At 34.6% G+C, this 125,400-nt stretch overlaps 8 protein-coding genes across 8 annotated transcripts in view; 6 read left to right on the forward strand and 2 right to left on the reverse strand.

Moving 5' to 3' along the window:
* The window catches only part of LOTGIDRAFT_121326 (hypothetical protein), a gene marked incomplete at both ends in the record, with an annotated part of 2,756 nt that extends 2,546 nt beyond the window's left edge, over positions 1-210 (reverse strand). The window contains one exon of the mRNA XM_009058843.1: positions 20-210. Coding sequence (XP_009057091.1) covers positions 20-210 — 191 coding nt within the window. The remainder of the gene's footprint in view (positions 1-19) is intronic.
* A 7,662-nt stretch (positions 211-7,872) lies between these two features.
* LOTGIDRAFT_233215 (hypothetical protein) lies at positions 7,873-18,880 on the forward strand. The gene is made up of 16 exons (XM_009058844.1): positions 7,873-7,949; positions 8,555-8,700; positions 9,131-9,205; positions 9,902-10,012; positions 10,450-10,579; positions 11,209-11,402; positions 11,911-12,048; positions 12,634-12,851; positions 13,666-13,869; positions 14,439-14,600; positions 15,227-15,394; positions 15,674-15,778; positions 16,391-16,592; positions 17,044-17,303; positions 17,813-17,961; positions 18,727-18,880. The coding sequence occupies exons 1-16, from the start codon at positions 7,897-7,899 to the stop codon at positions 18,827-18,829; spliced, it is 2,418 nt and encodes an 805-aa protein (XP_009057092.1). The 5' UTR covers positions 7,873-7,896; the 3' UTR covers positions 18,830-18,880.
* A 23,187-nt stretch (positions 18,881-42,067) lies between these two features.
* On the forward strand, positions 42,068-45,884 carry LOTGIDRAFT_233216 (hypothetical protein; the record flags this gene model as incomplete). Its single annotated transcript, XM_009058845.1, has 2 exons — positions 42,068-42,276; positions 45,359-45,884. 2 exons carry the CDS (start codon positions 42,068-42,070, stop codon positions 45,882-45,884), a joined length of 735 nt encoding a protein of 244 aa, XP_009057093.1.
* Positions 45,885-49,773: 3,889 nt separating this feature from the next.
* Positions 49,774-59,815, reverse strand: LOTGIDRAFT_233217 (hypothetical protein; the record flags this gene model as incomplete). Its single annotated transcript, XM_009058846.1, has 13 exons — positions 59,635-59,815; positions 58,391-58,614; positions 57,554-57,648; positions 57,268-57,322; positions 56,951-57,027; positions 56,479-56,605; positions 56,104-56,237; positions 54,385-54,552; positions 53,908-54,100; positions 51,588-51,691; positions 51,259-51,326; positions 50,666-50,821; positions 49,774-49,906 (listed from the first exon to the last, which is right to left on the reverse strand). Exons 1-13 carry the CDS (start codon positions 59,715-59,717, stop codon positions 49,774-49,776), a joined length of 1,617 nt encoding a protein of 538 aa, XP_009057094.1. The 5' UTR covers positions 59,718-59,815.
* A 246-nt stretch (positions 59,816-60,061) lies between these two features.
* On the forward strand, positions 60,062-65,552 carry LOTGIDRAFT_217017 (hypothetical protein; the record flags this gene model as incomplete). The annotated part of the gene is made up of 9 exons (XM_009058847.1): positions 60,062-60,229; positions 61,147-61,326; positions 61,786-61,831; positions 62,278-62,416; positions 62,651-62,775; positions 63,792-63,920; positions 64,384-64,441; positions 64,733-64,805; positions 65,478-65,552. The coding sequence occupies exons 1-9, from the start codon at positions 60,170-60,172 to the stop codon at positions 65,550-65,552; spliced, it is 885 nt and encodes a 294-aa protein (XP_009057095.1). The 5' UTR covers positions 60,062-60,169.
* A 29,027-nt stretch (positions 65,553-94,579) lies between these two features.
* Positions 94,580-95,026, forward strand: LOTGIDRAFT_162822 (hypothetical protein; the record flags this gene model as incomplete). The annotated part of the gene is made up of 1 exon (XM_009058848.1): positions 94,580-95,026. The coding sequence occupies one exon, from the start codon at positions 94,580-94,582 to the stop codon at positions 95,024-95,026; it is 447 nt and encodes a 148-aa protein (XP_009057096.1).
* Positions 95,027-95,296: 270 nt separating this feature from the next.
* Positions 95,297-96,622, forward strand: LOTGIDRAFT_162823 (hypothetical protein; the record flags this gene model as incomplete). The annotated part of the gene is made up of 1 exon (XM_009058849.1): positions 95,297-96,622. The coding sequence occupies one exon, from the start codon at positions 95,297-95,299 to the stop codon at positions 96,620-96,622; it is 1,326 nt and encodes a 441-aa protein (XP_009057097.1).
* Positions 96,623-97,546: 924 nt separating this feature from the next.
* On the forward strand, positions 97,547-99,525 carry LOTGIDRAFT_162824 (hypothetical protein; the record flags this gene model as incomplete). The annotated part of the gene is made up of 3 exons (XM_009058850.1): positions 97,547-98,179; positions 98,857-99,015; positions 99,499-99,525. The coding sequence occupies 3 exons, from the start codon at positions 97,547-97,549 to the stop codon at positions 99,523-99,525; spliced, it is 819 nt and encodes a 272-aa protein (XP_009057098.1).
* Between the last annotated feature and the right edge of the window lie 25,875 nt (positions 99,526-125,400).

Raw genomic sequence — 125,400 nt, forward strand, 5'->3', positions numbered from 1 at the left:
TGTCGGTAGAGTATCAAACAGGCCCGGTGTATCTACAAGAACAAGTTTACGATATTTGGACATCACTCGTTCTCCTCGGTTGTTATCTATAGTTACGGACTGAGTACATCCTAGATTAGGAAATTTCGCGTGATCCAATATATTGTTTCCTAACAAACTTTTACCAACTCCAGTCTTGCCGAACATAACTACACGTATATCTTCTACCATTTCTATAAAAATAGAAATCAAAGTAATTAATATGTAAACTAACAAATGTTAAATATAATAACTCCAAGCGTGGCCACTAGACCCTATCCCATGGCTTCTAACTTCTTGCCTGTTAGCTTTCAACCCCGGTGCTTTTAAGCCTCCAACTGTTGAACAAGACATGTAAACTCCCTTAAAACTATCCGATAAATAAATCTAGTATTTATGAGCGGGCATACAAGCGAATTTTTTGAGCGATTTTAAAATTTGCCGTGATCGGGCGATAAAATATGCTCGTCATAAGAAAGAATTCGGGTGTTTTTTGTGGGGTGTGCGAGGGGGCACAAACTGAAAATAGTAAAGGATTGGGCTGGAATCAAATGTTTGTTCTTCTTCCTTTGTCCTTTGAGACAAATGCAAATAAAAAAAAAAAAAAAAATTTTGAAATTTTCTACACAGACGCTAATTATCGGATCGATCTCAAATTTACAGGATATAGATCTTATGTCAATACAAATAAAACTGCGTCATAAAATATTTCAAATAATTTCCGGTTTGGGCGTGGGAACTTTCGGTTTTTCAAAATCACAAATATAGACAAAAACCGTACAATATATCTCAAATAAATAATTTCAATCAACGAAGAAGAAATAATTCGAACAGGAAGCGTAACCTGAAAGTGGCGTATTTTGGTAGTAAATCTATTATCCGATTTGTATTATTTTGTTGTGTAATTTTATATATTTTTTATGCCTGTTGAATTTTTTTGAAAATTTAAAGGTCTATATCTCGTGACCTTGACTTTCATGTAGAATGTTCTTGACCTTTCCAGATCCCCCTAACTGTGCGTTAGGACATCGCACTGGAGACATGTTTTCAAATGTTACCAAAATGTAATTTATATCTTACCAAGCAATAAAATTAAAAACATAAAACCTACCTTTTTCAAGCTCTTCTAAAATAAAAGCTCTTGCACTATCTGATTCTAAAAATTTCATAAAAGATTCAAATGTCGGTCCCGAATTCATGAGGATTCTTAAACATACTCGGCAGGCGTCTTTTCTTGTTTTGTCTAAAATACTCTCGTGCTGGTCGCTGGTAATTTTCCTTTCTTTGTATAAGTAATCAGCCAAAGGCCTTGGCTCAATACTGTCTATAAGAAATTCATAGTTATTTCGTAGTATCTTTTTATAGTCTACTTCCATTTCCATCTGAAATATCAAACCAAAATTATATTATAGTAACTACAAATTAAATACCCTCTCGTTGTGAAACATTAAACTCTTTTAACGATTATTTGATTGATTGATTGATTGAATATTTTAGTGAAACAACGTTTCACACGATAAACACAAGGAAATTATGGCTATGTGGAAAGAGAACCATCTCTAGTTTTTGCGCAGCAGTACCTATTCCCCCCTGCCGATTCAGGTCCACCAACACTCGAATACAGTCATCCAGAATGGCCACAACTGTCAAGAAATGATTATATTGTTACTCTATGTTGTAGTCCAGATTCATGTATTCCAAAACTATTATTATTATTATTAACAATACTATGACATGCATATTACACAATCAAAGTTCTGGATGACCAAGACCTAGAGATGGCTGTTTTAGAACGAGGTGAGTGGTAATATTTTGGGAATAGGCCCTGTCAGTTCTTCCAATACAAAATGATATTACACATTTTGACAACAAGAATTGCTGTATATTATTTACTTTTTAATATTAATTAGTAATTAGTTGATAATTTAGTTTCATTAATCTATAAATATCACAATGATGTAGCTAAATTTTCACCTCGACCTGTGCACGTACTCTTACCTTGTCATTGTGAAGTAAAAAAGGGTAAATTGAATTAAATAGGTATGTTTAAGTAAAGTTTGGGCACGTTATAGTTCGATAGCAGTGTTTACAGGGCCAATAGTGTGAAAAGAGAAAGTCGTGAAAATCGAAGACCTTTAACTTGGCTCCATGCAAAAATAACAGGAACTTTCAAATGTGGTTCTTCTTTGATGACTATGTTCAAAAACTTTGGAATGTAGAAATATATCAACACCGCCTTTTTCAACCTCCTCGTTCAACTTAATAATAAAGTCAGAAAAACAATCAAAAACATCTATTTTATGTTTAATATGGCGATCTCCATTTGATATACGTGGGTAACTAGCAGCATTCTACTATCACAGATTATATTCCACCAAAACTAATGATGAATCTCAAAACGCGATTTTAAGGCCCTTTGCAATTAGTGACGTCATCAAACACTCAGTTTTAGTGGAGTTGCAGAAACCACAAACTCAGATTGAAAATTGGATTTGTGCATATTGATGTTATCAGTGTTCCCGATACACATAAAAAATTAAAAAAACCTCTTTATAATCCCTTATAGGGTTATTCATTTTGTGAAGTCTTTTATTCAAACCTGATTTTTGACAGGGTTTATATTCCGCTGATAATAAACGATATCACAACGCTTTGTGAAAATCCTTATCGAATGTTTTAAAATGAATTGTGATAATCGTTATGAGTGTATGATAAGAGACATTGATTAATAACTGCATAACTATTTAAAATCTTCCTTGTTAGACATAAACAGGTATATTTTAATATACGACCAAACATTCATATCTTACTTTCGTGCATCTTTCCGGTCAATTAATGGTATATTGTTTAAAGTCTACCTTATAATTTATATAATTTATTATTCAGTTAAATAATTCAGCCACTTACGTTGACCTCAAATGTCTGACGAAGTAAAAAGTATCACCGTAGTTATCTTTCCGTAATCGGATGATATAATAGCGCCAATCAGAACATTCTGGAACAGATGTAGATACGAACTGAAAGATTAAAAGACTGTCTTAATGAATAGGACAGTTTTGAAAGTATACAAACAAATAAATATTTCTTTTCTTGCTATTTTTTTTCTATATTTTTCATCACATTTTCTGATTCAAAATCATGCTCAGAATAACAATAATCCATTTCACCTACAAACTTAAAATGAAGCACACAAAGGGACGTAAGAAAAAGCCTAAAAAAAATTGTCACGATCAAGACAACAAGGTCGTTTGATTTTCAGAGTTACTTCCTTTGACTTTTTTCTGACGTCGTCATCATGGAGAACCATGGAATCTTTGACGTGTTTTTCTGAATTAATCTTGAACGTAGACTATCAAAATTCTGCGAATGCTCCACCAGTACATCCAACAGAATCTGCAGTGTATGTGGTGGTTAAAATCTTCACCAAGATTGGAAGAACCCTTCCAAATATAGGACATTCAAAAAGAAAGATGGCGATGATTCAGATGATGGCAACTGGGTTGTAGAAAACGAACAGACATCGTGTCACAGTTGGAGAGTGTCATGTTATGAAACAAAGCATGGCAACTCAAAGTATGCTTAAGTTAGAAGGATGGTTACTGAAATATAAACCTTTAAGCCTAACGACAGTAAATATAGGCCTAGATTTAATATTTCAATGACTTAGGCCTATATAGTATAATATTAGCCTAATTCCGTAAACGCCCAAAATAAGATTAAAATAGTTGAAACGCGGATTATGTTGTGGATATGATGATAAAGAGTAGGGGTATTTCTTGTAAAAAGTTGAAAACTTACTGAATTGATTGTAGTTCTTGGTCATGATATTAAACTGACGAATTGCGGTCGGTTGGTGGTTGACAAGTTAACGACTAACTAACATATAGCGCAACCTATGACGGTTATCTCTTATGTAACTATTTATAGTAAGATGGTATCTCGATTATCGACTATCTGTAAAATATAATGCGAGATAATTGTCGACTAGATTACTCTTTTTGGAATAGTGCGATTTTATCTTTTAATTTGGTGGCCACCCTACACAATATGTAGCCTTGAATCCTGTCATTTACGCAGTACATGTAAATTAGACACAGCAATTAGGCACACTCTGTTTGCCATTTAGGTTTATATTCATCTGGGAACATTCTATTCAGACTTGTTGGGCCATAGGCAAACGAATGGTAGAGTGCCTAATTTCTCATTTTAGGGAGGGGGCATGGTGTGATTACAATTTTATGGCAGGAAGTTTGCGATCTTGTTTTTCAGGAACAGATCAATCAGCTCATCAGCATCAATCGTATGCACGATATCGACATTCATCACTATTAGGCTCAAAAAATTTAGTTGATTCTCACACATCATGCTCCTAGTAGGATAATTTTCGATGGGCCTGCGGAAATTTATTAACTGTGTGATAATTTTTACTGTTACAAAATTTGTCATGGGCCGAATTTTCCATGGGCCGAAAGGCAGCTGCCTAGTTTGCGTATAGGTTAATCCGCCTCTGACTCTATTTAGGCAGACTCGTATTTATTAAACACAAATCATTGGATTTATATGTATACATAGTTAGATACTCTTTGAGCACACACAGGAGCAAATTTCAAACCAAATGTGCGTACATGTATATTGATAGCTGTGGGATAAATATAATCTTTCACTCGTGCTTATGTCATATGAAATTCACGAAATTCGTTGCCGGGTTAAATATTTCCCTCGTCAAATATTAAATCTTTGCAACTCATTTCATAAATTTCGTATTACTTAAGCACTTGTTTAAGATCCTATATTTATGACATTGTGCCGAATATTAGTGTGTCTAATTGAATAGGTGCCTAAAAGAGTGTTCCTAAGGTACAGTGTCTTTCTGTCTTGTGCTGAATATATATATATATATATATTATTTGGTTTGATTCTACTCATTTGTGCTATGTCCTAGGGGCATTGGATGCACAGAGGTAGCGCGACGTCCTATAGCCTGGCTGTGCAAGTAATGTGACGAAAATCAACAAATTGTATTTTTTTTTCTTACTTCCTTAGCTCAGGAAATCCGAGGTAAATCGGTCCAAAAATAAACTCTACAGCCTCCAAACCAAAATTTTGCACATTATGTAATAAGTCACTAAAAGTACTAGAAGTTTACAAAATCGCATAATTCCTTCAAAAATAACTTTAACTTTTTATTTCTATATTATGTCTTTTCTCTTTATGGCAGAGTCAAGAAATGACGAGTCGTCAATTTAACATTCAAACGTGGATAATTCTGGACACATATGGATTTGAAGGCTAAAATATGAAAACTATTAGTAAATTACTGATTGGCTTAGCTAAAACAAATTCGGATGGAGAGCCTGGAAAGTTGAATAACAAGTCTCTTTGTACTTTTCTTGTTAAAATTTCAATTCGATATATACTGTTGTACGAGAGTGACAGCAGGTGTTTTGAAAGGGTAACCAAATTCAATAAAGATTGATTTGGGGGCTTAAAAAGAATTCAGGGGGGGGGGGGGGATGTCTTTCTTGTTGTGTTATATTATGATTGACAAGGGTCTGATATCAGGGGGAATGGCCTTCATGTTGTGTTATATCATGATTGACAAATGTCTGACAGATGGGGAATGACCTTCTTGTTGTGTTATATCATGATTGACAAGGGTCTGACAGAAAGGGCTATCGCTTTCTTGTTGTGTTATATTATGATTGACAAGGGTCTGAAATCAGAGAGAATGGCATTCTTATTGCGTTATATCATGATTGACAAGAGTCTGACAGCAGACAGAATGGCCTTCTTGTTGTGTTATATTATGATTGACAAGGGTCTGACAGGAAGGGGTATCGCCTTCTTGTTGGGTTATATCATGATTGACAAGGGTCTGACAGAAGGGGTTATCGCATTCTGGTTGTGTTATATCATGATTAACAAGGGTCTGATATCAGGGGGAATGGCCTTCTTGTTGTGTTATATCATGATTGACAAGAGTCTGACAGAAGGGGAATGGCCTTCTTGTTGTGTTATATCATGATTGACAAGGGTCAGCCAGAAAGGAACATGGCTTTCTTATTGTGTTATATTATGATTGACAAGGGTCTGATATCAGGGGGAATGGCCAGCTTGTTGTGTTATATCATGATTGACAAGAGTCTGACAGCAGAGAGAATGGCCTTCTTGTTGTGTTATATTATGATTGAGAGGGGTCTGACAGAAAGGGGTTTGGCCTTCTTGTTGTGTTATATTATGATTGACAAGGGTCTGACAGGAAGGGGTATCGCCTTCTTGTTGGGTTATATCATGATTGACAAGAGTCTGACAGAAGGGGAAATGGCCTTCTTGTTGTGTTATATCATGATTGACAAGAGTCTGACAGAAGGGGAATAACCTTCTTGTTGTGTTATACCATGATTGACAAGGGTCTGACAGAAAGGACTATCGCCTTCTTGTTGTGTAATACCATGATTGACAAGGGTCTGACATCAGAGGGAATGGCCTTCTTGTTGTGTTATATCATGATTGTCAAGGGTCTGACAGAAAGAGGTATCGCCTTCTTGTTGTGTTATATTATGATTGACAAGGGTCTGACCTGACAGCAGGGGGAATGGCCTTCCTGTTGTGTTATCTAATGATTGATAAGGATCTGATATTAAGGGGGTGTCTTTCTAGTTGTGTTATATCATGATTGATAAGGGTCTGACAGAAGGGGGAATGACCTTTCCGCAGGCCCATCGAAAATTCGGCCCAGCCGATGAGAAATATCTTCACATAAAACATACTAAACCTCTTTATTTACATTATTAATAAGGTCTCGCAACCCTATCACCTGTGGGGATGAGCAAACAGTTTTCATATTTAAATTTGTCAACTCTTACTCTTTAGGAATTAGTTCCGAAACGTTGCTATATTTTTACTCTTATTGTATCGACTTTTAATCAAACTACCGTTTGCACGTTATCGTGTGATGTATTTTTTCTTGTTTACTAGTCGACTTTTTATTAAAATACAGTTCGATATTCATATTCCCTAGATTAATAACAGACGACGCTACTGTGTTGCCTTTTTTGTCAGCAGTCCTCAAGACACAAGAGACGAGAGGACGATTCGTGTCTTTGCCTTATATTAAACTTCGCTTCGTAGATACCGACCCGCGGCCGTCCAGCCCATCCACGCACATTTCATTGAGCGATCGACTATAATAAATGAATTTAAATAGGCTACCGTTTGGATTGGAATCCAGTCTGTCCCGACTTTCGGCTTCAGAAGTTATAGATTCAAACGTTTTCATTGTTAACTTAATAGTCCTATTGGCGTTATCAACTTAATGTGAAGCCTGCTGCTACACATATAACTAAATCCAGATTCTTCCAAAAGATTTTTAACAAATTATATGCAATTTATATATAGGGCCTACTTTGAAACTGATAAATAATATACATAAAAATAATTATACTTAACCGCGTAAGGTAATTACAAAATTACAAATTTTTTCACTTCCAGTTCCACTGATGATGCTTATGCGATAGCAGATGGCGATTTTGGTTGTAGTGGTAGTAGTACAACAAAACCAACTGATCATCCGATGCAGGACGACGATGCAGTCAGTGCACAGAGCGATTCTGAGCACGAATCTGCCATAAAATTGTAATCACACCTTGCCCCCTCCTTAAAATGAGAAATTAGGCCCTCTATCGTTCGTTTGTCTACGGCCCAACAAACCCAAAATCCCCCACTGCATGATCTTTGTGCGTCATTCTAAATTATTCCGGTTTTTTTTTTATTATCATATACATTAATAATCTGTCTCTATCAACCAAAGATAAGCTAGATTTTATAACAGATGTAATAGTTCTCAAATATTCCTGAGTTCCTAGTAGTACCGGCAAGATGAAGGTACCCTTACTTCTCAGTTTTCTTGCACTCGGTTTGAACTTCCCAAGGTAAGCAACACGATTTGTGCGCTTAGAGACTTATAAAACCTATATTTGTTTTTTGTTCACACTGGCTACTATTTTACGGCGCGTATTATTTTTGTTTTCCATTTGTTCCGTACTGTTGTTAGTAGCCAGCGGAAAAGCTTCATTCGTGAATGGGCAATGGATTGTTTCCCCGTCGCTCTGCTGTTTTTTTTCTCGAGTGTGAGGCAATTTGTTTTTGTCAAGAATGTCATTAAGAGGCTTTTTAGGGTTAGGTAGGAATGGTCAAATTTTGTCACATTGCGAAAAGCCACGACCTTTTATATTTTGTTTATCTTGCTACAAGATTTTGCTTTCTCGATACTGGATGTTCCCGTTAGGTCTTGAACAGATTTGCTATCTTGATGTCTGATGTACACTTTGAATCTTGAAACCCATTTGTGCTATTAGTGCGCGTAGAATGTCGAATTTTAATTATGTATTTATTGAGGGGGAATTGTTTAAACGGCGGTGGTCGTCCTTTTATGCTTCAATCTCACCCGGTGTCAATCGTTGGGTTTTAGCGACATCATTTTCGGGGAATTCATCCAGCTGTAGGTATAACGTTTTGGTGTACGATTATATTTTAGTCTGTGTGAAGCCGGGTGTCCCAGTAACTGCCATTATAACGGTAAATGTAATGTTAGACAGTCTACCTGTCATTGCTATGAAGGGTTCACGGGGTCGGATTGTAACACTGCTTGTGGATGTAATGGTCGTGGTACCTGTTTAAAAGGTGGGTTGAAATATCGATAACCATCATCAATCGTCAACACCCTATTCCACTTTGCAAGCGAGATTCATTTGCTCATTAGAATTTTCATTTGGTATTATATCACTTTATTTTCTAATTTGTATCTGTTGTGAAGAAATGCAACGTACTAATCTGAATTTTGTAGTGTTTCGTTATGTAAGAAAATGCCAGGTCATAAAATAAGCAGTTTAAGTTTATTTCTAATGTGCGGTTATATCACAAATTTGCTTTTCAACTCCTAGATGTGCTCTATGGTTACTGCACCCTTTGTCTCGGACGTCCTAACCGTGAATCAAAATAAATGTCGAGTATTATCGGCATTTTTTTTATTACAAATACGGAGTTAAACTAGTCACTCCGTATTTCATTCATTGCCAGGAGCCCATAACCAGGACTTTCTGTTAACTTTCAGACAATACATGTAAATGTGATGAAGGGTGGATCTATTCTGGTGGGCAATGTATCTGGGATTGTCATTGTTCTAATGGTAAGTGATATCTTTACGTCGTATAGTCTTACAATTGTTGCTGATACGTCGTGTCTAAAGCAATGTATCTGGCATTGTCATTGTTTTAATGGTGATATCTTTACGTCGTATACGTCTTACAATTGTTGCTGATACGTCGTGTCTAAACATTGTATCAGGGATTGTCATTGTTCTAATGGTAAGTGATATCTTTACGTCGTATAGTCTTACAATTGTTGCTGATACGTTGCGTCTAAACATTGTATCAGGGATTGTCATTGTTCTAATGGTAAGTGATATCTTTACGTCGTATACGTCTTACAATTGTTGCTGATACGTCGTGTCTAAAACAGTGTATCTGGGATTGTCATTGTTCTAATGGTAAGTGATATCTTTACGTCGTATAGTCTTACAATTGGTGCTGATACGTCGTGTCTAAACATTGTATCAGGGATTGTCATTGTTCTAAGTGATATCTTTACGTCGTATACGTCTTACAATTGGTGCTGATACGTCGTGTCTAAAACAATGTATCTGGGATTGTCATTGATCTAATGGTAAGTGATATCTTTACGTCGTATAGTCTTACAATTGTTGCTGATACGTCGTGTCTAAACATTGTATCAGGGATTGTCATTGTTCTAATGGTAAGTGATATCTTTACGTCGTATAGTCTTACAATTAGTGCTGATACGTCGTGTCTAAACATTGTATCAGGGATTGTCATTGTTCTAATGGTAAGTGATATCTTTACGTCGTATAGTCTTACAATTGTTGCTGATACGTCGTGTCTAAAACAATGTATCTGGGATTGTCATTGTTCTAATGGTAAGTGATATCTTTACGTCGTATACGTCTTACAATTGTTGCTGATACGTCTTGTCTAAACAATGTACCATGGATTGTCATTGTTTTAATACGTCGTGTACTTCTTAAAATTGGTGCCGATACGTCTTGTCTAAACAATGTATCTTGGATTGCCATTGTTTTAATACTCGTATACGTCTTAAAATTGGTGCCGATACGTCGTCGTTAAAACAATGTATCAGATATTGTCATTCTCTTTATGGTAAGTGATATCCATTATGTTGTTTAATTATCTATACACAATGACTATTAATCTTGCTTACAATCAATGCTGGTAGATCAGCGTTTAAACCAAATCCGTTATCAATAAGTAGATTGGGCAGTGGTTCTCCCCTATCCAAGTAGCTTCGTAAAGGTCAACCCAATAAGTTCAGCTTCATGTTGTCTTTGTATAACAGGTGCCAAGTGTATAGGGCCGGGAGAATGTGGATGTAGTCAACCATGTAAATATGGAGATTGTAGAAATGGACAATGTCAGTGCTGGAATGGATATAAAGGTGTAGAGTGTTCACAATATGATCCTACTATGTAAGTGATACTTTGTTAATATTAGTTAATGTCAAAGTATTAGAGAGATTTCCTCATTGCACACTGGAAGGCGTTGTTAATTTTTTTCATTATCCATATAAAGTGCAGTAAAGTATTTGTGACACATTGTTGCTGTTCTTCGACTAGGTCGATGTGGCTTGAAAACCATTCTTCTCGTAGTGGGAACTCGGAATTGAGTCTAATTCCTATCATATTTTACGAAATATAAATGCATAGATGTTAAACGAGCTAGGAATCTGACAGATCTGTGTCAAACAGATTTTATTGTTTAGAACCTGAGTTGCCTACCCCTTGGCGACGTCGAACTACGCCCGCCCCAGTTTGACTCAATATTTGGGCCCAACACTAGTTCACTTCTTGCGACGGGGCTGATTGCAAAACTTATCCCCGGGTAACAGGTGCAACTATGATATTGATCAATAATTTCCTGTCAAATAGTGAACGATAATGTTATATAAATGGTATATTACATCAAAATTGAGCAAAACGAGAAACTTTGTTTTTACTTTTAAGGGTTGCCATCTGATTTCGGTTTCTGGAATTGGGTCACTACCCTAGGTTCCCAAGAAGATTTAATGTATTCGTTTGGTACTTTCATTTTGATTTAGAATGACTAACAATGGTATTAAGATGGGAATGAACCTGGGCGGAATCAGCTACTATTCATCGGAGCTGAAATTCGTGGACATCGCCAAACAGTCTCAAGAGTGGATCACACAGCGCGATGGTCAGAACAGTTGGGATACCAAGGAACATGATATAATACAATGGACCACTGATGGTTATCCGGCATCACTTCCAGGTGAGATAGAGATCAATATAAAACGAAAGTAGACTGAGGTCACTTATATTAAAGTGGATTCCGACACGAATCAATTACAATAGACTATAGAGATATTTTGAAAAAACAACAAAGCTACAGTGAGCAATATAAAACGTACTTTCTTTTTTGGCTTAAAACTGCTGACAGTTGGTTGATTGTACCCATATAAAACATTATTGTATAGTCACATTAGTGGACAAACATTTTGCGACATAGTTAATAGGGTTCCTTGGAAGCATAAGGGAATAGGGGCCGCCGAATTGTCGATGGCGGATCACAGTAGCGGGCATTCCCTATGTAAAATTTCAAAGTGGGCGTAGTCAGCCCCATCCCAACTCCCGTAGAAACTCTGTTGTACAGGGCATTACTAACTTGCCAACGACGATGGTCGTTATAATCAGATGTAAATTTGAATGAAGTAACTAAAAAATGGTTTGTCCAATTGTCTATCTGGAAGTATGCGATGAAGTAGTTTTTTGTTTTCCAGACGGAATGCGAGTAGCCAAGTTGGTGTATCGTAATTTTGGGGTCCATGAAGAGAATGGTCAATATGCAATATTATGGGATGGAGATGGTGAAGTTAGTATCAAGTTAACAAAATATAAAATATTATCCAACCAAAAAGGTCAGTATTATACGCTCAGTTATTAATGCCTTATAATTCCTTCAAAGCCATAAAGGACCTTCCCCACAAATAGAAACCTCGATTGATGTACACATACTCTTAATGACTATGTTTGAGAATTTGAATTTCATTTTCTTCTGAGAGGTAACATTGCTTTAAAAGATTTAAAACTATGTAATGTTCGGCTATTCGAAGACATTCCGTCGCCTATATGAGAGAAGCCCCGTCACATCGGACTTCAACCATTTTCGATCTTACTGAGACTTATGGCACTGATCGCGGTCAATCGTGATGAAAACTAGAAACAAAAAGTCCCTAAAATAGTCGACCTCATACCGCGAGTTATGCAACCAGATTGCGTTCTTACGTTTTTGCAGCGATATTGTCACGAGTGTTCTACGGTTTTATACCGCACAGGGAGATGTTACAACGCTAGTCTGATGACATTCTCGACCCCGTGGTAGTTCTCAGCTCGTTCCTGTAGAACCCATCCGACCAATGAAAGTGGCACTTCAGCTTATTTACTTGAGGAAACCGCAACTAGATGCTCTTTTCCATGTCCGTTCCTCCTCATTGTTATTACAGGTAGAATGGTGGTCGAATTGAACCATCTAAATAAAGGTGGTGTTTTATTAGTGGTTGGAAACATCAACCCTAAAAATCCATTACGAAATCTCCGAATGATAGCACCGGGATATGAACAGATCTATAACAGGTTTCCATTCCACCCTGTCTTCCTGGAAAATCTTAGACGTTACTCGGAATTAAGATTCATGGACTTTTATGCCACCAATGGACACGGTGTAAGTTAAATTTCTATACTTGATGTATTCTTGTCGTCTATTTTGCTTACATTAGTTTTTCAACACCAACCTAAAATAATAGCAATTTTGAAAAGTAAATTAAACGTTTTAAATAGTTTTTCGTTATTACAATTAACGGCAAGATAAAAGTTCTACACAAGCTTTAAGTTAAAACTTTCAGACAAGTGGCGGAGCCAAAGGGGGGCAGAAGGGGCAGATATTCGCCCCCACCCCCTCCTCGCACGAAAACCTGACTCCGCCACTGTTTCAGACAAGGTAAGGGACACATGTTTTAGATTTCGGTATATTGTTTCAATTCATTTGACTTTTTGAATTTTTAACTTTCCAAACTTATTTTAAGAATCCGACTGCAGTTTTAGAGTGTGTTTTCTTTATCATATGAACAATCAAGCCAAATATTGGAGCATTGCTGGAAGTTTCCGCTACCATTTGAATATTGCAATGGATCAAATTTCCTTAACATAATTATTGAATTTGAAACAAAACACTTTTTACTCTCTAAAGCTGAGGATAGAAGAGATACGGAGTCCGACGCGGTGCACCGTATGGGATAATCCCTACAGTAGATAACGAAATACGCTTCCGGACACGTTGCAGATAGTGTTCGCTTCTTCTAGTGTCTACTGTATGACTAAAATCCGCAACATATGCCGCACTGGACACCGTACTTCGGCTGTTAACAGCTTAACTAGGTTCTTGTTTCACTTTCATTATTTGTTTCATTTGTTTTCAAATGTGTTCGAAGTCACTACTTCGTTTCCTTGAGTTACATGTATGTATCCTACGATTCCAGCCCGAGCCGACAACCTGGTCCAGTAGATACACCGATACTTTCCATACCCAGGCCGGTAAACAAGGTGGAGCGTTAGAACATATGATAGATCTATCTAATAGATTAGGTACCAACCCCTGGTTCTGTATACCCCATGCTGCCGATGATGACTACATCACCAAGTTTGCCACCATGGTCCGAGATAAACTCAGACCAGACCTGAAGGTAAGATGATCTGGTAGCAAAATCGACGGGGGTATAGGGAAGAGAGTAGTGTAGTTCAGTTCAGGTTAAGATCAAACAGTCAAACACAGACATATCAGCAGGCCCTGTGTGCTACACGCTGTGCACGTTGAAGATCCCTCGACAGTTGGAAATCCAAAAAGAGCAGGCTAATGCCGCAAAATGTCCCTCATAGCACACTGCATGGCGTTGGACATTAGACCAATAAGGTACAGAAGAACTCCATTCATGGTTCCATGGTTTGTCTATGTTATGTATATCTCTAACGATGGGAGATAACTGAGTTACTGTCATATAAGTATCAGGCCACTACTATTAATTAAGTCTTACTGAATATGCTGTGGACCCTTAAATGTTGTTGCCATGGAGTTGTCGTTGTTAGTTGCACTTATTGGTCACATTCTGCGTTAGTAATATACCTGTATACATAGGATAGTCACTCTGTGACGTCCGCGCTTTAAATATAACAAGAAAAAGAAGAGAATGTTGCACCTCCTAAATAACTATAATTGCGATAATATATGTGAAAAGACAATATTTAACTTTGATAGATATATGTAGAATATTCAAATGAAGTATGGAATGGAATATTTAGACAGACCAAGTACACTCGAGAACAAGGAATGGCACTAAAACTAGATTCAAGAGATTTTAAAGCTGGTTTGAAATATTACAATAAAAGATCCACCGAAATGATTCTTCTCTGGAATAAGGTAGGTTGTACATGATACAATGAATGAAAAATTGGTCATAATAAATAAACCAAGTACTAACGATCCAAACTGCAAAACTTAACTCTAAATAATCCAAAACAGCATTTTGGCGAAACATTGGTAGCAGCTAATGAAATTTTCACCTGAAGAAGTATATCAATGATAAGTATAATAGAAACTAAAAAGTGGTATCATTTGTCATTGTTTATCGGTTCTATATCCAGTAAAAAATAATCATATCGAGAGATTGTAAATCGATGCTATCAATACCCCCCATACACATAAAAAGTTAAAATAACCTCACTTTAAGGCACGTATTCTGGCATCTCTATTATTGTAATGTAAATCTAGTGTAGATCCAGTCCACCAGTCCAACGAACTCGGGAAACAACATATATTACTCTTAAACTTTGCCAGAGATCTGCATTAGAATAACGAGATGCTAATTTCATCGTATTTTCGATGCCTTTTTTTCTGTGGTGGTAAAAAGGCAAGTTTTATATTTTAGGTATCTGGATTCAGTGCTTACGATACACAGGAAACATAACATGATGCTATTTTCATCGAATATTTGTTTTCATGTACTTTATTTCTGAGGTACCAATAAAACAACTTATATATTTCAGGTATTTGGATCTAATGCTAAAGACAGGGTGTTTGGAGTGTGGGCGTGGCAGACAGGGTATCAGGATTATTACAGACAGGCTATTGAAGATCTTGGTACTAGAGTTCAAACATTTAGAAATATCGCTATTACTGGATACTTTGATTGTTCTCGTGTAGCTGATAAACATGTAAGTTTATTTCATATGACAACCAATTTCTAGAAACTTTGTATAAGTATTAGATATACTATTCCTTTCTTTAATTTTTGCAACATTTCAATTCACATACAGGAACTTTTGATTCATTATCGATATAACTCGTTAAGTGATAAATAAACAACCATCACTTCCTTGTGGTGGAAAGTGACAAGGCGAAGAATGAGTCCAAAAATCGCGGAAAACACGTCTCAACTTTTACACAATGCAGTAATGGTCATGAAAGTTGTTTCAGAGAAATTGTGATTTCAGGCCAAGGAACTACCCCAGATGAATATGACTCAGATACAACAATATTGTAAAGCTGAACTTCCCAAGAAAGAAGCGGAATTTAAACATTATATGGACATGGCAAAGGTAAAAAGAGATTCGACTTGTACGAGCAATTACATGTACCTAGGTTATTTTGCCATATTCGGCAATGTCCAACAGTTCCGTTGTAAACTGTCTCAATAATGAAATGGTGGTATCTTGGTGTATTCGTCGCTGCTATCAAATACCGTGATGTATAAGAATAACTTTCCCAGTAGAACGTTGATTTGATCAAATAAATTAATCCATGATACTGTTTAAAGTGAAAGTTGGGTGTACACCCTATAATGGCAATGTCAAGAGTAGATGAAAATTTGACACTAGATAAGTATTTTTTAACTAATCGAAAGCACCGAAAACCTTCTTTGTAAATTACAAAAATATCATATTGCACGCATATCAAATGTTGTTTGATGCCCTTACATGGGACCTGGTGCTTTTTACTGATTTTGTTTGTCAACCTGACATCCAAAGCTACAACCCGCTTGTAATATTTTAATGGTACATTTATAATAAAGAATTTTAATAAAGACGACAATCTTGACCACTCGTTTCACAGTGTACACCAAAGATAAAGAAGGATTTAAGAGTACAAATATAATTTTTGATTTAAATGTGCATACGTAAAGTGAACAATGTTATCCCTCTTCCTATCAGGCACATGGTGTAGAATTAGCGATGTATGAAGGTGGTCCTGGCGTCATGGAAAGTAGCGCCATCGCACATTTCGGACAGGCCAATAAAGCTACAACTGAGAAGGCGATAGCATTTAATAAAGATATCCATATGGAAGAGAGCGTTATGGACGTTCTTAAATTGTGGAATAAAGTCGTAGTCAACGATCCGGCTACCAAACATGGTAAGATAGATTAATTCTCCCCATGGATTAGCAAACCTTTATGATTGTTAAAGGGGTTGTGTAGTGGTTTGTATGTATAAAGGTCATCTATAGCTTATATTTGCATACTTTCAAACCTCCGCCAGATAGCCGTGTTTCCTAAAAAATTTTAACCATATAATGCCGTTAAAACGCTAAGTTTTATTTCAATTGCAAGACCCACAGACGTCTGACTGACAATTTAGATGCCATTTTACAGTCCCTTTTAGTTTTAGATCTGTGATTGAAATAAATAATTATCCATGTTAGGCACGCAATATCAAATTATGTTGACATGTCAGCATTTTGCTTCTGATTGTGAACAAAAGGCAAGGACCAACCCTGGTAGAAATCAACTGATGAATCATCATATCTTAAAAGGAACTGTCATCCTGTTTGGTTGCTAAACATATTTTGTTTAATCATTTATTAGGTGGATTCTTCAACTATTTCTCTTACACCAGTACACCGTCTAAATACGGTTCATGGGGAATGTTGGAGTATACTGGACAAGATCCTAAAACAGTGGCTAAATTCAGAGGAGTTCAGAGGTTTCTAACGTCTATTTATAGTACTGTTCCACGAGGTCCTCGGTGTTCGTTTATAAAGAATAGTGCCATGGCGTATGGTTGCTACAATACTGCTGGTAAATTCGACTGTGGTATGACAGATGACAATGGTAGAACTTGGAATGTAAGGACACCTGTTTTACATTCCAATCTAACTTGTAGAATCGCTTCAACTGCCACTGTTATAATTTTAAGGTTCTCAGTTGGATAGAATCATATGAAGGTTCTGTTGACAATCTATGACTAGTAGTATCATTTTTATCTGATGGTAACCACTTTTTAAATCAGAAATAACACACATTGCGCATTCCGTACAATTTTTCAAACACAGTATAAACAACCAATAATGTACTGTGAATTTAGAGTGTAGATGTATCATATAGTCCTTACGAAATCTATGATATCCACTTTTCTTTCACACATTGATTATCGGTCAAGATAATGGTACCTAGAAGATAAGACATATGGATATACTACTTTTGAATTAATTGCTTATATATATATACCATATATATTTACCAAAGGTAATGTTATCAAGTAAAATGACACATTCTTTACCTATACCTATTCTAAATATCTTAGTGTTTTAATGTAACTGTCCTACTTTTATATGTTATCTTTTTTATATTCTAGAACTTTAATGTACCAGAACGAAGTCCAGGTGATACTTTGGTACTAGACGGTTACAATAAAAAGAAAGATTTAGTCTATATTAGAGTCACTGATAACCTTGGAGCCAATACTTATCATGTTTATAATCTAAAATCTCAACAGTGGACATCGTAAGTTTTAACTCATTTCTAGATTCTCGCATTTTCAGCGCCTCCTTTAACTAGATTCTAAACTAGATTGGGAAAGTTAGGTGCTCAAATGTAAATTACAGCTCAAAATCTAGGTACATGTGTCTAGTAACATACCTAAAATGTTTTTGTATCGTTTCTGAACTAAGCGAACTATGACGTCACTAATCGCAAAATAATACTGTATCACATACAGACTTAGTATTTAGCGATTAGTGACGTCATAAAACACAGACGTCAAGACTGAAAACTGGAATGACGCAAATTATTGCTATCGGTGTCCCTTTAAGATCGGGTCTAAGATTATCTCGGCTTATTTTATGACAAACGACATCTTTCGCATATAAAGGGATCTAATGATTTTATCCTTCAATCGAATTTTCTGTGGCAATTTTCAGTTATCTCTAATAACTATCTCTTAATTTGTATTAAAGATGTCTTTTCTCCACAATCACTACAATCATGCATAGTTCTGTTGTTCCATAGAAAAATTTTCCAAAATAGTGCTCAATTTCGTGCCATAAAATACTTTCGGTGGAACGATTGATCGGTTTGGATTTGATCCCATTTCAAACACAGTGAACAGTATATTCATTCTCAGGAGACATTTGAGGTAGAGATAAATAACGAAACACAACTTTGAAAACTCGGGAGCTTGTGTTCGGTTATGTTCATTACACATGTCCATTACACATGTCCATTACACATGGTACTTAATAACACAATCCATTAATTTATTTTTTTTAGGTCTACCAACTTCCTATATTATACAGAACTAGCTGATAGAGATATTCTCCCTCCACAGTCTAATAGTAACTACCTGGGATTAGATTCACATTTTAATTGTTAGTATAACTGGTATTAAAAATATTAAAAAGTGCTCATTACAATTGTAGAGCGTTATTCAATTGGTATTTATACATAGAAATGGATTGGATGGTCTCCAAGGGGTGTATGTACCAGTTTCCATACACCAAGAAGAGGGTAGGCAGAAGGGTGGCAATGGACTGCCAACGGAATGGATTGTCTCCCTGAAATACTGTTTCAGTACTGAAACTAAACACCATATACCATTGCCCCTATGGATATATTACTCCTCCCTCCTGATATATTACTTACCCCTCCTGATGTATTACTTACCCCTACTGATATTTTACTTACCCCTACTGATATATTACTTACCGCTCCTGGTATATTACTTACCCCTCCTGATATATTACTCATTCCTCCTGATATATTACTTACCTCTCCTGATATTTTACTTACCCCTCCTGATATATTACTCACCCCTCCTGATATATTACTTACCCCTCCTGATATATTACTTACCCCTCCTGATATATTACTTACCCCTACTGATATATTACTTACCCCTGTCAGAGTTAAACTGCTGTTAGTAAAAATATAATTATTGATTAATGACAGGATTCAGCTCTTAAACTTTTCCATTTTTAACACTCTGTTTACATACTTTCTTTTATTTACTTTTTAAGTCTGGAAACTCAAATATTTTATTTATCAAGCTCTTCAGGTTTTATTGGCTTCGTTCCCATTAAAATGGACGGCATGGTGATCTTTTATTCAGAGATTTTTAATAGAAAATACCCCGGGGTGATATTGATAAATACACGATCTTGAAAAATAACACTGTTACAACGTCTTCCAACGTTCTTCACTAACTGACGAATAGGATAAATAATACAAGAAAGAGAGGTCATCACATCAGGTTTTACAGCATTTATTTGAAATGAAATGAAATGGAATGGTTAAGACTTCTTCTTCCTACGTTTTGTACCTGTTTGGACTAAAGAAAACGGGTAGCCATTTTTGAGCATCAACATTTATAAATGACGTCATAGTCTGGTCAATATTAAAAACGTCACTCGGGAACACGGAATGGTGGAAATAGAAGATATGTAAGTGTCTCCGACAAACTTAAAACTTGTGTATCTTATCAACCATTGAGAGTTTCTGCTGTTGTCTTATTTCAATGAGAAGCCGCGGCTCTGTCTGTGAGTTAGACGCCTACTTGCAAACTTCAGGGTTGAATACCAACATAATTCCATTCAGTCATACAGTTGGAATGGTTGACATGGAAAAGCGTCTTGCGGTTCGGATTGTTATTAAACCTATACCCTGTGTGCAACATGATTTGCATGTTACAGATCCCTCGACAGTTGAATATCCAAAACAATAGCCGCTAAAAATATTAAAACTCAATGTACACTGCATCTCGTTGTCCGGTTTCACAAGTAGGGCATTTCTTACAGCAAGTCGTGAACCATTTTCAGAAGGGATCAATTATAACTATATCATTCAATATTTGTTCTGTGTCTTGGTGGAATTCCGGTGATTAATTACTGTAGGTTATTACAGGTAGTTCTAATCCCCGGACTAATCTCCCTTTATAACAGTAGCAGACGGTAACTAAGGTAAATACACGTGCCATATAGAGTCAATTAGAACCTTAGTAACCGACTCTAATCAATAAACACAACACCTTCTCTCTTCATTATCTTTTATCATCCGATATATTCCGACTGGAAAACAACCATTACGATAAATTCAGACTGGAAAACAACCATTACGATAAATTCAGACTGGAAAACAACCATTACGATATATTCAAACTGGAAACAACCATTACGATATATTCAGACTGAAAAACAACCATTACGGTATACTCAAACTGGAAAACAACCATTACGATATATTCCGACTGGAAAACAACCATTACGATAAATTCCGACTGGAAAAAAACCATTACGATATATTCCGACTGGAAAACAACCATTACGATAAATTCAAACTGGAAAACAACCATTACGATAAATTCAGACTGAAAAACAACCATTACGATAAATTTAGACTGGAAAACAACCATTACGATAAATTCCGATTGGAAAACAACCATTACGATATATTCCGACTGGGAAACAACCATTACGATAAATTCCGACTGGAAAACAACCATTACGATATATTCAAACTGGAAAACAACCATTACGATAAATTCCGATTGGAAAACAACCATTACGATATATTCAGACTGGAAAACAACCATTACGATATATTCCGACAGGAAAACAACCATTACGATATAGACCGACTGGAAAACAACCATTACGATATATTCAGACTGGAAAACAACCATTACGATAAATTCAGACGGGAAAACAGCCATTACGATATATTCCGACTGGAAATCAACCATTACGATAAATTCCGACGGGAAAACAACCATTACGATATATTCAAACTGGAAAACAATCATTACGATATATTCCGACTGGAAAACAACCATTACGATATATTCAAACTGGAATAACAACCATTTCGATATATTCAGACTGGAAAACAACCATTACGATATATTCAGACTGGAATAACAACCATTACGATATATTCCGACTGGAAAACAACCATTACGATATATTCCGACTGGAAAACAACCATTACGATATATTCCGACTGGAAAACAACCATTATGATAAATTCCGATTGGAAAACAACCATAACGATATATTCAAACTGGAATAACAACCATTACGATATATTCTGACTGGAAAACAACCATTACGATATATTCCGACTGGAAAACAACCATTACGATAAATGCAGACTGAAAAACAACAATTACTTACAATCACTCCGATATATTCCGACTGGAAAACAACCATTACGATATATTCAGACTGGAAAACAACCATTACAATAAATGCCGACTGGAAAACAACCATTCCTTACAATCACTCCGATATATTCCGACTGGAAAACAACCATTACGATATATTCCGATTGGAAAACAACCATTACGATCAATTCCGGCTGGAAAACAACCATTACGATAAATTCAGACTGGAATTTCAAAATCCGCAACGAAATAAACTTAGCCTACATGACACGCTTTGAGTGGTTAAAAATAAAGTCATTAGAACGCGACGGTGGTAGAAACGTGTTAGATTACAATGCAGATTGAGAAATATCACGGAAAAAAGGAAATTAATATCAATCTTAATTCTATAACCAGGCGTGTCTCTATGAGTAATTTTGATATTAATTGACAATTAATTTTTTTTTCAGCTTAACTTTTTTTTGTTGAATTGTCTTCAATACGGACGTGGTTGATCTCAAGCTACCTGGTACTGCCTTTTGTGTTATAACAAGCATGTTCCTTCATGTGCTTTGTTTTCTCTATTGACTTAAAATACTGCGCAGGTGGCGCTCGAAGCTTGAGTATATCTTATAGATGCTGTAACGAAGTCGCACGGTGCACCCTCCGAACAATATCAGTGGGAAGTGAAGAATCTACGTAGAAGCATTATACTTTATAGTATTTTCATTTTCTCGTGCTTCAGTGGCTTTATTATAATATATTGTGTTCATACCTTTTTGAATTAGTCCTATCATGTTTTTATCGTGTCTAGGTGCTATATGGCCAGTTTTGGTGCTGCTTCAAGGGATTTTAAAGAGGTTTTCTAAAAAGAAAATTGTGTATATCCGGGACACTAACAAAATAACACTTTCATCTTTAAACATATACTGTCAATTTATCTCTCTTAGTCATTTATATTGTGGTTTATTGTTGTCAGAATGTTCGGATTATAGTCATTCCTATTATAAAAGGAGGATAGGAATTGTTAAAGAACAATTTATCTCATCTGGGTTTTCTATTCGTGTTGAGACAATCAGTTGAAGTTGTATATAAACCTCAACAACTGGCATCCTGTCTTGTTGTCTTTTGTTAATTCTAAACATTGTACAACAATTACTGGCACTGTTAAGACAAATGGGATTGTAAGTGATGTATTAATTGAGTGTTAAGCGTTTTGCTGCAAGGCAGTTCAAATATATACTTTATCGGTTTAAATTGAATGAAAGGCTACTTGTTGGTTGAATTTAACTGTGGTACTTGCTTCTTTAACTCATTCCTGGAAATATCAGAACAGATGGAACTTTAAGTGATGTATTAACGGGTGCGTAACGTAGAAATTTCAAATATAAACTTTATTCGATTACGTGAGGACTTAACACAGGCTATCGGTTTGTTTTTAACCATAAACTACGTACAACCGTTTTCACGTTTAAATCAATCCTGAACAAATCAGGGAACGTGGAACTGTAATCGATGTTTTGATTTAATGTTGGTCGGTTGAAAGAGCTTGAACAACGTGTGCCTTTTTTATAATATCTTAACAAGTGTAAAGTTTGAAGTATAGTAATATCATAAAGGTTGCTGATGCATTAATTTTTAAAACGGACGCCTAGTGATATTGTGTCTTTTTCAAATCATTACTGACACTTCGGCGACACTTGGAACTGTGGCATGTGTATTATATTAAGTATTAGCCGGTGTGTTCAGATGAAAGAACGACCGACGTATGTTATGTTGAACCCTCTCTACCATTGAAGGCTTATTTCAATAATAACACAGTTGCTACTAAGTGTGATATTGTGGCCGCTTCATATAATTTCCGACTCTTCCAGACCATGTCGGGAATATTCTGTTTGTTGTATTAAATGTTGATACCGACATTTCCTGATCCAAATCATCTTCGAACTGTAAAACGTTAAACGTATCGTAATAACATAGTGTGTTTGTGGAGTCTGAAGCTTTGACAGTTTTATTACTATTATTTATTGAATAAGATAAGGATGCTATGTTACTTCTGAGTGAACAAAAGAGATTTACTTAATGCCGAATGCTATATATAGAGAAGTGGACTAAATATTATACAGCGGCTTTACATGATCTTTATTGTCTAATTCTTCTTGACCTAGTGGTGTGAAGAAGTCTGTAACACCCACTAGATACCCACTCAACTTAAACAATCCCAACATCTTTATTTCGTGGGATATTTATTTGGAATATTACTTGGAAGAATTCAACACGACCTCGACTCATTTGATTTCTTGGACATAAATGGCTTGAAATCGTTGGATTTTATCAGAACTATTTTGTGAAGGAGAATGTTGAAATCTTTAGTTCGTTAGTTATTGTTATACCTTTCTGGTATATTATTTGGCGGAAATGTTCAACTTACTGACAACCTACCCGAGCCACTTCACAGTTTAAACTATTGTAGTTTGATGGAGTTTTAATACAATTATACATGCATATACGATATGATTGGCACGACAATCGTTTATAGGTGGATGTTACCACGATGATATAGTGCGTCATCATCTTGCTTTGTTGTATCACTGGGACAAAAATGTGTGCCACGACTGTTCGTTGATAAGGGAAATTCCACAAGCAGACAATGGTATAACATTATACTATATCACTCGGTGGTGTGGAAAAACGATATCATTATCAGTGAAACGTTTAGAAATTGTAGCATCATAACAGTTACTGTATGTTTTGGATGTACCCAATCTGAACTGATCTAGCTGATACATTGATTGGACCTCCTTCATATCAACCAATACACACCCATGGTAAATATTATTTTATAGTAATAATAACAATACTTGAGATATTTTACGTTCAGGAATCAAAAAGATACGTCAGAATTATCATTGATCTGATTTGAACTATTTTGAGTTCTCTGGGTAGGGTTGCGGTGGGGTTTGGGATGTTCGACTATTTGATTTGATGGATCAAAACACCACATGACCTGCACCTGTATAGAGTTAAGGGAATTATAACACTACGTCAGTGTTTCGAGGGGGATGGGGTGAGTATTACTCAAGACCCGCATGCCCCACCCCTTATACCTATAGTCTAGTATGATATTCATACGACACTTTTATAGTTACCAAACATTGTATTTATTATGAATAAGTTGTAGTACATACTAATGGGACGAGCTGTCTAATGGACCGAACTTTCTAATAGACCAGGTTGTAATAAGTACTAATAGTAATTAGTAGAACTGCTCATCTGGAAAACACTTATATGGTATATCATTACGATGCTTTTGATATTGTCATGATTTTTACTTCGGTCATATCTATAATTCACGTTTACAAATTCTCTATACATACATTTTTAATATACATATCAGTAGGGACGCAGGCTGAAATAGGTCAGTTGTTTGAAGATCGCTAAGCGTGAAAGTATGAGTTATGTTTTAATATTTTTACATAATAGGTCACACGAATTTTGGACAAATATAAATAGGGAAATAGGAATGATTAGTTTACATAAACTAGATGACACAGCCAGTGGAGAAGGAACCAAAGGGGGGGCGGAGGTTGTTGGGTGCAAATTAGGTTAGAGATTCAGGCAATCTCAGATATCTCGCGCCCCCTTCGCGCCCTCCCCCCATCGGACATAAACGTGGCTCCACCACTGGACACAGCAGTGAATGTAAGATACTGTAGCGATTATCGTTGTCGTAACCACCCCTCGTTATCCGTTATCAATAAATGAATAGGACCATGGGTATCCAGCTATCCCTTTTCTTACGAGAGCGATTGCCCTCGTCATATAATATTCACAAAGCGAACCGCATGCGCGTACATTTTGTGGTTTGAAATCATGAATATTATATACTATTATATGATTCTGTGAGCTCATTTAGACTTGCAATTCGCGGCAAAACATCTGATACGTCCCAGGTGACCTGAGCAAAATGTTGTCAAATAGAAAAATAAAATGGTTTTAGTTCTGACTATTATAGCTATGTGGATTCTATGAAAGAGATTACTAGCAAACAAACCAGTCAAAGAAATTGTATGTTATAGATAATTGAATTTGTATTCTTATATCCCGCCACACTAAGCCTCTATATAGTAATAATTATATTAGCGTTTAATGGTTAGATTAAAACTGAACGAGTTGTAGGTCTAATGGGAATACAGCCCGATAGAATCCAATTATCCAGCTCGATATTTGCTAGATGTATTTCTATTAGTTTAACTATCAATCGATCGTTTTTTACCTTTCTATCAACAAGAATTATTTATTGAAAATATTGAAAACATGCTTGGTCGCAGCGCTAAAGGCATACACATCTAAAGAGACAGTAGGTTTTTTACCACTTTCCTCGCCTCAATTCCATCAATGTACACTGCGTTTTCTATATTCATTATACCAATAAGGCGCAGACAGGTAGCACCCTTAGGTTAGTAAGAATCTTATTTACTGATTTCACCATTGTACATTGCATGGCGTTTGTTGTATTAATAAGCCCACTCAAGCGCAAGACAAGTTAGACACCCATAGGTTAGTAATCAAGAATTTTACTTTTTGATTTCACCATTGTACACTGCATGGCCTTGGCCAAATTAAGAGCAAGACTAGTTTGTAATCAAGAGTTAGTAAGCATGGAGATATTTCATATTAGACACCTCAGGTTAGTCAGCGAGAATTGTTACTTACTGATTCCACTATTGACAATGCATGTAGTTTGCCTTCCATATTAGTTTATTTATTTAATACACATTGTCTATATACTCGTTAAAACCTCTTCGGAAACCAGAACTTGTAAAATTAGGAAAAAAACGTTAAATACTAATTTCATTTGGAATATGATAAACAATATCTCCTTCTTATCTGTTTAATTTGTTCATTTGAGTAATAAGTTATTATAAAACATATTTTTAATTTGTAAATCTTCTTATTATAAACTATTTTTGATCATTATCTGTGTAATCAGTGGACATGTTTTATGGTAATATTCGAATTCTTGATAGAAAATGAAAATGTCAAGATAGTTCTATGATACTTTCATTTTGAGAGATAAAGTATTATTCTGGGTTATTCTGTTCCTTTTTTAATTCTGATCCCGCAAACATGGTAAATTAATTCGCGTTGGTTATCCATCCAGTAGTTTTAGTTAGTTTTGATGAAGCCATGTGGCATCAGTAATTGCAAATGAGCATGTCAAAGTTATTGGGCAATATTTTAATTTTAATTATTTGGTAAATTAATTCCAGTGTTATCATTAAACATTTTTTGTGAAGTCGGAAAATGTATAAGCAATTGAAAATTAACGTGTCAAAGTTATTGTTCTTCTTCCATATAGAGGGAGAGATGCGGCATTTTTGGGGGTTGATTTTAGCCTTGATTATAGATTATGTAAATAGTCTTCAGAAATACTAGAAATGTACGAAAATCGCACAATTCCTTTAAAAATACTTTAATTTTCTATATTTCACAGAGTATCTTAAAATGACGAGTCGTCATTTCAACATTCAAACGCGAATAATTCTGGACACATAGATTTGAAGGGCCCAATTTCGACGGTGAGCTGTGAATACTATTACTGAAAAAAAAAATCCCGTTTCTGAGATTAAAGTATAAGGGTAAAAAAATGGCGAATTAAAAATGTCCCTTTAAGTTTAATCTACCATCTGATGTATTATCGAACTTATACGTTATTGGGTACATATTTATATTTTGTGAACCATCTAACTTTACTTTGTTAAATTAGTTTGCTTCTGTTATCTTTCCAAATATTTACCTTTTTGTGATGTCAGTAAACAAAACAGAAAATGAACGAGTTATTGGGAACATATTTTTAATTTGTGAATCATCTAATATGGTAAATTAATTCCTTTATAATCGGTATTATCATTCACATTGTTTGTAAGTTATAATAGGAGTCCTTAATAGAAAATGAATATGTCAAAGATACTGGAAATATATTTATAATTTGTGATCTCTGTAATATGTTCCATTAAATTTCTAAGCTATCAGTATGATCTTCAATCTAATAAAAATTGGATTACTATTTCATTCTCGAGATTTATTTTCGAAGAATCTTTAATCTGATTATGCTATCATTTTACCTGTTTTGATGTTTTGAAATCAGAGAATGGAAAGATCAATATAGAACTTCATTAATTAGGTATAAAACAGTGTGGGAAAGAAATACGAAACACAGTCAGAGAAATATTGACCATCACAGTTCGACTTTCAAAATCATCTCGTGTAAAGATATCAGGAATTGTCACTAAATCTCATCTCTCGGTGTTCAACTTTAGATGAGTTTTGTTACTGTTGAGGAGAGATTTTAACTTCAGAGTAAGAGTCCGAATATTATCCTTATAGCACTTGTCGATGTTATGGCATGGATTGAAATATCAACTCAAAATTACTATCAAGATTCACGTTTGGTTTATAGAAATATCAAATTTGCGTGTGTTCATATTTACAAAGCAATACGTAAAATGGCTGCCTGTAATCGTTGATTGGTCAATTTGAAAATTATATTACACCATGAATCTTTATATTCTCAGTCCCTACAAAGATGTTTACTGCTGAAGGAAAACACGGTAATAGTTTCGGACTTGTTAAAAAAACCATTTTGGTAACCTTAACTTGTATACGTCAGTACCTTTGTAGACTTCTTATATGTGGCACAGTACCTTTATGGACTTCTATATCTGTGGGTTAGTACTTTTAAAGACTCTTTATCTGTGGGTTAGTACCTTTAAAGACTCCATATCTGTGGCACAGTACCTTTAAATATTTTTTTCTCCAGAAAACAACGAACTACGTCATACTAATCAATTTTAATCAAATCCATCTTTAATTAACTGTTATTGTTATCGGCCCAGTGTTTTATAGATTTTACACAGACGTGTTTGTATCAGCTAGTGTTTTATTTATTGTAGATGGTTGATGGCATATTGATATGGTTTAATTTAGAGACCCGTTTTTTCAAGAAAATAACTATACAATCATCATGCGCCTTGCTATTAAAAACGAGTGCCATGCCGAAATTAGACCCATTGCTTGACATTTGAAAGAAGACAATAATGAAGGCTACACATTATATAGAGGAAAATATGTTACGCTTTCTTCCCATTAAAAAGGGATACCATTCAGTAAATTCAGATGCTTGACCCGAAGTTTGATGAAACTGAGTGAAATTGTTCCTAATCACCCACATTTTAACAATATATGTTGTTATTGAATAGGACTTGTTATCAGAAATACTACCGCAATAGGACTTGTTATCAGAAATACTACCACAATAGGACTTGTTATCAGAAATACTACCACAATAGGACTTGTTATCAGAAATACTACCGCAATAGGACTTGTTATCAGAAATACTACCACTATAGGGCTTGTTATCAGAAATACTACCACAATAGGACTTGTTATCAGAAATACTACCACTATAGGGCTTGTTATCAGAAATACTACCACAATAGGGCTTGTTATCAGAAATACTACCACAATAGGACTTGTTATCAGAAATACTACCACAATAGGGCTTGTTATCAGAAATACTACCACAATAGGGCTTGTTATCAGAAATACTACCACAATAGGACTTGTTATCAGAAATACTACCACAATAGGGCTTGTTATCAGAAATACTACCACAATAGGACTTGTTATCAGAAATACTACCACTATAGGGCTTGTTATCAGAAATACTACCACAATAGGGCTTGTTATCAGAAATACTACCACAATAGGGCTTGTTATCAGAAATACTACCACAATAGGGCTTGTTATCAGAAATACTACCACAATAGGACTTGTTATCAGAAATACTACCACAATAGGGCTTGTTATCAGAAATACTACCACTATAGGGCTTGTTATCAGAAATACTACTACAATAGAGCTTGTTATCAGAAATACTACCACAATAGGACTTGTTATCAGAAATACTACCACAATAAGATGTTTTACCAAAATAAGAATAGGTCTGTTCAAAAATCTGTTGTCAGAATTTGTTATGGGTTATTTGGACTATATTACCGAAATAGGGGTTATCACCATATTAAGTAGGGGCTATCCTGGTCCGAAACATCTGCCTCTATTCCAGCCTCCAGTTGTCAGTTGTCAGCTGAACCTATTAAATGGGGATTTTCCACACCTCCAGCGATACGTTTGCTCTAACATAATATTGAATTACGTTGATGGAAACGGAGACATGACATAAATGGTATGAGGAGAAAATGATGGTATGACTAAACTACAAAAATATTTATTTTTCCACATATACCTGGGTTTTGCAGATTCGAGGTATCTAAATAGGTTTAAAACCCTCAAACCTGCAATGATGCGGAATGTCCTCATTTAACAGGACTTATTATTTCTGTCTCTACACCAGCTGACATCTGTCCAAATAACTATCAAAGGCCGGAAAAGACACAGATGTCTGGGGCTAACCAGGAGGTCATAACAAGAGTTGTTATCTAAATAAAGAAGTTGCGTTCATAATATACAAGGACAACTGCAGTACACCTAACACAACTGGGATTAATAATTAATGATTAATTGGAATTGTAGCAAAAGTGTCGGAATGGCAGAATTTCTAATTCCAATTATTAATGTAATACCTTAATGACAGAAAAACGTGCAACATATTACTGAAACATGACATAGTTCCACCTTTGGCATTTACCATTATTTTATAATTTTACATGCACGAAGAACTCGGCTCAGGTCTATTGTTACAGCAGGCTACAACTATTAATTATTCAATCGTCTATTGTAAAATACTTCACAATGATAAACTGAATAAATTCTAGTAATAGGCGTTATTGTGTTAATGAATAGACAAGATCTTCTTTTCTGGAACTTAAAACAGAAAACAGAATGGTTTAAGATCCTATCTATCAACTGGCCATTTGACAGACGTCAGTGGCGGAGTCAAAGCAAGTTTTTTGTGCAAAAATCTCTAGGTTAGAACTTCGGATAATCTTAGATATTTCGCCCCAATCGGACGAAAACCTGGTTCCGCCACTGACAGACATTGATAGTACAAGAACAGTTGTAGCTGTCTACTATATTCTTATTAACAATGGCCCGTCCCAAACTATTCGTATTGCAGTTGAGACAACTAATAGCTTTCTAATAGCTGAACCTCGGCCAAACCTCTTGGAAGTGATCTATCCCGGATTATCCTTACCCATCTACATCTCGGTCGACTGAACATGTTAGTAAAGATGACTTAAGACTTGAACGACATTTAGAAGTAAGGAGTCCATATCACAAACACGAGTTTTGTTTGTGATAAAGATGACTTATTCAAGGTCAACGGGCTTTCACACAACGGCTGATATTAAAACCCACAACCACCAAATAACGTCACGTAAAGAGGTGAATGTGATATGGAACCCCGCAACGTGAATATAAAGGAAATTAAAAGTTCTAACTGACGTATTACGATGACGAAATTAAACGACGCCTCGCCTATGTAATGACACTCGAGGGAGATATAGATATTATCAACTAGAACAATATGAACTGACGAGAGATATTAAAGTTAAGTATTTTATCATGACTGTGGTATTAACAAACGACTCTAACAATCTCTTGTTGTGTATATCTCATTTATTCCCTCATTAGTTGATATTCATCAGATGGTCGGAGAGCTTCCGTCTCATCAGCTGACTTCAGACACGTAAAGGATTTGTTGACTGTAATCTAAAAGTGAAATGAATGAAGTTTACCTACTCTTCTGCACCGAATTAGGCTTATAAAGGAGAGCCAATCATTATGCAGTGAGTAACATTTTGCTAGGAAACCGGCATATGCCTTCTCTTTCTCTATTTCGAACTCACGACGGATCATTTATTCTGCGTGCACACATACAGTTTTTAGTCGCCGATTTTTGTCGCCGACGAGAATCTTGAGTTAAATCTGACGTGTGGCAGCGCTTCCATTACAATATTACTGCGTTTCTTTGTTTGAACCTACTCGTGCACAGTCTGGATCTGGATTTGCAGAATTTAACCTGTTTGAAAATGAAGGAATCGACCAAAGCTCTTAATTGAAATGGTGTCAGCTGATTTCAGACACTCAAGGGAATTGATGGCTGAATCCAGATTTTAAACATGTATAAAAATTCAGGAAACGAATCAAATGGATACATTTTTAAACTTCCATGAAAGTGCCCAAAGTATTAGGTGTATTTTGTAATATCTTGACATTGTGAAGATGGTTTACTGATAACAGGTCACACAATGATAGTGAGTTATCGTGGTCTCGTGTCCGATTAAAACTTTCCGGCTCCAGTCACGATAAACTCTATTTCCACTGTTTTATCTCTGTTAAACTATCGTTAGATAGCAGTACACAGTGTGGGCAGATTGAGAATACGTGTCTTCATCTGTTCACCAATTACTTAATACACAGCTACCAAATGGAGTTTTACGTCAGTCTCTTATGATACAGTAAGGGCTTTATGTTGCTGAATTTATAGAAAAAGAATACATCATCTGGGCCATTATTTACAAAAACTCAACTCAAAAATTATTTTTATATTCTCTGATTGGCGCAAACTTACCTATTTTTTGACGTAACGCCGTTACATTTTACGGCGGTGTCAAATTATCGTACGGTGCATTTAGCGTCAACTAACCGACATTTAATCGCTACATGGGCACCTCTAGTATCTACGTACGTTAAATAATCGGTAAGTGTGTGTCGGCCTTTACGGTATGTCTTGCAGTCTGGATTTATCTTAATTGAAGGTATACTGCCTCTTAGGATGACCACGAAATTGAAAAATTTTGCCAAAATGAGTTTTTGTTAATCAGTGGAATAACTATACAAAAGAATTCCTCAATAATCCAATAAATCCATAAAACAAAGTAATAACGCTCAGCAGTGTGTTTCAATAATTACTTAGTTTAATAGATATATCGTTTTTAATGGAGATCCTATTCAGTCATGGCCCCTGGTAAGTCCAACTGATGATTATACACTTATTGAACAAGTTTGATACTTTAAATTGTATGTATATTCAAAGAGGAGGTAGTATCCTTTTAAAATAACGAGAATAAAGCCCACGATTGTTTGATATGGAACTATTGTATTCTAAAATGTTAATATGGATTGCGATTGTTTTTTCTAGATTCAGTTCTTTGAGCTGGGAATCAAACATTCCTTTAGCCTTTTAGAATACAATTGTTGTGTATTCGATTGACAGCTAGTCGTCACGCAAGCCTTTGTTCTTATTAACCTTTGTACGATTGTCTAGTTGAAGCCTGCGACAATGCATCGAGTGCTTTCATGCTGAATATTTAAAATTAATTTTAAGTATTAGTTATCATGGGACTCTGTTCGTCTTTTCTTCCGAATTAATTTTATTCAGTTTTCTACTTCTTTATGTTCTGCTCGTGATTGGGCGAGCGATATCAGAAGGAGGAGAACTATGTTGTGTTGGGTTGAGCAGTTTTTATAGAGCAGTTGACCACAGCAAACTTATATCACTGAGTACATACAGTGCATTGCTGTACCCGCCGTTGCATTTTACCTCGTATTCATCGCAATTTCAAATTATATATTTTATGGTCGTTATACGAACTTCTAGACAAATATTACAAGTCTGTTTCTTGCATCATTGCTGATCTGTTTGGTCAGGCATAAATTGGTCTGATTGTATCTCATGATTTTCATTATTGTAGTAGTTGTGGGTGTCGCGCTCGAAGCAGTCCATGCTCTCTCTTTAGGAATGACACTTCTCTTAGGAGGAGTCCACTACTATTCAGCTTTTGCTATCGATTTTGCCATGCTTTGGAAGAGATTTTTGAATGACGGAATTTTCTTGATTGTACAGATTTTTGATTCAAGTTATTTATGAGTTGGTGTATTATGAATCTACTGCACTCTAGATCAATTTAATAAAGTCGATATTAAGGAGGTATTGACCACAATTATATTGATTCAACATTGTTTACCATACTCTTATATACACTCTCTACCTCCATCAAATATTAAAAACCTCTTTCAAAACATCTCTTAATAGCTACAAGTCAGAAATCAACTGATACTTACTGTACCGTTTCACAAGAGGAGAACCAAATCATTGAGAGGAAAAAGACAAATACATATTACTAATACTAGTCAGAAATCAACGTGTAGAATTTAACTAGGAAACCAGCCAATGACTCGTATTCTTTCCTGGTTCACATCATCAGAATCATAAAACATGAACCTGGATACAACCACCAAAGAAAGACGTAGAACAGAACTACATTGGAACCAAGAAAGGTATCGACGAATTCATCTAGCCCTCTATCGACACTGACCAACTTTAGTTCAGTATTAAAATTACATTCCTTGGAATTATTCTGGTATTTATCAACTATTTTTGGAGTATCGAATTTTCATCCCATTTATAGAAAACAATTTGTTTCAGTCTATTTTTAGAATAAATTGGATGTTTGTTGTAAGTTTTATTAATTTTCTATTGCTGTCATTGATTAGTGCGGAATTATTACAACAGACGAATGGAATGTTACGTCCTACTTTTTACTTTGATTAGACGAAATGCCGAGTGAAATGACAGAACATTCCCAAGACAGCTCTATTAGTATATTTCATATTAGGAACACTAGGATGAAAATCCGAATGTCATCTCAACCAGGAACATTCATCTTTACGAGCTGGACACAATCCCTTGTGTAATTGTGCCACTATTTGTTTCTGTTCGTGATGTGATTTGATGCATATCATCTCAAAGGTTAGTTCCGATTATTTGACGAGTATGTAAATAACAGGAATGTCATTATTATAGGAGAGTTGACATTTCACAGACAGAAGTCATATGACATGTCATACAGAACTGTTATCTATTTGATTTATACCAGATATATAGTTGAAACTATTATAACTATTACTATTACCATCATATTACTATTACTATCATATTACTGTTACTATCATATTTCTATTAACATCATATTACTATTACTATCATATTACTATTACTATCATATTACTATTACTATCATATTACTATTACTATCATATTACTATTACCATCATATTACTATTACTATCATATTACTATTACTATCATATTACTATTACTATCATATTACTATTACTATCATATTACTATTAACATCATATTACTATTACTACCATATAACTGTTACTATCATATTTCTATTAACATCATATTACTATTACTATCATATTGCTATTACTATCATATTGCTACTACTATCATATTACTGTTGCTATCATATTTCTATTACCATCATATTACTATTACTATCATATTACTATTACTATCATATTACTATTACTATCATATTACTATTACTATCATATTACTATTACTATCATATTACTATTACTATCATATTACTATTACCATCATATTACTATTACTATCATATTGCTATTACTATCATATTACTATTACTACCATATTGCTATTACCATCATATTACTATTACTATCATATTGCTATTACTATCATATTACTATTACTATCATATTGCTATTACTATCATATTGCTATTACTATCATATAACTATTACTATCATATTTCTATTAACATCATATTACTATTACTATCATATTACTATTACTATCATATTACTATTACTATCATATTACTATTACCATCATATTACTATTACCATTATATTGCTATTACTATCATATTACTATTACTATCATATTACTATTACCATCATATTACTATTACCACCATATTACTATTACTATCATATTACTATTAACATCATATTACTATTACCATCATATTACTATTACTATCATATTACTATTAACATCATATTACTATTACCATCATATTACTATTACTTTCATATTACTATTAACATCATATTACTATTACTATCATATTACTATTACTATCATATTACTATTACTATCATATTACTATTACCATCATATTACTATTACCATCATATTACTATTACTGTCATATTACTATTACTGTCATATTACTATTACTATCATATTACTATTACTGGGATCATAATCTTTGTAAGACATATAGTATAGTAGGAAGGTTTACATAAAGAACCCAAGATAATTGAATATACTACTAATTAGTAGTAATAATCTTGGGTTCTAACTGAGATCGTGTTTGTGCTCAAGCACCTACTCCTGTTTTTCAAGGAGTCTCGTTTTACTTATTACTTTTCGGTACTTGATCGTGCTGTAAAAGACCAACAACTTTACAATAAGGCAATTGTATGAATGCAGATACTATATCCTGATCACTTTATATGTTCAACTGTCGAGGGAACATGATATTTATACGACAATTAGAAGCTGAGAGCACATATAACCGAAAACACAAGGGAACATATTATGGTATAACACACTTCTTTAATAACAAAGCAGTTTCAACACAATTAACACGTGTCGTCATCAGAAGATGAGAGTAAACATGGGAATATGTAGCAAAAACGGGGAAGCCATGTAGTAGTAAAGTAGATAATAACAGAACAACAATGAAGCTAATCCAATAATAATGAATGAAACAATGATGAAATACAGGGGTCAGTGGTGTGGTTACAAACAGACAAGGGACTAATAGATGAAAAAGAGTGTAATCATATTAATTTAAGGAGGATAGAATAAGTTAATGAAGCCAGTAATGTCCAGTATCACGGTTTAATTCAGGAAAACGGCGGTTTATTTCTAATGCGTCACGGATTCTTCTTAGCTTGTTNTCAGTCAAATTTTTGGCAACGATGGACTTTTCGTTCCAGAGGATATGGTGGTTGGGGAATTTGATGAGATGTTCTGAAACAGCTGAAATGAAATGTTTTCTGGTAAATGCTTCATTCTCTTTAGTCTGGACTGAGATGGGGCGGAGTTTTCTCCAATAGAGACGGCACCACAGTTGCATGGAATCGAGTACACTACACCTTTAGGAACAGTAAGGACTTTGGATGGTGGTCTGCCTGTTGCACCTATCATGTATTGTGCCACAGGTGAAATAAGTTTGGACGGAGTTTCTGTTGCAGAAGTCATCGTTTTTTGTAGCTGGTAGGCCCAATGAATGGGATGCCAATAATTCTGGTTAGAGGTGAGTCTAGTTTGGGTTGAAGAGGTTGAGTACATGTCGTATGGGTTTTAAGTTTTTTCTACATCACTGTAAAATCCCCAGAAAACCCATTATTGTTGGAAACATGTTGATCATTCCTGCATATTACATTACAACACCATTTAATTCCAACTTTTTCCATGTATTCTGATAGACCTAAAGTTCCATACCATGTTTCGTAGGTTTTATAATTCATTATTAATGACTGTATTGAATGCTTGTAGATATATACAACCTTGTTGAGACAATTACCACCATTGGGAGATCGAGGGAACGTTACAGCTCATACTAGAGAGACCATATTGTCTGCACTGAAGGGGATTTTCCTTAGGCAGCTACAATTAATAGTCTATCGGTTTTATATTTTCATCTTTCATTTACACAGTCTGCGTCACATTGTCATGACCTTAGTGTTCTGTCCCATCTGTAAGCCAAGACCTATTGGCTGTTTGTGTCGACTAGCAGAATCTATAAATATCAGATGTAATAGAGATTAAAGAGGAATAGTTATAAAGTGATTAGTTATTGTTTGGCTATACAAGCTGCATTCTAAAATTACCTAGAAATTTGTTATTGTATAATCACAAGAAAACATGGCCAACGTATTCATATTTCATGTGTATTACATTTCAACAAGACGACAGGTAATTCTTAAATTTCAAAAAACAATAGCCCAATAAATGTCTTAAGAGTTTTTGTGTGTTTTTTTTGTATTGCTAAAATTATCCCAAAATTTGTGATTGCTATAACAAGAACTAAGCCGGCTTATTTACATTGATGCGTTTTACATAACATCAAGACCATAAGTAATTCTACAATTTCCTTGCATTTGGATGTGGGAGGTGGGGGATTGGGGGGTTGCCCTCCTAAAATAATTCTAACAACCGACCAATTTCATTACTGCAGCTAAACACCATACTCTATTGCCCCTCCAGATATATTACTTGTCCGAACAAATCAAAACGGGCTAGCTACGAGCCTGTTATTCTGAGCCCCTGTTTCAATACTTGTGGCTGATATAGGTGGGAGGTTTCTGATATATGTGAACATGCTTAACAATCGTTAACCCAATTTCTATAGTTCACACAGTGCTCGTTTACCTTTCAATAATTTGATTAATTGATCTATATTCAGTGCGGGACCATTCTGACACTAGTCCACTACAACTGTGCGTATAATAATATTATCAAACATTAATGAGCTATGTCCCCCTTCTTCTTTACAGGCGATGATGGTAATTCGAAAGAATTTGTTATAATGATTTTAACATTTGTATGAATCGTGTGTCAAATACTCAATCCAGGACTGTAGTACCATTATAATTTGGAGGTAGCCCTCTATGAGTCGTTGTGTTCTTAGCATGACGTCATTTGCTTAGTTACGTCGATTCCGGCGTACGGGAAACATCAATACCAAGAGGTCTGGTCAAGGACCAGCTGCTGGTAAAAAGAATCCCTGTGAACCTAAGTTGTTATCCTTGTAAAATGTTTGTTTGTTCCTTTCTTTCTTATAAGATAAATAGAATTAATAACATTTTAGATATGGTCGTAATTAGGCCCTAACCCATAATTAGCTAGTATTTCCATCTGTTTTAGTAGCTAAATTTTGACACAGAAATCACACAGGCCTAAATAGGCCTACATTTTAGTATTACACTAAAGACAAAAAGCAAACCCCACCTCTAACACTCTTGTTCGCTCTTAAAATGTGTTTATTTATCAAGCGCCATTGATTGTCGTGTCATGGTGCTTTCAGACAGAATACATATTTCAAAGCCTTTCTATTAAATTCTTTGACTATAGTCCTCTCAAGCTAGTTGTTTGATGTGGTTCCTGGTTCATTAGGTATATAATTCAATATAAAACAGTCTATATATGTCTATTGCATGCTAGTTAAACTACAAACAAGTTATTTAAATTAAAAATCGCAGGTTGCTGTATACCATGGAATTGATGGAATTGTTTGTTTACTGTGTGGTGCAGGTCATCAAGACATTTGATATTATAGCCGAATAAAGATATTTAGATATTCAATATCTTAGTGGAGTTGACATTTAAACATCTTGTGGAATGACTCTATACTGAACAACCTTCCTGGATAATTTTCCAGCTTGGCTTTTTTAACCATTGAGGAGTGATAGTAGGAGCTGAAGGGGTTCGGGTGAGGCATCTTCCCTGTCAAGCCATGATGTAGCCACTGGAGATGGTGAGTCTTTTGGTGATAGTTTCAATTGCACCACTTTAACCTTTTATATGGTTGTAACGGAGAACTCCTTGTTAAATACAATAATCCTATACCTCTTTCATCTTGGTTGATTTGTTTGGTCAGGCATAAATTGATCTGGTTGTATCTCATTAAGTTGAACTATATAGTAATGGCGGGTGTCGCACGCGAAGCAGACCATGCTTACTCTTTCCGAAACACCTAATGGAGAAGTGCAGTATTATACAACGTTAACTCCCGATTTTGCCTTTCTTTCGACGAGATTTTTTGATTGACGGATTTAACCTAACCATGCGTCAATACCAATTGTTAATTCCATATCTTTTTTTTGAATTTTCGCAATATTTGTTTACTTTTTACTCAATTTCCTACATATTATTATCTTATTCATTTCCTTGTAGTATTTACTTTTGTTTTCTTGCATATATGTGTATGTATTATAGAAGTATATTTTATTGTAAACCGCACCTCGGCACTCGGGTGATAGATGCGCTAAATAAATACATCTAGATAACGATGATAATAATAATAATAATATTTTATCAACCATCCTAGCAAATATAAAAATAGTTCCGATGGGACTCATTATTTAAATAAAATATACATTATCAATTTCAATAAAAGAGTACAAAATGATATAAAATGTCAAAGTGCCATCGAACTCAGCTATGAACGGTATCATTATATCACATATAGGTTTTATTACTATCAGAAATCAATATGAAACATTCAGATCTATCAAACTTTTTTTAAAAAAAAACGTTCTTAAAATAAGACGTATTATGGAGCTATATAGTCCGTTTGGTGCTGATGCTCCTTAATGCATTTTAAGTCATTTCCTTTCTAAAAAGAAGATTCGAAAGGATAAACCGCTTCATTATGTTTCAACAAGAGATACATTTACAATTTAGATTGGGATGAAAATTAAGGAAAGCAAGATATGTCAAAAACGAAACATGCACGTAGAAGGGGCTCCCAACCCACTTAAGTCCAAGACCCCCAAGAGACATATAGTCTACATTAACTATCAGAAATAATCTGTACCCTCTTTGTGTTATTTAATATTAGCTTGATGCCTGAATATGGCTACAGGATATTGACTAAAAGAAAATATGTCTTTAATCAATCTGTTAGATCAATGGATATCGATCTGATTAATTCATAATAAAAATAAATAAACTCTCATCAAAATCAATACAAAATAATTACATCGATATATTACTGTCATAACACATCGCTTGAGGGTAACTGTACTAACGGGGTGGTTTATTATCAGAACGTAAACAGAGGGTGACTGAACTATCAAGATGGTCTATTATCAGAACGTAAACAGAGGGTAACTGTACTATCGAGGTGGTCTCTTATCAGAACGTAAACAGAGGGTAACTGTACTTTTTTAGAAGGGTCCCTCAACAGACCAGAAGTGGTGGAGGGATCTCCTAATAGAGCGAATGTAGTCGAATGGTCGATCGGAAGGGACATAATGGTCTCTGATCAGACCGGAAGTGGCAGAAGGATCTCTGATCAGACCGGATGCGGTAGAAAGGGCATCATTTCAAAAGATAAGGAGAAACATTTCGAAATAGAGATAGAGGGGCTTTTATTAAAGCGCCCGAGGACCATTCTGCATGAAATCATCGGTAAACTTCTCGACGTTCCTTTAAAAACATTCCTTTTAATCATTCCTAAAGGGCATTTCTATTAACCGTTTTCTACCGACTAACTACTTAGTTCTGAACTGTTGGAGTTAAGTGAAAGGCGCTAATGGAATATTTGTTCTGAAGAATGGTTTGTCGACACAGTCAGTGAAGCACCATTGTTTCTTATTTACTTGGTAATGGTTTTAGAACAATGTAACTCTAAGCTGACATAAGATCAAGTGTTTTGCTGTGATGGAATGGTCGAGAGCTTTTGTTTCTGTTTAATGACATTTGCTACTGAGTTTTTTGAGAACATAAATATTATAAAACAAGTATATTTGTAGTATTTTTTGCTGGACTGTTTCAGTATCTTTCCTGTTTATAATCAGGGTGATGTTGACATTTATATAAAAAATAGGGATATAAATATGAGAAGAGAAATAATTATTACGCTCCGCTTTTTTATTTGTTTCGTGTTTTTTCTGCACGAAGGAAACACTTAGATCTTCATTTTAATCAGACTGATTCTTTTGCAGATTTTATGTGTTAATTGGAGACTTCTGCACGTTCGGGATACATCGAATTAACCGGACGTTCAATAAAATTGGAACAGAGTTCAGTACGCTCCACGTGTGCCGAAAAAAAAGTCGAATTAAAAATAGATGTTAGAATGTGACATTAATCTGGTTTCGTCCCTTTGATTGGGGTCAGAATTGGAACAAATGGAACCTGTTCAGATCTTGTCAATAGAGCGCCACCTATGTTAGGTCTGTCAACTATGTTATGAATGACTTTTTTTGTGGTGTTTAGGTAGTAAACTTGGTTTCTATCAGAGGTGCAGATCCATTGGTAAAGTTTGGTAGCTGATAGAGAAGTAGTCCGCTTTCCCCAGTTCGAGTCAGAAGAAAGCGCAGCCATTCGTCCCCGTGAGCCTAAGGCTTCGTGTGGGTTTAAGGTAGCCTCTCTCAGAAATATTTGACCGCCGAAAACGCCATTTGCGAGTATTTCAAGAGTAAATTCGATGAACTAGATATTAGGTTCTAATATGACATTTTAACAAGATTCATGTTGACCAGATTGAATGAATTTTAACTTGTTATACCTGTGAAACTTGATCATTAATAAAGTTGATATAGTATACAGTATTCCACAAATATTTTCGCATAATTGGGGCTAGGTATGAATCATATAACTGTCAAGGAGGACAAACAGCACCAGTCTACATATTCTTTAAACAATCCTAGCGCTAGAATATCCCAGAAACAACGTTATGACTTACGACCCTAGGACATCCTAGCGCTAAGATCGTTTTGAGAATACACTGCCAGGCATTTAAACAACTCAATGATATGATGGACCCTCTGGATAATAGAAACTGGCATTAGATGAAATGTAGTCAACATGAGTTGTGATATCGTTTGTTTATAAACTATAATTGTTTATATATTTCAGAGCCTTATAAAAGATGAAGCTTGAAAATGGGTTGTGACAACAGTAAACAACAGCTACAGCCAAATATACCTGACTCTCAGGAAGAGGGAACGATCGGGTTCACTGAGACCCAGATTGATACGATCAGAAGCACGTGGCCCTTATTGTCGAGGAACATGGTGCGAGTTGGTACGGATGTGTTTGTAAGAATATTTACTGAAGTTCCGACGGTGAAGGAGTTGTTTAGTAGCTTTAAGTAAGTAGAATTCTCTGTTAAAATCTAATGGTAGGTGCTGTGATTGATACCTGTCAATCAAAGAACACAAGGTACGTCTCATACTACTCCTGGGTTTTGACATCTTCACATTGTCAAGCTATAATGAATTGGGCTTAATACCTTGACTGTAATAGCCACTATTCTTGTATCACATAAGTTTCTAAATGCACCGATTTGATTGTACGCTAGCGAATACCGAAAATTCCCTAGATTACATAAGCAGCCATATTTACAGTCTTTATGTCGAGGGCTCTAATTGGCTGTATTCGTACTATCCAATCAAATCGATGAATTTGACATTGCGAAAATGGGTTTCGTAACGAAACTTTCGTTACCCACGGCATTTCCCTAATTTACCCAGTAATTGTGTTCTCTTGCGCTAACAACTTACCGACTGTGTAAACATTAATACTTCGCTCTAACACTGGCTTTAGTGTCGTATACTAGGCAATTAGGTGCCGTGGGCTAGAATCTTCCTCAAGGTGATTCGATAGTTAGTGACGGTAAACTGATGTAAACTACAGCACTCAAATTTGTGTAAGGATAGCATTGTAATTTCTTTAAATCACAACGCGATAAACTTCTTTATGGCAGGGGATTTATGTCATAAGTAATGTACCTATTGCAAAATTGATATGTCTTATTTTTAAAGTAAGTTTTACGAGTTAAAAGGGAACGCGGTAGAAACGTGATAATTTTTTGGACGTGTTAAAGATAAGATAGTAACAATTATATACCTTGCTTTATTCGTTTGATTTTTAACATTGATAATTTAACCCTCGACATAATATATTCTTACATTTGACATTTGACATTTGACACTTGACCTTTGCAATAGATACATAACAATAGTAATATATATTACACAACACTGACTTATGGCACAGATATCCCTCCATACTTCGCCTTATTTCTTATGAAATGCTAGACGATGTATCGTGAGGCTGGAATATTGTCATTATAAATTTATTAATAAATGGGTTTATAATGTAATAATAAACCTTCTCGTAAATCAAATGGTATAAATAACCGGGAAGAATAAAACGCCTACATAAGGACTTGGTGAAGATAATATATCGACTTTGGCTTTTGGGATCGGATTCGTTTTCAGTGGGAGAATCAATTACATTTCAATTTTCCCAGTCATCAAACTAGCGTCATTAATTGTATCGTCATGAGACCAGAGATAAAAACGTTAGCTGGTTGAAATGTCAATGAGTAGGCGATATATACCTTTATAAGCTGCAGAAATTAAACTGTATTTTGCATGCTGAAGTCAAAATCGATTTGACACAGAAAATCCATCTTCAAATTATCAAGGTTTTACGGAACCGTATAATACCTTGGCATTAAAAGGCACTTTTCTTATATCATGCAAGTTTATGATTTGACTGGATTGTTCTTCAGCGAATACAGCCAATCAGAAAGCTAGAGAGAGTGTAAACAATGCGTATAACTAATAGTTCCCGTCTGCGTTGTGCACCTATCATATGATTTTAAGAAGAAAAGTGCTTTCTGATGACAAGGTATAAGACAAAGTTAGTAATCACGAAACAAATTACCAGGTCGGTAATTTAAACAGATTGATATTCGGGCATAGGAAGGAAGGACAAAAAGGGGCGGAGCAATGCAAATGTTGAATACTGCCAAAGACAAATTGAATGTTATCGAGAGAAATTGAATCTGTCTTATATACAATACAATACAATACAATACACATATTGATATAGCGTCTTATCTTAAATACCCTAAAGCGCTTTACATAGAATGAAATCATTTAAGACATCTAAAAATCTAAAAATGATAAAAATCTAGAAGATCAAACGATTAAAAACTATTTAAAAAGACGGAAAGTGGATAAAAAAGAAATACAAAGCATTAATTAAATCAATTATCGCAGGTTAAACACATAGTGTAAAAAGATATGTCTTTCGTTGCGATTTAAAAGCAGAAAATGTCATTACGGATCTAAGATGTATTGGAGAGTCATTCCACAGTGTAGCGGCAGCCATGTCAAAACGTCGATCCCCATACGTCTTCGTTCGAGTAATTGGCACTATCAAACGCAGAGTCGATTCTGAGCGCAGCGAGTGAGAGGGCGTGTAAGGTGTCTCAAGTTCAGTCAAATACACAGGTGAAAGGTCATTTAGAGCTTTATACACATATAGCAGGATTTTATACTTGATCCGATATTCCACAGGGAGCCAGTGTAAGCCGATCAAAATAGGTGTGATATGGTCCGACTTTTTGGTACGTGTAATAACTCGAGCAGCAGTATTCTGCACACGTTGGAGTTTGTTGATCAATTATTTATGCGTGCTTGTCTCAGAAAGAATAGGCGATAAGGACTGTAAGATTTTGGGAGATTTCACCAAAGGATGATGGGAGATTCTCTTGGGTAACTAATGAAATAAACAGTCGCTCGCTAACCTGGCTAAACATGTTTTGAAAGCTGTTCAATAAAAATGATAACTGCACAGACATAATTATAATCCGCGGGAATATAATCAATACTTTTTCCCGCCGTTATAAGAATCAAACCGGAAATAGAATCCATTTCATATCACCATGAGGTCCATTATCCCTGTGATCAAATACCGACCCTTGACATTTAAGAAAGTGAATGTAAAGTAACGGAAATGATCTTCTATTTCGCTCTACTTTTATTTTTTCCACCATTACAATTTACGACAAAAGTAGTGTATAGTGTTTTATGATGTAACACAGTTTATATGACCGTAATGAAATCGGTTTAGATCGAAATTAGAACGATAATAATGCTGTGAATAATTGTCCTTTGATTTCTGTATTGATAAGTTTATTGAACATTGTTACCGTGATTTGCTTGTAAAAGTGTGAATGGAATCGTGTCAGGAATCATGATGCACAACACGTGTTATCACTTCTATTAATGCATCGATGATTCCATGCCGCATACATCGGTTATCGTACTTAAACCTGGATTACCTGAAAGCTCAGACATGTAGATACGCGGATTCATATGAATGAATATGTGAATGGCTTCTCACTTCTGATAAATTGTACCTTTTTATCATTTCAGTATAGTTGATGTCAATGATCTACACAAGATGCCAACGTTTCGAGCTCATGCAGAGATGTTTATGCAAGTGTTACATTTGGTGGTTGACAATTTAGAGACACCGTATAGTGAACTCAATCACGAGCTAATGGTATTAGGTGCTCGTCATGCTACGTTCAGTGGTTTTAAACCAGAATATTTTAAATTTTATGTGAAATGTTTGATACAAGTTTGGGAGTTGGAACTTGGTGAGGAATTCATACTGGAAGTGCGGGACTGCTGGAAAATTGTTTTCGATTTCTTAGTCGATAATATGACAGAGGGGTATGAACTTGCTCTCAGAGAAAGCACAACGAAACATTGCCAAAATGGTGTTAAAACATTGACTGTCAGTGACAATGGAAATTCAAAATCACAAAACGGGCATATGACGTCGCAAAACAAGCGCAATACGTCACCAAATCCTGCTGTGAAGAAAAACAAGAGTGCGTGTATAATGGACAAGAATAAAAAGAACGATACTCTGTGTGAAGTGAAAATAACCTAACTTTCTTATAATGTTTTATTTGTTTATCTTATTTTAAATTTTCAAATCTCCTTGTTGTTGATTTTATAGTAGACAATCACGAAAATTCAAATCTGGAAAGGGGAACAGGTGCTTTAACATACAGCAAAAATAATTGTTGGCCTCTTGGACGGTGCCCAGCCCTGCGTTCATTTAGCAAATCCTTCGTATCGGTTTTTTTTTTTACTGAATACGCCATATGAACAGTCCTTCAGGTGTATGGTCTGTAAAACGGTTTTCCGAAAATGTCTTGCCTTTTATAATCACTTTCAAATGTTTTGCTATATTGAGCGCAGAAAAGCAAACTGAAGGTAAACGATTTTTTTTTTGATGCGTACAGCCGACTGAAAGTAGCCATGCCGTCAATCAACGGAAAGCAGCCCCGTCGACAACCAACTGACAGCAGCTCTGCCGACAACCAACTGAAAGCAGTATTGCCGACAACTAACTGAAAGCAGCTCTGCCGACAACCAACTGAAATCATCTCTATCGACCACCAACTGAAAACAGCCCTGTCAACAACCAACTAAAAGCAACCCCATCGACAACCAACTGAAGGCAGTTTTTTGACAACCAACAGACAGCAGCATCTGAAAGCAGTACTGCCGACAACCAACTGAAAGCAGCCCTGCCGACAACCAACTGAAAGCAGCATTATCAGCATCTGAAAGCAGCTCTGCCTACAACCATCTGAAAGCAGCATTATCGGCATCTGAAAGCAGTACTGCCGACAACTAACTGAAAGCAGTACTGCCGACAACCAACTGAAAGCAGCTCTGCCTACAACTAACTGAAAGCAGCATTATCAGCATCTGAAAGCAGTACTGCCGGCAACTAACTGAAAGCAGTATTGCCGACAACCAACTGAAGGCAGCATTATCGATAACCAACTGAAAGCAACCCCATCGACAACTAACTGAAAGCAGTATTGCCGACAACCAACTGAAGGCAGCATTATCGATAACCATCTGAAAGCAACCCAATCGACAACTAACTGAAAGCAGTACTGCCGACAACCAACTGAAGGCAGCATTATCGATAACCAACTGAAAGCAACCCCATCGACAACTAACTGAAAGCAGTACTGCCGACAACCAACTGAAGGCAGCATTATCGATAACCAACTGAAAGCAACCCCATCGACAACTAACTGAAAGCAGTACTGCCGACAACCAACTGAAAGCAGTACTGCCGACAACTAACTGAAAGCAGTATTGCCGACAACCAACTGAAGGCAGCATTATCGATAACCAACTGAAAGCAACCCAATCGACAACTAACTGAAAGCAGTACTGCCGACAACTAACTGAAAGCAGTACTGCCGACAACCAACTGAAAGAAGCCCCGTCAAAAACCCACTAAATGCTGCCCTGTTGTCAGTAAGTTTGCAAAACGTTTCGTTGCGTTTTGTGGTTTTCTGCTGAATGAGTCTTGATATAATAATAGGATTTTGAAGGAAACACAAACTATCTTAAAATGTGGACAACTGAACGCAGGACTGTTTCAAGGCAGATAAATCTATCAGTACGTTTCTTCGCAAAACAAATTTCAAGTATAAGTTCAAAATTCAATTTTTATATTACAAGGGAGGTAAATCACTCTGGTTGAGCTACAGTTCTTCTAATCACCCGTCTTTGTGAAAAACAGGTTACAGATTGTAAGCAGGAGTATAAAATCCAAAACTTGGGGTCAGTTCATTTAACACAAATATCATAGTACTATACAAGAATATTTGTTGCTATTCACTGATTATGGAATGAAGTACAGCTTCTAAAGTAATTGAAAAGAAAAAGAGTTTTACTTCTTACTCGTCTTTTCCTGATTGGGCTAATTAAGATTGACAATGCCATTGAAGATACAAATAGGAGGATTTCACCAGGACAGTGGCATCTTACTTTTTTAGGTTTCAACTGTCAAGGGCAACCTCTGTAGCACACAGCTGTATGTGTAGAATGTTCCCGTTAGAATAACGCTGTAGTTATGGCGTAGGTGCCCCCCTGCACCCTATCATATATCCTCTAAGATCCACAAAGGCACGTCACGGCGCTCGGATGCACTGGAGGAACTATTTATTAAACCTCCTCGGCTGCAACGATGAGGTACACAAATTAGTCTGCATTAGTTCCTAAGCTCTAGGTTCTATTGGCCATTGCTCCGCCATCTTAGAACCTTTGCAATAGTACGTCAAAACACGCAATTGGAATTGAAAGAACCGCAGATGTCTGACTAAATTTGATGCTTTCATTCTAAGTTTAAAAACCTCTTTTCAGTCCTTTTTTATCATAATTCCCCTTTCTACAAAGCTTGAATACACTGCTGTATAATACACAAGAGGTTTAAAATAATTTTAATGGACGGTATACTGACAATTACAAAATATTAATAAAGCTCAGAATTAACAGATATAAATTAATATACCGAAATAAATGGTCAAATTGGTTGTATAGAAAGGACGGTATATTGACAAACTATTTAAAAATTCAAGCAGAATGTGTTCAACTTAAGTTATATCTCAAATTATAATACATATACAAACAGAAGGGGAGTCGTCTTTCTGAATCAGTATCTAACTCTGTCCAGTAAAAAACGATCACATTAAAAAGATAAAATCTGGGACAGGCAAAATTAACAAAAATCGTTAATTTAACTTGAATAAACAGTAACGAAAAAGGATCATTATATATTCCCGTTATAGAATATATCCAAACTATCGGCGATTAGGCTAATGCTAATAGAATACCACGTCCAACTAGCTGGTAAAACGTTCATATTCCCTCACTTAAAGACTTTTTTTAGAAAGTTTAATAAAAATTGCATTAAAGTTCGAAACTCTTTTGTGTATCACATTATGTTGCAGCGGATTGGGCACACCAGGGCACGGATTAGATACAAGTAAAAGCAGTTCACTTCATTCTGAGGCAGCTTATGTGGTTTTACATAAAAGAAACGAGCAAATATAAACGGGGAAGGTGCAAACCGCCATTCTTAAGGAATGTTGATATGGTAATTGACATATTAAGTCAAGGAAGAAATTCAAAATGGTTATGAACTACGTCCGTGTGTGTTATTGCCATGTAAGAACCATTCATATGGTCTTTGAATAGTCTCCTGAGCCCCATTTCCCAAAATCTTAACAGAGATACACTCAGATTTTAAAATTATATAGCTGGCTTAAAATTGATTTTAGTGGTTGACCAATAAAATGACTGGAAGGTTAAGAAACATCAAACAGGTCCCTGATGTGCACAATATGTCTGCTCTACTCTACAATAACATACAACGTACATGATAATCTGATAATCCTTCTATAACATTCTGTATCAAAATCAAATGCTAGTAAGGTGTAATACTGCTATAGAAAATGGTTTAAGTTTGTAATGCTAACAGAAACCCAATAATAAAAAATCAGGCGAATGACAAGCTAAATTGTAATATAAAATACATTTCTTCCTTTAATCCTTTTAAGAAATAATTTGCTTTAAATGTATGCTCGAGGAAAACAATAGACTATTATCAGCAATTTGTTGTTGTACCATAATTGGATAACCTAACATGAAAGCCAAATAGAATCTAAGAGGAAAGTAGGTGGAGCTTAGGTATACTACAACATGTTCATTTTTGTTATTGCATGGATGAAGCTCCACCCCTTTTTGAAAAACATCTGCCTTCCAACTATTTTCTATTTCATTGGATAAAACAGTAATGTGATCAAGTTCGAGCTGTCAATCATTTCCTTTATGTTACTCATTAACATTTTTAAACAAACAAACTCATTACGAAATTGAATGGGTTTGTTCGTTTAAATATATCAATGAGTAAGAACCATGGTACATAAACTACTTGGTGCTGATAATGCTATAAATGGAATGCTTTATGACGGAATGCTACGTAAGTGTAATACTGCATTAGGAACTAGACCACAATCCTCCAGTGTTGCCGTATCATCAGTATAAGACCGTGTAGGATACGTTGACATCACAGTAAATTTCTTTCTTATACCTGGCCTGCAATGGAAACATACAAAAGTTTTTAGTACTAGTTTCCAGGCCCGTAAGCTTCCTTCCTGCAATCGACAACCTCCACTCCCCCATTGCCCCTCCAAATATATCACTTGCCCCCCGAACAATTACGCCTGGCTACGGGCCTGATAGTTTCTCAAATCAATGGGAAATACATCAACCTGAAGATCCAGAGTTAAAACCTATCCTATCCTAGTCTTTTTCGGCAAGTTTCACCATGATGCAGACTGAAGGTCTGATGACATGAGTAAAGTGTCTCATCATTCAATGGTGAACTGTCTTTGCTTGTTCTAGATCCTGTGATTATAAATCTTATTAAGATCAGACTGATGTCGCTGCCTTGACAAAATTTATCTCATTGCAGGATATAATCATCTGATAAGTGATAAGGATTGCTGACTTACAGGGATTGTAAAAAACAAGATGTGTATCAGAGACAGTGATCACTATATATCACAGATGCTAATAATAATATCTCAGAGCCTTTGTGATAGTGGCGTAAAAAACTGTAACCATAGGTGGAATTGAGCACAACAGAAATGAAATAAAATGGAGTTTTACGTCCTACTTTTCTGCACCATTGACCACCTCAGAAGTCTGACTGAATACTGGAATGGTGCAAATTGATGCTATTAGTGTAACATAACAAGTTTAGAAGACCTCTTCACAATCTACTTAAAGTAAAATATTTGGATGAATACAATGCCTAATTCATACATCCCTTAAAGCCAATAATGAACGTACCTGTGTTTTTGTAAATACTGTTTTAATTCACCTATAGTATCAGTGAACTTCATCTTAACGATGTAAGTATGATTTCCACACTCTGACTTGATTCGTAATGTAGTTATATTTCTTGGTGTGACTGGACGTTCAGATCTCTTACCATTTTCTTCTAGCCTTTATTATCAAGTACAAAAAATTAACAAAGTATCACCAGAATCATCAAGAATCAAAGTGTACTATCTGACCATATGATTCGATACCAGACTTCTAGATGGGAGAGCGAGCAACTAACTTGCTGTCTTACTATATCTATAAACCATTTGCCGCAACTTTAGCATACATGTGTAATCTACCGATGTTGTCGGGTTTCTAACGCTTTTTGATTGTTGTCCACTGCTCTACCGACGGGTTGACCAATTCTACCGATCTTTTGTTTTTTTCCTGACCAAATTTTCACAGGACCTACCGTTTTCAAAGTCTAATAAAATATCGATCTACTTATATCACCCGTTAATCTCATCACGTAATAATTTTATCATTGCCTAATTAATTAATTTGAAAACAGGAACAGAGCAACTTTTGACAGAACAGAAGATGTAACTCAACTCTACCTTTTCATCATATGTAGTGAGACAGGAGTCTCTACAACTGATACACCTACAGTATTGTTTCCATCTCCCTAAAATATTAGAAAGAAATAGAATACATTGCTTCTGGTCAGTGAGTCATTTTGTTTACTCACACAAATAAACATATATTGAATAACTAGCCATTCTAAAAAGGGACTGTAAGTGTATCGGGGAAAATGATAGCATCAATTTGGATGCATTATGTTTCTAGTATATTATGGGTGTCTCCTACAAAACGAACCTCTAGACCTTTCTTTTCAAACAATCTTACAATTAAGGAAGGGTTCTGAAGCAGAAGAACTGTAGAATACCTTGATATGTTGCCCAATAGAATTTCTGATATCTATAACTTTACCATCTCGTATCACAGATTTAGGTAATTTGTTTAATAAATCATCAACTCGTACAAGTCCTCCTGTAAAATAATATTATATCCCTCCTGTAAAATAATATTATATCCCTCCTGTAAAATAATATTATATCCCATATCCCTCCTGTAAAATAATATTATATCTAGCAAGCATCTAGCTCTCTGAACCACATTAAATCATTCAATCATCCAATGATTCAACCAAATGTAAATTCTATAAGAATACCTGTTATATCAGGTGTATATAAATACTATAAGAATACCTGGTATATCAGATGCATATAAATATTATAAGAATACCTGGTATATCAGATGTATATAAAGACTATAAGAATACCTGGTATATCAGGTGTATATAAATACTATAAGAATACCTGGTATATCGGATGTATATAAATATTATAAGAATACCTGGTATATCAGATATTTATAAATACTATAAGAATACCTGGTATATCAGATGTATATAAATACTATAAGAATACCTGGTATATCGGATGTTTATAAATACTATAAGACTACCTGGTATATCTGATGTTTATAAAGACTATAAGAATACCTGGTATATCAGATGTATATAAATACTATAAGAATACCTGGTATATCAGATGTATATAAATACTATAAGAATACCTGGTATATCAGATGTATATAAATACTATAAGAATACCTGGTATATCAGATGTATGTAAATACTATAAGAATACCTGGTATATCAGATGTATATAAATACTATAAGAATACCTGGTATATCAGATGTATGTAAATACTATAAGAATACCTGGTATATCAGATGTATATAAATACTATAAGAATACCTGGTATATCAGATGTATATAAAGACTACAAGAATACCTGGTATATCAGAGGAATATAAATACTATAAGAATACCTGGTATATCAGATGTATATAAAGACTACAAGAATACCTGGTATATCAGAGGAATATAAATACTATAAGAATACCTTGTATATCAGAGGTATATAAAGATTATAAGAATACCTGGTATATCAGATGTATATAAAGGCTATAAGGATACCTGGTATATCAGATGTATATAAAGATTATAAGAATACCTGGTATATCAGATGTTTATAAATACTAAAAGAATACCTAGTATATCAGATGTATATAAATACTATAAGAATACCTGGTATATCAGATGTTTATAAATACTATAAGGATACCTGGTATATCAGATGTATATAAATACTAAAAGAATACCTAGTATATCAGATGTATATAAATACTATAAGAATACCTGGTATATCAGATGTATATAAATACTATAAGAATACCTGGTATATCAGATGTATATAAATACTAAAAGAATACCTAGTATATCAGATGTATATAAATACTATAAGAATACCTGGTATATCAGATGTTTATAAATACTATAAGGATACCTGGTATATCAGATGTATATAAATTCTATAAGAATACCTGATATATCAGATGTATATAAAGACTATAAGAATACCTGGTATATCAGATGTATATAAATACTATAAGAATACCTGGTATATCAGATGTATATAAATACTATAAGAATACCTGGTATATCAGATGTATATAAAGACTATAAGAATACCTGGTATATCAGATGTTTATAAATACTATAAGAATACCTGATATATCAGATGTATATAAATACTATAAGAATACCTGGTATATCAGATATATATAAAGACTATAAGAATACCTGGTATATCAGATGTATATAAATACTATAAGAATACCTGGTATATCAGATGTATATAAAGACTATAAGAATACCTGGTATATCAGATGTATATAAATACTATAAGAATACCTGGTATATCAGATGTATATAAATTCTATAAGAATACCTGATATATCAGATGTATATAAAGACTATACGAATACCTGGTATATCAGATGTATATAAATACTATAACAATACCTGGTATATCAGAAGTATATAAAGACTATAAGAATACCTGGTATATCAGATGTATATAAAGACTATAAGAATACCTGGTATATCAGATGTATATAAAGATTATAAGAATACCTGGTATATCAGATGTATATAAAGACTACAAGAATACCTGGTATATCAGATGTATATAAATACTATAAGATTACCTGGTATATCAGATGTTTATAAATACTATAAGAATACCTGGTATATCAGATGTATATAAATACTATAAGAATACCTGGTATATCAGAGGAATATAAATACTATAAGAATACCTGGTATATCAGATGTTTATAAATACTATAAGAATACCTGGTATCTCAGATGTTTCCAGACCAACTCTGGAGTCGGACTCTGTGATATTTCTACCCCGACCAGAACGCTCCGCAAGTTTACTGGGAATTAACCGTGATGGCTTCGTTTCTCCTCCCAATATCTGACCCGAACCTTCAAATATCTTCTTATTTCTCTTATCTGAAAATTTGATATCTCGTTTGTCAGAGACCTGAAAAACAATCAAAATGTCTTTAAACAAACTTATATATATATATGAGAATTGTGAAAAATATAAATGATGCATCCAAATAACATTGCTTTGGCCATCAGTATAGAATTTAAAAGAGAAGTTATCTGGTGGTCTAGGAGTTGTCTGGTAGTCTAGGAGTTATCTGGTAGTCTAGGAGTTATCTGGTAGTCTAGGAGATATCTGGTGGTCTAGGAGTTATCTGGTGGTCTAGGAGTTATCTGGTAGTCTCAATCAACTGGATAATTTGACGTTGATATACTCACAGCAAATGGGATGCCATCTGGATAACGGTGCTGTAATTCTGATGGAAAATATCCATCCATTAAATCCTGGATACACAGTTGAGTTTCCGGGTCAGAGAAGGGACGGAATGGACCCTGGTACAACATTATACCATTTCGGAACAAAGTCAGGGGAATAGCTTCTGGTATCTGGAACATTAAAAGAGAATTTCAAAAGTCAGAGTTTGAAACAAAGAAGGGGGATTGTTCTAGTTGTGAAGCAAAAGTACTGGTTTTATTGTACACAACGTTTCTACAATTTACATTGTCATCATCAGTTTATATAGTATACTACTCCTGCATTTTATTTTTTATTATAAGCAACGTTTCAACAACTTACATTGTCATTATCAGACTATATGATATACTACTCCTGAGTTTTATTGTACACAACGTTTCAACAATTTACATTGTCATTATCAGACTATATGATATACTACTCCTGAGTTTTATTGTACACAACGTTTCAACAATTTACATTGTCATCATCAGTTTATATGGTAATATACTACTCCTGAGTTTTATTGTACACAACGTTTCAACAATTTACATTGCTATTATCAGACTATATGATATACTACTCCTGAGTTTTATCGTACACAACGTTTCAACAATTTACATTGCTATCATCAGTCTATATGGTATATTACTCCTGAGTTTTATTGTACACAATGTTTCAACAATTTACATTGCTATCATCAGTTTATATGGTATACTACTCCTGAGTTTTATTGTACACAATGTTTCAACAATTTACATTGTTATAATCAGTCTATATGGTATACTACTCCTTAGTTTTATTGTACACAATGTTTCAACAATTTACATTGTTATAATCAGTCTATATGGTATACTACTCCTGAGTTTTATTGTACACAATGTTTCAACAATTTACATTGCTATCATCAGTCTATATGATATACTACTCCTGAGTTTTATTTGTACACAACGTTTCAACAATTTACATTGCTATCATCAGTTTATATGGTATACTACTCCTGAGTTTTATTGTACACAATGTTTCAACAATTTACATTGCTATCATCAGTTTATATGGTATACTACTCCTGAGTTTTATTTGTACACAACGTTTCAACAATTTACATTGCTATCATCAGTTTATATGGTATACTACTCCTGAGTTTTATTTGTACACAACGTTTCAACAATTGACATTGTCATCATCAGTTTATATGGTATACTACTCCTGAGTTTTATTGTACACAATGTTTCAACAATTTACATTGTTATAATCAGTCTATATGGTATACTACTCCTGAGTTTTATTGTACACAATGTTTCAACAATTTACATTGTTATAATCAGTCTATATGGTATACTACTCCTGAGTTTTATTGTACACAACGTTTCAACAATTTACATTGTCATCATCAGTTTATATGGTATACTACTCCTGAGTTTTATTGTACACAACGTTTCAACAATTTACATTGTCATCATCAGTTTATATGGTATACTACTCCTGAGTTTTATTATATGTAACTATTCAACAATTTACATTGCTATCATCAGTCTATATGGTATACTACTCCTGAGTTTTATTGTACACAACGTTCCAACAATTTACATTATCATTATCAGTTGAAACGAGGAAATATAATACAGGAAGGTATAATGCTATTTTACAGTCAATTAAATGGTTTAAACTACTAATAGGATAACTCTCTAAATTCTACAAACCTTTAATCTAGCACCATCTGTAGTTTTGGTAACCTTGGCAACACCTTCTCCCGCCAGAATATTTAAATCTTTAATATTTTCAATCAGTTGATCGTAGTCAAGGTGATGGGGTCGGATTGATGATACAGAGGAGCCTGAAAAATAAAACCAAATAAACTGATATATAATCAAATAATACAGAATTTAAAACTTGCAAATAGCAATTTGATTGGTATGGAAAAAATGTAAATTTATATGTATAAATGTACAGATACAAGTTCTGGAAAATCTCTTTGAATCCTATCCTATTCTCCTCTCACCCGCCTTCAGTATGCTTCACCTCTCCCTCTAATCCTTACCTGGTACTCCTACCCATCCCCTGACCCAAATACTTACCAGGTCTCCACATGCCTTCATCCTCAGTTTCCTCTTCTTCTTCTTCTTCTTCCTCTTCCAAATAAACTTCAGATTCTTCTGATGATTTCTCACCCATCCAAATCATTCCATAATCACTTAAAAATGTCTGAAAAATTTGACTAGAATAAAACCATGATCTCTGGGAACAGGCTCTTCTCAAGGTGCCCACTCTGCTTATCTTTATCTGCCCTCCAAGTCCCTCATGTCAAGGACTCCTTGACAAGGAGGAAGCTAAAAGAGGTTTTCTAGCAAGTTTATGAAGTCTTTATGATCAATACTATTTAACAGATATAATTTTTCCATTGTGAATCTTTGCTAAATTTCCCTCATTGCACACTGCATGGCATTAACTGTCTTCATTAGCAAAATAGGTGCAGACAAGAAGAACATAAAACTCCATTCATTAATTGATTTGCTATGGTGACATCATAATCAGATCAAGATACTTTACCTCCATTTCATGTATTTGCTGCTGAAGCAGAAGACATTTTTTCTCCAATTCTTTTACTTGACCAGGTTCATTGGACTCTGAAAATAAAAACATTAAACATTGGCCATCATCTTGTATAATAATCAGCATGAATGATAAAACAAAGCAATCTCTCTTTATTATTTTTACATTAATGAAATCAATCTCAAGCATTGATCTCGTTGAATAATATTTCTACCTGATTAGATTACTAAACATGAGCGATACCATAAAGAGAACATTCATGGTTTTTGATTTCAACCTGGAGAGAGGTCACATGACTAAATCTTATTTCTTACCACTAGCATTCTTCATGATTCTTATTTTATCTTCTAAAATACGCACTCTCTTGTCCTACAAACACAATTCATAAAATATACATTCTTCCATTAGGGCCATCTAAACTGTGGAGTTGTGGCCCTTTCTTTTAATATCTTTATCATTCCTTTAACACCAAGTTATATAACTTGAAGCGTATGATGTTAATATGTTAAAATTACTTGATAAGGTGGTTTGGGTATAATTATATAGCCAGTAAAGCTAGAGTTCCAAGGGTTTAAGTTAATGTATCAACCGATAAGTTACCTTTTCTGACATTTCTTTATTTTGAAACTGAACTCGTTGTTCCAACAGAGTTACTTTGTTCATCATTAAACTCATCAAATCATGATCTGTAGGACCTAGGAAGTGTATAAAATTAAAGACATAGTTTATTTTTTCCTTCATTCACAAAATATATAAATAGGTTTGGCAATGTAACTTTATACCACAATGTACAAAATAACGTGACAAAATTGAACAAAAATTTGCTGCACTCTTCTCCATGTAACATCTTCATAATACATAATATTATCAAAATACACTTCATTTAAGGGCTATCTTAAATAGGTTTTCTAAAATTTATACGTATATGTGTATTTGTACCACTGAAAGCTTTGATTTACACCAATCTAATTTCCAGTCAGATGTCTACAGTACAATGTATAATTCTTGCAATTCTATGAAAAGTTAGCGTTTTGTGACATCACTATTGCAAAGGCCCTTATTGTCAGCAGTTTACAAAATGCATAATTATAGTGTTATTGCAAGAACCACAGACATCTGATTGAATATTGGAATCGATGCCATCAGTGTCCCTGATACATATAATTTTAGAAAAACCTCTTTACAATCCCATTAAACAAATTTTAAAATCAAAGGAACCTCAGACATTTCAAATTAGAATGGTGTAATCAATGCTCTCAGTGTCCATGATACACATGAAAGATTAAAAAACATTTTTATAAACGATTTATCATATTTATATTGTGTAGTTTTCAACATGTTAATCAAATTCACTGTCTCACCTCCATACTGGTGTTATATATATATATATATGTCTTATAAACAGCATTTATATATACCTTTGAATTAACTATTTACCTGAACTGTGAGTCATGTGATTTAAACGTGACGAAGTATTTTTAGTAAGTTTAGGTAGACTAGGACTACCAGTGCTAGGTAAGGGGGATGGACCGTTACTTCCAGTGGTTGTAGAAATATTCTGAGCCTTTATTCTATTGGTAGCCATGTTGGTTGTTATTTCGTCCAATAATCTACTCTCATCATCGGTGTAGTTCGGCTGACGGAAAGGAACTGGTCTTTGACTAAAAAAAAAATACATGCTCTTTAATTTGGATCAAATTCTGCATTCTAAATAAATTTGGAGTTAGCTGGAACTAAACTTTGTGTACCAGTATATAGGAATAAGGCTACAGGCACCTTAAGTTTAAAACAAAAAAGAAACTGGGGCTAGTTGATATTGATTCAAGTTGATATCACAACATTAAGCATTAATATATCACAATATGGGTATATATCGCGATATTTTTTAAGTTTGTTTTTTACTGGTTTTTGAAACAAAATGATGATCTAGAAATTTTAAATATAACATAAAACAATAAATATCTCTAAAAACACCCCAGTCTTTAACATTATGAAAAAAACATCTGTATCAAATATTAAGTTACTTGTTAAAATTTGTAGATGATCTTATCTGGACCAAAATTTAACGATATCGTGATAACTACCATATATCACAATATGGAGATATTTCGGTATTTTTTAATCAGGCGATATTATTAACAATATAAATTCCTATACTGGTATTTATCTTGACACCGGTATATCACCCAGAACTAAAAGACACCAAATGGCATACTGAGGAAACAAAAGACATTATAAACCAACAAGATATATATACTTCTAGATAGATGTCTTCTAAATATTATTCTTAATTTGGAGGATTTTTTTCTACACTAACAGACTACAGGTTGATAGTATCCTAAGCTTATTTTAGACGATGATGAATTCTCATAAAACATTGACTCAGGTCAATAGTAAAGATGAATTTTTTCTGCGAAAGATTTCTCATGAAAAGTTTTAATAATGTATTTTTTTTTCACAAATAAGCTTACTGGTACCTTTTTCTAATAAGTTAATAAATATTCAATATCAAGATTTTTAGTTACAGGTATATTGTCTAATAAGGGCCAGAAAAGAAGACAAACCAATACATGAGTACACAGAATATCATCTTTATGCCCATGGGTAAACCCTTTGTAATCACAATAATTTGTTAATATTATATAGCGTTTATAGGCTTCAAAAAGAGAATGAAAACCTACCCTACATTATCCAGACTCAAGCCAGTTCCGACAAACATTCTGGATTTTGGTCCTTTCTTTAAACTATGTAGAGGGGAACTCATTCTTTTCTGGTTCAAACCATATCTTTACTTAGGCTGAATAAAGCTTGGATAGTTTGTTCAAGTGATTTGCATGGCTTGACAACACAAATAAATTATTTTGGGGAAAACACAACCATAAAATTGAAACGTATTCAAAAGATACTCATATAAAATACCCAGAAATGTTTCAAAATTGTCTGTACTCAAATTGAAAATAAAACTGTGGAAAAATAGATAATCTTAGAGCTGAAAACCACCAATTTGAGCGTGAAAACTTTATTTGTTTACATCTTAGACCTCCATCTTGGATTACGGGACCTTGACATGGCCTTTACCTTTTGACATATCACAAACCGGAAGTTATGGCTTCTTGAGAAATGGAGAGAAAATATTTGTTGGAGAAAAATATGAAAATGTCGATAATTTACGGATAAGAAGATGACAGATTTGTAGCAGACGGCAACAATCATAACATGGAGTCACCACAAAGCTTCGTAGAGGAAATTAACATCACAGAAATCGAGTTTTATGAGGTAATATTGTCAATAATTAAAGGCTTCTTCTTGTTATTTATTGTGGAATTCCCCCTCCCACCATCAAAACATAGGCATTGAATTCTAAGGCTTGGCGATATTGAATGAAGTTGATATCACGATATTATTATACTTAAGTATGGTTTTTACTGATTTTTGATACAAAATGTTGTTGTTTTTCTATTTAAAATTTAAATGACAGAAAAAAATAATATGTCTTTAAAACACCTCAGTCTTGAATATCATAAAGAAACCATCTGTTTCAAATATTAAGTTACTTGTTTAAATTGTGTAAATGATCTATCACAATATGGTGATATTTCGATATTTTTTAATCAGGCGAAATTACTAATGATATAAATTCCTATACCAGTATATATCGTGATATCAGTATATCGCCTAACCCTAAACCATTCCATATTTTATTATTACCTTCTTTGCTAAGGTATTGATTTTATGAAATGAAAGTTTTACATCCTACTTGGCTGGGCTCTCTTGACTACTCTGTAGACATACAGTGTACAGGCCTGTGGGTCTACAATGCCAATTGGGAACATTTTAATAAGACAGCCGCATTAGCCTTCCTTTTTAATCATCAGCTAGCTAGTTTTAAAAAGCCTAGTGAAACAAGTTTTTTTGCATATGGTCCCATTTGATAGCCCCTCCAACCTGCATTTGACGAGGCTGTGTTATAAAAATCATGTTGTAAGGTTTCATCTTGAAGAATTTATTTGGAGACACCCAGGTTATCAAGCCTTTAATCAGTGAGCTAACATGACTTCAAAACACAAGCAAGCTTACAAACAATCAACCATCATGGAATCCAAGCAAAAAATAGTTTGAATTACATTCTTAAGTCCCAGAATGTTACAAAAACAATTGTGTTTTTCCGACTATCAGTTATTTGGGTTTTTTAGGTTGTGGGTAAAGGAGCGTTTGGAGTAGTTAGTCGTGGAAAATGGAGAGATAAAGATGTTGCCGTCAAAAATATAGAAACAGAATCTGAACGGAAAGCGTTTATAACAGAACTAAAACAACTGTCTCGAGTCAGTCATCCTAACATTGTTAAACTTTACGGTGCCTGTACACAACATCCAGTATGTATAATATCACAAACATGACCTTACTAAATTGTCAAAATAGATCAGGACTAATTTGGTTTCATAAAGCCCAGTAAACACTGGAGGAACAAAATTGTTCTTTTTCTTGTATGATAAAATAAAATATTTCGGTAATTTTTTAATTCCAATTTATAATTTCATAATTTTTGTAGAAGAATGGGTATGCTCTTTAATGTAAATTTTGTGGGGTTGATTGAACAGAATTGGTTCAGTGATTGTCATCTGTTGCAATTTTATATTGAAATATTCTATAAATAATTTCATTGCTAAGACTGTTTTAAAAATGGCTCCATATATATTTGATGAGTGTATTTCTTGATATGATCCTGTAGATTACCATGGAGAAGAAAATGACAGAAAAAGAAAGAATCTAATTTGAATTAGATTGCCAACTTTCCAACACTGCCACTAAATAGATATTATTTAATATTATAGGTATGTCTGGTGATGGAATATGCTGAAGGTGGCTCCCTCTATAACGGTAAGTTCTACTGTGCAATTGTGTGTTTTTATTGGCCCCTTAAGAGAATTTATGTGGGGATGAAAGATCATTGATTCCTACCTTTCTATCTTTTTCTCTAGTTTACAAAATATTTTATTGTTTTTTGTTATTATACCATGCTTATAAGATGTATTACTATACATGTAAGCTTAATATAGGAGATAAAGATTGGCTGTACAACCAGTTATCCCTGATTATCAGTTATCTAAACTTGGACACCCCCACTTCTTTCTTTGTTATACATGTAAGCTTAGTTGTTATTTACCCACTTATTATCAAAATATTATGGGTTAGTCCCTCTGAAATCTTTTACTACTACCATTTTTGACAATGATGGTTCCCAGTATATAATATAACGAGAAGATATGAGAATCGCAATGTGAGATAGTACTAGTTACTGTCAATTCCATTGTCATCTATTTCAGTTTTACATGGAACTCAATATCAACCTCAATATACAGCAGCCCATGCTATGAGTTGGGCTCTACAGTGTGCACGAGGTGTGGAATATTTACATGGTATGAGTCCTAAAGCTTTAATACACAGAGATCTGAAACCACCCAAGTATGTACTGTTTAGTTGCATTTCATTACTATTCAATTATGAGTGAAGATGACTTATTCAAGATCATCAGACTTTCACACGCCGATCGATATCGGAATCCACAGCCACCATATACTCGACGAATCATGCAAATGACATCATGTAAAGAACTAACCGAGCACGAGACACCTGCCAAAATGAAATTGTGCCAGGCGTCAAATAAGCTTACTTATATGATATTGTGTATTTTTGTAGTTTATTATTAATAATGGGAGGAACAGTCTTAAAGATCTGTGATTTTGGTACAGCTTGTGATATACAGACTCACATGACAAATAATAAAGGCAGTGCAGCTTGGATGGCACCAGAAGTCTTTGAAGGTAAGCCAAGATTTTGTTTGTTTGTCTCAATGACTAGGATTCAATTTAGATTGAATAATTTGATCAACAATTTATCACACTAAATTTCACTTCTGGCTAATCAACTTGATTTTGATTTGCATTTCTTTAAATTTCCGTATCATTTATAGAATGTACCAGCACTAAACTTTCAAATAAACAATTTGATTTGATTCGCAGATCGTCATGATTAATTTTGATTTTGGTTAATCTCAAAAGGGGTCATTTTGTATCTCAAACTGAGATGCTCAAATTGAATCCTGTCAATGATTAATTTACAACATGACTTAGTGGCAGTTCCAACTACTGAGGAGAAGAATAGACAGATGAATATCTTCAATAGAATTTTATTGACAAAGTTTTCTCACAACCTTGTGCCAGAGTTCTGATTATTTATATTCTGAGTAGAAATCATAGGAAGCGACGCGATACCCCTCTCTTCATGATCAAATTTTTTGTAAAACTTAGGGAAGGTTTTCTTGTTTTAATGACATCATGAAAAAGTAGACCTATCGTGCTCTCACACCATAGCGATTACCAGTTGTGTATGGTTGCAAATAACGGAAGTGGTCATGGGTACAAAACGCAACTCATAATTCAGTTTCATGAGAATTTTGTCCGAAACATATGACAGTATATATAGGGTGATCCAAAGTTCGACCTGTAATATCTCAACTGTTGGTAAACTGATCTCTTTCAAAATTCTCACAATATACTTTAAGATGTTGTTGTCTAACCCTGAAAGTCATCAAATAAAAATTGTACACATACTGTGTTCAATGTGCCCTCCATCTTCCTTGTTCAACAATCGCCTGTGCCTGAGGACGTCTATATATTGTACTTACAATTGCTAAATGGCATTTAAAGACTTTAATATATAATATTCTTATTTACAACCTTACGCAACTGTTGATGGCTATGGTGTGATGGCCATTTAAACAATTTTGATAACATTGGGAAAAGTTCCCTTGTTTTACCAAGGATTTTTGTATTTCTAGGTAGTAATTACAGTGAGAAATGTGATGTATTTAGTTGGGGTATTATACTATGGGAAGTAATAACTCGAAGAAAACCGTTTGATGAAATTGGGGGACCAGCTTTTAGAATTATGTGGGCTGTACATCAAGGTAGGTCTAGTCTAGCGGAAATGTTTTTGGAGTCAATTCAACTTCAATTAGAGCAGTCTTTTTTATTTTAAATAGATATAGACCAAACAATTAAACATTTATTTTCCCTAGCCCTAGTGGACAGTGACAGTGGAATAGCTCAGTCGGTAGCAAGTTTGATTGTCGTCTGCTCGGGCGATTAGGTGCTGTGGGTTAGAATCCTCCGTGAGGTAATAAAAGTCCTGTTGCCTGTGCCAGTGCTTGGTTATAGATAAATAAGATAATTATTAGGGATATATACTTCTAGAATATTTATTACTTTCAATGTTTCAATGTTATTCTCACACCTCAACAAAGAATATGATAAATTCATTTAAAAGTTCATATTGTTTGTAAAAAAAAGTTTACTTTTTAATAAATGAGTATTCAAACTATAGTTCCATCCATTTTAATCCAGACTCATAAATTTATATTTTATTGTCAGGAAAACGTCCTCCATTGATTAAGAACTTACCCAAACCACTGGAACTGTTGATGACCAGGTATTATGTTTTATGTAATATAGATATGATAGTCATATATTGTGTTTATATTTCAATAAAGGACAATTAACCCACATCCTGTATGTTGCATGCAAATCCCATTGATTCTCCCCAACCGATAGTACTAAAAATAAAAAGCATGCTAAGTTCCATCATTGCAAATAGCAAAAAAGTTTCGTTTTTTCACAACAAAAATTAGTAAATCTGAATGTTTGAGATATTAGTGTCTTACTGATTTTTGTTGAAAATTTCTTTATTTCAAAAGTACTTATTGTTAAATCTTTATTTTAGATCCTGGTCATCTAATCCTGTAGAGAGACCTTCAATGACAGAAATAGTAAGAATAATGTCTCATTTATTCCAGGTAAGATAACTTCCATACTCTTTCCAATATTAATAACATATGATATTTACCTAGCATTGCTTGAGGTTTAAAGATGGGTTCCCTTATTTTTATTTATGGAATTAAAAATGCTATTACTTATATGAATAGAAAGTAGATGTGTTCTAATGACTTGGATAAATACCAGTTTGTCTCTCATGTCCATAATTAAGTCATAATTTGCTAAATGATAAGAGAATTATTGCAGAATTCCAATGAGTGACCAATCAAGAATGGTCAAAAACTCTTTTTGTTTATCCAGACTGTACATACATGTACATTTATGATTGATTAAAACTCTTAATTATATGCAATAAGAACATAATGATATGAATAAATATACATGATAATTCATTAGAAACACCAATTAGTCAATTAGTTTGCTTAATTTGACACTAAAAAATAAGGAAAACCATGTTTAAACTTATGTCACATAATTTGATTTATAAAAGCGATGTAAAAACTTAAAAGAAATAAAAATGAAAAAAGGCTTGATCATGAAATAATCCACTAGAAATAAACAAAATGAAATATTTAAAGCTGTATTTTTTATCATACAATGAATTAACAAACTCAATAGAAATACAAAAATATGGAAAAAACAGTTTAGCCACAGAATAAATGTACCAGACTGTATTATTTTTCTCTCTGCAGTTTTTTGAAGGAGCTGAGAAGCCGTTGTCTTACAAAGAAAACCATGACCATTCTGATGCTAGTAAGATATTTTAATTTAACTTTACCTGAGTATTTTATAACTTTTATATTTTCTTGTATACAATCTTAGCATCTTTCTAGCAAATCTCTAAATGTACAGAAAAAGAAATATAAAATATTAGAATTAGTAAAATCTTTGATGAATATGAAAAAAGTATTTGAAAGAAAAAATTGGCTGCAAATTCATATCCCTACTAATATACTACTGAGGATAAATTCACCAAATATACCATGTATATCAATTATTTTAAAGTATTTTGCCCTTTTCATTTATTTTTTCACCTGTTGATGACAATGTAAATTGTAGAAACAATGCATATGATAAACTCAGGATAGTATACTATATAAACTGATAATGACAATGTAAATTGTTGAAACATGGTGTACAGGACTAGTATAGTATACCATATAAACTGATAATGACAATGTAAATTGTTGAAACATGGTGTACAGGACTAGTATAGTATACCATAAAATTGTTAATCAGTTATTTAATGTGATCTCTACCTCTAAATTTCATTAAGGATTATTGTTTTTAATTAAAGGTAGCAGATCTCCTCATTTTACCCAGTCGACAGTGTCAGGTTCCTCTACCCATACAGTCAGCCCACCTCCCTCACACGGTGGTACGATCTCTGATACAGTACGTCAAGGTCTAGAGAGGGGGATACCAGTTCATGTATCACATCAGACAACCAATAGATCAACACCTGTAGTTGTCGAGGTACTGTATTTTCCGTTTTAATTTTGCCTGATATTTTATCATTTTTACTGATAGAGTACATGTTATTTAATTTTCAGATCAGGGCAATAGCTAGCTAAAGCTCCTAAGTGGGGGAAGGAGGGGGGAGGGGGAGGGCTGAAAATTTTACCGGGTGTTCAACTATTTTACTCGACAGGTCAATCATGGCTAAGCATACATTTGTTTAATGCACTTTTATCAGAAGGTTTATGTCATTTGTCAAAATTTTTCACAGGGTGAAATATTTCTTGGAGGGGACCAATTTAGATTCAAAGTTTCTACAAAAATTAAACTCAGAAGATATTACATACATGAAAGAGTCGCAGCACAGCCACACCATATGATTTATCACTTGAATATAATTCATATAACTAGTTCTAATACTGTAAGCTTTACAAACATTGTGTTGGATATAAAAATCTTAGACGTAAATAAACTTTACAGGGAAAAGTTTTCTATTATAAAGATCTTTGAAATGAAAAGATTATGTTTCTGCAATGTAACATAATGTTATACAGTCAAACTTGTACGAACAGTCACCCATCCAATCAAATTAAGTCATTAGCACGTGAATTAGCCCAGGGTTAAAAGACAAAACACAAAAGCACCTTATAGTACAACTGCAGGGAAACACTAAAATTGTCCCAATGAATTATTGGTGTGTATTTTAGATTTGTTTTTTGCAGCATATTTTTGAATTTTGATTGATGTTGTTTTTATTTTGCTGTGTATTGTTATATTGAAACTTCAGTTATCTAGTTCAAACTCAGGTTTTTTTAAAAAGGGTGTAGTACAAATTGATAAAGATAATACAGAGATTGGGGAGTGAGATTCTAAATACTGTTGAACATTGAGAACTGAATAGAAGGGATACAGATGTTATGAGGCTAGGAAAATACAGATGGGAAATATGGATCAATGTTTTGTGCTGACATAGTCAAATAGCTCGACCACTTTTTTTCCACCTGTCGAGGACTCTTTAACTTACACTGCGTGTTACATTGATTATTTCTCCAATCCTAATGACTAGATGTGTTTCATGTGAGCCCAACTGAACCGCAATACTGTCAAGGGGAAACCGGGTTGAAAAATCTGGGAATTTGTCTCAACCTATGCGAAGGAGTTTCAGATAAAAGAGCAAGCTTCAAACTTGCCCACTCTTTTCCCATAACAGAACTTGAAGTCAAACCCTAGATCTTCAGGTTAGCGAGTAAACATCTAACTCTCCATAACAGAACTAGCTGATTGAGGTGTTCAGATGTGCCAAGTTATTTTATATTAAGTTTTAGCCTAGTTGATGTTGTTTGTATATTTTTGTTTATTTATTTTTATTTGTATCAGAGGGGACAGCAGTTAGTTGTGCCAACAATCGTAGTTGAGGTAATGAAAAAAAACAGTCTGGCTCACTGGATTCATAGTTTTCATTTTAGATTGAATTTTATGATTGTATATTCTTCAGTACACTAAATATACAACTTCCTTTACAAACTATTGGTTTATGTTTAGCAAGCGTTGATTGCCAATTTTTTTTTTGACAAAATTGAGTATTCCAGCCAATTATTTATCTAATTTTATTCAAAGAAATATTTTATTTGTGAAAAACTAAGGATAATTTTCCCACTATGAAAACTTACAAACAAAACGTGAGCTTGACTTTTGATCTTTTCTACATGGCTTCCTTTCGTCTAGAAACAACAACTTAGATTCTGTTTATATCTGGGATATATCTTGGAAAATGAGCACATTTATTTTGGGTGAAAAAGGGAATTTCAAAATGTAGTCAAAATTTTATATTTTTCATAAATATCTTTTTCTTGGTAGAAATACTTTTTAGTTTTTTAATCAAAAGAAATGCACTTGTCATTAATGCACCTTTTAGAATTTTGACTTTTCACATTTAAAAATGGTACTTACCCTTGCAGTAGAAAGTTTGTAGACATTTGAATTAAAGCATAAAGAACCCATGTAATAAAAGATACCTTAAAGCTATCATGAAGTTATGAAGAAAGTACTAGATAAAGAAGGGTTATTTTTACCTAAAGTCAGTCAAATAATCCCTGCAACATGTAGACAAATTAGATATAACACAATAGTTTAACAATGTCTTTATTAATTAAACATATACTACCTCTTAGTATGACCAAAGATTTAAATTACCAGTATAAAACTTGGCCAAAATGAGTCTTAGTTTATCAGTGGAATTACCTGGTGTCATAACTATACAACAGAATTCCCTTATAATCCAATAAACTTAAGATTCTATTCTTTAGTCATGCCATCTGGTAAGTCTAACTGATGAATATATACTCTTATTGACCAAGTTTGAGATTTTATATTGTATGTCCATTCTAAGAGGTAGTATCCTTTTAATGATTTAAAGCAGTAGCTCTAGTGATCAGACTTTTCTTTTAAACTTTATGTTAGCTTTAAAGATGATGCCAATCTTTTGTATATTCTATTGTAAGTTGACCTTATCTTCAGCTTTTCAAAAAATGAAGCCAATAATCCCTACTAGGTTTTGCCAATACCATTTTTTTTTCTCGACTATTTGAGATCTTTGTTGAAGAATTAAGAGATACAAATTTATATGATTTTTGAAATGGTGACATCATTAAAACTTTTGAAAAGGTTCTTGGATGTCACAAAGTCAGAATTTCAAGGCTTTAAATTCTAATTTTGGTTATTCTTCATTTCCAATAAAGTTGTCCTGTTTAGGATTGTTTATCCAAAACACATGTCAGCAGCATAGTCAATTACACCACAATACTTTCTGTTTGTTGGTGTCATGAATCCAGTTTTAAAGGGACAGGTACACCATTTTTTGTACCTTCTTTCATTTCTAGTATTTTGGAAGTCTAATTACATATAGAATTAGGGTGACGAGTGACGGTAGGGAAGCTAAATGAATTTATTTATGCCTAGTGGTGCCATAGTTTTGAGCTTGTGGATCCAATGTAGTTTCACTTTTGCCTCGTTGCCCTAGAAGGGTTCCAACCAGAACAAACCGGTCTGGCCACATACCTAAGAAAGGGTATTTTCAGGAAATCATTTCTTTCCTAAAATAATTCTATGTACATATATTCAATAGTCCCCCCCAAAATGGTGCACTTGTCCCTTTAAAGAGGAGAATTGCCTGATGTACCAGTATGATAGATATCAATACTTTTGAAAGCTAAAGATAAGGTCTACTTTCTTTTAGAATATACAAAGGGAATTGGTCTGAACTGTGTCATGTATGATGTATTTAGCGCCTTCCATTCTAATTCTAATCTGAAATCATACAATCTTATGTCTTGTGGTTGATGATAAATGTACTCCGCTTAAATACTGAAAATAAGACGTAAAATTTTAGAAAATTTAGAGCCTGTTTATACCTTAACTAATTGTTTCAGTGAAATCTGGAGACTGTCATCTGATAGTTTACAATTCTCGTATCTTTAAAGATTTCATAGGTCAAAAACACCATTGCATTCAACCAATCAGATTTCTTAGTTTTATCTCCAAGGTACAATATTTCTGGTGTCAGACTCATGGGCTGAATGTTCTGATTGATAGACAGGATTATGTCACTGCAGTGTAATAAAACTAATTCTGACCCATGTATTAATATTTCAGAATGGTCTGACATGTCTGATTCGAAATTCAAAATTTACCGATTTTATTTTGTAAGTTTATGATCTACTTAAAGACTAGTAGGGCAAGAAACATTTCTCATCAACTACAGGCATCATGATAAATATTATATTTATGTTGTTCTGTTGCTTTTGTGTCTAATTGTTCTTTGGTTAGTAGTTTATGTTGTGTTATATAGTCTGTCTATAGCTCTCTACTGGGAACTGTCTTCATTAGCCAATCAGGTACAGAAAAGTCGGATGGAAAACGCCGTTTCATTTTAACTGGAAAGGATAAGCAAACTATGTAAGATTGTTGAAGGAGTCTCTGGAATATTGCAACACGATATAATAGAAGTTATTGGCCTTACACCGAGAGAAAACAAAGGACAAAGTCAAAAGTTACTTCATGGTTTACTGGCACCATGGCAAATGGGTTTAAAATCTGAACCCATGATGGATCACAGTATCATTTTATGTTTAATGTATACTAGCTTAGATTATAGAAAAATGCCTTCTGTCTTAATAATGTACAGAGGTTTAGCCTGGATGAGAGTTGAAATTTTTGTGCAAAACTTAGTGATATTTTTCAATCCATGATCTGATGAACTTCTTATGCACCTTGTGTTCTGGGTCATTAATTTTTAACCAATCAATGATCTGTTCAATAAAAGATTACCTGTCTATATTTGAGAAATGTTTGTTCAGATTATGTGGTCAATATCTGAAAAGTTGTAAAGAGGTGTATGTGTAACACCGCAAGCCCCAATTTGCACTCTTACCAATTTTTCATGTCTGTTGGTCTCGCATTTCCACTGTACCAAAGCGTTTTATGATATCACTATCGTAAAGGCCTTGCATTAGGGAAGTAATACAATGCTTGGGTTTATTGGAATTGCCAGAACCACAGACATTTGACTGAAAATTGAAATGGTTCAAAACGCTGACATAAGTGTCCTTGATACACATAAAAATATAAGAAAACCCCATTACAATCCTTTTAATCATAATACCTGTAACTCAATCCAGGCTATACCTATGATATATATAATTTATATCTATGTTTGTTTGTTTGTTTGTCAATTATCCATGAGGCTGGGGCTATAATACTTTAACTTTCTCATATATCATATCCTATCATATATCCATTATTGTCTCAGGATACATTATGGACTATAAACTGAAATTAATGAAAATTTAATTTAAAGAAAATGTGAATAATTATGTTGATCCTTAATCTATCTGTCATCTGAAATCTGTAACTACTGGTACCGTTTTGTAGATGAATCTAGTCAAATCGATTTTTTGGAGTGCATAATTCATTTTTCAGTTTGAAACAAAAATTGAAATTTTTATAGGAGAGATTGGCAATGAAGTCATTTTGTATCACTATATCCAAGGCTGGATGTGTCTGGCATGTAACAAAAACACCCCTAGTCATACGAATAAGCTCTTCCAATCATACATTTAGTTTCATATTGTTTGTAAGTATGCATGTGTGGAAGAGTTCAATAGAAAAATGAGGGGTGTCAAATACATTATGGACACACTATATCCAGCCTTGATAATATTTTTTCTACCATTTGTCCTACTCAAACATTTCATTATGGCTTGCTGATCCCTGCTTTTCCAAAATAAATCTTGTCTTTTGTACATTGTAGGAAGAGAGAGGAACAAGAGGCCAGCAGAGTGCTCCCCCTTCCCTAGCTGCGAGCCTGGAGAATCTGTACAGTCCGAGAACGTCAAGATCTGGTACCCCAGTTCAAGCTGAAACTCATAAACGTTACTCAGCTGATTTCAGTAAACATGATGATCTAAATATACAACCTGGTACAGCACAAGTTAATAGAGGTATAATATAACACAGATATCTTCGCTCATCAAGGTACCATCAATATATAAACACTACCAGTTCCTTTCATAAACTTATAGATTTAATGGGTTTGAATTATCCCTCAATTGAATGAACATCTAACCAGTGTCTGTGCTTTCATAACATCACTTATTACAACATAAAACTCTTCTTAATACTCAGCCTTTTATATCTGTGTTGGACTAGTTTGTTTGTAAAAGATTTGAACGACATATAGAAGCGAGGAGCACATATAACAAAACACAAGACAATATTATGGAATATAACACACTTCTTTAATAAGGTTTGGCACATAACGTTTAACGCAATTTACATGTGTCGTCATCTGATAGTTTGTTTATGTATTGATGGTACTCTGATATCTGCGCTTACAAAAGGACTGGCTATTGATATTAAAGTCTCTTGCAGATTGAAGCCAATGTATATTAGTCACTTTATCTTGCTTTATCATCCATGTTTTCATCGTGATTCTTCAAAGGGTTATGAGTCACTTTCAATTTGTTACCCTTGATTTAGAGATGGTTATTCTTGACAGTTATTTTGATCAGGAATTAACGCCCATTCAATCCCAGTACATGTTCTGTTTGGAAGCTGGAATTGAGATCAACACAGTCTACAAACTTGCATGATGTTTTTGAATTTTTTCATTATTATTTTGAGAAACTACACATTTTATTTTTAATTCCACATCACCCACTGGAATGTTATAAAATTTTTGGCATGATTTTGTTAATTTGAATCTCTAACAATTGACACAAAATCTTATAATTCCACCCCCGATTAACAATATGAACTTATTCCTGCCTTGTTTTTCTATCATTTGGTGATGGATATTGCTTTTTTTCAAAACAAAGTTACACAAAGAAAGAAACTTCAAGGGATATAACTCTTATTATATGATATGCTATGTTTAAATTAACTGGAAATTTGTAGATATTGTCGGCTTTACTGTCATCTTAATGTTTACTGATCTGAACTGAGAGAATTTAACTATCTATATCAAGATGTTACTTTTAAGAATTTAAATCAGACTTTATTTTCCTTAAAAGATAATTTGAAAAGTTTAGACTCTCGTCACTTAAGGTCATTATTGATATTCTTGCAGGCTGATAGTATATAGGCAATGATCAAGATCCACTTTGGAAATAATTTTCTTTTAGAAATGGAATGATATTAAGTGACTTTCTTTGTGTAACTTTGCTTAACCAATCATTGCTAGCTATGTTTGTGATGTCATCAATTTGTGTGTGTGATGTAATCATTACTTGTGTTTAGGTCATAGAAGGTCAGGGTCACATGGAACTCCCTACATATTTCTACCGACTACGGTACCAGAACAAGCGCCCTTAGGTGAGATGACAAAAAATTTTCTCAAAAACTTTTGTATGGTGTTTTGGTGCACATTTTGGTGTTAGATTGCATTTTCATACTAGGGGAATTAAGGAAAACCTGATGTGTGTATTATTTTCGTTATTCTTTTTCATTTTTTTTCATTATTATTTGACGTTTTACAGGCTTGGGAAGGTGTCAAAATGGGGACCTGTTGTCGCAAACCTAGATAAATGATTTGAAAATCTCAGATTAAATAAAATGAAATTCTGACTTTCAGTCCGTCTACAATTCATTTTCAACCAACTGATATGGTTATGTTACTTTTATATCTTTTATAATAAAAGAGACAGGCGTGGCATTTACAGGGGATGATTTGGACCTTGAATATTTTGTAAAAAGTCTTCAGAAGTTTTAAATTGTACGAAAATCCCATAATTCCTTCAAACAGACCTCAAGCAAAAAATTTATCTTCGTTCACAAGCTTATCTTCTCTCTGAAATTTGTTGATATAGTCTCTGACACCAAGACATCTTCTGTCACAACTGTGCATAGACGAAGTGAGACAGGATGATTGAGTCTACTGTATACACATGACGTCATCAAAGGTTATTCAAAATAAAATTCTCTTAAAATTAGGACTCGTTAAAATAACTTGGAGGCTCAAATTTGGACGGTAAAGTGTAAACATTATTACTGATCAGTTTATCGGAACAATTCACCTTCCTGAGACCCGGGTATGATTTAATCCTAAAAATGCTGCATCTGTCCCTTTAAAGTGGCAATCTGCTTCTTTGCAAAAACAAAATTTCATTATCAAAAACGTTGTAAATTACACATGAAAATATTTCTAAAGTGTGCTATTTATATTTATGTATCTTTTTGATCAAACTGAATTTGTTTTAAAAAGGGTTAATTAAAAACGGAGAGTACTAAGTGTTGATTAAGCAGTTTGAACTAGTTTTGTTGTTTGGCATTGGCTCAGTATTATTAATGGAAACTTTTAGAAACCATAGGAGACATATTTCTCTACAATTAGGTAGTTTTTTAACAGTTTTCGAAAAGCATAAAGCAAACTTACTTAAACTTTTAAAATATATTTAGCATTTAAAAATTGACGGATGAATTTTTAGGTTAAACTTTCAGATACATTAAGGAGCTAAAATCTCAAGATTTTGGTGTACAGTTTTCACAAATTTGGGCAAATATTTGTTTTGACCTACAAAAAATGTGGATTGTCTAAAACTTAAACTTATGAAAATTTGCATCAACAATTGGTCGATCACTAGAAATCAATCAGCCAATCAGATTTCTAAATATCATTTTCTGGGTGGGTTGTTTTCTGTTTTAGGGTTTTATTTTGGGAAATTGCCCCCTCATGGCATGGTTTGAATGTTAGTTACATTAGTTTTGTTTTCGCTTTCTGTATATTTTTTTGTTAACACCCTCTATATTACTGTAGACATAGTTTAACATAGCCACTGTCAGTCCAGACACAAATTCTCAAGTGAACACAACCAAGACTTTTCAGTGTTCATCTGATTTCTATTACAATTGGTATGCGAAAGACATTATGCCTATTTTTAACAGTGAGCTGAAATACTTTAGAATTGGTACATTATATAATAATATTTTCATCTGATTTTCATGATATTTGGTTTTGATGGTATTTATCTTAATGAGTTGTAGTCTGAGATATTTTGATGATGGTTTAAAAGTTATTGCCCTTGATTGGGTAAAAATATTTCAGAATGTTGTAGACAAACTTGAGAAGAGATGAGATCTCAGAATTTTGGATTGAATTTGATTTCACAAAAAAATGTTTAAACGGATTATAAAAAGTTCATGAAAATAGATATGCTGGCTTCATATGTTATGTATATTAATTATTTAAAACATTTTCCCATGTAGTATAAATTGCATGGAGTTTTCTTCTGTAATGGCGTAGACTACAGCTTTATGGGGCAACCTTTCATTTCATTGATCATAAATTTTTGTCATTTTTTATCAGTAAAACTCATGTCATTCTATCAGCTTTGCATTTCTTTTTCTTTGTTTTTTTTTTCAGAAGTACACAATATTTTTCTAATCTGAAAACAAAACTTGAAAATTAAACCATTATCATGTATTTAGTATAATTTTCTAATTAGTTTAAATCATTTTTTATACTAATTATTCTCATTTCTAAAAACTTACTTTAATTAACAATTTCAACTTTTTTCAATTTTAACATATTTTTGTCTTGTCTTTATAATATTTAATGTATGTCTTCTGCTTATTTTCTGTTTCCATAACAACAGCACTAAATAGATTTTTATCATGTGACACTCTCATGTTTCCGCAATCTGTGTGTCATGTGTCAGCGCCCTCTACACCATCTATGGGCACGTCACACCTCCGTAAACCAGGTTAGGTTTGTTTTATCTCCTTCAGGTTCAGGGTAGTTATTATAGAAAATTTAATTTGACCAGTTTATAATTTAGCCCTTCAACATACAAACATTGTAAAAATAATAAAATATTCTGTGGGTGGAAAATGTAAAAGTTTGGGTTTATTATATTTTGCCTATTAAAGAACATCATGTTGGATTTATAAGAAGATTTATAAGAAGATTTATAAGAAGATTTATAAGAAGATTTTGCTATTTATTTTGTAGTTAATTTTATAATCAGTAGAATAGTGAAGCAAAGTAAAAAGTACTGATTAGTGACTATTCAAAACATAAACAAGAGCTGTCCACTTTATTTTGAGGTAGAATAATTAATTATTGAATTGCAGAAGAGTAGGATGTAAAACTCCATTTATTTCATTTCATTTAGTAATTGAATTAGGCTGAATTATATAGGTCAGTTGTCTGAATTATATAGGTCAGTTGTCTGAATTATATAGGTCAGTTGTCTGAATTATATAGGTCAGTTGTCTGAAGATCGCATAACATGATTGTAATACTACCTGAATACAGGGGCGTATCAAGAAAATGCCTGAGCAGGGGGCCAAAAATGAGTTGTCCCTCGGAGGCCAGGGGACTGTGACTGGCCCCCCAGAAGCCAACAGACCTGAGATGAATTTGGAGCATCTAGAGGACTTAATTTTCACTTCAAGACAAAAAAAAAAGACCTATCACCTCAAGGGGGAGGCCATAGTTTAAGGGCCCCTCCCCCTAAATACACTACCGCCTAATATAAAGTAAACTGCTGGTGTTTATGTTTTGAATAAGAACTAGAAGTATACAATAGTAAATGCTCCGTTCTGATAGTAGTATTAGTTTTTTTGGTTTCAGTAGAAGAATCAGCCTCCTACATTATATTTCAGGGTAAAAGCATGCACAGAAACAGGAACTCAATTTTTTATGGGCAGCTGTCAAATAAATTTTGATAAAAAAAAAATGGAAAATTTGGGGTTACTTTTCCTGTGCTTGTAGCTATTTGCTGGTTTCCCATTTTGGTCCAGTGGATTTTCTCTTTTCTTATGAAGTCTATTTTTGCTTCTGTACTTAACATAATTTCTTCTCTTTCTATTCAAGGCTTAACTCACAAACGAATTGGATCAGATGAGACTAATCGTATCTCCATAGCAACATCAAGTCATATAGGTCAAGGACCTTTTCACCATGTAAGGTCGTATCCGGGGGTATTAAACCAAGTTGCAGGTGGGTCGATAGCTCAATCACCACCAGCTCGATCCATTTCCCATCCTGCTCAGGCTTCGGATCCCACTCCAGTTCCTATCAGATCTACATCCTGGACAACGCCACCTCGTGGAGTTCCCGCCTCTCATAGCCACGCAGGTACTTACACTTCAATATTAACAAAAAGCTTAATGCTTTTATACTTTGCTCTCCAAACTCCAAACTAAAATATACCAATTTAAACTACATGTATGGTCGTACACATCAACAGATATTGCAGATTAACTACATATAAAAACACATTGGTGGCTTATTTAGCTTCAAAGGATGGGTTAATTTGTGTTATGAACATCGCTTTCAGTGGCTTGAATAAGGTCTATCAGTCGTTGAAAATACCTGTCTCTCTAGCACACTCTCTGAAATACATGTATTCTAATTATCTACACATAAGGTAAAGAAAGATAACAAGTCAATGGCAGCTTCCACTATATTATTGTATTGCTTTATATAGCTTTATTCCCTTTCATTGGTCCTTGAGTTGTTGGCAGTACCTTTTACTCAGGAAAACTCTCTGAATTCAAATTATAACTACACATAAGGTGGAGAGATATCACTTTGCTGCATTATATAGCTTCATTCCCTTTCATTGGTTCTTGAGAATACCTGTTGCTTTACCCTATCACTGTCGCTCTGTGGAATAATTTGATTGCTATCTGGTGGACGATTACTTGCCTTTGGTTGATAGAAAAGAGAATATGACTGTTTTCTTTTGTTTGGTGTGGGTTAATGTTAAAGATATTTTTGGCTGTTTTTCCAGATATTAACCCTATTGGTACTGGTCAGCCAGCTGCTGTCAGTGGTCAAGGCAACAACCCAGCCTTCAACAATATGATGCACATGGTATACCTATCTATTGACCATCCTCTACAGGTGAGACTGGATAGCTTAAGGTGTGGGCATATGAATGGTCTTGGTCGAAGATTTTTGTCGCCGACTAGAGTCTCATCAAAATTTTCACCAACTGGCAAGGAGACAAAAATCTTGAGTCAGTCGTTTTCCACCATGTCAATAATCACGTGCAGAGCATGCAATTGAAAGGAAAATGAATCTGATTGAATGTTGACGGTCTGTCTTGCAGACCTCTATATTGTGGGGTAGGGGTTGGGGTTTTGAAATATGCTCCGTGAGTCCTTCAATCTACCTGTTGTTTTACATTATCACTGAGGTATGCCATTCTGTTGATTATGTCATTCGGTAGTGTTTTGGTTTGACCATCCCCTACAGGTGAGACAGGGCAGCTTGTATTGTGGGGTGGGGATTGGGTTGGGGTTTTAATACTGTATATGGACTAGAGCAGTTACATAAATCAGGCCCTTTTTTGGACAGTTGATGTTAATTTGGGGTACAATCTATAGCTCAATCGACTAGACTGAAAATTTCTGTCTGTTGTTCCTGGGCTCCTATTTAGGCATGTGTTAAAATTGGGAAATTATTGATCAAAGCTGTAAGTAAGGATGGATTATTCAGTTACACTCAGCTTTATACTGTCTTACTATTTAAAGCTTGAAATTATATCAGGACTTATTTTTGATACAGAATTATAGGTATTATCGATGAGAGTGATTAAAATTTCTGTTTGTTGGTCGTGTGTTAAGATGTGGTGATCTTGAATAAGACAGCTATCCTAATTATTCCAGTTGACCTAGGTCTAAATGGGTACCAATAATCTGAATATCTAGTTTTAAACTGTTTTACGGACTGATCTCTTAAAATCTACTGTCCTATCAGGAATAATTTTGTGTGTAGATTTCTAGAGAATGCTGATATTATTCTCTTTTATTGTGTTTCAGCCTCTGGCGCCGTTTCCAGACAGTCCTGAATCCATGGCTATTTATGAAGAACATTGTAATGTAAGTATTTAATTGTTTTGGTCATAATTTCTCAATTGATCATGTTAAAGATGGCTTCTTAAAGGGAAATTGAACTAAAATAACAACCAGCAGGTGCTAGGTACTAAAATCCAAGTTTATACTGAAATGAACATGACACAATCCTTAAGCAACTAAAGTTGGACTTGGACTCGAGGATTTACTGACCCAGGTTGACTGCAGAGTTAAAAGTCCGAGGTCAACTCTGTTTGTGTTTACACGAAGACAGTCTGCTAGGTCTCAGTTTCAGTGAAGCCTGGGCAACCAATGACCTGGCTGTAGCCATCTATCGGCATAAACTGAGTGAAGACTGGAATCGGCAACTCCAGTGCGGCCCCTGAGTCGACTATCAGAGTTTTCGACATGTGAACAACTGCCCCCGGGCTGACTCTTGGTGGACCCGAGGATTTTACTCTTGAGTAAATGGCCCTTAAGAGACAGATGGAATGATTGTTGTATCTTATAGGGCCTGAATTTATGTCTGGTACATAGTTGGACTATGGTCACAGACTCCCTGGGATTCCTCATGCCAGAGACTGTTCATTGATCACCTTTTACAGTTGATAGAAACAGATCACACACAGTGAAAGTCTTGATTAATTATAAGATTCTGTTTTAATATTTCTATTTCTATTTGTATTTTCTAGCTAATGAAAGAATATGTAAGAGAAAGAACAGAAATGGCTTTATTAGTCCAGAGAAAGTAAGTTATAGTTTACATTATTTATTGCCAAATTCAGGATTTATTGAAAAATCTTATTTGTAGGAAAAACACAATTCCATCGACAATCAACCAGAACAAATCCAAAAACTCAAAAACATTTTTGCTCTTTATAACATCTAATATTATTAGTTTGGTCAAAACACATAGAGCTAGTACAAGCAATATTCAAATTTAGAGCCTGAACAATTCAGAATATTATAAACAATGTTAACAGTCAATAAGCAAATATTGTACAATTATTGAAGAAACAGAAAAAAACCTTCCAAATATACAAGTAATCTTATCTTCATCTGATTGGTCAATCAATAAATTTGAATTAAAACACATTTTTATTATCCAATAGGATTTCTGTATTTCCTAATTTCTGAATTTATCTGACCCAAACAAATGTAGACCAAAGTCATATTCAAATTTCAATGCATAAAACAGAATAAGAAAAAAACAAGTCTGCGGATAAAATTACATTTTGTTTTATGATTACAATGGGAAACTGATTCTGTTGTTTTATTATTCTTTCTTATTGTTTTATTTTATAAAAATTGATTAGAAAATGAACCATATTGCTAGAGAATTTGAATATATTTTTTATGATTTAGTTTGTTTACATATACAATGTAATATTTCTCACATTTTTACTTTGAAAGTAGGGGAAATACGTCGCTTTTGAAAATGGAATGAAATGAAATATGGGCAATGCCATACAGGGTGCAATGATGGATGTTTTTCCAAGACAGTGGCATTAGTCTGCTCTTTACCGATTTTTTAATGTTGAGGATCTTTAACATGCACAGTCTGTAGTAAACAGGGCCTCAGTTTATTGTCCCATGCGAATGACTAGACACTATTTCCATGTCAGCCCATCTTGACAGCATCACCTCACTTTTGAAATGATGACCAAACTTAAGAAGTGTATTTTTTTTTCAAGTTTGTATGTTATCAACCCAAATTTGCAGCATTTGAACCAGAATTTCCCTATGGCTATTTAAAAAGCATCTTTAAATAACTTTTAATTTTTCCCTTAATAAATTATCAAACACAAAATAAAAACCAGCTCCACAAGAGACGATATTTTAAAGATTTTGTTTTGTTTTAGATTTGTATATAATTTGAATTATTTTTAGACATGAGTTAATAAAACAATGTGAACGAGAAGAATTGACCAATCAGAGCAGTAGTAGAGTTGCAGACGAATATCAACAATTATCATCAGAGAATGTGAGTTATCTCCCTTTATTCATTCTTTCTCTATTTAAAATGATAACAAATTTGAAAAGTGGGTGGAGGGGGCAAACACGGGTCAGCCCCTTTTCTGTGAGGGTGCATGGCTGACAGATGTCCAAATCGGCATACTTGGTTTAAGTGGAACCTTATGTGCGATTTTAATTCTGAAAAGTGATCTGTATGGCTGAATATGAAATCTTTCAATTGAATGTATTGACATCAATATCAAGTTTTTGTATATTTTCTGTTTCTTAGCCAAACCATTTGTTTGAAAAGGAAAAAAAAGGGGGTCATCTGTTGTCTTAACAATTGATTAAAATAAAATTAATTAGGAAGGTTTAACTCTCAGTGGATTTTACTCAATGAAATGAAGTTTTATGTTGGACTGTTCTTTACCATATTGAGATAATGAATATAAACAAAGTTTTACGTCTGTCTGTATTTCACTGGTCCTGGCTAATAAAGATGTACTGGGTTTATAAAATACCAAAATAATGTTATTAGATATGTAGACTGTCTTAAAGCATCTTGCCCTGTGATTGGGAGTAGGTCAGTAAATCTAGGCGTGTCTGTCTCAAGCTTTGTATGTCAAGGATCCCTTAAAAGGAGTTATCATATGTTTCTGTTGGAAAATATGGTCATTGCACACAACATGACATTTCCAATCTGCATTAACCCAAACAGAATCTTAAAATTAAGATTTATTTAAGTTAACCTAATCAGGAACAGAACCCCCCCCCCCCCCCCCCCCTCCTCCTATTTGATTTTAAAGCTGGTTGTATATAATAAACTTTTACCCCCCTAGTAAAATGGCTTGCACCCCAATTGTACCCCCCACTCTGTTTTTAACAAACCAAAATGCACCAAATCAAATTAATTTTTAGAAAATTTTCTAAGAACCTTCTCAGACACTCCAAGAGAGGTTTGCGACTAGGAGTCAAAATGCCGCATTTTGAATTCAGCCTCGGAAGGATGACACCGCCACTGATAACAAAGAAAACACAGACTTGACGTGTGATTGGTAGGATATGTTGATTTTGTAGATACACATTTTAGGACCAGTCAGTTATTATTGAAGACATAATCTTAAATTGTAATTCAGATATCAACAAGCGGAATTAAAATACGTTGATATAAAAATTATAATATTCGTAAATAAATCAAATGGATTGATGTTGATGTTAATGTTTTTAATTCAATCTTAAAGTGTGAATAGACGAGTGCGGGGTACGGTGCGGAATTATCGATATAAACGAAAATAGAAGAGACCAATCGTGTTCACTTCTTCTATATTGGTCCGTATCGATTATTCCGCAACGTACACCGCACTGGACACCGGACATCCTCTATTTGCGGCTTTATCCAGACATTGATCTACATAGATATTGACAAATTTAGGTAGTTCCTAATCAAGTCAGGTGTCAAAAAAAATATAGTCACAATCGAATTCTGATGCTATCTTCCTTGCTAATAAAACAATATCAATAGACTTAACCACTGAAACTATTTTAAGATAAGTTTTAAAAAAACTGACCCCTTTTGATAATATAACTGTAGAAATATTTAAAACAGAACCTGAAACATGTTGTTACTCACTGTGCACCTTCAGACAGTTATATGTTGCTATTTCGTAAATAGGTCGGAGTGTGGAATCACACGAACATTGTTGGTGACCGATTTTTGTCGCCGGCTTGAATCTTAAGTAAAATGTCACGTGTGCGTGCACATCCACTACATGATTATCGCGTGGCCTACACGAGGAGACAAAAATCTCCAGTCAATTGTTTTCCACCTTGTCGATAATCACGTGCGGAGCATGCAATTGAAGGGAAAATGAATTTGATTGGATGGTGATCTGTCTTGCAGACGATAAAAAAAAGTCGGAGACAATTATCAAACTTGTGTCTGATTATAAATATTATATAATGAACAATCTCTGACCAAGACAGCACGTGTTCCTGCACCTTTACGATATCAAACCAATCAAATTCATTTTCCTTTCTATTGCTTGATCCGCACGAGATTGTCGACATAGTGGAAAACGATCGACTGGAGAGTTTTTGTCTCATGTACCTGCATCCGATATCTGTAAGGGGTAAACTACTGTCGCCATATCCTGTCCAAATTACTCGCATTGCACATCACGTGATGTTTGTCTGAGAGTTTTTTCTGCGAGCCTTCGCGAGAGAACTGTCAGTACTCCTTCCATTTGAGAGTAAATTTTATTGCGAGTATCAGAGAGTTTGTGCTATCAACTAACGTGAGAAACTTTCAAGTGTCCTTCCACCTGAGAGACAAATTACATTTGCGAGTTGCTCGTGGGCAGCTGGTGCGAGTTGCACGACATCTTGCCAGTTTGATTTACAACTTCCGATTGGAAAATGTTGTTGTCCAAGAAAAAACGGCTATAATTATAATCGATGGAAAGACAAACAGAGAAAAAGAGTACACAATGTCTTTTTGTACCGATTCAGCCAAGTTCTTCCATGCATCGTTCTTTTTCTGCCGGTCTCGAAACTCAGTCGATTGAACATCCCAAAGCACAGGACGAGTTTCATATTCTGTGATGAGGCGCTCAATCTCTTCACGCGTCCATTCCGTACGTTTCGACATATATCAGACTCCAAGAATTGTGAAAAATATGATGGGCCTGTTTATAAAAAGCTGACACTGTTCTATTCTTTGAGAGCACTCTCAAACAGAAATATGTTTGTAGCAGACCCCCTTCCACTTGACAGAAAATCACTCGCCGCGGTTCTATCGACAGCTGAGTTCGGATGCCTGATATTTTATAGGAGACCCCCTTCAGAGAAACCGCTCTCGGCAGTTCTATCGAGAGTTGGTTGCGACTGTCCAACAGTTTCTCGCAAAATACCTTCCACTCGCGAGTTACTCAAGTGGACGCCGGCTTTAGTTGTGTTGTAACACCTACAGCTGCAATCATCTCTTATACCTTGATTGCTATAGCCAGCTTTCTTGTATCACAGAGTTTGTAGATGTCGCAATTTATGTGGATTGGCACAAACACTTTGAAAAAACAAACTCTGTTGTCTTGAGCTGGGGCTTTATGGTTTAGGCCAAAGGACTTAATGGGCCACCATATTTTCACCAGAGACCGTAAAAATATGGTAAGAAAAAACGAAAGAAAGAAATAAATTCCAAAAGAGAGTATCTCTTATAAAACCTTATACCAGCAAACAGCTGTCAGATGCGGTAATAGAGGCAGATGTTCCGAACCAGATTTGACAATCTCTCACGTCAACGATATTGCAGAGCAATCAATCCTGATTTTTGAAAATTTTCTTGGTTAAGGGGATCGCTTTCAACAATCATGATAAAGCGAGTTTCGTATGCCGTCAACGAGAATGCTGGAGAATTAAGGAGATCAATCCTAATTATTCAAATTCGCGTTCGCTAACGTTAATAGCCTACGGCACCCGGATTATAATAAAATGATGAATTTTCTCAGTCCCCAAATTCTCAGTTTCCATTTACTTCCCTGTCCTTAAACCATACCCTTGTTCTCACTCCAGAAATCACAAAGTCTCGAAACTTGAAACTGCCATGGGTTGGAGAATATAAGATCAATCGATAGGTATAAAGAGCTGGGAACATAATGTCAAGTGTTTAACAAACAGACGATAAAATCAGTTACAAATAATCAATTTAAATCGTTGACACTGCACAAAATATTTAATAAACTCCGGAACTATTTCATTACCATCCCGCATAAAATAATTACAGCCCCGCACAAAACAATTAAAATGGCTGAGAAAATAATTACAGTTGTGAAGTAAATGAGAAAGTCCAATAAAACGAGGGTTTGTCAAGGAGGAGGCAGTCGGGTTGAAGTAATTGGGAATAACGACTTTCATTTATTGATATATTTCCGATTAACTTCCGCCATGTTGACCGCCGGTCAGCAATCGTCATTTATCTTGCTGCGACCTTGACGTGACCTCTAATTGTTTTTACAGTGTTCCTCAGCGACATTTGGTACCAACAATGAATTAGTTTACGTGAATTACTATTTTTATATTACGAAATAGAACACAATACCACTTACTACTCTTGTGTATTTACCAGGCTGAAAAATGAACATAAACTACAGGGGTGAAACCAAAGGGAGGCACAGGGGTTTAAACGTACTGGTTCTTGGCCAAACCTATTGGCATCGATCTTCTTGGATTATCCGTACAACTGGATCTACTGGAATATTGGGGAAAGATAATTTACGTGAGGTCACCTAGCCATGATTTATCAGCCAATGGCGAGACAGAAAAAATAAAAAAAAAATTTCTACTTTCATTGCCAAAATTGCGTAAGATGCATTCTCCGCCTTCCCTTTAAGTTTGAGATACCAGACAAAAGGGCAATAGAACAGAGAATACTTGGCACCTGAACATTTTACATCTAGGTCACGTGACCAGATTTTGACAAATGAGAGATGACAGGCTTGAATAAAATGGCGGGATGTCAACAGGATGGCTGCCTCCAGGGAGCACGTCTTGTCGCTAAGGTAATTTTAACCCTGGCTTTATACACAGCTGGCCATGAATAATGGATAAAACATTTAACACTGTTGTATTTAAAATTCTTACGCCACATCATATTTGTGCATTTGTGTCCCGGGAGTAGCTAAGTTAGACTTTTTCTAGTCTCGCGACGATGTGTGGGTATTTTTCTAGAATTCTCTTTATCTATTACAACTGTAAATCACAGTATTGTGTTGAGATCAGTGATGTTTCTAATGGGGGGGGGGTGGGGGGGGGTGCTTTGACAGTTATGTGGCCTCTTCCACCTAATGATCATTTAAGATCATGATCATTTATCTGATTGAGATAGTAAATCTTTGTCTGTAGGAATGTTAAAGAATGCACTGTGGGCTCTTAGATTGATATCCCTGGCACTAGTGAATAGTGAACTTATATACCGTGTGTCCTTAAATTAAGAATCTCTAAGGTGCTTTAAAATGAAATGAATGGAGTTTTACGTCCTACTTTTCTGCACCATGTGGAATGATGAAGACGGACAACGCCACGCAGGGTGCAATGAGGGAAATGTTGCCAGGACAGTGGTATTAGCCTGCTCTTTTTCGATTTTCAACTCGAGGGATCTTTCACTTGCACAGCCTGTAGCACACGGGGCCTCGGTTTATTGTCCCATCCGTACGACGAGGCGCTCTTCCATGTCAGTCAGACACCCTTACCTCACTGACAGTTGGAAACTGGGTTGAAAAATCCGACGGTATTATATCGACCTATATCAGGTTTGAACCCTGAAGCTTCAGGTTAGCGAACAAGCGTCTAACTCACTGAGCCACCGCGGCTCCCTAAAGTGCTTTAAAGTAGTCACCAGGCTGGATTGTTCAGAAGGACAAGTAATATATCCAGAGGGATAAAGGTGTTGTAGTTGTAGTAATGAAATTGGTCTGTTGTCAGTAGGAGGCGATCCATTTTTCAGGGGGATGGCCTAATTTGCCCACTGTAAATACGGCCTGGTAGTCACATTTCAATATTTCACCCCGAAAAAAACATTGTTGAAGCTGACACAACTAGAATAACTGAAGTGAAAACTTTTCTCTAAGAATGAATGGGGACAGTTTGGTCTATTAATAATTTCGGTGACCAACACAACATCTGAATTAGAATAAATGCTTTCAGTTCCATCCAGGATTAAGATATTACTTCGCCTCGTTTTAAACAGATTTATCCCGACTAAAAACTGTCTGAAGGTCACCAATTATCACCAATTCTTAATTAGAACCCAATTTAAACCAGCTATATTGAATTATATCGTCGCTTACCCGTCCATCAAACCAACACTTCTTTTTAAAAATAACACATTTCCAAGAAATTAGTCTGTCGTTACGACTAGTCCGAATTATCGTCATTATTCAATGGGAATTTACCGTCTGTTGCGGAGAATTGAATTGGTTGAAATAGGCGGGAAAAATCTACGTTGACAGGCGTTGGGTTTGGTTATTTATTGCTTAATAGATGTGGTGTCCGTACGAGCAATCGCTGTAGCGTCCATCTATTTAGCAGGTTATCACAATGAACTTTTTCGGTGGTCAGAATGTATTGGCTAAATACCACATACACCTTATAAAAATAATGAATGTGAACTCTCTGAAAAGGTTGAGTTGGAATTATGCTCATTTGTTAAGGCAATATGATTATGTGTTCCGGAAAGGAAAAGACCTCCATTTACAAAGGCTATTAGTGTCAATAAATATGTCGACTTTCACGTATATGGTCGAAAGAACTAGCCATAGGTGACTTGAGCAAAATAGGAGTAATTTATTGAACATGCCAATGTGGTTTTATGTGTGTTAATACAGTGGTGCGAAATATCCCCATAAAACATGACCAAGTTATTCTGACCCTATTCCAGCCGACATTTGTCAAAATATCTTTCAGAGGCTGGAATGGAGGCAGATGGTAAAGGTTACTACACAAAAACATTTTATCCAAATTATCGTGATTATTTTAATTTTGTTTTATTTTGGTCAATTAGACTGACGCATCATTTATTAATTTTAAGGCTTCTGGAATCCAGGGAGATGAAAAAGAACTTTTGTTCTGACCAAAAGATCAGCATAAACTTTCATTTTTTCTCGGCAAATAGGTTGTTTAAAGGTTACCATGATGTCTCTAGAGCCTCACTATAGAATCTTTGTTACTTCCTCCTAACGAACCAATCAAATAGCAGTATTTTTTAATCTTGTAAACGACAACAGAAGACATTGGTGTTCATTAAAATGGTGCAAACGAGTCTCGTGTGACAGATTGACTGGAACATAAAAGCAATTCTCTGATCTAGGAAACCATGTATAATACCATTCTTTAATCGTCAGCCTACGACCAGAATCATACAGATGAACCCATAGCCTAGTTTTACATTCATGTTTCAATGTCAGTGATAATCAGTCGGGCGCTTGTGAACTCAATTAGAATCATGGCTCACTGATTCGTGTGTTTGAAACCATAACACAAACCTTGCTTGATTAAAAAGTCTCAGATTATTTAAAAAGGGGTATGCACCAGCTTCAAAATAACAAAAATTGTTACAAAACCATGTCTCCGTTTGGTACATAGATAGGCTACATCAATGTTCGTAAATTGTGGATGATTCGTGGTTTTCAGTACAGTTTCTAGGAAACATCAAGTGAAGGGTCGAGTAGGGGCCACAAAATTACCCAGGGGAACCACAAACCCGGGCCGGCCTCTTTAGATGATTCAAATTATAAATGAATTGAGAATGCAAAAACTATAAGTACTGCCGATTCGAACCGCAACACGAAACCCAAATCAAACAGTTTGGAATCATTACTAGCAGCCAATGAACGTTTGATGTGAGGAGGTATATCAATGAAAATGAGAAAGTATTTTATATTGAAAAGAGGTATCAGGTGTCTCGAAGATTTATGGAATAGGAGACATACTCTGAAAAATGTCGATAGTCGATACTGAAATATTCTGAATTAAGCCTCATAACACCTGATCAGACTACATGTTGATAAACAGAATGCCTATCAACCCTACTGTATCAAAATCCAGTAGGTATTTAGAATTCTTTCACGTGATATATTATTTGACAGACGACAGTGAACAGAAGGCGAGAAAGTTATCTAGCAGAGAGTCAAACCTGATTCTGTTAATTCAGATAAGTTCAGTGTTTCTAGGTCTCTCAACTTTTAGTGTAATACTGACAATCAGAGGCGGCAAAATTCTTCAAGTGCAGACGATTTGGACAGTTACAAATCCACATACTAATTCCGGTTGATCCGTTTTCATGCAGACCGGAATTAAGAGGGCTTTTTAGTGTATCTCGGCCATTTATGGTTCCTATCGGCTATATTCTTTTCCGTAAAATATCTGTGGTTCCTTTAATTACAGAAATGCTTAACCGTATATGACGTCACATCCAAAAGCTGCTAATAACAATAAAGGCCATTGCAATAGCTACGTCGCGAGACGCTTAACGTTATTGCAATTTCTGATGGAAAGTTGGAATAGTGCAAACCATTGAAATCAATGTCCCCGATATACAATAAAAGGTAAGAAGCCTCTTCAGAACCCCCATTTAAACAAAAAAAAAAAAACAGCCTACTAGAAATGTGCCAAGTCATCATTTTGATTCTGTATTTCCACCCATTTTGGAAAATGAAGCGGAAAATAAAGTGCAGATTACCGTATGGGTCATGATGACCTCCCATTGAAAAGATCAAATGCTTCCTGGAAAATACAGTCTGACCGTTAGAAAAGGAACAGGGTTAACTGCCATCACAGGGTTAACTGCTATCACAGGGTTAACTGCTATCACAGGGTTAACTATCATTACCATCAAGATCGAAGGAGTTTCTTGTATATTTGGAGGCTTTTAAAAGAAAAAAATTGATCGTTTGTTTGCGACAAGCAGGAATTTTGGAAGAAAAATGGATCGGCACCATTTGTACTTGTACTATTAAAGACACTTTGCTAGGAGCTAACTCCTTTTCACCTACAAGGAAACCGTGCGCTTTTTTGGTAAATGGAGGCTTGCACCGGAGCAGAAAAGTTACTTGTACCATTTAAGACACCTCCTTAACGGTAAACCCCTTTCACCTTTATAGAGACAGTGCATGTCTTGCAGAAATGAAGGCTTTATTGAGAAGCGATTGTGGAAAATGGATCTGAACATTGATCCTTACAAAGGAACCAGTGGGGCTTCCAAAAAGGTGGGGGGCGGAGGAAAGCCCTAATGTTTTTACAATTGAGAGAATAGTTGTCAAATTGCATTAGTGCAGAATTTAAGACCTTTAATTGAAATCTCCCCCCCCCCCCCCCCTTTGTTTTAGAATAGATTTGAAGTCCCGATCCAAAGTTCTGTAGCCGCCATTGCAAGGAACAGCTAACGTCTCGTAGAATTTGAAGACGTCAGAATGACGGTTGAGAAAGGTTGATTTTATTGAAATTCTCCAATCAAGAATCTGATTTTAAAGCAGTAAACCAATAAAATGAAGGTTGATAAGAAAATGGCGCAAAATCTACTCAAGATAATTACCTAGATTTCTGCTTAATCCGCCATCTTCTATTCAACGACACGTTTCATTTATTAAACTTAAACCCTACTCTCGTCTGCTTCAAACATTCTCCCGCCATTTCTCTTTCTTCTCAACTTCAATCAATTTCTACTTTCGCTTTAGTTACACGATTCGGGTTCGTCAGTACAATCGGCTTGTGGGAATTCTGACTGTTAATCAGAAGAAAAATGGCTAACAGCCAAAGTTGTACATGTTCGGACGAGATTTTCCAGTAAAAAATAATTCCATTATAACATAAAATAAATTAAAGCTGTGGTTTGGCCCACGCCTGTCAGAAACTTCATAAAGTCCATAAAATGAAAAAAGTTAAAGTACAACACTAATGTATCAGTCTTACTTCTTACTCTCTTCACCTATTATGTAACAATGGTTTAAGTTTTTCGGACAGTGGTCGGATAATTTTCGAGTAAAAACCAGTTGTTGCTCAAATCAAAGGTGTTCAGTGGTTGTTTGCCTGAAAAAAGTACCTGAGAACATAATTGATAGGGATGTACAGAGACTCTTTGAGAACCTTTCAAGATAATTGGATTGGCAATTTTCTGGGGTTGATTTGGGTCTTGAATATATGCAGATAGTCTTCAGAAGTACTAGAAAGTTATGAAAATCGCTTAATTAAATAATTCCTGAAAGAAGGAATTTCATTTCCTATATTATCATATAGGCCTAAATCTTTTTTATATATGACAGAGTCTCATGCAAAGACGTTTTAACTTTCTAACGTGGACAATTCTGGACACACATTTTTTGGAAGACTTGAATTTCGACGGTGTGCTGCGAAGATTATTACTGTTTTGCTTGGCTAAAAAATTCCCGTTTCTGAGTAGTAGCCTATTTTGTTATTGATATTTCAATTCATTCGAAAATGATTGCCAAATTTCAATTTAGAAAACATTGTAGTCAGAGTGCAACTGTTACTGATGGACTCTTTACTCTTTGTTCATTATGAAGTTACTTGTAGATACGCGAATTGCCATGAAATATTACAGAAATGGAGGTATCAATACCAAAATGAAAATATCCTACGACCCAAAAGCACTTATTACTACAAACTGCAGTCAATTGTCTTTGGTGTCTTTCATCTATTACGGATCATTGCGTTCATTAGAGAAACCTCGCTGGTTGAGATTGAAAGTAAAATCTCCCGCCTTATCGCTATCAGACGACAATGACGGTTAAAGTTTACAATCGACAGAAAGCTTACAGTAGAGAATCACACCATTTGATGTTGAAATCAGCAATTAGATAAATTAATTGAAGAGCAGTGAACCCAGTCAACTTGCAAATTATATTCCAAATGTGTAAAGTAGAAATTCAAACTGGGCTAACATCAAAATAACATGAAACTGACTCAATTATCACGGGGACTAATTGAACCAAATCTCCATAACCCCACCCCCATGATAAAAAGTCAATTTCCAGTGGCTCAACAAGTTTCCCGGGAGGTACCTTAGTTCACTGGTCAGCAGATCCATCGCAAATTATCGGCGAACATCGCGTAACTGTCGCTTAAAGATGGGTTCCCTTATTTTCACTTATGAAAATGAAAATGCTAATACTATATAAGTAGAAAGTAGATGTGTTCTAATGACTTAGAAAAATACCAGTTTGTCTCACATGTCCAAAATTAATTCATAATTAGCTGAATTAGAAGAGAATTACCAGCAAAATTACAATGAGTGGCCGATCAAGAAAGGTCAAAAATTATTTTTGTGTTTATCCAGACTGTACGTACATGGACATTTATTATTGGTTTAATTCTATGCAATAAGAACATAATGATTTGATTAAGATTACAATATGATAAAGGAGCTTCATAATTGCAACTAAGCACATCGCTTCTAAATCCTACTTACCTAGTTATTATTGAAGCGTGCGCAAATTCAAACGTTTTTGGTACTTGAAGCCTACCGGTTAAAGAATGAGCTCGGAGGCAATGTTTTCTACCAGGATAGTCATTTGCCTATTGGTGTGTAATACAAATACCAAAATGATTTTTTTTATTGACTTAGTTTTCGATAACAAACAGATATACCACCATTTTACAAGATTTTTTTCTCTTATAAAGATTTTTTATATTTTAGTTACTGGTGGGTCAAGACACCGACAGCCAGTCCGTGTTAAAAACTTCGCCAAAATCACGTTTTCACATCTTCACAAAATTACTTTTTCTTTGTCCAATCGTTTGAAACATCGCTACTTTTTTTCCTACACTAATATTCTAATTCCCAATACTAAAGATCTGTGAGTACTGCAAGCTACAGAACTGTCGAGGTTAAAGTTGGTATTAGTTTTTAGATTTCAGTTATAATCGAAAATAGCATGGAAGCAGAAAGTAGTTTAGTTCTAAAGCTGCCAGTTAATGGGATTAACATATTTAAACTGGTTTGTTTTAAGAAATTAAATCGACGCTGATTTGTGAAATATTCGTATAAAAGGCTCCTTGAATATGACCAACATTATTAAAGGTCTTAACAGTGGTGTTCCTAATTTCATTTGGTATAGGGGCTGGAAACCCATCAGAAACGATTAAGTAAGAAACCATTTAATTGATAACTAGAAATGACACGAAAATCGCAAAACAAATTTGCGAGTATGTCACTAAACTTTGTGGGTCCAGAAAGCATCCTATCTGGGCCACATTTCTCTTACGATCAACTTTATTGTAAAATGGTATTACTCAGTGTAAAGTTCCACAGTTATAACTAATACTTTTCTTAAGATTTGTTTTTGATCTCATGCTCAGTGGCAGAGCCGCCCCCCCCCCCTCGCAGGCCCGAAGGCCAGTTTTTCGGGCAAGGCATTAAAAAAAAATTTTTTTTGAACGGCCCGATTTTTTTTTTTTGGGAATTTAAAAATGAAATCATATCTTTGCCCGAATATCCTAAATTAAACTGAATACTTGTGGATCTCCTAAGAGGGGTAGTATAGTGTGTTCCAGAAAGAGTGAAAACACTCTGCCAATAACAATAGTGTTTCTCTTGAAGAGTTTGCAAAACTCTCATAACTCAGATATATATATGGGTGGCCTGATATTAAGATATGATTAATCACAGATGTATATCGATTTTTAAAATTTAAATTTGAAGATAATTTGTAAAAAGTTTCCGTCTACAACTTTAAAGTAAAAGTAATATGATTAGGTTCACCCTGTAGATCAATAAAACCTCAGTAATTATCAAAATAATCTTGCAAAATATTTGTAATATGACATGTTTTATTTCTGGTTTAAACCCATATCGCTACATTTTGTTTTTTATTTTATCAGCTAAAGTTGACCGTCTACCACGGGCGCAGGTTTGGAGACATTGTCGTTGAAAACACGCCGCATTTTAGATAAAAAAAAAACGCATGAAGTAACGATCTGAAGCGCAAAACGAAACAAGAAATCCAAATTGACACTTTGGCAATTCATTCGTAACAGCAAATGAAATTTACACATTGGGCTAGTATATCAATAAAGAAAGCCATGTTATATACAAACTCCCTCGCAGCAACCATGATGTTTAACGTTCACAGCTCGCAGCACACAGATCATCGTTTTTTATCCATTGTCATCGACTATGTGTTTTCATTTTCGTCACAAAATTCACCAACTGGAGTAAACCAAGTTTAAAAAAGAAGGTTCTATTTTCCACAACTAGCGTAGACCACAGTCTATCAAGGGCGTAAGATGGATCTAGTGTATGGTGGTTATACTATTTACAACATATATTCATATTATTAACCAAGTAAGCTATATTCACAGCTCACATAATATACCTATAATCAAAAAATAAAATACTTTAAACGACAAGGCTCTTTTTTCACGCCCTGCGATATGCATTACATAAGAGAAGAAAAAAGGTGAAATAAGGGTATTATTCTTGACCTCTGCCAATATCGAAGCGGGTTATAATTGATAGCTGTGTATTGTCATTTAAAACCTAACAAAACGGAATGAAATTACAGCGGAATGGTATCTATATGTCGTGTGGCTTCCTATAGTAGGCGGAATAAAGCCTTTTCATCCGACAGATAAACTAGATGCGGAGATCCAGACATTTAATACAACCAGTAACATTTCCGGTCTGGAAACACCCGACTATCTTCGCCGACAATTAAATTCCTTTTATCGCGTGATCACGGATCATAACCGAGATTTTACGAGATATTTAACCACTGGAAATCGGCTGAATCAAGAAATTGAAATTAATTTTAGATTCCGGTAAAAATAAACGTCTTTCTATATGACCCACAGAACAGCATAGAACGTAAATAATATCGACTTACAGAGCATTCCGACCCGAGACAAGTGTCATTTTATTTGTAAGCTTGACAAAATTCTGAACACAAAAAATAACTAGATTGTGCTAATTGGTGGTATTTATTTTGTATATGGACATGATGGAGCCGTATTCCTGTAAGATTGATAAAACGATATATCACGTTCGCTTTATATTCAGAGGCAGTGGGTCCATTCATTATGCAGCTTTTTTGGTCTAATATTGGGATCAAATACCCCTTATACCAATCATCTGTTCAGATGGAGGATTTTATGTGTGAAATTCGAACATGAGACGCGGCATGCCAAATATGTTGTCCAACAGGCTAGCACAATGGAAGTTTTAGGTGACCAGAATTGTTATAAACTAGCGAGCACAATGGAAGTTTTAGACTAGCTAGCACAATGGAAGTTTTAGGTGACCAGAATTGGTTTAGACTAGCGAGCACAATGGAAGTTTTAGGTGACCAGAATTGGTTTAGACTAGCGAGCACAATGGAAGTTTTAGGTGACCAGAATTGGTTTAGACTAGCGAGCACAATGGTAGTTTTAGGTGACCAGAATTGGTTTAGACTAGCGAGCACAATAGAAGTTTTAGACTAGCTAGCACAATGGAAGTTTTAGACTAGCTAGCACAATGGAAGTTTTAGGTGACCAGAATTGGTTTAGACTAGCGAGCACAATGGAAGTTTTAGGTGACCAGAATTGGTTTAGACTAGCGAGCACAATGGTAGATTTAGGTGACCAGAATTGGTTTAGACTAGCGAGCACAATGGAAGTTTTAGGTGACCAGAATTGTTATAAACTAGCGAGCACAATGGAAGTTTTAGGTGACCAGAATTGTTATAAACTAGCTAGCACAATGGAAGTTTTCTGTGACCAGAATTGTTATAAACTAGCGAGCACAATGGAAGTTTTAGGTGACCAGAATTGTTATAAACTAGCTAGCACAATGGAAGTTTTCTGTGACCAGAATTGTTATAAACTAGCGAGCACAATGGAAGTTTTAGGTGACCAGAATTGTTATAAACTAGCTAGCACAATGTTTAGACTAGCGAGCACAATGGAAGTTTTAGGTGACTAGAATTGTTATAAACTAGCTAGCACAATGGAAGTTTTAGGTGACCAGAATTGTTATAAACTAGCTAGCACAATGGAAGTTTTAGGTGACCAGAATTGTTATAAACTAGCTAGCACAATGTTTAGACTAGCGAGCACAATGGAAGTTTTAGGTGACTAGAATTGTTATAAACTAGCTAGCACAATGGAAGTTTTAGGTGACCAGAATTGTTATAAACTAGCTAGCACAATGGAAGTTTTAGGTGACTAGAATTGTTATAAACTAGCGAGCACAATGGAAGTTTTAGGTGACCAGAATTGTTATAAACTAGCTAGCACAATGGAAGTTTTAGGTGACCAGAATTGTTATAAACTAGCTAGCACAATGGAAGTTTTAGGTGACCAGAATTGTTATAAACTAGCTAGCACAATGGTAGTTTTCTGTGACCAAAATTGTTTTAAACTAGCTAACACAATGGTAGTTTTCTGTGACCAGAATTGTTTTAAACTAGCTAACACAATGGTAGTTATATGTGACCAAAATTGTTATAAACTAGCTAGCACAATGGAAGTTTTATGTGACCAAAATTGTTTTAAACTAGCTAGCACAATGGAAGTTTTATGTGACCAAAATTGTTTTAAACTAGCTAACCCAATGGTAGTTTTCTGTGACCAGAATTGTTATAAACTAGCTAGCACAATGGTAGTTTTATGTGACCAGAATTGTTATAAACTAGCGAGCACAATGGAAGTTTTATGTGACCAGAATTGTTATAAACTAGCTAGCACAATGGTAGTTTTCTGTGACCAGAATTGGTTTAGACTAGCGAGCACAATGGGAATTTTCTGTGACCAGAATTGGTTTAGACTAGCGAGCACAATGGGAGTTTTCTGTGACCAGAATTGGTTTAGACTAGCGAGCACAATGCAAGTTTTCTGTGACCAGAATTGTTTTAGACTAGCGAGCACAGTTGAAGTTTTCTGTGACCAGAATTGTTATAAACTAGCGAGCACAAAGGTAGTTTTCTGTGACCAGAATTGTTATAAACTAGCTAGCACAATGGTAGATTTCTGTGACCAGAATTGGTTTAGACTAGCGAGCACAATGGTAGTTTTCTATGACCAGAATTGTTTTAGACTAGCGAGCACAGTTGAAGTTTTCTGTGACCAGAATTGTTATAAACTAGCGAGCACAAAGGTAGTTTTCTGTGACCAGAATTGTTATAAACTAGCGAGCACAATGGTAGTTTTCTGTGACCAGAATTGTTTTAGATTAGCGAGCACTATGGAAGTTTTCTGTGAACAGAATTGTTTTAGACTAGCGAGCACAATGGTAGTTTTCTGTGAACAGAATTATTTTAGACTAGCGAGGGCAATGGTAATTTTCTATGACCAGAATTGGTTTAGACTAGCGAGCACAATGGTAGTTTGCTGTGACCAGAATTGTTTTAGACTAGCGAGCACAGTTGAAGTTTTCTGTGACCAGAATTGTTATAAACTAGCGAGCACAAAGGTAGTTTTCTGTGACCAGAATTGTTATAAACTAGCGAGCACAATGGTAGATTTCTGTGACCAGAATTGTTTTAAACTAGCGAGCACAATGGTAGTTTTCTGTGACTAGAATTGTTATAAACTAGCGAGCACAATGGTAGATTTCTGTGACCAGAATTGTTATAAACTAGCGAGCACAATGGTAGGTTTCTGTGACCAGAATTGTTATAAACTAGCGAGCACAATGGTAGTTTTCTGTGACCAGAATTGTTTTAGACTAGCGAGCGCAATGGTAGTTTTCTGTGAACAGAATTGTTATAAACTAGCGAGCACAAAGGTAGATTTCTGTGACCAGAATTGTTATAAACTAGCGAGCACAATGGTAGTTTTCTGTGACCAGAATTGATTTAGACTAGCGAGCACAATGGACGTTTTCTGTGAACAGAATTGTTATAAACTAGCGAGCACAATGGAAGTTTTCTGTGACCAGAATTGGTTTAGACTAGCGAGTTCAATGGAAGTTTTCTGTGACCAGAATTGTTATAAACTAGCTAGCACAATGGTAGTTTTCTGTGACCAGAATTGTTATAAACTAGCGAGCACAATGGTAGTTTTCTGCGACCAGAATTAGTTTAGACTAGCGAGCACAATGGTAGTTTTCTGCGACCAGAATTAGTTTAGACTAGCGAGCACAATGGGAGTTTTCTGTGACCAGAATTGTTATAGACCAGCGAGCACAATGGTAGTTTTCTGTGACCAGAATTGGTTTAGACTAGCGAGCACAATGGAAGTTTTCTGTGACCAGAATTGTTATAGACTAGCGAGCACAATGGTAGTTTTCTGTGACCAGAATTGGTTTAGACTAGCGAGCACAATGGTAGTTTTCTATGACCAGAATTGGTTTAGACTAGCGAGCGCAGTGGTAGTTTTCTCTGACCAGAATTGTTATAGACTAGCGAGCGCAATGGTAGTTTTCTGTGACCAGAATTGTTTTAGACTAGCGAGCGCAATGGTAGTTTTCTATGACTAGAATTGGTTTAGACTAGCGAGCACAATGGTAGTTTTCTGTGACCAGAATTGTTATGGACTAACGAGCACAATGGAAGTTTTCTGTGACCAGAATTGGTTTAGACTAGCGAGCACAATGGGAGTTTTCTGTGACCAGAATTGTTATGGACTAACGAGCACAATGGAAGTTTTCTGTGACCAGAATTGGTTTAGACTAGCGAGCACAATGGGAGTTTTCTGTGACCAAAATTGTTTTAGACTAACGAGCACAATGGTAGTTTTCTCTGACCAGAATTGGTTTAGACTAGCGAGCGCATTGGTAGTTTTCTGTGACCAGAATTGTTTTAGAGTAGCGAGTACAATCGAAGTTTTCTGTTATCAGACATGTTTTAAACAAGCTAACACAATGGTAGTTTTCTGTGACCAGAATTGGTTTAGACTAGCGAGCACAATGGTAGTTTTCTGTGACCAGAATTGGTTTAGACTAGCGAGTACAATGGAAGTTTTCTGTGACCAGAATTGTTATAAACTAGCGAGCACAATGGTAGGTTTCTGTGACCAGAATTGTTATAAACTAGCAAGCACAATGGTAGTTTTCTGTGAACAGAATTGGTTTAAACTAGCGAGAACAATGGTAGTTTTCTGTGACCAGAATTGTTATATACTAGCGAGCACAATGGTAGGTTTCTGTGACCAGAATTGTTATAAACTAGCGAGCACAATGGTAGTTTTCTGTGACTAGAATTGTTATAAACTAGCGAGCACAATGGTAGTTTTCTGTGAACAGAATTGGTTTAAACTAGCGAGAACAATGGAAGTTTTCTGTGACCAGAATTGTTATAAACTAGCAAGCACAATGGTAGTTTTCTGTGAACAGAATTGTTATAAACTAGCGAGAACAATGGTAGTTTTCTGTGACTAGAATTGTTATAAACTAGCAAGCACAATGGTAGTTTTCTGTGAACAGAATTGGTTTAAACTAGCGAGCACAATGGAAGTTTTCTGTGAACAGAATTGTTATAAACTAGCGAGCACAATGGTAGTTTTCTGTGAACAGAATTGGTTTAAACTAGCGAGAACAATGGTAGTTTTCTGTGAACAGAATTGTTTAAACTAGCGAGCACAATGGTAGTTTTCTGTGACCAGAATTGTTTTAGATTAGCGAGAACAATGAAAGTTTTCTGTGAACAGAATTGGTTTAAACTAGCGAGAACAATGGAAGTTTTCTGTGAACAGAATTGGTTTAAACTAGCTAACACAATGGAAGTTTTCTCTGACCAGAATTGTTGTGTCCAAATAGCGAATACAATGGTACAATCCGTTGAGAAAATCTCTTATTCCTTGTAAAAATTGCAGCATCACAAAGTTCCTTCTAAAAAAATTGTTGGGGTAGCTTCTTTAACATGTAGAAAAAATGGTCTGAAACCCGTTAAAGATGTTGCTGTAACCTTACCAAGAACTCAGCAAGTTACATCAAATACAGTAAAAGCTATACCATGTTTCATGAGAAACGAGGTCAGAAAGCCATGAATATTTATGAGATGTTAAAAGATCATCTTAATGTTTATATTTCTTTTTATCGGGTTAAAACGTTTTCTTTTTGAGTGGAATTTGAACGTTCTGAAAAAACAAGAAACCAAGTACGAACGATCCGAACCACAGAATCGACACCCGAAATCCAAAATGACAGTTTTGTAGCAGCTAATGAACTTTTCACATGGGGAAGTATATCAATCATAAATGAGGGAGTATTTTATAATGAAAAATGATTTCAAGCGTTCAGCAGAGTAAGTATTTCGTGGAGCCACATCCGCCATTGCTTCTCAATATTACACAAAATAGGTAACGAAATGTGTATATGGATGCTTCGCTTAAAATGTAGGCGTACTATCGACTGGAAATTACAGTTTTGTGTCAAATTGCGGACATTAGACGTGGCTATAAAAATTTAAGAAATTAATGAAATGAAATTGTATTCTACTTCCTTCTATTCTATAGCCGATAGGGCTATTGAGAACGGGTTAAACCATGTAGTATGCAATGAGGAAAATTCGCCATCGAACATCCAATCATAGATAAATCAAAATGATACAGATCTAAAATAACCATTAACAATTTTTAATTAGGTTATTAAAAACGGGTTTAACCATGCAGTGTGCAACGGGGAAAATAAGTCAGAGTATTCAGCCATATACAATCAATATGATACAGATCTAATATAACTATTAAGGATTTTTAAATAGGTTATTTCAAAGCAATTATTCAGTTCGTGATTCTAATAAAACTCAATTTAAACCAATACATATTTCAATAATAACTTGACACTCGATTAATCAAGCCGTTAATTAACTGTGATTTGTAGCTGCGATCAATCAAGTATTTTAATCGTTTTCCATGATGCGGACATTTGTAATTTAGTTAGCTATAAATCTAGTTATTAAGATCACGTGATAGATGTTATACGATAACGACAGTAAGGTCCACTGTCTCAACAAGATAAACCTAATTTAATGCTTCCTTCACTTCTTTAATCAAGTTCTGAGATTAGCTAGAGTTGTCTGCCCTTGATCAGTACACCATTACCACCATTAGACGATACCAACAGATAGTTGTGGCGCAAAAGAATTTGTTTGAGAAATTGGATTGATTTGGTGTATTTTGACACATATTTTGGGTTAAAGATTATAAGAATCGTATTTACAAATTTGTCAAAAAATGGGGTGGGGGTACAAACCATTTTCCGTCACTGCCAACAGACACGTACGGTCTTTTATTCTGTACTTTATAGTGCTATAGAAGATTGACAGTGTTTGTATGTGTAATTGAATTTCATATCTTAATTTTGTGCTCTGGACTTGACCAATGACTCAGACTGGCAGCATGATGCAAAACGAATAAGGGGGTTTACGGCTACTACAGAATGAGCTGATGAAAATATTGTAGTCAGATATAGTTCCGGGTTTTAAAGACCAGTCAACACGCTCAATGTTTGGTAAGAAAGATAAGATCTACCCTGCCTTGTCTGAAAGTTGATGAGAAGTGACAGAGCAAGTGTACAGTACTAACACCGACTTTGGTCGTGAAACAATTACGTTATTATAAATGTTGATGCTATATGATCTGGAAGGAAGGGTATACCTGACACAGAAAGCGAAACCACATGAAATAGAATAATAGCTGGTCGTAATATAAAACTGTACATACTAGCTGGTCGCAGTTGATATCGGAGTACATGTATAGAAATATAATACATGATTATATATATTCACTATTAAAATCAATTGTAGAGTGATATGGAAATACCACTGTTAAAATAGTGCTCAATGCATCAATTGTAGAGAGATATAGAAATACCACTGTTAAAATAGTGTCCAATACATCAATTGTAGAGCGATATAGAAATACCACTGTTAAAATAGTGTCCAATACATCAATTGTAGAGCGATATAGAAATACCACTGTTAAAATAGTGCTTAATACATCAATTGTAGAGCAATATAGAAATACCTCTGTTAAAATAGCGCTCAATACATCAATTGTAGAAAGATATAGAAATACCACTGTTAAAATAGTGCTCAATACATCACTTTTAAAACAGTGCTCAGTACAGTTGTAGAGCGATATTTTTGTTATATTTGTAAAATATAATAATTCATGTATATAATATGATAGCTGGTCACGGTTAATGAACTTGGTATATATTGGTTATTATATTATTTTATATATTGTTAATAATCTCCTATCAATTATTAACTAACCTGATCCTCGGGTTTGGTTTGTAAATAAATCATGATGTCAAGTGAAGACAGAGGTGGAAATTTGGTGAGGTTTTTAAGACATTAGAGATTTGTGTTTGAATACATTTGAATTTGTAGATTTGGTTGTTTGTTTTGCATTTCATCAATCAAGTATTCACCCACGTGTTGGTCAGACCATCCACATCAACCGACCAACAGGAAGTGAAATATGGCTCGAACTTCGGCATTGCTAACATTTTGGATTATTAATTTTCAAAAAACGTAACGAAACTATTGAATTTTGAGCGATATTTCAAACGTATTCATTATGTGAAGTGTTTTCATCTCTTCTTAAAACGATAGAATTTGCGTAGTGGTTATTCTCTGACATAAATCATGTCATTTTCAACAGCGGTTGGCAGACCCTTCTTCGTATGTTTCTATGAAAGTTGTATATAAATATTGTGTATTTTTTGTAATATATTTGAGAGCCATTGTGTATCAGTGTATATGAACCACAAGCCATCTGTTACAAAGTGAATTACACCAAAACATAACACACTGTAGTTTATATTGCACTTTTAATTGTTAAAAATCTTATTAGAAATGATAGCCTATACAGATACTGCTAGGTAACTTACAGAAAATAACCCACGAAACAAAACAAGCAGATCTGTCTTTTGACTATAGATAGGTTTCGTGGATCTTTAAAGGGACAGATTTTTGGAGTTGAATTTAGTCTTAAAAATTCATCAGAAGTACTAAAAATGTATGAAAATCGCTTAATTCCTTCATAACTAGGAATTGTACTCACTATTTCTGTTTATGTCTTTTCTATATGTCATAGAGTATATTAAAAGGACGAGTCAACCCGGTTAATTCTGGACACACATGGATTTGAAGGCTCAAATTTTTACGGTGAGCTGTGAACACTATAACTGATTAGCTTAGCTAAAAGATTCCCGTTTCTGATACTGAAGTATGTTTGGTCAAAATACATCGCGCACCTGTCCCTTTAACGTGCGTAACCTGTTGCACAGGTGATTTCTTTCTGTCGTCGTCCTGGCGACTAGATGCTTGTTGTCGTTATAACAAAAGCTAAGCACAGCAGAACTATTGTTTATATGCATATCATTGCCGTCAGTCTTTGTGTTTTATTTTATATACATGTAGTTGGATTTTGAAGATATTTAAACAGAAGTTTTAACAACATGTTGTTGTTACTCAGAGTTTCACGCTATGCCATCTTCAAAGTTGGAATTTAAATAATATATTATATGCTATGGATAATGTTTGTATGCTTCTAAATTAAAGTATTTCGTAAATTCTTCACAAAGTTTTTTTGAATTCCTGACAAAGTTATATAATAGTCCTTAAAGAAACCAGTTATTCGTTTTTGGAATTTCCGTAATTCCTTCAATCCTTATAATTGTTGTATGAAGCAAAATACCCTTGCTTAAGATAAAAATTTTCTATAAAAGCGTTGTATTAGATTATATGAATCCTGCAGTTGCCATAGAAGCGCTGTATTAGACTATAGGGATCTTGCTGTTCCATAGAAGCGTTGTATTAGACTATAGGGATCTTGCTGTTCCATAGAAGCGCTGTATTAGACTATAGGGATCTTGCTGTTCCATAGAAGCGTTGTATTAGACTATAGGAATCTCGCTGTTCCATAGAAGCGCTGTATTTGACTATCAGAATCCTGCAGTTCCATAGAAGTGCTGTATTAGAATATAGGAATTCCTGCAATTCAGTCTATTTCTATGGCTTGCTTCAAACTTTCGGTGGAACTGTTTTCTATACACTCTTCTATTCGCGTTCCATGAATAGGTGCCCTAAATCACTGTTCCATAGAAGCGCTGTATTCGACTACAGTAATTTCTGCAATTGAGTATATTGTATGGATTGTATTAGACAGTAGTTGCTATATTTCAGTCAGTGAGCCAGTAGAATATAAAGTTAAGGAAGACGAGAGAATGGACTATTCCAACCGGCACCATGTGTTTGTCTCTCTATTCTTACTTCGCTCTCTTCATCTCTTTTACACTTTTATTATCCATCGTCACTGAATTATCATGTGAAATTTAACGTCTGCGTTACGTGAACGTATTGGATTTTAACGTCAACGACCATTGACACTACACGTATCATGAACGCAAGTGGATTTTAACATTAGGTTCTAAACTTATTACACGTTGTGTGAACGTTTGTGTATTTTAACTTTAGGTTCCAAACATATTACACGTTACGTGAACGTTAATGGATTTTAACGTTTACTGACACTGCGTGTTACGTTAACGCATGTGGATTTTGAGGACAGTGTCTACTGATACGACCGATTACGAGAACGTCTGAGGATTTTAATAGTTTCTTTAGAAATGTTTTATGAAATTATTAACAAACTGTGCGACTCTTTAACGTGAATATCAAATTTAATATAAATTGTTTTCTTATATTTAAATTGTCAGTCGCCTGTGTTTTTAAAGATCATTATCGCGTGTCTTCCTATTTTTGGATATTTGATATTCGTCTATTGTGAGTGATTACAATCGTCATTGTTGTCGCGATTTTTACTAAAGTAGGATAACAATTTATACCTGTGGAAGGAACACTGTGGTAGATGTAAACCGATCGGACCGGACCGTACACAACAGATCAAAGGTGTCCTAAAGGAATAACCCTGCTCTCCGTGTGCTTTCAACCTTTTTTTTATTTTGTGGCAAATCTATTACGGTATACTCTGCGTTTTACGATGATTATTAATCCGTTAATTCAATAATCGCTAATCTTAATTCAATTATTCTAATTAATTCAATTAGTGAAACAATGTATACAAGTATTAAATAATCTTGCTATGGAAAATATCTTATTGGAGTATTGTCGTGTGTTTCCTAGACAACGTTATTTGGGAGATTTTAAAACGTATTTCCGTGAATTAGTTTGTGCTGTGATTTTCGGAGAGGAAAAGCACGTGTGTTTGTGTAATGAAAGATGACAAATCATCATTGGAAACGTTTAGCAACTTTTTTTCTATTGGGTTTATCATTATTACAATGCTCGGACTGCTTACCCGAACTTATTAAAATAGGTAAGTTTGATTATTTGGGTTTGGGTTATATTCCGCTTTTTTCATTTATCCTTGCCTTATACAAGAAAACTCAAGGAACGACTCCCGATGAAGTGTTTAGGTAGACAATTTTTAGCGAACAGTTTAGGTTGATTTTGAGTTTTTTGTCTTTTTTTTTAAAACGCAACTCAAGGAAGAAAGGTTGCGTCCGTGTTAGTAGACAGTTTTTAATCCAGGACAGACAGACATACGGCCCTTACGTCTTGTTAAGGAATTTTTAATAATATAAATGTCATTGAAAATTGAAATATAAATTTCTCGAACTCCTATGGCTTCTTTAAACTTGCATTCCAAGATACATTCTTTTTTTTTCACTTCTTCATTTGCATATTCACTGCATCATTTATATGCGTACATTATCATTTGCATATTCACAACCTCATTCAATAACCACGCCTACTTGTGCATATTCTTGTTTGATAAATCATCGCTTAAGAACATTACTGATTTCAGAATAAAAATTAAATTATTTCAATATCAACCTCGTTAAGGTTTTCAGATTGTAATCTGCATATTCATATCCTCATTTGCATATTCATTTGCCTTTCCTTTTGCAGATAAATGTAAAAACAACATAACATTTAACATTGAATCAATTTTAAAAATTACTTGGCGTAAATTACTTTTCAAAGGGGCTCAAAATTATTGTTTTGATATAATGTTATACTCCAATTCATAGGACATAGCTTCCAGTAACATCATAGTATGCATATTCAAGTCTCCATTTACATATTTACACCCTGATTTACATATATCAAATCATCATCAATTGTTATTATATTATTTTATGGTATTTTAATTCTTACTGATTATCATTGTAACGTACTGTCATATTTCAACAATTAAAACTGATGATACGTCCACTCTGTTGACCTAATAACTTATGCCAGGGTTTATTCCTATGTAGCATGTATGATTTATGTTTAAGATTTTAAAAGCATTTTTCTCCACCTGTTCTCAAGATCTATAGATTCTTGAAAAATACGGGCCCCTTTCTACGAAATAATACGATGAAAATTAAAGGTAAGCGTGAAACATAACATGTTAAAGGTATAAGCGGGTGAGAGACAACACCTGGCTGACTCTCGCGAGCACCGGCACAGGCATCAGAAATGTTCTTACCTTGAAGAAGGTTCGGTTAGACAACCTTTGTTCTATTGAATGAGAGCCAGGTTGGGTATCAGACTTCTGTACATTTATATGATGTTTATAAGTCTATATGAAGATTTTACTATTTTGTTAAGACTGTTGAATGACTGTCCCACCCCATTTGTTTTTGAAGAAAATGATATAAGACTTGGTCTATATATAAGTGCGGTGATTACACTATACACTATTTTGTTTAAACTTTTGAAAGGTTAGATTCCAACCCCATTGTTGTTGAATATACAAGGTCTATATATAAATAATGATTAATATCACAATATGCTAATATTATCAATGTAAAACGTTGAAACGTTGTGTACCATATAATTTCACATAATGATATTTTAAATATTATGATATAAGTTTCTATACACGAATAAATAGTCGAATTCATTAATTACCTAATATTATTAACATTCTTGGCTTCTAAAAGTTATAAATTATTTTATAATAAATTTTATTACATACTACACTCACACAAGAAACAGGAGATATAATTATATATCTCGCACTATAATTCACTTGATTACAATGTAAAACTTAGAAACGTTTTGTACGATAGAATTTCATCTGATGATATCAATGTAAAATGGTGAAACGCCGTGTACACTAAACTGACACTGATGAAGACAATGTAAATTGTTGAAACGTTGTGTACACTTAAATTCCACCTGATGAAGACAAAGTAAATTATTGAAACGTTGTGTACACTAAAATTCCACATGGTGAAAACAATGTAAATTATTGAAACGTTGTGTACACTAAAATTCCACCTGGTGAAGACCAATGTAAATTATTGAAACGTTGTGTACACTAAAATTCCACCTGGTGAAGACAATGAAAATTATTGAAACGTTGTGTACACTAAAATTCCACCTGGTGAAGACAATGTAAATTATTGAAACGTTGTGTACACTAAAATTCCACCTGGTGAAGACAAGGTAAATTATTGAAACGTTGTGTACACTAAAATTCCACCTGGTGAAGACAATGTAAATTATTGAAACGTTGTGTACACTAAAATTCCACCTGGTGAAGACAAGGTAAATTGTTGAAATGTTTTACATAATGATATTGATGTAAAATGTTGAAACGTTGTGTATAATAATGATAACATCATTATGCAGATGGAATAAATGAACGGAAAGTAGATGGTTAAGTGTAATTTTAAGCGTAATGAAACAATTCAAACTGAAAAAGATGTGGACGCCCTTAATCAAACTTATCAAAGGGAGATAGAAATCATCTTTGAACTGCATGTTAACACGACATAACAGAAGAGACCAGCTAATGTGTCTCGTTAACCGCCTACCTACCATGTCATTATTTCATACTTTTCCTTTTTATTTCTATCTTTAGTGTTCAGCTCTGTTTTTCTGCATTTACTTAACTAAATTATATTCAAATTTATTTACTCTTAAAAGGTATTGTAAAGAGGTTTTCTAAAAATAAATTATGTGTATCGGGGTCCCGATAACACCAATTTGCACCATTCCAATATTCAATCAGTGCACCATAACATACACTTTTAGTAAATCTCTTTAGAATTTGTCTCCGTGTTTCATTACGTTGACTATTATTCACCAAGGACCAAGCATAAATAATGTACGATATTTCTATATCGTTGTACAAACTAAGAAGTTCTCAATCTTCTTTTGTCTAAATCAACTATAGTAATCGAATATATTTGGTCGTTTCCTGGTTAAAATTATTCCATTTTATCATATCCTTATATTACTTGTCTTTCATACTACAGTTATGTTTAATCATAAATCTGATAAACTGTTTCCAGTCAATGGCTGATATTGAAATCAGAAGGAAAAACTAGGGTCTCACACTCTTAAGAACATTGCTAACGGCGATAGGTTTCGAACGCAAACGTCAAGCAACTTAAGTGTAAGTTGTGTTCGATACTCATGACTACTTCCACTTCCCTATTTTCGACAAATTAAGCCTTTAAGAAATACAGTAATCTAATTGGATAATAAAATTTATTTTAGTGAATGACCAATCAAATGACTGGAAAACTAAAATTATTTTAATTAATAGATTGTTTGGTCTTGACGATAATAATAAGATATTCATGTCTACCTCATTGATTATATCATCTTGAATGATCCAGGATGGCTAGTGGACTCATTTCATGTCTACCTCATTGATTATATCATCTTGAATGATCCAGGATGGCTAATGGACTCATTTCATGTCTACCTCATTGATTATATCATCTTGAATGATCCAGGATGGCTATTGGACTCATTTCATGTCTACCTCATTGATTATATCATCTTGAATGATCCACGATGGCTATTGGACTCATTTCATGTCTACCTCATTGATTATATCATCTTGAATGATCCACGATGGCTATTGGACTCATTTCATGTCTACCTCATTGATTATATCATCTTGAATGATCCAGGATGGCTATTGGACTCATTTCATGTCTACCTCATTGATTATATCATCTTGAATGATCCAGGATGGCTATTGGACTCATTTCATGTCTACCTCATTGATTATATCATCTTGAATGATCCACGATGGCTATTGGACTCATTTCATGTCTACCTCATTGATTATATCATCTTGAATGATCCACGATGGCTATTGGACTCATTTCATGTCTACCTCATTGATTATATCATCTTGAATGATCCACGATGGCTATTGGACTCATTTCATGTCTACCTCATTGATTATATCATCTTGAATGATCCAGGATGGCTATTGGACTCATTTCATGTCTACCTCATTGATTATATCATCTTGAATGATCCAGGATGGCTATTGGACTCATTTCATGTCTACCTCATTGATTATATCATCTTGAATGATCCAGGATGGCTATTCAACTCATTTCATGTCTACCTCATTGATTATATCATCTTGAATGATCCAGGATGGCTATTGGACTCATTTCATGTCTACCTCATTGATTATATCATCTTGAATGATCCAGGATGGCTATTAGACTCATTTCATGTCTACCTCATTGAGTTATGTCATCTTGAATGGTCCAGGATGGCTATTGAACTCATTTCATGTCTACCTCATTGATTATATCATCTTGAATGGTCCAGGATGGCTATTGAACTCATTTCATGTCTACCTTATTGATTATATCATCTTGAATGATCCAGGATGGCTAGTGGACTCATTTCATGTCTACCTCATTGATTATATCATCTTGAATGATCCAGGATGGCTAGTGGACTCATTTCATGTCTACCTCATTGATTATATCATCTTGAATGATCCAGGATGGCTAGTGGACTCATTTCATGTCTACCTCATTGATTATATCATCTTGAATGATCCAGGATGGCTAGTGGACTCATTTCATGTCTACCTCATTGATTATATCATCTTGAATGATCCAGGATGGCTAGTGGACTCATTTCATGTCTACCTCATTGATTATATCATCTTGAATGATCCAGGATGGCTAGTGGACTCATTTCATGTCTACCTCATTGATTATATCATCTTGAATGATCCAGGATGGCTATTAGACTCATTTCATGTCTACCTCATTAAGTTTGTCATCTTGAATGATCCAGGATGGCTATTGGACTCATTTCATGTCTACCTTATTGATTTTATCATCTTGAATGATCCAGGATGGCTAGTGGACTCATTTCATGTCTACCTTATCGATTTTATCATCTTGAATGATCCAGGATGGCTAGTGGACTCATTTCATGTCTACCTCATTGATTTTATCATCTTGAATGATCCAGGATGGCTATTGGACTCATTTCATGTCTACCTCATTGATTATATCATCTTGAATGATCCAGGATGGCTAGTGGACTCATTTCATGTCTACCTCATTGATTATATCATCTTGAATGATCCAGGATGGCTAGTGGACTCATTTCATGTCTACCTCATTGATTTTATCATCTTGAATGATCCAGGATGGCTAGTGGACTCATTTCATGTCTACCTTATTGATTATATCATCTTGAATGATCCAGGATGGCTAGTCAACTCATTTCATGTCTACCTTATCGATTTTATCAAGCTATGAATTAAAGCTGCTGGTAAATGGATTAAAGATTTGACTGTTTTTCGAAAAATACATATAACCAAATTAAATTCAATAAACAAGTTTATTTCTTCCTCTAGGGGCATTATTAGAATCACAAGATTTACAAAAACCTATCTATTGGTGCACACTGGAAGACAGGATTTATTCACAATATCTGTTTTTTTGATAGATGTACGCAATCCAACAATAATACGTGACAGATGATTTGTAATATTTCTACTGAATTGTTTTGTTTATAGATATAACCTCTGTCTCAGTATTGAGTGAAATACAAGTATATCAGAATATTATTACACTTTAACTTTTATATTAACCCAAATTGTTTTTAGTTGTAACTGTTCTGATATGGTTTGTTATTAATAGCAACGTGAGATGAAAAACCCAAAGGGGTTGTCAAATCGCTCAACTGACTGACAATTTTATTCATCCTCGTTATCGAGAAACAGGTCCAAGATGAAACGATATGATTGGTATAACGTCATTAAAACGAGACGGTTGTAGACAACTTGTTAGATTACAGTTGAAACCAAAAATCAGAAATAAAAGAACCGAAATTGTTATTTTATTTTAATCAGATTGATATTCAGAATTCTTCACACAAATTTACCGCTGAATACAAACCGGAAGTCGATATTCACATTGCGTTGCTCGTTATTGCATATTAAAGGGATTGTGAGGAAATTTTCTGCGTGTATCAGAGACACTGTTAGCATCGATTTGTATCTTTCCAATATTCAGTCAGACGTCTGTTGTTCCTGCAATTCAACTAAATTGATAAGGATGCCACTATCGCAAAATCTGCTTGTATTTTATGAGGATCTTTGCGATAGTGACGTCATTAAACGCCATGTTTAGCTGAATTGCAAGTCCACAGACGTCTGACTGAAAATTGGAATGGTGCAAATTGATGCTATCAATGTCCCCGATATACATAAAAAGTCTAGAAAACCTCTTTACAAACTTTCTACATAAAGCTACAGCTACTAATAGGCCTACATATCATACTCTAGTTTCAGATGAAAGATTTTAACACAAATGAATAACTTTACACCAGTTTCTGTGGTTTTTAATATAAATTCTTGCTGTATATCAAATACAGATGAACAAATTTCTATTGTTTTTTTTGTAATAAAAAATGATGTTCTATATTAAAGAGAGATGATATGATAACTATCACTTTGTATAGACCATAAAGTTTTTTATATTCTATGACTATAGTTTTTTTTTTAAAAAAATAACAATATGAATTTTTATGACAAAACAAAATACATATGAATTCTTTCCGCCATTCTACACACTGTTTTTTCTTATGAAATGAAATATTTTTACGCACCAGTACCTGATAACGAAGGCTACCTTCACCATGCAGTGTGCAATAAGGGTAATTTTGTTGTAGGTATCAACCAACAAATTCTGATTTGGTTTCCAACTGTTGAAGCAACGCCTTTTGTAAGAAGCGGTGGGGGTTGGGGGACATGGCCCCCAGAAAAAGGCTGGGCCGGGGTTGGCTTCCCCACTTTCAAATTTTTGATCATTTTACATAGTGAAATATAGCTTGTGGCTCCCCTGGAAAATTTTGCGGCCCCTCACTTGATGATTCCTGGAAATGCCACTTGGTCATTTGGGCCTACCGCTCACATGGGGATAAATCACATGGGGCTTCGCATTTTCGAATAATTACATGCCATTTATTCGTGCTCAACTATGACCTTGGTGTTACCATTTTTAAAATATACGATGTAGAATTTTGAAACTGAGAAGCTTGAGGTTCTATCTACCTCTGTTTTATTTTCAAAGAAATGTAGGAATTGCCAGAATTGTACAGATGAGAAGGTCATAAAAGTGTAATTTATTTCGGCAGCCAATTACTGGTAGAACAGAAGGGTGTAAAACTCCACACCATGTCATTAGCACTACAGTAAACATAAAACTAACAATTTATGTCATTTTTCTAAAAAAAATAAATTGGCAGATTCAGTCAGTAATTTTTTTTTATTTGTAAGACTATAATAAAATGTTTGTTTGATGCCGAAGTTTATATCACGTGATTGTGTTACTTTGCATTATATAAATTAGGTATAAGCCGTATCACTCAATATGGTTCTCTGTATGGAGGGAAATATTAATATATAACTACTTTGTTTTAAACAATATGCCTAATAACTGTCATAAACTGAAGTCGAAAATTATTAATTCTAACTTGCTATATATTCTAACAATCTCGTTTGTCTATGGTCATTACTTTAAGTCTATGAAAATTGTGACTTTTAATAATAAACCTGTGTAGCTATTCGTAGTTTCGTTAATAAAACGAGTTAAAGTTTTAACAATGTCAATGGTAGATATCAACTCGTGTTACCTCTTTGTCTCTCCAGTTATTGTCGAGTTTTAAATATTAATTATAAACCTGGCGATATCTGATATTCTTGTTGACAATAATTTTTAAATAAACTTCATATAACCTTTGTATATTTTGTTCTCTGTCTTTAAAAAGTTAAACTCGTGTTAATTTCGTTATCCCCATAATGTTAAAAAAGGTTGCATGGAAAAAATTCCCTTGGTGCACACTGCATGGCGTGGCTTCATCCGGAGTAGTCAAGATGGACATTCGATGTTTAGGGCAACATAAGTTCTAACGTCGATACTGGATATCAGTGTTGATCAACAAGTTCGAATATTGTCAATATGCACACTTCTTCACTATCTTCATTAGCCTAATCAATGAGCAGGATAGTGGAATGTTCAAAGTTTAGGGTAACCTGTGTTATAATATAGACAATAGATATCAATAGTGAGGTTCAATATTGTCCATGTGCAAACCGTATAACCCCTATTCATTAGCCTAATCAATGAGCAGGATAGTGGAATGTTCAAATTTTAGGGTAACCTGTGTTATAATATAGACAATAGATATCAATAGTGAGGTTCAATATTGTCCATGTGCAAACCGTTTAACCCCTATTCATTAGCCTAATCATTGAGCAGGATAGTGGAATGTTCAAAGTTTAGGGTAACCTGTGTTATAATATAGACAATAGATATCAATAGTGAGGTTCAATATTGTCCATGTGCAAACCGTTTAACCCCTATTCATTAGCCCTATCATGGAGCAGAATAGTGGAATGTTCAAAGTTTAGGTTAACCTGTGTTATAATATAGACAATAGATATCAGTGTTGATCAGCGAGGTTCTCTTCCTATTATCATATATCTATAACAGTTAGACTACTAGTTTTATATTCAACATGCTCTGTCAGCTGTAACTGTTTATTATTACTCCATTCAACCGGTAAATTATTCATATTTATACCCGATCAGCTTGTTATACAACAGCATAGCAGGATGTATATTGGATCAGTCCACTCTGGTGTGGATGGGTATAGATGATTCAGAAAGTTTAAGAGGATTGATCAAGGACTACCAGATAGACACGATCCTTCAGATTGGATCCTTATACACCCATTTAAAAAATTAATTACCAGCTAGTAGACAAGATCCTTGAAAACCGGTATATAACCCTTATAACTAAATGCACAGATGATTGGCCAAGGATCAGCTGGTGGACAAGTTCCTTGTGAACTCAGAAAAAATGAACTTAAGTTGTGATCCTCATAATCTGTTACCAAAAGGTTTGATAAGTACCTGCTGTTAGACAGATTCCTCGTTAAACTAAGTTGTTACCTTTGTAAACTAAAAGACAAGAGGTTTTACCATGACGCTGGTCTGTAACGTGACTGCTTGAAGGCTGTTGAAGTGATCCTCATAAAACTGTTACCTTGAAGATTCTCATGAACCTTGTCCAATGAACCAGACCAACCACAGATCTGGGAGAAATCCACAAGTAGAAGAGCCACTGTAAAAAGATCTATGTAATAAATCCATAGAAACCCAAGATGTTTATCTCGTTTTCGTTCACCGTTAATTTAACATAATAGAATTATTGGAATTCAATAAAGATATTATCTCATAAAATCTAATAAAGACCTGAATTAACAGGTGTTTTATAGAATAATCAAATTCATTAACTTAATTAGTTCATTCTCATTATCTATTCATTAATTAATTTGAGAATAGGTGACTGTAATTAGATACTGATGATGGTGATGATTTAATCATTACAGAATGAATATACCTAATAAACAATATTAGCTATGTGACGAAATAAAATGAATGGAGTTTCTCTGCACCATGTGGGTGCAATGATAGAAATTTTGCCAGGAAAGCGGCATTAGCCTGCTCTTTTCTATTTCCAACTGCCGGGGTATCTTTAACTTGCACGGCCTGTAAAAAGGGGGGTTTCGGTTTAACAGTGTTAACTAGGTAGATTCCCTGATACAACGTTAACAAATATCCTGACTCGCTATTATTATAGTTGTCGTCTTTAAAGGCATGTTTTAAGCGAGATATGGTGATAACCTTAGAAATATATATGTTACCTTTTTTCCTCTGATTAAAAGTATATATGTAAAAAGTCATAGTTCATTAGCAATTAGTATTGTTATGATGGCAAATACGGCTGCAGAGAGGAAATGTTGCCGATGGCGAATCTGACGGGTTCTGACGTCCATATCACATTTAGCCTGTTAATTTATATATTATTATCTGTGCTTTTTATTTCATATTTGACTTTCCAATATACCATATGAGACATTTTATCAATGCAAAATAACCTTTTAACTTTTAACTGAGCGAGTCACATACTGTACGGGGAGCTATTAGATCTGGCCAATCGATGGTTTAATGACCTTCGTAGCAGGGTATTACTACAACAACAATAAAGGATTCGCATTGTCTCTGCTTTGCGGTAGAAGATTTTATATGTAATACTATATGTACATTTATATTTGATCTAAGGCAGTTCGGCCATGCTTGGACCATGATTTCCTTACTTTTTAGGACTCGAAAGCGAGTTCGTTAGTGTTTAACAGACAATCATTTGCCAGTTTGTATTGCTAGATCGTAGCTTCAGGGAATTGTACAATATTTTCTGCTGAAAAAAAATCCATTACATTAATAAATGCCCGTGGTAAGAGACCCGGGGGAGTTTAGTCATCTTTGAAGTTTGAAAATTAAGATTTCACCAATCCTAGTGTTAGATCATTAACAAGTCAGGGCTAATTAGATAATTACCAGGTTATTGAAGTCCTGCACGAAATCAGAAAGAAAGGCGAACAATTCTCACCATTCCTTCATCTTCACGTGATTGTGGCATCACTTTGCTTTCATGTAATTTCGTTTTATTGGAAGTTTTTTCTTAATAACCTGCAACTATAATTTATTATAGAAACATACCAAATTTGATAACTGGAATAAGACGGATGAAGAATTCATTTCGTCACCATTTTGTATCGTCTTCATCTCAGTGTAAATTTTTAGCTTCGTGAAATATTTCGTCATTGGAAGCCCCTACATAATAATCTCTGGGGCACCTGGAACGCGATATAATTTTGTATAAAAACATACCAAATTTTACTGTAAAAGAAAGGCGTCGTCATTCCTTCATTTTCTTAGCTCTCTTCATCACTTTGCTTGACCTTTCGATTCCTTGTAAGCCCTATCATAATGAGGTGGCTTGGATTTCTCATGTTCATTGCAGAAATATTCCGGGGGGTGGGGGTTCGCTGCACTGTGACCCTAGGACATATTAACCAAATCCTATTTTGATGTATTACTTCACGTCATTATGGCTGTGGGGTAGGTTTAAGGGAGGAGATTGTGACCCTAGGACAGATTTTATGTGTATTTCCTCTCCATGATGACTGTGGGGTAGGTTTAGGGGAGGACATTGTGACCCTAGGACAGATTTTATGTGTATTTCCTCTACATGATGACTGTGGGGTAGGTTTAGGGGAGGACATTGTGACCCTAGGACAGATTATATGTGTATTTCCTCTGCATGATGACTGTGGGGTAGGCTAAAGAGACATGTGAACGGGATATTATAATATTACTTCAGGTTATGATGGATTCGGTTGTTTTATGAGAGGTATTGATATTATTTTCTTTCGTGTTGTGTTCTGTATGGACGTAAAATTCGTAAATGAGGCAGCTTGACTTCATCAAAATTCATGACCTTCGACTGAATTACTACCTTTTTCATACTAATTTACGGCCGTGTTCTGTGGCAGGAGTCAACTTGGCATACCTAGTGTAACTATCAAAAGAAGCTCAAAACGGGACATTTATAGATCTGTATTACAGTCTGATTGCCCCGACCGATCTTACAAGCTAGACAGGGAAACGACACAGGTCAGAATAGCCAATAAATTGAGGAAGAAAATAAATAATGTGATTTTAAGAGTTGAGTTGGGGTAAGTCCCGGGGGAGGCGGGGGATAATGATGGAATATACAATATACACTCAGTTCTACATATCATAGCTTTATTGATATACGGTAAATTACATATTAACCTCAGATTGTCTGGTTTTCTAGTGAAGGAAGTTTATATTGTGTATCAGAGCGAGGTGTTTATTGTTTTGTTAGTAAAGTACCTAGTATAGTCATTGTTTCACACATTATCCTTTCTCTTAGAATTTGTCCAATGTTCACAAACGCGGCAGAACTCGCACCTTGTATCCATGTAAATGTAAATGTGTACTGAATAAGCGATCTTTCTTCATTATTCCAGTCAACTCAGCTGTAAATGGGTACTGAATGAGTCAGCTTTCCTCATTATTACAGGTACCACTGTTTGAATTATTAACAACCAATATTTTCTTGTTTTATCCCCTAAAGGTTTGCTGAATTATGAATCGTTCAGCCCTGTTTCAGCAGAATAAACGTGACATAACTCCGATCCTATTGTCGAGTGGAGAAAAATTGCTGATAAATTATTTACCACAGTCATCGTCTCTCTGGTTTTAGACTCGATTGATAAGCATCTACAGTACACGATATATTGTACCGACCTATCAGCGTACCCCTAGAATATGCAGGAGGCATTGTTTTGTTGCGAATAATGAAAGTGGCTATGAGTTCCGAATGCAATCCACAACACAGTTACATGACAGGTGTGTTCGAAACTTATAGGGGGGAATCCCCCCCATTGGCTCCGCCACAGTACACCGTACCGGTTTACAAGGCTTTACGAAAGAAAAAGCGGGATTTCTAGCATAAAGAGCGTTTAAAGTTACATAATGGTGGATGAAAATTTGAATCAGCTGATTGTTATTGTCCCTATAATATCAATAAAACACGTTCACAATATCAGTTTATTCCGCGACAGTTGGAAATAGAAAAGAGTAGGCGCAGTCCTTGGAGAATTTTCACCATTGCCCACTGTATGACGTCCGTCCTAATCAAAGAGATTTATTAAACCCTTTTGTTCCTAATTAGCCCGAACGCAGAACGTAACCCTCCGTTTCATATCATATACAGGTCCGGCATTCCCTTTGTTGATATTCACTTCAACAGTTGGAAATCGAAAAAGAGGAGGCTAATGGGGTTGTCCGTCCTTATGAGCCCGAACATTGTTGAAAAGTAGGAAGTAAAACTCTGTTTCACATCATTTATTCGGTTACTGAAAGTAATCCAGTTATTTCTATAATAACAGATATTTATCACAAACACAAGACAATATTATGGAATAATCACACTTCAATATTAAACACATAAAGTTTGAACACAAATTACACGCGTCGTCATCAGATGAAATACTGAGAGGATAAAACATAACAGGATATATAACAACTAAGAAACGAAACGTTATGTGTTTAATATTGTATTAAAGAAGTGTGTTTATTTCATGATATTGCCCTGTGTTTGTGATATGTAATCCCCACTTCTAAATGTCGTTCAAGCCCTATATAACAAATATTGTGAAGAAATATAATGAATAATGACTGTAAGCGAGAATGAAAGATAGAAATAAAATATTGGAACCTCGTGGGATTCTCCTGGAACTTTAGAATCATATCAGATGACGGTTATTATTGATGAGTGTACGATTCTGTCTTTTTACTACCATTTACAGTTCCTTCAATTACATCTTAACAAGTTTTGTAAGTTGAGGGTGTGGGGATGTAAAAATTCGTAGGCTGATGAGTCAAGATGAGATAGAAGCAGACGCTCATCCATTCCTTATGTTTAGGTCTTAGGTTTAGTTGAATGAAGTTAACAAATTGAATTTTGAAAAAGAAATAATTTCATTAATCCAGAGTCCAGAAATTTTAAAATTATAAAACTTGTCTGATGAACGTCCTGTCTTTTATGTCGGAACAAAGATTTAAGAGTTTCTATAAAGTACATTTGATAATTAAATGGATTGATAAGGCTCATAGAAGGGTGGATTATAATTCGGGCATTATGTAAGTCAAGTTAGAAGAAAGGACGTTTTGCTTGGTTACTTTGTTGGTTCTAATTTTGGTCGTCGGGTGAAAATCTTTCTTTTTTAATCCTGTTGAGACAGCTGTAAATGGGTACGGATAATCCGGGAAAGATCATGATAAGAGGTTTGACCAATGATAATCTGGTAGAAAGGATTCTCGTGAACCTAAGTTGGTATCCTTGTAAAAAAAGGTTCTTTCTTTCATTCTTATGAAGTATGTACAGATATTTTCTCTCTAGAAATGAACGAGATTGATATATTGTCAGTATTTGTGTCTGATTATAAACCAGTGTTAAGTACCTGACTATATTCTATAGTTATGATATATAGATATTGTTCATATACCCGCCATTAATATATATCTTACTTATATTCCTCGTTAAGCTTATTGAATTATCGTATATATATATTCTTCATCATGATTGTTATGACAGTGTGCGGCAAATGACAGGTTTCGTATCAAATATTTATAGTCTGGACAGTCTGTAAAGCATTTTGAAAATAGGATTGTTACTAAAAACCCAGTATATAGCGGAATATTTTATCTTATTCGTATTATCCTCTTACGACATTCCTTAATAACAATATGAAGAATGTATCTTCCATACATTATGACACATCTACCAGTGTTCATCCTTGTGTACTATGCCTCAATAATACAGAGGTAGGTCTTCCATGGATGGATGATGGCATTCCCATCAGTTGAATATAGAAATACCACTGTTAAAATAGTGTTCAATACATCAATTGTAGAGTAATATAGAAATACCACTGTTAAAATAGAGTTCAATATATCAATTGTAAAGCTATATAGAAATACCACTGTTAAAATAGTGTTCAATATATCAATTGTAGAGAGATATAAAAATACCACTGTTAAAATACTGCTCAATACATCAATTGTAGAGTAATATAGAAATACCACTGTTAAAATAGTGTTCAATATATCAATTGCAAAGCTATATAGAAATACCACTGTTAAAATAGTGTTCAATATATCAATTGCAAAGCTATATAGAAATACCACTGTTAAAATAGTGTTCAATATATCAATTGTAGAGCGATATAGAAATACCACTGTTAAAATAGTGCTCAATACATCAATTGTAGAGAGATATAGAAATACCACTGTTACAATAGTGCTCAATATATCAATTGTAGAGAGATATAGAAATACCACTGTTAAAATAGTGCTCAATATATCAATTGTAGAGCGATATAGAAATGCCACTGTTAAAATAGTGTTCAATATATCAATTGTAGAGCGATATAGAAATACCACTGTTAAAATAGTGCTTAATACATCAATTGTAGAGCGATATAGAAATACCACTGTTAAAATAGTGTTCAATATATCAATTGTAGAGCGATATAGAAATACCACTGTTAAAATAGTGCTCAATACATCAATTGTAGAGCGATATAGAAATACCACTGTTAAAATAGTGCTCAATACATCAATTGTAGAGTGATATAGAAATATCACTGTTAAAATAGTACTCAATACATAAATTGTAGAGTAATATAGAAATACCACTATTAAAATAGTGCTCAATATATCACTTGTAGAGCGATATAGAAATACCACTGTTAAAATAGTGCTCAATACATCAATTGTAGAGCGATATAGAAATACCACTGTTAAAATAGTGCTCAATACATCAATTGTAGAGCGATATAGAAATACCACTGTTAAAATAGTGCTCAATACATAAATTGTAGAGTGATATAGAAATATCACTGTTAAAATAGTACTCAATACATCAATTGTAGAGTGATATAGAAATACCACTGTTAAAATAGTGCTCTATACATTAATTGTAGAGTGATATAGAAATATCACTGTTAAAATAGTACTCAATACATCAATTGTAGAGAGATATAGAAATACCACTGTTAAAATAGTGCTCAATACTCCAATTGTAGAGTGATATAGAAATACCACTGTTAAAATAGTGCTCTATACATTAATTGTAGAGTGATATAGAAATATCACTGTTAAAATAGTGCTCAATACATCAGTTGTAGAGTGATATAGAAATACCACTGTTAAAATAGTGCTCTATACATTAATTGTAGAGTGATATAGAAATATCACTGTTAAAATAGTGCTCAATACATCAGTTGTAGAGTGATATAGAAATACCACTGTTAAAATAGTGCTCTATACATTAATTGTAGAGTGATATAGAAATATCACTGTTAAAATAGTGCTCAATACATCAGTTGTAGAGTGATATAGAAATACCACTGTTAAAATAGTGCTCTATACATTAATTGTAGAGTGATATAGAAAGATCACTGTTAAAATAGTGCTCAATACTCCAATTGTAGAGTGATATAGAAATACCACTGTTAAAATAGTGTTCACTGCATCAATTGTAGAGCGATTAAGAAATATTAAAACAGAACCTGAAACACGTTGTTACTCAGAGTTTCAAGCTGTGAAATCTTCAGACAACTGACCTATCTCAGCCTGCGTTCCTATAGAAGTATTAAGGAATATAATAGAGATATGTGTTCATTCTGTTAAAATATTCTTCAATAATACACAAGAATGTATGTTAATTAGGTATGTTGTGTTAATTTTAAGTTAAACCATGTTCTCTTAGCGGGGGGTCGACAAACTTGTTCATTCCAGTTCAAAACATGACAATACTACTAACTGCTATTCCAGACACTACCTTCTTCTTTTCTTTCTACTCCATACAGACTCTTGTCTTACACCAACGTTTCTTTAATATGCTTTTCTGATGTTTTATATCTAACGTACACTAAAGGCTGATTGTCGTACAAAATATCATGCCAAACTACAAAATGTCTCATGTTCCTTTAGCAAGGATACGATATTATCCATATCTAAAATGCAAAATGTGTACTTTGCTCAAATATTACAATGGAAGGGTTCTTTGTGTGTGGCCAGAATACCCTAATCGAGAGAATTTGCAAGTGCAGTTTCTGAATATATATGATTATATTAACCATGTTGCAAACATTCAAATGAAAATAAATTTGTTAATTTGCTTTGTCTAGTTCAAGGTTAGCTTCCTCTTCCTCTATATAATGTCAGTTTTCATTAACTATTCTAAATTAAATTCGACAGTTGGGTACAATTACCTCAGTTCGCTCTTTACACAAACACTAATTGACTTCTGATCACAACGTGCTAATTGTTCCAGACAGAACGTACGATCTACGTCATTATTTTTTTACGACGTTCTATTACTAATATAGACAATGACGTCACTCTTGTCATTTTGATGATGTCATGTCGCCTGCACAGTTCTAAACGAAAATGGCATGTCTTCTCGATAAGAGCTTGGATACTTGACGAGTTTCTTTCGGAATTTTAACAGCTTCCAAAGTTATTATGTCTAAATGATGTAATGTGACGTCACTTTATGCTGAAATGTCGTCTGCGTGCTGAAAGTTTATGATCATCAGACGACAATATCTAATAACAGAATCTGTTAAGTTTTAAATGTGGACGGGGTATTATCTTTATGGTGTTGATCTTGACCTTTACAGTCTGAAATACTTTAAACTAGTTTGTTTTACTGGAGACCTGAATGGACCAACCGATATGAATGTATCTACTAATTTGGGATAGATGATGTCTTCATTCTGGGCTTAATTTTGGTGCCAAAAGTGTAGGCTATTTACGACGTATAACAAACGAAAGCATTCAAATAAAGTGAATTTATCGAGCTAGACCTATTATACAGAGCTTTTGATTTTTTTTTTTTGGTGAACCTTTAAATTGAAGTGTTAAATTTGAACATCGTGGGATATACCATCGTTCAAAATACGATCGCAACCTGTACTGTTTTCGATCTGTACCTATCAGATTTTTATTGGTAGGCCCCTATTGCAGGTTTCTCTTTGTGATTTTAATGAAATGAGTTATATTATGGACAAAGATAAAACATATCGTATGCAGTGTATGTTTAAACTGTTATAGTCAGTAAAACTATTAACAGTTCAGTTCAAAACATTATCTGGTATATGATCTAATAACATGGTATAACATATGTCAGAAGTCTAGCTTGGTATAGACTGACTTACTTTATGATGTCCTACAGAGAATGGGGTGGGGCGTTAGTTCTGGTAACAACAGTTCTGTTTTTAACAGTTCAAAATACCATGTTTCTAAACAAAAATTCCGTCAACACATATTCTAAAGACATGTAGTGGAGGTTTTGATGGCAACAATGGCTTTTCTTGCGACCCCTCCCCCAACACTCAAATTTCTTTACATTTGACAAAGGGAAAATAAAACCTATGGGGCCACCGCGGCGATTTTGGGGCCTCTTCCCGACCCCAACTGAATGAGTCACAGAAACGCCATTGATAAGAATCAAAAGAAATCAATTTTGCTATGACTCAAAATAAATATACCATTAGGTGTTAGGTGTGGAAGCCGACACTGAGCCGACTCTCGGAGGCACTGGCACAGGCATCAAAATTGTTCTTATTTTGAGGGTTTGGCTGAGGAAAATGATCATCACTACACTACTGAAGAATAACTTGAAGCAGGATAATTTGTTGGTCTCATTTTCAAATTTCATTGTGAGTTTAGTTGTATCAAATTATATTAGATCTTGACAATATAGAGCGTGTAATACAGAATGTAAACTATGATGTTTAACACAATATTTTAATAACATTGTTAATAGTTTTAACAGACTAGCTTGTTATTCTGTGATTATCTACTTATTAATATAAATACCCTTCACTTAGTTTATAGTTTACACTAGCTTTTAATATATTATACTTCTGGATAGTGTGGAACAATTAAAAGGGTTTATTTCTTTTTGTACGGTTCCTGGCCCCCATTAATTATCAATAATAATATTCATTAGGACAGGGTTTCAAAAATAAGACTTAAGACGTATGAGCTCAGTTGGCGAATATTCCATCCGAAATATACACCATAAATCATTGATCAAAGTGATGGTTGTTTCTCAGCGACAAGTTTTACAATGCGTGGCTCAACACCACTCAACTCGACAATTATATCCTTCTCTGTTTGTAATAAGAAATAATTAAAGGGATTTATATTCTCTTGCGGCCATTTTTGCATTTTAATTGTACCATTCCAATTTTCCGCTACACATGTGCTAATGATGTCATTATCACAAAAGCTGATATTAATATCTATGGACCTTTGCAATGGTCACATTATAAAACGCTTAGTTCTAGTGGAATTGGAAGACCTAGGCATGTCTGACCAAAAACTGGAAATCAATGCTATCAGTGTCCCCAATATACATTGTATATGTCCCATTATATAAGCCGACAGTGTAATGTATTTTTCACTCATAAATTAAGCCTTTCCCATTAAACAATAAAGTTGTATTCATTTATTCATACAACAATTGAATCTGATGTGAAAGGAACCAGATGTAGGTTACGATGACCTGCTGTAAGCAGACGATCGTGACGTCGTTATCACAAGTTACTAGAAATGGCGGTAAAATTACAGTGACTCGCAGTAAAATAAATGGAGTATGTGACTAAGAATTGTTATTTTGTTAAGACTAGATAGTTGATATAAATATTTTTATTGTCGGATTCAAGCGTGTATAGATTTAGTAATTGGTACTTTCTTAGTTCGCCAGTACAAAAGATAAATATTAAAATTCCAGCTGTTTAACCTTATATTTCTTGAACACTTAGTAGCCTACTCATTAATTGGCAATAATAATCTTCACTGGGACTTGATAGGCGTATGAGTAAAGTTATCATGATACCCGAAAAATAACAATGTTTAGCACTAATACATCACATTAACTGGCATCTACAGATCATAGCTGTTACGATTACACCGATACAGTGGAAGCGCAAGCCTTCCGAAATTGGGGGTGCAAACGAATAATTGGGGTGGGGAGGGGGTTTAAGCGGCTGGGATTCCGTTTTGTAGATATGGTGGAGGTGCCATAGAAAAACGAAATAGGGTCTGGTGGGTGAAATCGGTACAAACAACTATTTTTTTTGGGGGGGCACCCGCCACCCCAACCCCCCCCCCCCCCCCCCCCCCCCATTCTCCAACTGAAACCCCCTTCTTTCCCATATACCCCCCTTGACTTCTCCACTGCTCTGATATTTGTATGTAGACGCGCTGGACTTCATCATTGTGTGCTTGCCATTGGCTATATACTTCTCTTTGAAGGAGTACACTACAACTGTAACTCTTCATTTTGCATAATTTGGACGAGATTTTGATTAACCGAATTGTCTTGTACGGATTTTTATTTCAAACTTTTTTTTAATTTATTCGATACTGGTAATGTGAGTTTAAGAAAAGAAAAAGAAGTAAAGAGGCATTTGACATATAGGCTTATAGTATTTATGTTGTCTGTGATGAAAACTGAAAGTAGTGATTAGTAGACTTCGTCACCCAGACACAATGACATCCCATATATTAGATAGTCATTTGTAGCCTCTGATATCAAGACATGTTGACGTGATCTCATTTGTTAAACCAGAGTTTTTTGTATAATGAATAACGAATGGCCTGGTTACAAAATACATTTATGTTGAAATTGAAGACAAAACTTGCCGACAGAAAGTGCAGATTCGATTATGTGTAGCACGGATGACTGGTTATGTATTATAATATAATGCGAGTTCAAGGGCGATAAAGGAAGGGGCATGTCGGTGAAAGATTGAACTTGTGTAATGAGTTACTCGATATGTCTGAAAGGGATTCTAAAGAACTATTCTATGTATACTTATTGGCGATAAATTATGACCAACTTGCATCATTTCGAGGTAAAAAAAAGATTTTTATTTGTTGTTTTATTCAATGCGAGGAAACCCAAAGACGTCTAATATAAATTTCAGATTTTTTTCCGATTTTCCTTTACCTTAACGGATAGTGGATACTGCTCACCTTTTTTTTTATGAAAACTGGGCTTCACGTTCGTTTACAATAAATAAAGGCAATAATTAGACAAAAGTTATGTATATACATTGATGTATTTACAATGATACAAAAACAAAATATTTTTACTGTTACAACAGTATACCAATCATAGAGAGAAATACCACTGTTAAAATAGTACTCAATACATCAATTGTAGAGCGATATAGAAATACCACTGTTAAAATAGTACTCAATACATCAATTGTAGAGCGATATAGAAATACCACTGTTAAAATAGTGTTAAATACATCAATTGTAGAGTGATATAGAGATACTACTGTTAAAATAGTGCTCAATACATCAATTGTAGAGCAATATAGAAATACTACTGTTAAAATAGTGCTCAATACATCAATTGTAGAGCAATATAGAAATACCACTGGTAAAATAGTGCTCTATACATTAATTGTAGAGCTATATAGAAATACCACTTTTAAAATAGTGCTCAATACATCAATTGTAGAGCGATATAGAAATATCACTGTTAAAATAGTGCTCAATACATCAATTGTAGAGCAATATAGAAATACCACTGTTAAAATAGTGCTCAATATATCAATTATAGAGCGATATAGA

Source organism: Lottia gigantea (genome assembly GCF_000327385.1).
Source record: "Lottia gigantea unplaced genomic scaffold LOTGIsca_36, whole genome shotgun sequence".
NCBI classification, from domain to species: Eukaryota; Metazoa; Mollusca; class Gastropoda; family Lottiidae; genus Lottia; species Lottia gigantea.

Bases quoted from the DNA above. Each gene is read 5' to 3' on its own strand.
- LOTGIDRAFT_233215 (XM_009058844.1), top strand. From the start codon at position 7,897: ATGAAGGTACCCTTACTTCTCAGTTTTCTTGCACTCGGTTTGAACTTC. The intron at 8,701-9,130 runs GTGGGTTGAAAT...GTTAACTTTCAG, and splicing joins TCGTGGTACCTGTTTAAAAG to ACAATACATGTAAATGTGAT. The intron at 15,779-16,390 runs GTAAAAAGAGAT...TCTTCCTATCAG, and splicing joins ATTATATGGACATGGCAAAG to GCACATGGTGTAGAATTAGC.